The sequence below is a fragment of the Lacerta agilis genome, chromosome 13 (assembly GCF_009819535.1).
Source record: "Lacerta agilis isolate rLacAgi1 chromosome 13, rLacAgi1.pri, whole genome shotgun sequence".
Classification (NCBI taxonomy): domain Eukaryota; kingdom Metazoa; phylum Chordata; class Lepidosauria; order Squamata; family Lacertidae; genus Lacerta; species Lacerta agilis.
Window position 1 is genome coordinate 30,527,102 of NC_046324.1, and position 101,287 is coordinate 30,628,388.

Consider the following 101,287-nt stretch of genomic DNA (forward strand, 5'->3'; position numbering starts at 1 on the left):
GTGGGGCGCTGGAGGGGAAGCAGAGGAGGCGGAGAAAGTGCAAGCCCAACAGCATCGCTTGCGGCCTTCCCCTTTCTCCCCCCCCCCACTTTTGGCAGTGTCGGCAGGGGCGGGGGAAGCAGTGGGGAGCGGAGCAGATGCTGCTGGATCCTCCCCGCAGCCTTCGTTCGCAAAAACACACATGTTTCTATGAACGGAGGTGTGGGGAAGATCCAGCAACATCTCTGCTGTCGCCCCCCCCCCCGCTTGCTTGAGGGGGAAAGTGCGTCTTATGGAGCGAAAAATACGGTAAGTAGCTATTATGAAGCAAGCCAGGGGCGCGGGTGGTGCTGTGGGTTAAATCACAGAGCCTAGGGCTTGCTGATCAGAAGGTCGCCGGTTCGAATCCCTGCAACGGGGTGAGCTCCTGTTGCTCGGTCCCAGCTCCTGCCCACCTAGCAGTTCAAAAGCACATCAAAGTGCAAGTAGATAAATAGGTACTGTTCAGGCGGGAAGGTAAATGGCGTTTCCGTGCACTGCACTGGTTCGCCAGAAGCGGCTTAGTCATGCTGGCCACATGACCCAAAAGCTGTACACTGGTTCTCTCGGCCAGTAACGCAAGATGAGCACCACAACCCCAGAGTCGGACACGACTGGACCTAATGGTCAGGGCCCCCTTTACCTTTACCTTTACCTATGATGCAAGCCAATTTAGCCATATGGTGGAAATTGTGTAATTCAATAAGAGAACCTAGTGGCCAATACTGGAGGATATGGAAATTGATAGTGTTCCTATGGGGTGCTAGCATAAATGAAAAATCAGCTTTGATTGTTGGGTTGGCTTACTCTTCCCAATACATTTGTGTCATTTAGAATATAGAAAGAAATGGGCAAAAGTTTATTTCAAAATAAAAGCAGATTATAAATGTGAAGCCATGGAAAGAACACCATTTATATTATTTGAAAGATTACTATACGAAAGATCAACCTCTTATAGTTGCAGAGATTTAAGTACGTTTAGAAAATAACTAGATTTTATGGCTTCTAGGATATCAATTGGGATCATTTTTTACAAATATACAAATTAAAAATGAAGCAACAAGGAAAGTAACAGAATGTGAAAATAAAGTAGTAAGATACTGCTCAATGGATAAGAGATTCATAGAATCATAGAGTTGGAAGAGACCACAAGGGCCATCCAGTCCAACCCCCTGCCAAGCAGGAAACACCATCAAAGCATTCTTGACAGATGGCTGGCAAGCCTCCGCTTAAAGACCTCCAAAGAAGGAGACTCCACCACAAATTAATTTACCTTTTATACAAAAAAGAGCTGGAAGATGCAATTAGTAGTATGAAGATTGGAAAGGCCCCAGGACCGGATGGATTAACTGCAAAATATAAGACTTTGAAAGATTGGTTGATACAGCCACTGAAGGATATTTGCAATGGACTACTGGACGGAGGTAGGGCACCAGATTCGTGGAAGGATGCGTATATCACATTGATTTTAAAACCGGATTCAGATAAAACACAAATGAAGAATTATAGACCCATATCGCTTTTAAATACGGATTATAAATTTTTTGCAAATGTCATGGCCACACGGTTAAAAAGAGTGTTGAAAGAGTATATCCACAAGCATCAAGCAGGTTTTTTACCTGGAAGACACATCAACAGAAATACAAGAATTATTGTGGATATACTAGAAAGACTAGAAAAGAAGATAAATATTGAAGCAGCTTTGATGTTTATTGATGCTGAAAAGGCCTTTGACAATATATCTTGGACTTTTATGAAGAAGAATTTGGAAAAGATGGAGGTCGGTCAAAGATTTCTAAATGGCATAAATGCCATTTATAAGGAGCAAAGAGCAAAGATTCTTATTAATAATGTGATCTGCGAGGAAATTAGGATTGAAAAAGGAACAAGACAAGGGTGCCCTATCTCCCCATTACTTTTCATTACGGTCCCGGAGGTATTGTTGGAAATGATTAGAAAAGAAAAGCAAATTAAAGGAATTAGGGTGGGAGAGAAAGAATATAAACTGAGAGCCTACGCTGATGATTTGGTTTTATCCCTACAAGATCCGGAAAGCAGTGTACCTAAAGCATTAGAGATAATAGACTCTTTTGGACGAGTAGCAGGATTTAAGTTGAATAAAACAAAAACAAAGGTTTTGACAAAAAATATGTCACCGTTGTAGACACAGAAATTACAAGATCAAACTGGACTTAGTTTTGTTAACAATGTAAAGTATCTGGGGGTGAATTTAACTTCAAAGAATCTAAACCTGTTCAAGGATAATTACGAAAAATTGTGGAAGGAGATTAAGAGAGACTTGGAGATATGGACAAGATTAAAGTTGTCTTTGATGGGCAGAATAGCAGCCATTAAGATGAATGTATTATCAAAGATTTTGTTTTTATTTCAAGTGCTTCCAATTATAGATAAAATGGACTGTTTCAAAAGGTGGCAAAAAGACTTATCAAAATTTATATTGCAGGGGAAAAAACCTAGAATTAAATATAAAATATTAACTGATTCAATAGAAAGAGGTGGATTCTCCCTGCCGGACTTGAGAATATATTTCGAAGCGGCTGCCTTTTGTTGGTTAAAGGATTGGTTTAAGTTGGAGGACACGGATGTTTTAGATTTGGAAGGACATGACAATGTATTTGGCTGGCATGCTTATTTGTGGTATGATAAGGTGAAGGCCCACAAAGCTTTCAAAAATAATATTATTAGGAATGCCTTGTATCAGGTTTGGATACGAAATAAAGATTTGTTGGAGAGAAAAACCCCCAGATGGCTGTCTCCAGTGGAAGCGAAGGCGTATAAGAGACCTAACATGTCTGCGAAATGGCCAAAGTATGCTGATATTTTGGAACAAGATGGTCAGAATTTTAAATTGAAAAGTTATGAACAATTGAAGGAGGTTATGACAGACTGGTTGCAGTATTATCAGATTAATGAAGTTTTTAAGATAGATAGAAAACTAGGTTTTCAAACTGAGAAGTCCAAGTTGGAAACAGAACTTACTGAATCGAATAGTAAGAATCTTTCCAGAAAGTATAATTTGTTGCTAGAGTGGCATACAAAAGATGAAATGGTTAAATCAGTCATGATTGGTTGGGCAAAAGATGTGGGACATAATATAATGTTGGAGGATTGGGAAAGACTTTGGAAGCAAGGTATCAGATTTACTGCGTGTAATGCTTTGAGAGAAAATATTATGAAAATGATGTATAGATGGTATTTGACACCTGTGAAATTAGCTAAGATGTATCATGGAGTGAGTAATGAATGCTGGAAATGTAAGAAAGTAGAAGGTACCTTTTATCATATGTGGTGGACGTGCCCAAAGGTAAAGGAATTCTGGGAGAAAATTTATAATGAGATTTAAAAAGTGTTGAAAAACACATTTATTAAGAAACCAGAGGCGTTTCTGCTGGGCATAGTCAACCATGAGATTCCCAATAGAGATAAAACATTTTTTATGTATGCCACAACAGCTGCTAGGATTTTAATAGCGAAGAATTGGAAAAGTGAAGATTTACCGACGGTGGAAGATTGGCAGATGAAGTTGATTGAATACATGGAACTCGCTGAACTGACTGCGAAACTCCGAGACCAGAGGGAGGGGGTGGTGCAAGAAGATTGGAAGAAATTCAGAGATTATATGAAAAAATGCGAAAAGATAGAGATTTGAACTGGAAATCAGTTGAACTAATGGCAACACATAGATTAGGTTTAGAAAAAGTAGGATATAATTGCTAGAATTGCTAAGGTGTATAGGAATGATATAAGTTGTTAAAGTAAGAGATAAGATGATAGATAAATAATGTATAGATTAATTGTGAACGATGATTTAAAGTTGTTATAAAGTTACTAAAGTAACTTTGTAATGAACGCAGCATAGAAGATGGGAGGAAGTCCATTAAGTAAGAATTAAATAAGTATAAGGATGCTTAGGATTTATTTGTTGTATTTTTGGTTTTTTAGTTTTTTGTTGTTCAGTTAAGTGTAGTTTTTAATTTTTGGATTTGTAGTGTTTGTATTTTGTATTTTTGTATTTTGTCTTTTTCTTTTTGTTATTCTTGAAATATAATAAATTTTCTTTAAAATATATATATACAAAACTCTTATTGAGAATCAATTTTGCTCTTCCCCAAAATAAAAAAGCTAGTGGGAATTAAACTGGGATATAATACAGTGCTTTTTTCTGGTGGTACCCAAGGGATCTTTTTTCTAAAATAAAAGCACTGGTTAAAAGTGTGGCACTTACTGTAACAACTTCATGGTGAGCACATTTATTCTAATAGAAAAGCACGGGATATAAACATTGAAGAGAACAATGGAACATATTATGGGCAAAAGCAGCATGTAATTTTCTGTCAGCAACTACTAGGGAACATTCACTAAAAATTGTTTCTGGATGAAACAGTATTTCACACTGAGGTGCCCATCTTATATACAGCCCAATAGCTCTCTCTCTTCTGTTGGAGAGGATGCCAAATTTAGGTACATAGCAACATATGTGGTGGGATTGTCCACAAATAGGACAATTTTGGAGGGACGTTAGTTATCTCAGTAAAGAGATTATCTCAGATTACAGCTCAGACAAACCCCAGCATTATTAGCCTTACTTAATTTATGTACTGTACTTCAGATATGGACCAATTAAGGAGTAAGGAATTAATAACACATTTATTAACAGCAGCTAAAACAGTGGCGCTGTGGGTTATACCACAGAGCCTAGGGCTTGCTGATCAGAAGGTCGGCGGTTCAAATCCCCATGATGGGGTGAGCTCCCGTTGCTCGGTCCCAGCTCCTGCCCACCTAGCAGTTCAAAAGCATGTCAAAAGTGCAAGTAGATAAATAGGTACTGCTTTGGCGGGAAGGTAAACGGTGTTTCCGTGCGCTGCTCTGGTTTGCCAGAAATGGCTTTGTCATGCTGGCCACATGACCCAGAAGCTGTATGCTGGCTCCCTCAGCCAGTAACACAAGATGAGCGCCGCAACCCCAGAGTCGGACACAACTGGACCTAATGGTCAGGGGTCCCTTTACCTTAAAACAGTAATAACCAGAGTTTGGGAAACCTTGCAATTAATGAATATTGATCAGTGGTATAATATAGTCTGGCAAACAGCCACAATGGAAAAGCTGTCACAAAAATTGAAGGTGGCAAGGGGAAAGAAAAAAAAACAATTTTTGTACTTTATGGTGTGATTTTATTAACTATTCAAATGAAACAACACACGGATGAGAAATACCTACAACATATATTGCAATATGACGTAGATAAGCAGGCACTATTCTTTAGCTCACTCCTATTACTCTGTGATTTCCAAGTTGATTTATTGACAAATTCATTTTATTGGCTTACTGTAACCACCTTATTATTCTGGATTGTAAAATATGTTTGGTATTTTACCCTCCTATTGACCCATTTTTTGTTAGTCACGCCATGTCTGATTATTTATGTGTGTAGAATTGGTAACAATATTTATTCATTTTTAAAGACATCCAATATGAAAATGTGCTTTCCTCGTGCATTATTTTACAAATGGCGGCAGATTCCCAATGGACCACCATCGGCAACTTATACAACCCCAAAGGCATATGGGAATTTTTCAGTCTTTTTTAGTATCCTGAGACATCCTTTTCCTGAGACATTATTTCCTCTTGGGTGCAAAAATAAATAAACTTCACAGATGGCACAGTGTGAGAGTTAGAACAGTTTTAAGTAAGAAATGACAATTGTGACAATATATTTATTGCAGTGTGTGCACACCTAACACCAGCCTTCCTCATCCTGAGGTTGCGGGCTGATGGGAGCTGCAGCCATCATGCAAAATTTGGTTACGATCTCTTAATAAATGTCCAAATGCATAGCAAACAGACTGACAACATTCTGAAATGTTATTTAGTAACACCATTTCTATAATGCTAATAATAATAATCTCTAAGCACTGCACAGAAAACTAAAGTAGCAACAGACAACTGACAAGATTACAAAATTACAAAAATGCAAAAATACACAGTTGACATATAAATGTGGTATTGATACAGAATTACTAATAAATATCAACCAATACCAATTATTTTTCCTTTGGACACACCCTCCCTCTCCGCCTCCTGGCTCTCACCCAGTACTTCAAGGGCTCTCACTCAGAGTCTAAGCAATCTCTCAGCTCACCCACAAAAATCTCACAACAAGAAGGGTTGTTGCTGACATCATTAGGGCACTGAGTGGCCACCATTTTCCATTTTCCAGATCACTCCAGGGCTTTATGGTGAAATAAAAATGGTGGCTTGCAGCTCCTTTCATACAACACCCTTTCCTTCATTGTAGGGGGGGGGGGTTGCAGTATACAATTTATCCGACCCTTCAACTGAAGCGTCTGTCAGTGCTAAGGATGTCCGTGACCTCAGACTTAGGATTTAAAAGATATGACACTAAAGGAAAATGGATGAGGAGGGAGGAAAAAGCAAACTCAAGCGCTATATCTTAGTTACAAGACCAGCTGTAACAAGGCAATTTGGGAAGAAGAGGGTAGAGGGAGCCAAGAGTTCCTGGTCTTTCAGCAGAGCAGAAGGAGCAGCTCTCCATTCCCATCCCTTCCTTCTCTGACAGCCTGATGGAAAACCTGCTGCAGTGGACAGTTGAGGGAAGATACATTTGAGAGAAGTGCATGGCTTCTCCCAAACAAACATGGGAACTGTGGTTTGTTAAGGGTGCTGAAAATTGTAGGTCTGTGAGAAGTAAACAACAGTTCCTGGGATTCTTTGGAGGAAACCATGACTGCTGTATATTATCTTAATTCTACTAGAGTTTGATTACATTTTAATCATTGTCTTTTTATGTCTTTAGCTTGTTCTTCGGGGAAAGGTGAGATATAATTAATAATAATAATAATAATAATAATAATAATAATAATAATAATAATAATAATACACCCCTTCCACAGAGTACCATCACCTAGTTGTAGCTATGGCAACCTAGCTAATTCTTTGAGATGCTGATGAGAGCACTTCTATGGCCAGCTAAGGCCATTGTCTCACAAAGAAACTTGTCTGAGCGGTTCAGCAGCCTCTTCTGCTAGATCCAGGACCAAGGATACCATCCAAACTGACCTTCCAAACCCATAGCAATATCTTTTTCCAGCAAGTCGCCACCATGTTTGTTTATTACAAACCAAGAGCACCTGCCACAACACAGTTCTCGTTTCCTCTTCCTCTGCAAGCATAGAGATACTGCGGTCTCCCACAGTAGGTGAACTTCCAAACAAATTCTCCTTGGCAATCCACAAAGGAAGTTTGGCAAAGGGTTACCTCTGGGCATAATAATTTCCCTTTCTGCCAACAAGAGTGTTCAAAGCACAGCACATGCACCACCTCATTGTAACCCATTACAGCAACCCTGTAATGTAGATCTGCATTAATATCCCCATATTGCATTTTGGGGGGAGAAGTGGGGCGAACTGAGAAACAAGTGATTTTTCTCAAGCAACCGATGGAACCCATTGCAAGTTCTAACTCAGCACTTCCTGGGTCACACCTTGATCTCTTATCGACACTATGGCACCCCAGCTCCCATAGACATCACTACTTTTTGGAGTGTGTGTGGTTACATAGGAATCTGCCTTATCCAGAGGCAGACTGTTATGTATTGAGGTTCTCACCCTAGGCCACTAGGGGTGTGTGTATATACCTTAGTTCATTCTGCTGCAGTTTTCACCCAGGTCCGCACATGCAAATGAAGGATTGAAAAGTGATGTTCAGGGATTGGGTAACTACAGAAAGTTGTTACTGTTGCATTGTAGCTGAGTTCTATATAAGCAGGCTGCTGAGCCCTTCAGCTCACTTCTGTTCCAGCCTGAGAATAAATAAGAGCTGCCTGAAAATCACTGTGTCGTCTGCTGTGTCCACCCACAACTTAACACAGACCATTGTTCCATCAAAATCAGTACTGTCTACACTGACTGGCAGCTTCTCTAGAGGGTTGCAGATGAGGAATGATCCTATACTTGGAGAGGGCAGGGATTGAAGCTGGGACCTTTGCATGTAAATCAGACATGCTACTAACAGAGCTGCAGCCCTCACTTGGCTTGGGGAAGGTCCTTCAGTGGCTCCCCCTTAATCCAGAAGATGCAGGGCTTGGAACTGAGATTTCTGCTGCCCTGCTTTGACCTCTCTGTGTGCCTCTGGCAAAGTAAGAACAGAAGTGTTAAGGCAGGGGCTTTGCTAGCTTTAGGGTGTATTACCACCTTCTGGATCCATCTCTTGCCAGACTTGCCAAGAGGTAAAGTGCAAGCAAATCCTTAAAATGGAAGTAGGGAAAAGGAAGAGGGATAATACCATATATTATCCACCAGAGGGCACCCTTATACCCCCCAAGGAAAAACTGCAGTGGCAAACCACAAATTGTTAAAAATTGTTAAAGGCACTGGCAGGCCGGGGAGAGGGGTGTGTGCAAAACGCATTTCATGTGTCACTCACCTTGAACACATGTGCATGCATTTGGGGGCCATAAAGTGGGAGTACTGTGTTGCTCCTGACATCCAATGCAACTTGTGCATCCAGGTAGGGTATTTAGTATATCATACCTTCCAACATTTCTCAGATGAAAATGTTGTTGTTGTTGTTCAGTCGTTCAGTCGTGTCCGACTCTTCGTGACCCCATGGACCAGAGCATGCCAGGCACCCCTATCCTCCACTGCCTCCCGCAGTTTGGCCAAACTCATGCCAGTCACTTCCAGAACACTGTCCAACCATATCATCCTCTGTCGTCCCCTTCTCCTTGTGCCCTCCATCTTTCCCAACATCAGGGTCTTTTCCAGGGAGTCTTCTCTTCTCATGAGGTGGCCAAAGTATTGGAGCCTCAACTTCAGGATCTGTCCTTCCAGTGAGCGCTCGGGGCTGATTTCTTTAAGGATGGATAAGTTTGATCTTTTTGCAGTCCATGGGACTCTCAAGAGTCTCCTCCAGCACCATAATTCAAAAGCATCAATTCTTCGGCGATCAGCCTTCTGATCAGCCTTCAGATGAAAATAGGGGTGTCTTATTCCATCATAATAATATTAATATCAACAATTTTACTATTTATACCCTGCCCATCTGACTGGGTTGCCCCAGCAACTCAGGGTGGCTTTCAACATGTATAAAAACATAATAAATCATTCAATGTTTTTTTTTTTTTTTAAAAAAAAACCTTCCCTATAAAGAGCTGGCTTCAAATATCTTCTAAAGGTTGTATAGTTACTTATCTCCTTGGTTCGGGGCTCGCATAACTCCATACCTTCCAACATATCTCTGATGAAAATAGGGACATCTTAAGGAAAAGTGGTACATTCCAGGATCAAATCAGAAACTGGGATGGCTTCTGTAAACCAGGGACTGTCCCTGGAAAATAGGGACACTTGAAAGGTCTGGTATATTCCTGCGGGCAAGGAATGTTTTTAGCCAGAGGGAAACATTCCCTGACAGGGAACTTTTGGGGACTGTGTGGCAGTGGTGGGTGTGGCCAGTGGTAAAGGTGGGTGGAGCAACAGAGGTTACTTTTACTTTTTTAAAAAATCAATGGGCTACATTTCAGTTGCTTAAAAGCCAGAGATTTCTACATCCACCCAATCCTCACAACCATCCAGGGAAGCAAGATGCATTATTGAGTTCAATTACAAATTTCAGTCATGCAAAAGCACTTGAGAGGGATGAGGTGCAGGGCTTGTGAGTGGCATGGCCTAAAAGAGTATCGGGGGCCAGATAGAGTCCGCAAGGGCCACATTCAGCCCACAAGTGCAGACAACTGTACACATATCAGGCTCTTTATTGGAAGCAAGGAATTTCCAAAAACAGAGAAAATTGTGCATATTTTGATTTTTATTTCATAAAATTTATATACGGCATAATTGGTTTTTTATATTTAAAAAACCCTCCAAGTGGTTTAAAAAACAAATAAAACAATGAAATCATCAGTTTAAAAAATGTTTAAAAAGTGAAAGATATACTATCTGAAGAGAAATCAGGAGGCAGAGTTGTGGGAAGTCCTAAAGAAATAAGAGATCAATTCATGAGTTTTTATACAGAATTATATCAAGGGAAACAGGGTAGTTTAGATGAAATGCAAAAATGTGTTGAGGACAGTGGACCAATAGATAAAATGACAATTTTGAATGCACCAGTGACAATGGAATTACAGCAAGCAATTTCACAGGCAAAACTTTTGAAAGCACCAGGACCTGGTGGCCTTTCAGCAATATATTATAAGAAGTTGCAGGATTACCTAATACAACTATTAAAGGACATTATGTTTTTTTTTTTTATAAGATTTTATTATTTTCCAATAAAACACCAAAAAACAAAATTAAACAACAACACAAGGCATAAAAACAACAATAAAAACAATAACAATAACAATACCAATAAACATAAAAAGAAAAAAGAACATATACATACCTTAACCATTACCTATCTTTATACTTTCCTTGTTACTAACTTCTTATTTTGGGGACTTCCCCCATTCCCTCCACTGTCTTCAAAATCAAAAACATCTTAAAGGTAGCTTTATATCTTGTTCATTTAACAATTGCTCGAATTTTTGATATGCTTAACTTTACACAATCATGATCTTAATCAACTGTAAATCTTATCTTAATGTCAAAACTTAACACCTATTTATCAAATAAATCATTCATTCAAAAATTTTCTTTTGCCAGTTTTATCAAATATAACCCTACTAAAGCCTCTAATTTATCTCTGCTCAAATATTCAATTTTACTGATTTAACTAAATAGTCTTTAAATTTTTTCCACTCTCGTGACACCGTCTCCTCCCTCTGGTCCCGGATTCTGCCGGTCAGTTCTGCGAGTTCCATGTATTCCATCATCTTCATCTGCCATTCTTCCACCGTTGGTATCTCTTCCCCTTTCCATGTTCTTGCCAATAATATTCTAGCTGCTGTTGTGGCATACATAAAAAACACTCTATCCTGACTGGGTATCTCTTCGTTGGTCATGCTCAGAAGAAATGCCTCTGGTTTCTTACAAAAGGTAACTTTCATTACCTTCTTCAACTCATTATAAATCTTATCCCAGAAAGCATTTACCGCTGGGCACAGCCACCACATATGATAAAAGGTACCTTTCGCATGTTTACATTTCCAACAAACATCTGACATTTTGGTATTCATCTTAGCTATCTTAACTGGTGTCAAGTACCATCTATAAACCATTTTCATTATGTTTTCTCTTAAACTATGACAAGCAGTAAATTTGATACCTTTTTGCCACAATCTCTCCCAGTCATCCATCATAATATTATGTCCTATATCTTTCGCCCAATCTATCATTGATGATTTAACCAGTTCATCTTTCGTATGCCACTCTAGCAAAAGATTATACATTTTGGAAAGGGTCTTAAAGTTCGATTCTATCAGTTCTGTTTCCAGTTTTGATTTTTCTACTTGAAAACCAACTTTTTTGTCCATTTTAAATGTTTCAAATACCTGATGATAGTGCAGCCAGTCGGGGACCTGGCTTTTCACCTGATCATAGCTTTTTAGCTTAAAAGAGTCCCCTTCCTGCTGCAATATGTCCATATATCTTAACCAGTTTGCAGACATGTTCGGTCTCTTATAGGCCTTGGCCTCCACTGGAGAGATCCATCTAGGAGTCTTTCTCTCTAACAAGTCTTTGTATCTAATCCAAACCTGATACAAGGATTTTCTAACTATATGAGTCTTAAAAGTTCTGTGGATCTTAACCTTGTCGTACCAAAGGTATGCGTGCCACCCAAACATATTATCATGACCTTCCAAGTCCAACACATCGACGTTCTCTAACTTAAACCAATCTTTTAGCCAGCAAAAGGCCGCTGCTTCAAAGTAAAGTCTTAAGTCCGGCAGGGCAAAGCCTCCTCTGTCTTTAGAATCTGTTAAAATCTTAAATTTTATTCTTGGCTTTTTGCCCTGCCATATAAATTTCGATAGGTCCTTTTGCCATTTCTTAAAACAATCTAGTTTATCCAAAATTGGTATGGCTTGGAATAAAAACAGCATCCTTGGTAGGACATTCATTTTAACCACTGCTATTCTTCCCATTAACGATAGTTTAAGTCTTGTCCAGATCTCCATGTCTTTTTTTATCTCCATCCACAATTTTTCATAGTTATCCTTATACAGGTTCAAGTTCTTATTTGTGAGATTGATACCTAGATATTTTACAGATTTGACAAAGTTGAGGCCTGTGGCTTCTTGAATTCTTTGAATCTGTTCTGCACTCATATTTTTACCTAAAACTTTGGTTTTCTGCTTATTTAATTTGAAGCCAGCTACAAGTCCAAATTGTTCAATTAATTCCAAAGCTCTGGGGACACTGCTTTCTGGTTCTTGCAGGGATAGCATCAAATCGTCCGCGAAGGCGCGTAATTTGTATTCCTTCTCTCCCACTTTAATTCCTTTTGTCTGTTTATCTTTCCGAATCATATTTAGAAGGACTTCCAGGACCGTAATGAAGAGTAAAGGGGAAATAGGGCACCCTTGTCTTGTTCCTTTCTCTACTTCAATCTCCTCCGATATCACACTGTTCACGATGACTTTTGCTCTTTGTTCTGTATAAATGGCCTTGATGCCATTTAAGAATTTTTCTCCAACTCCCATTTTTTCCAAATTCTTTTTCATAAATATCCAAGATACTTTATCAAAAGCTTTCTCTGCATCAACAAACAATAGTGCTGCATCTGTGTTTATGTCTCTCTCCAGTTTTTCTAAAATGTCCACAATAATTCTCGTATTATTACTTATTTGTCTTCCTGGTAAGAAACCTGCTTGGTCTCTGTGAATATGATCTTTCAGCACTCTTTTCAACCTTGTAGCCAGAACATTTGCAAAGATTTTATAATCCACATTCAAAAGGGATATTGGACGATAGTTTTTCATTAGGGTCTTATCAGTATCTGGTTTTAAAATCAGTGTGATAAAGGCTTCTTTCCACGTTTCTGGTGCCCTATTTCCTTCTAGTATTCCGTTGCAAATTTCTCTTAACGGCTGTGATAGCCAGTCTTTCAGTGTCTTATAATATTTTGCTGTTAATCCATCCGGTCCTGGAGCCTTCCCCAATTGCATGTTGTTTATTGCATCTTCTATTTCCTGTGTCGTTATTGGGTGGTTGAGAGTTATTAATTTTTCCTCTGGGACCTTTTGCAATCCATTCTTTTCCAGAAATCGGTCTATCTCTGCTTCATCTATCTTCTCCTCCTTGTACAGTTGCTTGTAGAATCTCTGAAAACACCATCTGATTTCCTCCGGTTTCTCTACATTTTTTCCATTTACTACCAATTTACTGATGACATTTGCCTTTTGTCTTTTCTTTAATTGCCAAGCTAGTAGTTTTCCACATTTATTTGCAGATTCAAATGTTCTTTGTTTCATCATTTTCACTTTCCATTCGATATCTTGGTTCATAATATTCGCATATTGAGATTGCAGGTATTTAATTTCTTTTTGGATTTTGACACATCTGGGATGTCCTCTTAATTCTTTTTCCTTTCCTTTGATTAATTTCAACAATCTCTCCATTTCTGCATTTTGTTGTTTCTTCTTTTTTGCCTTTTCACTAATGAGGAATCCTCTCATTACTGCTTTACCTGCATCCCAAGCAGTCCTTTTCTCCACTTCTGAGTTCCAATTAATTTGAAAATATTCTTTCATCTTTTTCGCCGCTCTTTCTACTAGCTTGGTATCTCTCATCAATGCATCATCCATTCTCCACCTGAAAGAATCCTTGGAAATCATTTTTAGGTTTACCTGCACCGGATTATGGTCTGAAAGCGTTTTGGGACCGATTTCTGCTTTTTGTAGTTTTGGAGCCAATTCATTCGAGATCCAGATATAATCTATCCTCGACCATGACTGCTGCGATTCACTGAAGTACGTTGCCTCTGTTTCTGTGGGGTTTCTTAATCTCCAAGAGTCCACCAAATTCAAATTATCCACCATTTCAAAAAAAGTCTTTGGGAGTTTCCCATCATTTGTTAGTTTTGTTCTTTGAGATCTATCCATTAATGTGGAAACTGCCCCATTAAAATCTCCGAGGCAAACTACCTTATAATCCAAATAATCCAGCAGCAAATCATGTATTTTTTTGTAGAAAATCGACTTTCCATCATTTGGTGCATAAAGTCCCAGAATCAAAAATTTTTCGCCTTGTACGTTAATTTCAATTGCGATGTATCTCCCTTCTTCATCTTTAAATAGCTGTCTTGGGCTATATTTCTCCTTTGCATAAATCACTACTCCTCTCTTCTTGACCTTGTCCGATGATATGAACTCTTGGCCTAATTTTTTGTTCTGTAATAGTCTTCTGTGACGCCGAACTATGTGGGTTTCCTGTAAACATATTATGTCCAAATTCTTCTTTTCTATGCTATAAAATACTCTGCGTCTCTTTGGTCTCTGGTTCAATCCCCGAACATTCCAAGTCATTAACTTGAGCGCCATTTCTTTGTTTATTCCACTCCTCCAGTTGCCTCTCCTTTCTTTTCTTGTTCTGGATCTTGGCTTGGTCCTGGTGATCCCGATGGTGGTGGGAATACCTCTGGAAACTTGTAGAGCTGTGCTGGGTCTAATGGGGTTCCTTTAAAGAATTCCAGATGCTTGTCCAAGAACTTTTGCTTATCCGCCAGGGACCTTATTTTTATCTTTTTCCCTTCAAACGTAAATGCCAGGCCTTCTGGAAATTCCCAACTGAAGGAGATTTTTCTTCTTCTTAGCTCCGTCACCAGGTCGTTATATGGAGCTCTTTTTTCCAAAAAAAATCTGGGGATATCCTTATAAAAAATTACTTTGTTCTGCTGTACCACCAGGTTGTTTCTGTAGTGTAAATCCAGAAAATAATCTCTGTCGTGTCTATCATGCAGCACAATCAAACAGTCACTGACTGTTTTAGTGCTTTTCTTTCCTCTGGAGCCTCTTGGTCCAAATCTGAAGGCCTTCACTATGCGTGCTGAGACGTTCACCTCTTCTAACTCCCAAAAGGTTGAAAATAGTTCCACAATATAGGCTTTTAGGTCTTCCCCCTCCAATTCTGGAAGACCCCTTATTCTTATGTTTCCTTCCCTCTGATGTAGTTGCAGAAAAGCGAGAGACTCTTCCACAGTTCTCTGCCGTGTTCCAATATTTTCTAGCTGCTCCAAATCTAAGTTGTCCAGTTTTTCCTCCACCTTTTTTATTTTTTCTCTGACCACTTTGATTTCCTCAGAGTCCTTTTTTAACGTGGTCACCTCTTGCCCAATTTTATTAATTTCTTCTCTGTTCTTTTTTACATTTTCCTCAATTTGACCAATTGATTTTTCTAAAATCTGGGTAGAGGTTTTAATATCAGCCTTAATATCCACTTGTAGTTTTTCAATTGCAGAGTTGACTGTGGTATTCACTGATGCACCAATGGTGTTCACCGATTCTTGTGTTTGCTTTAACCCATCGGTGACACTTTTCAAATCTGCTGCTATTTCTGCAACACTTGCAACCAATTTCTCCATTTGTTCCTGCAGGGTTAAGGAAACAGAGCCTTTCCTTTTTTCAGAGCCAGTTCCTTTAGATCTAAGTTCCATTCCCTGTGGGCTCTGTAACTGTAATCTCAAGGTCACTCCAGTTGCTGTAGTGACAATCTCAGACATTCACAGCAGAAGACCAACAGTCCCAAAAGTAAACACCAGGTGGCCTGCAGCTAGCTTCTGAGAACAAAGAGGCTGCTGAGCCAGGAATCCACAACAGTCCAGTAATCCAACTTTTAGGCAAGAGTTCAGATTTTTCAAAAGTTATAAGTTCCTTAAAGCCAAGAAGAGTCTATTTTAAATAGCCCAAGTCAGTATCTGTTTCTCACTTGCAATGTAACCACCAAGTCTATAAAATAGCTTGTATCTGGCTGCAAGAAAGTCAAAGTATCTCCACTGGTAAACAGTCACTGTAACACTGGAACACCAACAAAGAAAAAATGGCAACAATATATCCCAGCCCGCTACTGACCCGGAATCCTAATCCAGAGGGTGAGGGGCTTCTTCTTTTGCCATATCAACTGTTTTTGGATCTTTAAACAAACTTTAAACAACTTTTAAATCACTTTTAAAAAGTTTGGCAGAGTTCGCAAAACTTTCCCGTTAGCCGCGGCTTTGATCTTTTAGCGCTACCAAGCTCGCGCAAACAGTTCAAAGGGAACAGGCTTCCTTTTAAAGTTTCCTCTGCAAGCAGTGCTCTTTAAACTTGTAGAATAATCCAATATTTTAACTTACAGAGTTTCTTTGGAAGTTTCTTTGTAGGAGGTGCCGGGTGCTCGGGTCTGGCGGGATCGCTGCTTTGATCCTCCGCAGGCAGTCGCTTCTTCAGTCCCGTGCTGGGGCTCCGCTCACCCGATTCTCCCCCTTACGAGGGTAAATCAGGAGCGGAGACAGCACGTCTGGGACCCACGAAGCCGTCGGTCCACGGGACGCTCTTCCCGTGGCTTTAAGGGACCCGTGGCGCAGGCACGGAAATCCCTATCGCCTAACGGAGGACGGAGCCGTCGGACTCCCGTCCGCCATTGACTCGGCACCTAACCGGAAGTCTATTAAAGGACATTATGAACATGATTTTAAATACAGGTGAGCTGCCAGAATCCTGGAACAATGCTTATATAACTTTGATTTCTAAACAAAACAGGGATCCTGAGCAGCTAAAAAATTATCAACCTATATCTTTGTTGAACAATGATTATAAACTTTTTGCAAACATATTAGCAAATAAGTTGAAACTGGTATTAAAAGAGGTAATCCACCGTGACCAGGCCAGATTTTTGCCAAGAAGACAAATGAAAGATAATATTAGAAATGTAATTGAGATAATAGAATACTTATAAGTGAGAAACGAAAAACAAGAAGTTTTAATGTTTTTAGACACTAAGAAAGCATTTGATAACGTCTCCTGGTATTTTATGTTTAAAGTTTTAGAATATATGAGTTGTGGAGACACTTTTATAAAAGGAGTCAAGGCAACATCTACTGACCAGTCAGCTAAATTGTACTGCTATGTACAGTGCATGTGCGGCATCGCTACACATGGCGCATGCGTCGTACGTGGCAACGCCACACATGCGCCCTACATAGCAATGCCCCTCCCTGGCTTTCACGACACCTTTGTTTGCCCCTGACAGCAGCAAGAATGTTACTTGCCCCAAAATGGAAAGAAGTAAAACTCCCAGCAAAGGAAGAATGGATACAAAAACTTGTGGAATATGGGAAAAACTGGAAAAATGACTTGAAGTTTACAGCATGTCATTCTTTGAAGGAGAACTACCTAAAATAATTCACAGAGGGTATTAAGATGTATGACTGAATCAGATAAATGCTGGAAATGCAAAGAGGTGGAGGGAACGTTCTTTCATATGTGATGGACTTTTAAAAGGGTAAAAGAGTATTGGGAAAAGATCCATAATTAATGGGGGGGATGTTTAAAAGTACTTCCCACCCCCCAAAAAACAGAGTCCTTTCTGCTGGGGATAATTCAGAATGAAATTCCCAGGTGTCAAAAAAGGTTATTTATGTATGCTACTACTGCGGCCCGTGTTTTGTTAGCCCCAAAGTGGAAAATGAGTGAGGTCCCAACCAAAGATGAATGGCAACTTAAGTTGACAGAATATGCACAACTTGCAGACTTAACATATAGAATAAGAGAACAAGAAGAACATACGTTTCAAGAAGATTGTAAAATGTTTATTGAATATATTGGAAATAATTGTGTACAGCTGAAAACGCTGGCAGCATTAAGATAAATTCAACAGTGTAAATAAGTTTTGATGGATGCAATAATGGAATACTGAATGGTATAGTTTTTTGTAAAATATGCAGGAATTTATGATACGTAAAATGAACCCTGGAAAGAGAAGATGCGAACTCAATGATATCTTAAGGACATAAAAACAGTGATAAGCTAAAAGCCAAATTAAAACATGTCAGCAATCTACACATCTGGATAGGATTGCGGAAACAAAAATGTTTTAGGCAACAAAAAAAGTTCAGGGAAGGCACCTGCCTGATGTTATTAGGCAGGGAGTTATAAAGTGTGGGTGCTGCTGCCACACTAAGAGATAAACTCTATGTCCATAAACTCTATGGACATTGTTAAACTGAATGTGTGGAGACACTGGCGGAGGAAGAGGGGAGCGGTGGGAGCGCGCCGCACCCAGCAGTGAGATCCCGGTGGGATTCCATCCCAGCTGCCCCCCCCACGCTTGGTGCCCCACCCCCGCAGACGGCGCGCCCCGCCCCAGGATGTACACCACACCCATTTGGGTGGCGCGCCCCACCCCCTCCTGCTCCGCCACTGTGTGGAGAGGTTGGAATTGGAAATAGAAAGTGTGGTCCTGTTCTCGCTGTCTCCATCCAGTACAAAGTTCAATATTACAAAACTATGTAGTTCCTACTTCTTTGGACTTTACAAACACACATACTGTATACAAGTAATAAAAATACCTAAAATGCAGATCCATAATAAAGTAGCAATCAAAATTGTCCCCATAAACCCTGTAACAAATGTTCCAAAAATTGTTAGAATTTTAGCATTTCAAGTCCTATTCCCATCAGAGCAACAATTACTCGAGTGGTTCAACAGTGAATACCTCCTCACAAGAGACCTGTGGGAACTGTAGTTCTCTGAGCAGGATGGGGTCTTCTAACAACTCTCAGCACCCTCGGCAAAACTACAGTTCCCAAGGATTCTTTGGGGGAAGCCATGACTGTTTATAGTGGTATGATACTGCCAGGGCCGTCTCGTCCATAGGGGCTGGTGGCACGCTGCACCAGGGCACCGGGCCCCCCAGGGGCGCACCCGCAAGCCCGCCAGCATACCGGGCGCCCCCTCCCCAACCCACCCCTGCCCCCACGGGCGGGTGGGCTGAAAGCCAGCCGCCCTCGCCTCCCGGAGCCCCAGCTGGAGCGCTGGAAGGGCACGCAAAGCCCCGCGCCGCTCCAGCGCCACGCCCCTCATCCCCCGCTCGCCCACCCCCCCTCCCGAGGGGTGGCCAGCGCGGGAGGGAGGCGGGCAGAGAGGCGGCACGCTGGGGGCGCCGAGGGATTGCCGCGCCACGGCGGCCGATCCCTCTAAGACGGCCCTGGATACTGCTTTAAGTGTACAGTGCCGATGTAACCTAGGACTCAACAGCCAGTCTGGTTGGATTCCACATGCAGAGTCTGGGGACACCACCTTATCCTTCATTTCAGGCAGCAAAATGTGCTGGAGTGGCCCCATGAATGTATGTTGGACAGAGGGCAAGTATTCAGTGAATAATAGCTGGGAAATATCTAGCAAATTTTAGACTTCACAGTTTGCAAGGGAGAATTGTAAGGAGGGAGGTTTCACGAGCCATTTCTTCCTATTCTGACCCCCTGGATGCTACAGTACATGCATGCATGCACACACGCACATGCACGTATCCACTCTATTGTCTGTTGCCATGCTCAGCATTCTGTTTAGCACACTTTCCCTTTCTTAGCTGTGCCACAGCCAATGGGGAGGCGGGGCTGTGTGCTGAACATTCCATCACATTTGTGCAGATTCCAATTTCAGAACGCTGGTGGGCTTACTCACCTGGGTACCTTTTCCAACTCGCTTCAGCCAGCTCCGAGACAGCAGTTGTAGAGGATCCTTGGCCCCACAGCCTCCCAAGTCTTTATATTCCAGGTACACGTAGACCATCAAGTCAAAGCTCTAGGGCAGGGATGGGAAACTCCAGCTCCCATCAGCCCCAGCAAGATTGGTCCATGGTCTGGGATGATGGGAGTTGTAGTCCAACAGCGACTGGAGGTTAAGCATCCTCGCATTACACAAATTGAAATGCCTGAGGAGCCTTTTTTCAGCATGAAGGCCACATTATCTTCTGAGCAGCCTTCTGGGGGCCACATGCTGGTGGTGAGTAGGACCAGAGGCAAAAGTGGGAGCAGCAATGGATGTAAAATGTTACCTTTGTTCAGTAGGCTAGTTTCTATGCAAACACATCCCTCTCTACCCTTTATCCAATTTCTGTGGAGGCTGGTCCATTAGGGCCAAACTGGGCACAGGCTGAGCAGGAACAGCCTGCCTACAGTCCCCACCTTCCTTCTTGCTCACAATTAGTCCCAGGAGTGGCACTGCCTGTGTCAGCTTCCTCCTCCTCCGAATCTCTCTGCACCATACATTTAAAGCAATATCATACCACTTTAAACAGTCACAACTTTCCCCAAAGATTCCTGGGAACCGTAGTTTGGTCAGGGTACTGAGAGTCACTAGGGGATCCCCTATTCTCTGCACAGAATTTCCAGAGTGCTTTAACTGTCAATTCCTCTCTCTCAAGTAACTCTGGGAATTGTAACTCTGGGGGTGGAATAGGGGTCTCCTAAGGACTCTCTGTGAGATGCGGGTGGCGCTGTGGGTTAAACCACAGAGCCTAGGGCTTGCCAATCAGAAGGTCGGCGGTTCGAATCCCCGCAACAGGATGAGCTCCCGTTGTTTGATCCCTGCTCCTGCCAACCTAGCAGTTTGAAAGCACGTCAAAGTGCAAGTAGATAAATAGGTACCGCTCTGGCGGGAAGGTAAAACAGCGTTTCCATGTGCTGCTCTGGCTCGCCAGAAGCGGCTTAGTCATGCTGGCCACATGACCCGGAAGCTGAACGCCGGCTCCCTCGGCCAATAAAGCAAGATGAGCGCAGCAAAACCCCAGAGTCATCCACGACTGGACCTAATGGTCAGGGGTACAAAAAAAAGTACTCTCTGCACTCCTGAAAATACTGCAGTGCCTAACATTCTTTACAAGAAGTCATGACTTACTGAAGTTGAATGGTACTGTTCTAAATTCATAGTGCAGATGAGGCCTTAGTCTCAGTGCCACCCTGATAGAATTGAGGAGGGGGGAAGATGGGGACAAAGCTAGAATTAGCTGGTCCTGCTTGCAATTGGCTCTGGGTCTACTTGCTATTGGGTTCCTTGCCTTCGGTCCCACCAGCCGCAACAGTCAAGTTTAGCAATTTTATGCCGGAGTCCCCTTTTAAAGATGCTATCTCATCAAAGGACACCAGAAACAAGAGTGTATTTCTGGACATAAATACTTTTAACACCACAACACCATGTGACGTCAATCCCGAAAGATAACCTCTATCTGTGATAACACTCGACTGCAACACACATCTGAATATTCCATCCTCAGTGTTCTGTAACTGCCACCTTGGCTAGAATGCCCTTTAATTCACATCCACATGGCTGAATAAGGCAAAAGCCAAAACATTTTACTTTAAGACTTTAATCTCTTTATTTATTTATTTAATTTAATCTATTTATATTACACACACACACACAAATTACTGTCAAGATGAAATTGGTTAAGATTAACCATAAAAATCAGAGGAAAAACTCGGTTAAAATGCCTGCTGAATAATAAATAATTTTATCACAAATGAGACCAGGCAAATACTTTCCCTTCCTAAATTTTAAATGGGTCTTCAAGACTTCAAGGAAAATTGGATGGAGGCTAATTTATATGTTTTTTGTTGTTGTTGTTGTTGTGCTGGCTTTTATGTTTCTTGGATGGAATTGGATATTTTAATTGTGTTGGGTTTATGGATTGATATTCATACATGGTTGTAAACCTACAAGCCAAAAGCAAACCAACAAAGAACTTCAAAGCAGGAACCTGCTTGGTTACTATTCCTTCGGCCTTTTTTTTTTTTTTAAATGGTTTCTCAAACATGTATTAAATATAAAGTTTCAGCTTTCAAATACAGAAGACCCTAAATATTGGCTGCAGCTTATTGGCATGCAGAAGGTCTCAGTGTTCTATTCCTGGAATCTCCAGGCAGTACTGGAAAAGACTCATGAAAGTCCATGTCAGTCTGTGTAGACCAGGCATAGGCAAACTCGGCCCTCCAGATGTTTTGGGACTATAATTCCCATCATCCCTTACCACTGGTCCTGCTAGCTAGGGATCATGGGAGTTATAGGCCAAAAACATCTGGAGGGCCGAGTTTGCCTGTGCCTGGTGTAGACAATATTGAGCTAGATGGACTGACTCAATTGAAGGTAGCTTCCCATGTATCTACTTTAGGGAATATAGCTGTGGATGCTCTGACACCTGAGGCCACGCTAAAAGAAAAGTATCATTTGTTTTATATCCTGCCTTTCCTCCCAAAGGAGCCCAGGGCAGCAGTATTTGGTACTGTAGTATCAGGTTTATCAAATCTGAAATATTCCACCAACATCAGAAAGGTACATTGCAAACACCACCATCTTCTCCTCCTCCTCCTCCTCATGCTCTGCAAAGCATCACAGACATCAAAGGTTCTATGTGAATAAGACCTTAACAGTAATTCATACTGGGGGAAATTGAGAAAAAGGAACTCAATTTTAGTACATGTTCTTAATACATGTCATGCCCTGTATTTTGTTTTTAAATATTGCAGGGGAATTTGTGGAGGACAAGGTTATTACATACTCATGTTTGGGAAGTTAATCCATTCAGCCCTTTCTGCAGACGACTGGGACCTTAAGAGGCTATTCTCAAGTAAGTCATGCATGATGAAAGGCTTCCACAAAGAATCCTGGGAACTGTAGTTTGGTGAAGGTATTGGAGATCACTAGGCTCCCATACCAAAATAAGGGATTCCTGGAAGAGACGCAATGACTTAAACCAGTTCAACTATTATTGTTATTTTTTATTATATAGTTTAAATCTACGGACTAGAGATATACTCTTACAGTCCAAGAAATTAAGAAAATGAAGACTGGTTTCCAAGACCCCGTCCTTTTTCTTTCTAAAAAAAATGTTTAGGGGTTCTCTCATTTTCCTACTCATATTGAAATACTGCTCCTCGATGAGGCCAAACTTAGATTCACAAAATGTTTAGGAGTATGCGTACCCATGTCCTCCCCCCCCCAAAAAAGCACTGCCAAGACCCATGGGGGGAAAGCCAGATTTTCAAGGTTGATAAAACATCCATTCCATCCCTCTGGTTCTATTGTGTCACGATAAGAAGCAAGGTGTCAATTTATTTCAATTTAAACAATTTTTTATTTTTTGATTAAGAACAAAAAAAAATTGGAGGCCTCATTGGCAAAAGCGCGCCTTGGGTTACAACCTGTTTTGGTTTACAAACGGACCTCTGGAACGGGTTATGGTTGTAAACCAAGGTACCACTGTATATTAAGTACTGTATGCAATGACATACCAGAATTAGTGCAATTTCACTCCTTAAAACTGATCACCAGTTACTCAGTTACAGAGCAATCCTTACATGCAGTTACTTGAAAGTTACTCACTTTGAACTCAGTAAAACACTTTCTAGCAATCCCAGTTAGGATCGGATTGATTAATCCACCAGTTAACGCTTGCAGCCCCAATCCTCACGACAACAAGAATATGCTAAAGTGCTCTTTTTAAATGACATTTCCCCATGAGGTGAACAAAATTGTCATTAAGTAATTCAAAAACATAAGATTTGCCTACAGCTTGGATAATTCCAGGTTGATTTTAGGGAGAAATTTGATTGGTTTCAAAAAGTGGAAATTTTAGGTGCAAAATTATGTAAGAATTTGAGAGTCCATCTTAACAACTCATATTTCAGAAGTTGTTCCTTGCTGTGACTATTTCATATTAATGGATTTTAATGCAACACTTCAGCATTTGTAAAATTCAAATTCTGGCGAAAAGAAAAATAGTTTTTGAAGGTCTTTGGGTTCTGAACAATTAATATTTTCAGAATGCACAATGTTGGCTGCCCTTGTAAACCGTTGCAATGAAACTGAAATTCTGGAATAATCTACAATCTTTTTATCAATGTGAATAAGGTATTTATAACAGAGTGTGACAGAAGTCCTCAAAGGCTATATTTGTAGAGGGAAATGGGGTGTGTGTGTGTGTCAAAAGCAGACTAACTGGGGGGAAATCACTTTAGACCAAACAGCATTCTTTGGGGAACAGGAGGCACCAGAATCAGGAACAAGCAGCCCCAAACCTTGTTGTTTCCCGCAAGTGGAAGGCACAAGAGGAAGACCTTATATACCAGGCACAGGCAAACTCTGGCCCTCCAGATGTTTGGGACTACAATTCTCATCATCCCCGACCACTGGTCCTGTTAGCTAGGGATGATGGGAATTGTAGTCCCAAACATCTGGAGGGCTGGAGTTTGCCTATGCCTGTTATATACAGTGTCCTTCTAGACCAAACCCTAACCACAACCTGCAGAAGTGACGGAGTTTCAGGGATTGCTTACTCGTGAGCTGCACAATGTGTCTAGGGGGATGCAGAATCATACTATGTTGTTGCTCTTTGGTCTGGACCCAGATTTTATGGCGCCATTGTTTTTAAGGACTGGGGTGCATCCATGTCCTTTTCTGAGAGCTCCATGGGTTGTTCAGCACGTCTCCTCTTTGAAGGTCTCCAAGAGGATCCTCAATACTAGTACCTGAGGGCACTGCTTGTTCCTCAAGGTCCTTGACCTGGTGTTCTGTGTCTGGTTCATTCCTCTGTGGACTCCCGTGTATGGTACAAGGTCAGGACTAGGGCATGCCAAACATCCCCATTAAACCCTTGATAAATATTTGCATTAAAACAAAAAAAAATACCTTTGTTAAGATTATATTCTTCACATGACAACGCTGAGTGCTTAAACTTAATCTCAAATGATGCCTTGCTAGGAACAATCAGACTTCAGATGCCAACAGCTAGCCAGAAGAATGGGGTTGGATTCAGTGTTAAGTCATACCCAGAGTAGACTCCTTGAAATTAGTAGATACGAATAACCTATTCCTATCAATGTCAGTGGGTTTACTTGGAGTAAAACTTAGTTGGATATGTCCTACTGGGAGTATCCAAGTAGATGCATAAAGGCCCAAATCCACTTTCTCCCCTGTGAATCTGTCAAGTGAGAGCTGTGTGCTCCCAAAATTCAGAAGTAAGGTGTGTGGCTACCACAGAATCTTTTCCAGAGAGGCATGAACTATTTACCGGTAACTCTTTTCTTGGGAATATTTACTGACTCTTACGTTGCTATCCTGTAGGCACCAGGAATTGTCCCCAACCAATTCCTACTCTGAGCCCACAGAAACCACCAGACTTAAATTAGTCATGTCCATTCATTTAAATGGGTCTTCTTTGAGTAGAACTTAGCTGGAGACAACTTCATGTAAAGTCTATAGAGTGTTTGCATTTAAAAAAACCAATTATTGGTTCTAGGTGTTGTTTTAAGCTTGCTGCTGTTGTTGCTTGTTTTGCCTTTTGTAGTTTTTATTCTAGTGTTTATTTTGCTTTTGTTATGTAAATTGTATTGGGGTACTTGTCAAAAAGTTTGACAAATAAAGCTTGCAAATAAGAGAAGCATCAAAGCTGGAGCGCCACCACCAAGAAGGATCTTCCCAGAGCTGCTGCTAATCAAGCCTCCAAGGCAAGATGCTAATGGGTGGATTTGTCTATAGCAGCATAGGTGTCCTCTTAGGTGATCAGACCCCAAGCTGTTTAGGCTTTGTACACCAGTACAAGTACCTTGAGACGGTCTTAGAAGCGTACTGGCAGCAGTTGCACCTCTTTCAGAATTAGTGTTACATGTTGGCAATAAGCCACCCTGATAATCGCCTACCCACAGCATTTTGTGCTAGCTGCAGCTTCCCCACCTACCAATGTTGTTCAGGTGTGGGGCATCCTTGGCCCTCCAGATGTTGCTGAACTACAGCTCCCATAAGCTGCACCACACATGGTCAAAGGCCAGGGATGATGGGAGCTGTAGTTCAGCAGTATCTGGAGCCTTGTTCTAGAGAAACTTTGATTAATCCAACACAGAATGTCTTATGCAGAATCACTTAATGGAGATTAGTTGACTGTTAAGAGATCCTGAGTATGCATTATTGCTTTGTAAACTGAAGACACACCAGTATTCTGTGGGGATTCTAATACAATGAGAGAACTGATTCTACAAGGCTGAAGGCACAATCTCAGTTCAAGTGGTACCCTACCACAGTCCCCAGAAGTATATTCAATGCATAAGCAGGCTGATGCCAACTAAGGTTCCTTCTCTATGGCAATGTCCCATTTATGGAATGCCCTCTCTTCTGAAATATGGATGACACCAACATTTATTAGTTTTTATCGCCAGCCAAAGACCTATTTATTTGACATTCCCAATAGCTGTTTTTTCCAATTTTGTCATTGCTGTACCAGTTGCTGTTCTGTTACTGTGCTTGCTTTATGGTATTACCGTTGAATGTTGTTGTTGATAAGGTTTTAGATTGCTTTTCTGTACCCCATTCCTGAGAGCACTTGCATTGAAAGGCAGGCTAAAAATATCTGTAAATAAAAAGAAATTCACCGAAGGCAGTAAGAAAAAAAGACGATTTGGAAATGGCTCTTGGTGTTTAACCTCATACTCAAGTATTTTAATTCATTAGCTCATTCAGTGTCTATTCCATGACTTTCAAGGTTTACAGGAGCAGCTGTGAAGGTGCTATAAATTAAAAAAAATTGAAAATGGGGAGGAGAGTATGCTGGAAGCTATGGGGTAGAAACTGCAACTCTCTGCAGCTGTTCCTTTGCCCAAGATCATCAACGTCACCTTCTCACAAGCACTAGCTGTTTGCCACAGGGTTCTTTCAGATTTTAGCAAAGCTGTCACTTTGGGGTTTTTGTGTCTGAGGGGTTGCACAACCTTTCATGACACAGAAGTCTGTGGCTGTTTCTCCATCAAATCTATAGTAAAACATATGCATGAATGCTAGGGGTCCACAAATCTTAGCTCAACTTGGTAACCAGCCAAATTTGTTTGTGCCATGATCCTACCCTCCCTTTCAAGAAGGAGAGAATGGGGGTCTTCTGGCATTCCCCTGAGCTCAAGACCCAGCACAACTGTCAATAGCAAGCTCCTTCCCTTCTTTCGCAAAAGAAGAGAAGGGGAAACCCTATAGGGCCAAAGCTCAGATATTCAAAATGAAGCATGAAGTCTTCCAACAGCTCTGCAAGTAACTCTGATATTCAGCGCGGCATCATGGGAGAGGTCCTTGCATTTCTCGTGCTTCTGAAGCCAACCTGGTATCGCAAAGTTCTCGCGTTCTTCCAGGCCTAAGAGGCCAGGGGCTCTCCTTGAAGTGGGATGTGGTAGAGCTGGCCTGTGGTGTAAGGCACTGGGTTTAAGCTCATCATTCTGATTGCATATGGATGGGGTCAGTGGTAGAAAACATGCTCTACACACATTAAAGTTCCCAAAGTCTCCACAGAAGGCTGGAAAAGACTCCTGTCTGAAATCCTGGCAAGCTGTTGCCAGCTAGTATAGACAATAGATGGATGGATGGTCTGACTCTGTATAAAGCAGCTTCTTTTCTGTTTGTGCAAAAGTTGTCCTCACCAGCAGTGACGTGGCAAGTGTATTTGTGAATCCTTGCTAAAGGATTAGGGCTATTTCTTCCCATGAGCTCTCTGGAACTGCATTAGATGTTAAATTCTGTTGTGAGATTTCTGAGACCTGTTCCACAGAATTAGGAAGCTGAAGATTATAAATTATCTGTGGCACTTTTACAGCGCATGTCTACTAAGAAGGAAGCTGGGGCTTACCTGACAGTTAAGCCTCATTCAACCAGTGGAGGTTTCTTCCGAGTTGGAATGCAAACCATTGTATTGTTAAAATGAGCCGTCATTTCTGCCTACTGCAATCCCTATCTATAATATCTCATTTTGTTTAACCTCTCTTTTTCCTTACTTCCCCAGTTCTCCTTACTCTTCCCTGCTCCACTTGATAAAAAATAATAATAGGGGGCAGCACATGTGCTTTGTTTTTTCATGTGCTTCTTGAGCAGCATAAAGATAAACAAATTTATGATATCAGTTTCCCCATCCAGAATTCACTCCATCCACTCTAGCCCATGAGTTTTTGCAATAATTATTAAGAGTTCGACTTTAAGGCAGATAGGAGTCTGTGACCCTCCAAACCTTTTGGACTACAACTCGCATTAGTGGCTCTGGACCCAAGTATCTACAAGAACGTCTTTTTCTGTATCAACCTGACTTTGTTTTGACATCAGATGAGGTCTCTACATGTGATGACATACCTGGTGTGAGGGCCCAGGAAGGTTTTCAGTGGTGGCTCTTTGAATGTGGATTTCTCTTCCTACTGAGGTGCACCAAACCTCATCTCTTTATAGCTGCAGGCAAATAGTCAAGATGCTGCTATTAGTAATTGTGATTCAGTGATTTGTTGTGTTTTTTAATTGTGTTTTTATTGTTGTTATGCATTCTTATCTCCCTGGTTTTATTGCAAACTGCCATGTGGCCGGTTCAAAGGGTGATAAATAAATTATCCAAACAAACAAATAATCCCTGGAGTTGAAGGGAGTTCCACAACATCCGCAAGGAAGCAAACTCCCAATTTTAAGATGCCAGAAGCCTCTGAGATGTTTTTGCTGCAGCAGAGGGACTTGGCTTGCTCTCTGGAAACAGCACTTAAGAGCAACATCTTAGAGAAAGCACTCCCCTGCTGTGAAAGAGACTTCAAGATAAATCTGTGGTGACTGGGAAAGATTCATCTAAAATTCTGGAGAGCTTCTTGGATTAATGCTCTGACTTCTTATGTTCTTCCTCCTCTGCATCATACGACAGATAAAAATGAAGGAATACTTTATCTGTCGTATAATACCCCTACCCATCTTCAGTTTCTTTCATTACTACCTCCTTAAATCTCCTGATGGTGGCGCTCTCTTCCCACCTCTCCAACACTATCCTCTTTATGCTCTTTCCCACACTAGAGTCTCATAGTCCCACTTCTTAACTCTCGAACCACTCCACTATTTTCTGGTACCTCCACCAGCCCCCCCTTCTTTTTTCACATCTCCTTCCACTTGGTTCTCCTTATTATGATTGCCCTAGAAGGCTGTATTCACACCATACATTTAAAGCGCTATGATACCACTTTAAACAGCCACGGCCTTCCCCCAAAGAATTCTGGGAGCTGTGGTTTGTTAAGGGCACAGTTTCATGTGAAGCAGGATTGTTAAACTACTCTTAAAAGTGTAATCCCATCAGGGGAATACCCACTCTCAGCACTCTTAACAAACTACAGCTCCCAGAATTCCTGGTAGGGGGGGGACCATGACTGTTTAAAGTGGTATCATTGAGCTTTAAATGTATGGTGTGAATGTGACCTACCTCCTCCAAACAGGAAGACCTTCCCCTTATAGCTCTCCCACAACTGACTTCCCCTCCTTTCACATTCCAAACATTTCATTAGTCTTACACTGCTTCAACAGAATCCTCTGGCATGTTTTCTGCCCTGGCCATCTTCCACATCCCTCCAGCTCCTCACACCTGACTGTTGCCCCTTTCTTCAAGGGTCTCTCATATGCATCTCTCTGTACAGTAGCCTACTCTGTTTTTCCTCACACACCCCCACCCAGCCACTTCCCATTCTTCCAGTCCCCCACCAGTCCTCCCTGCTCTCCCCACCCTCACCTCCCATTTCAGGCCTGCCCCCAACCCTCCAAATAAACCCCTATTCCTTCCTGCTCTCCTTCATTCCTCCAAGACACACACACCTCCCTCACCCTCCCCTCCCTGCTGTTCCCATTGCCATCTCCTCACCCCTCCACTAAGCACACCCTCAAGTACATTCCTAATGCCCCGTCTTAATGTTTCCAGGGTCCCCTTTGTTTTCATCTTACACCTCCCCAACTTTTCGCATCCCCTCCGAATTACACCCTTCCTACTCCCCTCCCCCCGCCGTAGGACCCTCTGCCTTTCATCTCTCTCTCCTCTACCCTCAACTTTCACATTCCCTCCTCTTCCAGTCTCACCCACCGCCAGCACCCTCTAAGTGCACCTCTCTTCCTTCCCACCTTCCTCCGCACAGGGCTCCGCCTAGTTTACCTCTTTGCCTCCATATCCCTTGTTTCCACCCCCTTTCAATCTCACCCACAACCACGCACCCCTCCTTCCCCCATACACCCCTCTTCCTTCCCAACCTCCCCCCCCCCAATATTCTGCTCTCACTCTTTCCTTCCGTCCCTCCCCCCGGGACAGCGTGTGGGTTTGTGCGTGTGTTGTTGGGGGGGGGGTGGCGTTCCGCGCCCCGGCCGGCCGGCCTTCGCCTCAGTGGCTCCTCCTCCTCCTCTTCCCCTTAACTGTGGCGGCAGCGGCTGCTGTTCCCGGGGCGGCCGCAGCGCTGCTCTCTCTCTCTCTCTCCCGCTTCCTTCCTTCCTTCTTTCCTTCCTTCCTTCCGTCGTCCTGAGCTCGTCCCTCGCTCCCTCCCACTCTCTCACTCACTCTCCTCCTCCTCCTCCTCCCGGCCGTTGCAGGCCGAGCTGAAGCAGGCGAGGCGGAGCATCTCGTCCTCCGCTGCTGCTGTTGCCGCCGCCACCGCGGCCACCACCTCCTCCTCCTCTTGCCCTCCCTGGCTTGTTCGCCAGCCAGCCGGCCTTCTCTCTCTCCCTCCTCACGCCGCCGCGACACTCTGGCGGAGCCCCCATCCTCCATGCGGATGTGACATTTCGCGGCCGCCATTTTGAGAGGCAGCGAAGGCGGCGGAGGAGGAGCAGGCCCGACTCGCTCCCAACGCCGCCCGCCGCCGTCGAAGGAGCTCGCCCGCCTTGGCGCTGCCCGCGCCGCCGGGCCTCCCTCCTCACCGGAGCCGGCCCAGCCCGGGAGGAGGAGGAGGAGGAGGAGACCGAGCAGCAGCAGGGCCTAGACGTCGCCCTCGTCCTCCGCAACCACCGTCGGACCGGGACTTTGCCTCAGCCTCTACCAGCTCAGAGGCGAGCTCGGCCCTCCATCCTCCTCCTTCCTCACTCCTCCTCCCACTCCCACCCCCGCCGCCATTGGGCGAATAGCCAGTAAATACGTGCGCGTCTCGCTGCCTCCCCCGGCGGCCGCCCGCTCCCTGCCCGCCGCCGGAGTCCAGCAGCAGCAGCAGCAGCCCGAAGCCCAGCAGCAGCAATTGAAGCCTCAGCAGCTCCAGGCCGCGGAGCCGCCCCGCCGCCAGCCGACTCAGCCCCAGTCTCTGCCTCAGCAGCTCCTGCCTTTCCAGCACTCATCGCCGCTCGACGCGGGGCCTCCGCAACAGCAGCTCCTGCCGCCGCCTCCTCCTCGCCCTCCTCCCTCAGCTAAGGCCCAGGCCGCCGAGCCTGAGCTCCCGCAGCCCGACATGAACCATCACCAGCAACAACAACAACAGCAGCAGCAGAAGCCCGGGGAGCAGCAGCTGAGCGAGCCCGAGGACATGGAGATGGAAGGTAAGGGGCAGGGTTTTTTGCTGTGTGTGTGGAGGCTGCAGCCTCCCCTGCACCGCAGATTGCAGTCTGCATTTACTCCACCCCCCACACTTTCTCTGCACCCCCATTTCTCCCTCCTTTCAGCATCCTACCCCCACCACCTCATCTCAAGTGTCTTTTGCAATCCATTCCCACTCTCCCCCTCCCCCCAGGACGGTGACTCCTCTGATTTGGTTCTGCAGTTCCTCCACAGACACACCCGCCCCCTCAACATCCTGGATGGCACTGGATGGTGGTAGTCCTTCTCCCCTCTTCTTGGGTTTTTAAACCTCCTTTGAAATAAATAATGAGCATACATGTTCTTCCCCTTATGATCTATCCTTCTCCAGCTATGTTTCCATCCATTTTTGCCTCTCTCCCTTTCTCCAACACCCCTACTGCAGCCCCTCCCACTTGTATCTAGATTTCTTTTGCTTCTCCTGCTGACCGTAGGGGCCTCACACTTTTTCTCAGCTTTTGTATCTTTTAAGTTTCTCTGCTTTCTTCAGCATCTCCCCCCCATGCAACCCCTTCTCATACACTTAAATCCATGACCTCAGTTCCCAAGCCCCCAGATTCTGTGTTTTCCACAAGCATTCACTTTCCCCTCTAACTTTGCATACCTTGACTCTCTTCCTTATTTTCTTCTCCCTTGGCCCCTAATACTATGTAGGCTTTTGATTTCTAACTTTATAGTACCCCCTCCCACAGTTTCCCCCTTCCTGGCATTATCTCAACATTGTAGGAACTCCAGTCACTTTATCTTTCAAGCCTGCAGTTATCTCATCACTTTACTCTGCATGTGCCTCCACACAGTCTAACACTATACTCCTGCAGCACCATATCCATGTTCTTATCCATGCCATATCCGTGTAGTCAGATTTTGATTCCTTTCAACTCAGCTGCGCCTTCAGATCTTGCTTTCCAATTTCTCTCCCATAGGCATATAAAAAAGCTTATACCTCTCTCTTCCAACTCAGTTGAATGTTGAAAAAGACATTAACACTTTTTTTGTGGGAAAGCAGGATGTGTGTTCTAAATACCCTCCCCCCACATCTTGTAGCTTCCATATATTTGAATGTTATGCCCCATACGCCCATAATGCACTCTGTATTAATAATCATCTCTGTATTCCATAGTCCTGCACCCATTTTACCCACCAACCTCTGGATTGCCTTGACCTTTACAGGTCTCCCGATTCTGTGCTCTCTCCATTCTCAGCAATCCCTGCAGCATCTCCCTGCACAAGGCACTGCTTGGTCTTCTGGAAATACTGTACACCCTTCATTCCTCTCTCTTCCTCATCCACTACTGGGACACTTATTAGTTCTGTGGCCAGCTCCTGATGGCCGGCATCCTTTCCCTGTAGCCTTCCTTCCCCTCTAAGGCTGGGGCCTCCTTTTGCCTCCTGCCCCACTGGCCATGCCTGCTTTTCCTTGAAGATATCGGGCAGATAAGGCTGCTCGAGGTCCTATTCCACCAGTCGGCTTGGAAAGACCTTTTGGGAAATATAAGGGTTGGCTTTCTCCAGATCGGAGAGCCGCTTTCATTTGACTATTGTGTGCGCTGTGAGACCGAAGTCGAAAAGTTTTAGGAAGCCGGCGAAGAAGTGGGGGGGTGGCGGCTCTGCTTGTTTTCCAGGCTGGGGAATGGGGTGCGCGCGCCTCTGTGTATGCAAGCTAGTTTGGCGCTCTTGGGGCGGGGCGCGGCTGGTGGGGCGGGGCGGTGTCACGAAGGCTTGTAAATTGGGGGTGGGGAGAGAGAAAAGAGGTGTTTCCCATAGAGAGAAAAACGGAGGAGGGGTGTCCCTGACTTTCGTGGAAGTTGGGAGTTTACTTCTTGTGGAGAGCTCTGGCGTGAACATTATTAGCAAAGCATCTTTCTCTAGATGCAAAGCTTGAGAAAGAGGCGGACACTTCGGGTGCCCCAATATTGCTTCTTTGCAGGGTTCCGAGATCGTTGACCTCGAGCAGGAGGTGCTTCTTTGCAGTGTATTTTTGGGGTGGGGGGGTTGGAGAAGGGTGTCGAACTGGTTCTGGCAATGGGCGGCCTCGGTGATATCCCTTTTCTTGGGACAGATCACTGCGCTCAGGAATGCTGCTTTCTCCCCAATCTCCTCTTCCCCCTCCCCCTGACTGTTGATTCCGGCAGCCGCTCGGCGTTTGGGTTTTTTTTCTTTCTTTCTAAAAGCTTCCAGCCCCCTTCTATTGTATCCTGCACACAGCCAGCCACGCGAGATGCTCGCCATTTTTAATTGGGCCACTGCTCTGCTTGTACTAGGGGTTATTTACAGAAAATGCAATGGGACGGGGAAGGGCTCTCGATGCGGGAGGAATCCTCTCTCTGGGTAATGCTCTTAAATATGTAGTCATAGGGCACTGACCCTGCTCAGTCATCCCAGGGTGGGGGAAGGAAGAAAACACTCCCAGGGATCATGCTCCAGATCTTAAAGGTGCAGTTCTGTGCCGGTCTACTTGGGGCTTACTCCCATTTAATTGTGTATAAGATTGTAGCCATAGTGGTTTAAAATAAGGCTGTATCATATTCAGATGAAAAACAACAAAAAAGTTTTATTTTCTTCTATGTAGAAAGTGCTAATGACTTCTTAGAAACCGTATTAAAACCCACCATCTATTCTCTCTATATCTTGATCAGTAACAAGATTAAAGACTTTGGGGATCAGAAAATCAAAAGCATCCCTGCATAAAGGTGATCAAGATGTTGCTATCCTTAAGAATAATAAAAATATTCAGACTAGCTTTGGTGTTAGCCTAAAAGGTGATTAAACCATAAAAGTGCAGGGCGATTGTTTAAAATAGAGCTTAAATGTTGCCACTTTTGCTACTTATGGTAAAATTAAGATGGGATTGCCATGGGCACTGTGAAAATAGCATGCTGAATTAGATGGGTCTTTGCGCTGATCCAGCTAGGTCTTCTGATATTAATGTACATGAAAACAAATATGTGAGGAAAAGGCATCCTCTCTGATATGATTGTGTATGTGTGGAGATTTTTGTGTTTCATATGCAGGAACTTATTATCTTGAGAGCCTTTACCTAATATCTGAAATGGTACAGCCCACCTAGAGGTTTACCAATAAAGTGAGAACTAGTCATGTGTTACTTTGTGGCACTGAAGAGACATGTATGAAGTGTACTGTATTGTTGAAAGAGCTGTTTCTGTATCTGCTTGGTATCAAGGCACAGGCTCAGAGTATGTAATCCAGTTCCTTACATTAACCAGAGCATTAGCTGAACTTTAATGGGTCATTCTCCTCCCCTTTCAGTGGGTCTTAAGGACTGAGTATTTTGAATTGTACTGGTTAACCTTTTGCTAGCTGAAAAGTACAGAGCATCTTGCAAATTCAGGTCTGGACCTTCGTTACAATGGTCAGTTTGATCTTGCTTCATGCTTGGAGGTCCTGTGTCCTCGACATATTTAGTTTTGATATTGCAGTAAAGTAAAACACCACTTTATTCATTTATTTGCCAAATTGTTACATTGCCAACATTAAGTAAAAAAAAATTTCTTTGTTATTTGACCTCTCCCACATCAGTATGTATGAACTTAGACCTTTTTCACTTGAGCTGTATTACTGATATTTGAACGATTTCTGATAAGTTTCCAAGGAATCCTGGAGTATTCCACCACAATGCAGTTGCTATTACAAACATTTTCTGTTCGTAAAAGAGAAGAGGGCTGCATCTCTTTACCACAATCAAGCTGCAGAAGAGAAGAGGAGAAAATGCACTTGACCATATGGGGATGAAGAGAGAATTTTTGTGTGTTAAAAAGGTTGAACTGCCATCCACATAAAGGTGGTGCTCAAATCCATATGAGATGATCCACACATAAGTGTGCATGGAGAACAAATAACATGAGGAGCCCCATACCAGAGAAGGAAAGCACAGGAAGGACTTCCCCGAATGGGAATACTGAAATAAAACTTAGAAAACTAGGAAGAAAACCAACTGAAGAAAAGAACCACAGAGAAAGGGAGAGTTTTCAACTGTAGCCAAGGTAGCAGGGATGTCTTGGAAGATGAGTGCTGTGTAAAGAGACCTTTGGACTTGACATGAGATCTTGGTGATGAAAGTTTCTATACCTTACTAAGGATGCTGCTCCAAGTAATAATCAGTACTAATGATATATGGGAATGGGATCCTAGACAAAGGTTGTGAATAGATTGTCTTGGTATTTACAGTAAGCAAGAATGCTGACAACATTTTCTTAGAATGTTCTAAAGCTGATGCATACCTATTCTCTCCTTCTCCTCGACCTCTGGAAATACTGCTAATATTTTTCTTAGAATTATTCAGAAGCTTTCTCCTTTATTGCAGCAAACATGTTTTTCTTTTTGTTGTTAATACTCTTGTGTTTAGACTCTGATACTGCCTTCAAGTCATTTATAAGTCAATTCTTTGATTGCTTCCATTGTTCTCAGTAATATCCAGTTTAAAAAACTCCAATCAATGTATTGTTGATTTTGCAATTTGATTTTACAGCACTGCAAAATAGCCACCACAAAACATTATCTGTATACAGAAGAAATGTGATCAAATGCTTAACTTGTAACATCAGGCAATAGCTTCTAACAATGCTTCAGATTTTTTAATATTTTTTCCATACTTATTTGAGGCAGAAGAAAAACAGTGAATTCAGTTCACTGTGAAGAATTTAGTAAAAATAGTTGTTATGACAGGAGCAGTTTTCATCTGCAAAGCAGTCTACAGTACTATAGAGTGGGATGCTGTTTCTGCCTTTTGGGTTGTTACTTACTATTATCGTAATTGATTTATTAAGCAGCTTCTACACAGTTGTCTCAAGACAATGTACAGTAATGCTGCCAGCAGCTCAGAGACATGTATCAGAGAGTCCACAGGCCTCTAATTGTACTGTGAGGGGATCAAAAACTTCTAGCTGTTCCCCCTTCTTTTAGAAGAAGCATTTCACATGACTATTTCAACTCACTTTTGGTAATTGGCTAGGTGAATGCTCCAAAATGAATACACTGACTACCTGGATCTTGGCGTGGTGAACCTGTATATGTCTGGGAGATGTCCAACCCTTCACAAGTCTTGTTGCCATAAAAATAGAATCCTAGTCTACCTTTGAAGCAAAATGCACTTTGTTTTGCTTGTTACCTCTCTTTGAATTACTGGAATGAGTGCTGCTGTTGCTTGTTTTAAACATGGTTTTAAGCTAGATGGATTTAGAAGTTGTATCCTTCTTTGATTGCCTTGTGGCAGAAATTCAGTTAACATATTTTATAAATATTTGAATATAAATTATATTTAAAGAATCAGAAACTTTCATTTTAGACTTCTCTAGTTTTAAGGCTTGAGAGGATGACACAGAAATGTAGGGGGACTTGGAAAGGAAGACATGCATTTATACCAAAGGGTCAATGCAAAGCTTTCTCCCTTTCCTTTCTCTTTTGAAACGCTTCTTTCTATCATTAGTGCTTCTAGTAAATCCTGGGCCTATATAGTCGAGAATCAGAAGTGCTGTAAACTTTCAGGAGGGAAGTTGGTGGAAAAAGGTAAATAGTAGGCTGGCATCACTTTGGTCTTTGGCAGAGACACGATTTAATAGATAACAGCAATTTATAGTAAATTGTATTAAAATATGATAATAAATCTGATGTCAAACCAAATCAGTCTTGTTAACTGACTAGGTATGCTTCATACACACTAGTTAGGATGTTGGTCATCATAGTGATGCATAAGGTTTCTAGGAGAATATGCTTTGGACTAGCATATTGATAAATCTCATTTCCAAGGGAAATAGTCGTCAATATTTCTAGTGTTATAATTGCCCCTTTGTAAGTGTGGTAAAGGGACGTGGGTAGTGCTGTGGGTTAAACCACAGAGCCTAGGGATTGCCAATCAGAAGGTCAGCAGTTCAAATCCTCACAACAGGGTGAGCTCCCGTTGGTCGGTCCCAGCTCCTGCCCACCTAGCAGTTCGAAAGCACGTCAAAATGAAAGTAGATAAATAGGTACCGCTCTAGCGGGAAGGTAAACGGTGTTTCCGTGCGCTGCTCTGGTTCACCATAAGCAGCTTAGTCATGCTGGCCACATGACCCGGAAGCTGTACGCCGGCTCCCTTGGCCAGTAACGCGAGATGAGCGCCGCCACCCCAGAGTCAGACACGACTGGACCTAATGGTCAGGAGTCCCTTTACCTTTTAAGTGTGGAAATATACATCGGATTGTATTCAAAGTTACTCATACTCAGAGTAGACCCTCTGAAATGAATGAACACGATTACTTAGGTCCTTTAATTTCAGTGGGTCTTCCCTAAGTAAAACTTTGTTGGATACAACCCATTGCTTGATCTTTGAAGAATGGTGGTGTTCACTTGAGAACACAGTAAATAAAAACATCATGTATAGCTTAGAAATGCATGCTGAAGTCCATAGGGATGTTTGTTGCTAAACCAAAGTTTAGTACAGTATTAGATGCAGGAGCCTTGCATTCATGTGCTGTTTTTTCCTGTGTGGCCAGAAGGAGATTAGAAGTCTCTCCCTTCTCAACTGGTTTGCTGTGTCTGAACCTGGGATAAAGTGAACTTCGTGTTAACTATGGGTTATTGGAATTAGCCAGCTTCAAACCATTGTTAATGATATGGAACCTGTTAGTTGTCATTGGACATAATTATGACTTGTGAAGCCTGTTAAGATTTGTGCTTCTTCCTTGTTCTGTCAGGAAGAGTCACTGAAGATGAGATGGTGTCTTGTTGCATACGTAGTTCATCAGGAAGCACCCAGACTTTTCTTAGGTGATCATATACTTTCATTTGCAGATCTGAAACACTTGTTGAACATATTTCCACCAGTTGTCTATTGCTACACGTACCCTGGCTGCTGTTGATTTTGTTCATGCCCAATGGCAGTTTGATGTTAAATTGGAAGACCAAGCAGTAATTTCTTGCTGGTTCTTTGTATACACCCCCCCAAAAAAACACATGGCTACTTTGGAGCAGAATATTTGATTTTGGCCCTTCGCTTTCTTTTCTCAAGTCAGCATCTTCCATAGGCTTTACTAAGTATAAAGGAGTATAGGATAGTTACTAACTTTCTTAGGAAAACTGCTGATGCTGTGTGTGTATATGTATCCAGCTATTTGTTTTATCATGTTGTGTAAGCACTTTGAGACTTTTTTTAAATTTAAGCAAACTATAAAGGTAGTATCCCATGAAATGCTTCCGCTAGTGTAAGGACTTCTGGCTTTGTAGTGGAACTTCTCCTTCCTTTGCCTACCTATGTCCTAAATTTGTTCTGGATTTCCCACCAACCTTCTGGAGCATATTTGAGAAGGGAGAGAGGAAGCTCCATTGCACAAGTGGAAATCCTTGCAGTAGTGGAAGCACTTCATTGAATACCACCTCCCTAAGTGTTTTCTAAAGTGTGTGTGTGTGTGTGTGATGGGGGAGGAAACCCCACACTTAAGTTTGGGAAAGGAAGGACCATGGGAGAAAGTCCAAAGTTACATTCTCCTCTCATTTCACTGGAAAATATTGTGAGTGTGACTTAAACTTAGCTATACTGTATACTGTTATGAGTTGGGGAGGGGGGCAGAGCTGTATTTTTAAATTGCTACAACCCACCCTTGGACCTTGTAGTGAAGGGAAGATAAGAAATCATATTATATTGAAGAATAATAATGGTGATTATAAATTAAAAAATTGTCCAGTAGCACCTTAAAAGGTAAAGGACCCCTGACAGTTAAATCCAGTCGCAAACGACTCTGGGGTTGCAGCGCTCATCTCGGTTTACTGGCTGAGGGAGCTGATGTTTGTCCACAGACAGTTTTTCCAGGTGATGTGGCCAGCATGACTAAGCCACTTCTGGCGAAACCAGAGCAGCGCATGGAAACGCCGTTTACCTTCCCACCGGAGTGGTACCTATTTATCTACTTGCACTTTGACGTACCCAGAACAAACTTAGTTGGTCTCTAAGGTGCTACTGGACAATTTTTTATTTTTTTAATTTATTTCGACTGTATCAGACCAACATGGCCACCTACCTGAACAGTGATTATGTTGCTATTTGGTCCAACATGTCAGCCTGTATGCAGTAGAAAATGGCACATCACGGCAAACATTCTGAAGCTGTGTTATAGTTAAAAAAATTAGAAAAGCACTAAATTTATCCAGAGCCTTCAAGGCATCTTGAAAGAATGACAGTGAAACAGGAATTTAACTTCGTTTAATTTTTTTTTTGACACTTAACATCATGTAAATTCATTTAAACATGAATACATTGTTCTGTTTGGAAAATTAAGAAGTACAATTACACAGTGTTGTGAATTTGGTTGGGGTGGGGATGGAAGGGTGTGTGCCCGAGTCCCTTCCAATTCCTGGATCCAACAGGGATTCAATTGCTGTAATATTGTGTGTTTGTGAAAACAAACCATATATCATAAAGATACCACAGTCTCTGCTACCCCTCATTTTGAGAAAATCAAACTCTGGGTAAGTGCCTGGAACTCCTGGAATCTCGCACTGGTGTGAGATTGGATTGGCATGCAACAATACTGTTTCCAAATGGTTCCAATAGTGGCTTAGTAACTTGGTTCATTGATATATTGTGTGTACTGGGAACACACATTACTTTATTATAAAATAATGTTCTTCTTGAGACTGGCTTAACTTAGTACAGGTAATTAACTTACTCAAGTGAAATTGTGTTGTGCATCTAAACTGAAGCAGTTAAAGCAGTCTAGCCAGTACTTTAAATGACACAACAGGGTGTTTGGAATTGGCAGTGAAGGTGCAGAGGCAGGAGTAGACTGGTGATGAGCTGCAACTTGCCCCAACTCTCTCAAAGAGTTATTTATTAATATGCATTATTTCTGGAAAAACTGGAACAATGACAGCACTGTTCTGAAGTCCTGCAGATTGTATGTGGATGCAAAAGTATGTCTTATAGAATAGAATCAAAGGATGGAAGCAAATCACCCTCTTCCCCCAAGGAAGATCTCTTTCCTTGTTATAACATTTGCAGATTAATTCAATTTTTTACTGAGCAGAGTTAATTCTGAACAGCATTTGTATTTATTCTTTGTATACAGTACAGTTAACCAACTTGTGTATTTGTATCAGTCAAAGAAATTCACAGCAGTTGCTAACTTGCTCGTCTGCACACTGCTATGTTAGTCATTTGTGGCACATTGACAGTCTTGAGAAGGAGGAAATAACTCTTATCCAATTTATGAAAAATGCCCAGCCCGGGCAATTGGATATTTACAACCTCACATGCACACATGTAAATGAGGCTTGCATCCTGCAAGCAGAGCCTACGGGGCTGCTCTTGGGTCTGGTTCAGAAACTCCAGCTGGTGCAGAATGCTGCAGCCATGTTGCTGATGGGAGCTTCTGGTCAAAAACATGTGACACCATTGTTAAAACAGCTGCACTGGCTGCCCATCTACTACTGAACCAGGTTCAAGGTTCTTTTATTGATGTACAAAGCCTTGAACAACCAGGGTCCAGGATACCCCAGAGATCACCTGAACCCTTATATTCCAGCTTGATCACTGAGATCATCTGCAGGAGTGTCTTTGTTCATTCCCCAAGTTGGTGAGGTTCCTTTGACAACAATGAGAGATCATCAGTCCTGTCCTATGGAACACCCTGCCAATAGAGATTTAGCGGCCCCCTTCTGTGCCAACCTTTAAAAACATGCTGAAAACTTTTATTCTGCCAGGCCTATGCAGACAATTAAGAATACATCCCCCACAATGGTCTTTTGATGTTTGTTTTTCATTTATTTTTGCTTTCAACTTGTTTTTAACTTTATGATGTTTGGCTTTTTTGTGGTATATAAATATTTTTTTTTCTTAATAATTATTACATATGTTTTCTTGGCTGCTACTGGAAGTCCAGTTACTCCCTCCCAAACCAAGCCTGAAAAGGCAATGACATTCCACCCCATGCACTAACACAACATCCTGTACTACTCTATATACAGTTTGACTTGCTCTGTTATTGGACTCTGTTATGAGGTAAATTGTAAAGTGTAATTAACCATATTTGACAGGTTAAAAAAAACCCATCCTGTTTAAGTCTGATGGTGCTCAGGATTATTACAGTATTACTGTTGTTACTAATTATCCTCACTTCACACTAAGGTGCCAGGTGGGTTACACAGTTTAAAATACAGCATTTAAAACAGTTTTAAAACCTTCTAATTACTGTACAATAAATCTCCTGCAATCACAAAACATAGGGTGACTCCAGGATCAAATGCATTGTGCAACTGTGATAGAATACATCTCAGTGTTTTAAGTTGGAAATTAAATTTATTCCCTCCACCCTTTAAAAAGTAAACAACCTAGTTTTAAAGGAAAACTGAATTTATTGCAAACATACAATTTTCTAAACTGAATTACAGTATTTTATCAAACGTTTTGTTAGAAGCTGCTTTTCTATGTACAGAATATATTACATCAAACTTGTGTAAAGTCTGTTGTGTATTGCATATTTATTATGGTAACATCATTGATGTCTATGAAGATTTTAGATAAGCAGATGATTAGAAAGGAGCATAAACAGTAAGACCCTTGCACAAGGTTGGTTGTGAATGTGCTCCAAGGGCGGAGGCTGGTTGTGAATGTCCTTCATCATGACTTCCTGAATGTTCATTTGAGACCATTAATCAGCATCTTAATAATCTTTATAGCAGGGAGATGGAGCAAGATTCAGATCCAGTGCTTAACTGCTGTGTAGCAGGCTGCCATGCAGTATTTTTACTCTTTATTGACCATAAGGCCAGGAGGCATGGAAGCAGGTGGGGAAATTGTGTCTTGCTGTGAGCTTGCAGCAGGTCCTGGGAGTTATGAACTGCTCTGCAGTCTGTGTGTTTCAACCAAATTCATGCTACAACACTCCCTATCCATGTGTGCAGGAAACTGAATGTACGGTAAATAGTTCAGAGCAGATCTGACCTGGAAGCAGAGGTGACTTCAATGTGTTCCCAGCCCCTGTGCAACAGCAAAATGTGATGACAACATCTTAAGCCAGCTGGGTTTGTTCATAAAATCTTGCTCACCATGCAAAAGGCCACAATAATTTTTGGCCTGTATGTTCCTCCTCCTCCTGCTTAATACTTAGCACAAATAGCATGTTAGCCTCTGTTAATGTGATACTTAACATACTGTGTAGGACCATTGTGCTGTGAAACATAAAATGTTGATTTTCATACAATCCTGTCAATTTTTGTAAATGCTTTTCCTATAAAACAGCCTTCACCAGCTTGGTTCCCTCCAGATGTTTTGGACTGCCAATTATTGTGCTGGCCGGTGGTGGTGGGAGCTGTCGACAAAAACTTTGAGAGTGTACCAGTTTGGCAAAGGTTGCTGTTAAGTTCTTCATACTGCTATATAGTTTTATGTGCAGTCTCACCATGTAAACTGAAAGGAAGACACTTCCATAATAGAGATAGCAAGTAAAGAGTTGTGAAATATATGCATGATATAAAAGGCTGTATATATATGTGGGTTAACTTCTTTTCTAGAAAGAGACTGTTCCAGGACCTACTGGTTACATACTCTAAGCAATGTCTGTGTATAAAAGAAAAGATTTAGAATAATATACTGTGATTATTGGATCCACAGAATTACAGTGAAAATATTTATCTAATGAATTGGCCTCTTTGAAGTTTTTCTCTGCCCTCAATTTTTTATTTTGTCTCAATATTTTTGTCAGCAAGAGATCCAGGTCCGTAAACAAACTCATTTGGAATTAATGTGGTAATCGATTAATTGGTGCAGTTAACCAGTTAAAAGTTCGATTGCCATCCTAAAATAGAACACAAATTGGAGTCATGCCTCTAGAGATTTTTCTATATCTCATTTGCAACACACTTCTTTGTGTTCTGCCTCTGCCCTTCCCCCTTTCCCTGCTACTCTGTAGGAGTCCTTGGAGTAGTTAGCAAGTGGGATCTGGGCAAAGTCGTGAAAGAAATTTTGAAGAGCAGTTTTCCTTCCTTTCCTGCAGGGACTTATTCCATGGCAAAAGAGAAAGGAGTGGCCCTAGGTATATTATGTGGGGTATAGCTCATGTAAAATAGGGGCCTGTTAATACATTTGCAACTCTGAAGTATCTACACTGAAAAGGGTTGGTTTAAATGCCATCTTGTAGCTATATGAGCATTGAAGGACAGCCATGACAGCAGTTACAGTGGCATAAAAATAATACTACCGGTAATTTGTAGGTAAGGTCTGCAAGTCAGCTAAGGGCATGAGCACCTCTGAGATTCCTGATCTAGTTCTAGGATCTGGGAAGGAATTTTTCCAGATCCGTAGACTGTTACGAGTTATGTTATGAGTGATGGCTGGGGTTCCTACTCTCTTCACATCAAAGCAAATATAACACAAGGGTAGCCAACGTGGTACTCTCTAATTTCCCCCCAACTACAAATCCTGTTTTTCCTGACTGATGGAGCTGAGGGGAGTTGTAGTCAAATAACATCTATAGGATACCATGTTGACTACCACTGATGTAAAGCGTTGCTTTGCTGCTCTCAAAAGTGTCACATAGATGATGGCACTTAAAGGACCAAAGCAGTCTGAAATACAGCACCCCAAGTTATTGCCTGTGCACAGAATAGTGATTGAATCATATGCTGTCTTGGGCTACCCTTACAGTTTGTCCTGTCGTCCACTATGCTTCTGCTGCTTTGCACCAAAGTCTACAGAAGCTGTATGTAGTAAGAACTGGGACCTTTTACAACCCAGCTCTGTTTCTGTTGCCTTCCTTTCTACCCCTACTTGCCACTGCTGCAAACTCAACCTTTGATCTCAAACACTAGTGTTCTCCTGCAAGTACCCTCTGCACTCTGTATCTATTGTGGATGCATGAACCACCTCTGTCTATAGTACAGTCATACCTTGGGTTGCGTTCGGGATACGAACGCGCTGAATCCGGAAGTACCGGAACGGGTTACTTACTTCCAGAAGCAGTGAATCGCAACCTGCGCGAGCGCAGACGCGGTGCTGCGGGTTACGGACGCTGTGGGTTGTGAACGCGCCTCCTGCACGGATCGATCGTGTTCGCATCCCAAGCGTCCACTGTATCACCAAAGAGGAACAAGCAGCTTCTTGACATTTGTAAAAAGATTTGTTGGTTTTCATTGTATAAAAACAACAGAAATTCCCTCCCCATGCCAACTTGCCCCCTGCAGGACAGATCAGTCCATTAAGTTTTGCCCCAGTCCAGTTTGTGATTCCAGTGGATGCTATTCTTCAGGATTATCATTTGAATATTTTATCAGAGAATGGCAAATTTCAGTAAAGTCATCTGCGTCTCTTGTATTGTTCAATGTGTGCAGTCTCTTTGTTACCGGTAATTTTTTCTGATACAGCAATTACCCATACATTCTGTTTCCAGCAAGGTGTATGCAAATGTTCTATTCCTTTCCAGTTCTGTACTCCTAGTATGTGTGCTGCCACCTGTGCTGGCCCCGGGGTACCCAGCCCAGAGGACACCTGGTGGAAAGACCAGGGTAAGGAAACAGTCTGAGGGTCTAGCCGGGTAGTCAGAGGTCAGGAACACGCCGGTGGTTTGTCCACGAAGCAGGGTCAAAGTCCAGTCCAAGATTCAGGAGTCCAACAGGGGGTCAGTGCGGCAAGGAGCAAGGCAGGAAGCCTTATAAACTTGGTGGATGAGGGAAATGCTGTGGACATTGTATATCTTGATCTCAGAAAGGCTTTTGGCAAAGTCTCCTATGATTTTCTCGCAAGGAAGCTGGTAAAATGTGGGTTGAACAAGGTAACTATTAGGCGGACTTGTAGCTGGTTGACCGACAGAACCCAAAGAGTACTCATTAATGGTTCCTCATCATCCTGGAAAAAAGTGACAAGTGGAGTGCCGCAAGATTCTGTCCTGGGCCCTTTGTTGTTCAACATCTTTATAAATGACTTGGATGAAGGAATTGAGGGGATGCTCATCAAACTAGCAGATGACACCAACCTGGGAGGGGTAGCTAATGCCACAGAAGACAGAATCAGAATTCAAAATGACCGTGACAGATTGGAGAACTGGGCGCAAGCTTACAAAATGAATTTCAATAGGGACAAATGTAAGGTTCTGCACTTAGGCAGGAAGAACCAGATGCACAAATATAGGATGGGGAACACCTGACTTACTAGCAGTACATATGAAAAGTATCTAGGGGTCTTGCTGAGCCACAAGCTTCAACAGTGTGATGCAGCAGCAAAAAAAGCTAATGCTATTCTAGGCTGCATCAACAGAAGTATAGTGTCCAGTTCAACTGAAGTGATAGTACCACTCTATTCTGCCTTAGACCACACTTGAAATCCTGTGTCCAGTTCTGTGCACCACAATTTAAGAAGAATGTTGACAAGCTGGAACGTGTGCAGAGGAGGGACTGAAGCTGCCTTGGTTGCGCTGGTTGATGATCCCCAGCGGGCTAGGGACAAAGGTGAAAGCTGTTTCCTAGTTCTATTGGATCTCTCAGCGGCCTTTGATACCATCGACCATAACATCCTTCTGGACCATCTAGAGGAGCTGGGAGCTAGGGGCACTGTTATACAGTGGTTCCGCTCCTTCCTCCTGGGCCGTGTCTAGAAAGTGGTGTTGGGGGATGAGTGTTCAGACCCCTGGGCTCTCACTTGTGGGGTGCCTCAGGGTTCCGTCATCTCCCCCATGCTTTTTTAACATCTACATGAAGCCGCTGGGAGAGATCATCGGGGTTTGGGCTGGTATTCATCAGTATGTGGATGATACCCAGCTCTACCTCTCTTTCAAATTGGAACCAGTGAAGGCGGTGAAGGTCCTGTGTGAATGAATGCCTGGAGGTGGTTGGAGGATAGATGGCGGCTAACGGGTTGAGGTTGAATCCCGACAAAACCGAAGTACTGTTTTTGGGGGATAGGAGGTGGGTGGGTGTGGAGGATTCATTGGTCCTGAATGGGGTAACTGTGCCCTTGAAGGACCATGTGTGCAGCCTGGGAGTCATTTTGGACTCACAACTGTCCATGGAGGCGCAGGTCAATGCTGTGTCAAGGCAGCTATCAGCTCCATCTGGTACGCAGGCTGAGGCCCTACCTACCCGCGGACTGTCTTGCAGGAGTAGTGCATGCTCTGGTTATCTCCCGCTTGGGCTGCTCAATGCACTCTACGTGGGGTACCTTTGAAGGTGACCTGGAAACTACAACTAATCCAGAATGCGGCAGCTAGACTGGTGACTGGGAGCGGCCACCAAGACCACATAACACCGGTCTTGAAAGACCTACATTGGCTCCCAGTACGTTTCTGAGCACAATTCAATGTGTTGGTGCTGACCTTTAAAGCCCTAAACAGGCTCGGCCCAGTATACCTGAAGTAGCGTCTCCACCCTCATCATCTAACCCGGACACTGAGGTCCAGTGCCGAGGGCCTTCTGGTGGTTCCCTCACTGCGAGAAGTGAAGTTGCAGGGAACGAGGCAGAGGGCCTTCTCGGTAGTGGCGCCCGCCCTGTGGAACGCCCTCCCATCAGGGGTCAGAGAGATAAACAACTACCTGACATTTAGAAGACATCTGAAGGCAACCCTGTTTAGGGAAGTTTTTAATGACTGATGTTTTAATGTATTTTTAATCTTTTGTTGGAAACTGTCCAGAGTGGCTGGGGAATAAATAATAAAAAATTATTATTATTATTATTATTATTATTATTATTATTAACCAAGATAATCAAGTGTCTGGAAACTAACCCTTGAAGGAGCTGGGTATGTTTAGCCTGGAAAAGAGGAGACTGAGAGGAGATATGATAGCCTTCTTCAAATTTCTTAAGGGTTGTCACATGGAGGAAGGAGCATGCTTGTTTTCTCCTGCTCTGGAGGGTAGGACTCGAACCACTGGCTTCAAGTTGCAAGAAAGGAGATTCAGATTAAACATTTGGAAATAACTTTCTGACAGTAAGAGCTGTTCAGCAGTGGAACAGATCCGCATGAGAGGTGTTGGACTCTCCTTCCTTAGAGGTTTTTAAGCAGAGGTTGGATGGCCATCTGTCATGGATGCTTTAGCTGAGATCCCTGCATTGCAGGGAGTTGGACTAGATGACCCTTGGGGTCACTTCCAACTCTAAAAAATTTTAATTCTATGATTCTTGTCAGGAGGGGCTTATGTAATAAGAGCAATAGCAGTGATGATTATGGGAGGTGCAGTGACTGTAATATATGAAAGAGGTTGGTAGGTTGTTGGTAGTGTTGACAGCAGTGCTTAGAGAGCACAAATTGCCACCTGTGCTACACTGTTATTGGCATTATCTCTGGGCGAAAGAGAGCACACCCGTGGTTCATGCCTCTTAATTGTTGCATGCTAAGGCTGCCAGCCAACGTAATAGAGTATTTCTTTCGTCTGATTTTGAAACCACTCAATTGGTAAATAAGTCAGTTTGAAATTTGAACACATGTTGCAAAACCTCATTAAGGGTGGCTTTTTGAGGAGTTCAGAGGAAGGCTCTCAGTCTACTTATAATCAAATGTTAAAAGCTTTCAGTTATACTCTGATCAAGGGGTGGGAGGTTCTTGCTGTGGATGCTTATGGGTAAAGATTCATATCACCCAGGTGAGAACCTGGGTGAGGAGGACAGGGGGGGTGAAAGGTGTTAAATTGCTCAAAGGCACTGAATGAGAGAGTCTGTTGTCACAAAGCAGGGCCTGGGGCTTTTTTGTGTGAGAAACAGAGGTGAAGTGAGTGGGCTGTTAAAGGTTAAAAATGAGGTGGGAAGTGCTGCTAAGACCCATGGTGATTTAAAGTCCTGTGTTTATTTTTTACCAAAGTATTTGGTTAAATTAGAAACATTAGTTTTTGTCATTGTGGTTTTGCTTGTTTGCCTCATGACAGAATTGTTTATAGGATTTTGTAATTTCTATATATTGATGTCCCCCCCTTTTATTTTTATTACTTTTTTAAACCCTCTCATCCTATTTATTAAAGAAATCAATGAGAGCAGACCAAATTTCATAAAATGAATTTTTCCTTTTGTTGTCTTTGTGCCCAAACTTTACTAGTTCATTTTTTTTGCTAACATAATTGTCTATACTTTATTATGCCATGCTTCTAACAATAGATGGGACAAGTTCCAGCATTTTGCAACTATAAATGCACCCCTACAAATAATAATATAAGATTTACCTTTTCTCTGGGATGTCAACATTTTGTTCACTTTTTTTTTAATCCGTCTGTGTTTCCTTTTACCACAATACTGCATTCTTTTATTTTTATTTGTATTGTTTTGTTCCCCTGTGAATAAAATAAATAAGATGAAAAGCCATCTTTTAATGTTTCCTTCTTCATGAATAGTAGAGATATAATATGGAGTGTTCTGTTATTTCCTAAAACAGTAGTCTTGAGGTTTTCAGACCTGGGATCCACCTTTAACCCAAACATGCATTTGGGGAACCCATTTCTTACCATATGTTTATATGGTGGTAGTGCCCCTGTTATTATCCACCTTAGATCAGGCCCCACCAGGTGTATTAATTAGACCAGTGTGCTAATACATCGGAGCTAAAATAAGTTCAAGTCCATCAGTCCTGTGGAAGATCCAGGTTTAAAAGATAGAATAACGTTTATTTTAGTTATTGTGAATCAGTCTATTGATTAAATTGATTGATGCTTGTAGACTTATATACAACTTAAGCTGCATTGAGGGGAGAGTCATTGAAAGTTCATCTTCATTAATAGTTTATATTTGTGTACTTTTAGTGTTTGAGTCTGAAGATACAGCATCTTGGTTATAACCATACTCCCAAATAGGCAGTAAGTTGTGCTGAAATGAATGAAAGTCTCGTATGTATGTATGTATGTATGTACCATGTGTCTCATAAAATAAGACGTACGTATAAAATAAGCCATGGCAGGATTCTCAAGCATTTACGAAATGCAAGACATACCCCGAAAATAAGCCATAGTGCTGGGTGCAGTTCTGGAGGGCGCCAAGGAAGAGGCAAGGCTGCCCGCACCTCCGAGCCTCCTTCCCGCTGGAGGAGCTGCCCTCCAGATGCTGCCCGTCTTCTTTACCACAACGCCGCACGGAGTGAGAGCGCTGAGCCGCGGCAGGAGGAGGAGGAGGCCTGCCAGCTCGGCGGCCGGAACCGGCTGCGCCGCGGAGTGCCCCAAGCCAGTGGTCTCACCTCCGGCCAAGGCCTGCCGGCTTGGTGCCCGCAACCGGCTGCTGCAGCGCCGAGAGGGACGCCCAGCAGCGCCTCGTGGAACGCCCCGAGCCAGCCGCCTCGCCTCCGTCTGTATTTTATATTCTTTCACCAGTTTGACACAACACTTTGGACAGGGGACTTGCTAGGCTGTTCACCAGGCTCCAGAGGGACCCTATTCTTGTATGTTAAACTACCGGTATTGGGATTGGGACTAAATTACTCCTCCCCCCCCCAAAAAAATACTTGCCATTGTGTTTGAATTTCCTTTGTGTTAAAGAAAAAAATAGTTTTTGCAGAGAACATACATAAGCTGTGCAGTCTTGGCAGCCTGCACCCACATTCAGTACTCTCACTTGGTCCGTTTATAAATCTGCGGTAATAAAAATAAGACATCCCCTGAAAATAAGCCATAGTGGGGTTTTTTGAGGAAAAAAATAAATAAGACGGTGTCTTATTTTCGGAGAAACACGGTATGAATAAGGGGGTGAATGAGCGAGCTTAGGAGTGGGCTGCATCTAACTTAATTGCTCCAAAGCACCTTGAACGAAGTTCCAACTGCAAATGACAAAATTAGGAACTGCAAATGAAAGAATACAACAAATAAGTTGTTTTGTCCAGAGGCAGGACTAGGTGGGGTTGAGGCAGACTATAAATGCATCTAATGTATCATAGGGTGTGTGTACTTAAAGCAGCCATATACTTAAGCACTCACCTGGTAGCCATTAGTGGCAAGGAATTTCATCTGATAGGTGAGAGGGAGGCAGCAGTTTAGTCCCAGTGTGAAGCATGTTTCGTGTTCTCCATAGTAAAGTCAGGGGAGAATGAAATTGATTATAAAAAATAGTTATTTCAGTGTGATGGGTTTGTGGGTTTGTTTGTTCATTTAGATACTTACCAAAAATAACAATAGCTTGCAACAGTTATATATACACAATATAAACACATAAAAATTAAGATTGCAAAAGGATTGCATTGGTGTGCCAAGGTTTTTGGCAGACCTTGGCTCCTTTTCTTGTTAATAGAAGTACAATTTCTCACAGCCGAATTCTGTGGTAATGGTACTGTATTCAGAAAGTTCAGTTTTCTACCATTGTTACTGCCAAGTGTCTACTACTGTTACTGCCAAGAGAGCTCCACATAGTGCTCCGCGTAGTGCAGAGAAATGTATTTTGAGATAGGGAGGCAGGCCCCAGAAAATACAGTGTGTGTGTGCTTTGGCTGATCTGTTTTTCACAATTATAATTTTGTATAACTTTTTGTTATTAGAATAACTTATAAGTCTGTCCCTCTTTTTTTCTTAAAATTGAATTCAGACTTTTAATTCCAATTTCACTTTGCAGTAGGACTAATTTCCCCAGAATGGTCAACAAGAACAGTATACTTTAATGCAGAAAATTACCCAGGAACCATGTTGTTTTGCTCACAAAAGGTTGTTAAAAGTAACCAAGAGATTTGCTTCCCTCTTCCAATATACGCTTATGAATCAAGTGAGGATTCTTATCCAGGTTAGCAATTATGAGTAAAGATACAGGTGGTGTCTTAATTCTGGATTAATTATTGTGGGATATAATTTCCAGTTGTGTTGGAAGGGTGATTGGCAAAGCATCTCATTTTGTCTCAGCCCTGTTGAACCACCACCCTAGCATGTTGACTTGTATCCAAAGAATCTGCATTGGCAGGATCCAGAACTGGTTGGAGCAGCTCTGCTTCTCCCTCTGGATGAGTTTCAGTAAAATAGATGCAGGTATTAGAGCCATGATGTAGGTCACAAGCCTTTCCTGTATTCTGTACAGTACATAAAACAATGCTACTTCATGCTCACTGCCTCCCTCACAAGAAAATGTTTTTACAGGAAATCAATGTTGCTTTTGAATAAGGTGATTCCAAAGCACCTTGAGTGAATGTAATGTGAGGTGAAAACTTCCTTTCCAGGGAATTTGATAGCTATGGATTCTTCCCTTTAATGGCACCAAGTTCTGCTTGCTTTTCCCAGCAACCTAGCTAGATCATACTAGCACCTGATGTCTCTTACATTTTGACGCAATGCAAAACAGCATTTCCTTTTTTCACAAGCATTGCACCATTGTAGCTGTTGCTATTTTACCCAGGCTTATGAGGCAATTTCAGCACCCATAGTTCATGCAGCTCATCAAAATGTGGGATAAAGGGAAGGAAATTTGTTTTGTTTTAAGCAAGTAACAATAGTAAATATTTAGCTCATGTTTTATCTGCAGAGTATAATTACATCTGATATATAGTTTAGCAACATTGATATACTGCTTAAAAGACAGAATAGTTTCTTTTTATCAGTTTCTCTGTTCCACAGTTTCGTGCTGGGTACAGCTATCTCACTCTTTCTTGCAGGAAGGCAGAATGAGTTAGATGAAGATGTTCCTCTCTACCAGGTCAATTCTGAGAGGGTCAGTGATAATGGCCTAACTTTGTATAGTATGTTCAAGTAATATACCATTATAGGATTTGATTTACTAACTTTGGCTTGGGTTGGAGTCCTATTTTTTCAGCACCAAAACAAATCCCTATTTAGGGTGGTAAAAATGGAATTTCCCCCTAACTCTTCAGTGTGTTTTTAAGTGTGAGGTTATGTTTTGCATATTGGAACTGAGTCTACAAGTTGGCCTCATTGCTGAAAGGTCAGCCTGAGTTTGTACTGTTCTCCCCTCTTTCTCCCCATACCTTACTTGACTGATTAATAGCTCTGGAGAACTCAGAAGCTTCCCACACGTTTGTGGCATTTTGGTTGGTTCTAATAAAGGTATTACTCAACTTTTAGGAGCGTTTTTCTTACGGACCAATGCAGCTGCATTCGCTAGATCGATCTATCTATCTATCTACTGTATTAGCAGTTGTAAGACACATACAGAGTCTATACTCATGATCATTAACTCAGATTGGAACTTTCATTGCTTACATTCACACATTATAAAAACTGGGGGGGGGGGAGCCACTCTGATTGTGCATACATTAAGGAGATTACATTATTTTTATAAGAAAGTGTTATATATTAAGTAAGCATAGAAACATGCTTTTGTGGGCATTCAGAATTTCATTCCTGGTTGGAGGTGAGGTTTGTTGGTATTTTTTATGTGTGAAGTAAATACCACTTTTGGGTGTACTAATTAGTTTGACTCCTGGATTGCAGTACTTCATTCAGCCCTTTGCTTTAATTCACCGAGTTTTACTGTTGTTCAAACTCTGTTTATTTCTCTGAGCCTTGTAGTAAAAATCTGTGCATAGCTGCTGATTTGTTAGGTTGCACTCCTTCTCTCTCAAGAATGTCCTTTTTGGCTGCAATCCTATATCTTTTCCTTGGAATGATCCCCATCAAATACAGCTGAACTTCCAAGTAAACATATATAGGATTGTGCAGCAAATGCACTGCTTCTTTGGTTTGTTTTCCACCTGGTATACTCCGGACTTTATATTGTGCATTTCCCTTAGAAAGTAAATGCTATGTTTAAAACACTGTCAAAGTTAGAAGTATTCAGTGCTTATGGAGGTAGATGATGAGATAGTAATTCAGATTAGTTTTCCCATTCGTGTTTTGTTTCTTTGATTTGATATGTTTTCTTACTTGTAAATTTCATTGCTATGTCTCCTGCCCTATGGGACTTTAAAAAGAAAAAAAGTATGTGTGGCTGGAGATAAGAGCTTTTTTGAAACTTAGCTTCCAGCCACTGCCTGAACCAGGGACAGCAACTGTCACGGAATTCTTGGGTCCAGCATTCTGCCTTACCTGCTTAAGGAATAGTAGAGCAACTACCAGATTTTTCCATTACTCTCCAGTATTCAAAAAACCAGTTGTGCTTAGCAGAGCAAGTGATTTATAAACTTTATGGTTACTGAGCCAAAATCAAATTCTCCTGAACGACAACGTGCAGCCAACACCTTTGAGAAAGTGAGCCTCCCCCTGTTCCTCCATCATCGAAATCATCTTGAGCAGCACTGGCTTGATCAATTTGGGTGCAGTAAAACTTTGGCTATCTCCATTCATTTAGCATACTTTTTCCTCATGTTTAGTTAGTTGTTTGAATTGTTCAGAGTTTTATGGAAGCTCTCTTGTAATTATTACAGTCCCCAAATTTGGTGATTATGTTCCTAGATGGGCAAAAAGATGCAGGCCCTGTTTCTCATAACAGCAGTAATATGCTGTTGTGTAAATGTGTTGGATATACCAGTAACCTCTGGGGCTCTTATAGTGGTAAAAGCATGCATTTTCTTTTAAGAGCAAAAAACAAGTGAGTCTTAACTACTCTGAGTAATATAAATTCCTTCCTCCCATTAAAAAAAACAAACTTATGTTCCTTGATTTGGTTGATTCCATCTTTGTAGAAAAGCCATACAAATTAGCAGTCATCTGGTTATCTGAAGGTAGTGATAGCTACTTCCGGGTGCGAGGAACATACCAACTGGCAGTGGAAGAGCATTTGCAGCCACTTAAACAGAACAGCAGTGTCATAGAGGCTGCTTTCAGGGCTTTCTCAGTTGGGCTACAGGCTACTGGCCCCTGACTAGCAAAGGAGAATAAGCCAGGCATGCAGAAAATATCATAGCACTTCCCGTGTTAGTGGACAGTGCAGTGCAGAGTGCCTTGGATTAAAAGGGAATGGGTAGTACCTTAGATTAAAAGGGAGACTAAATAGCCCCCCTTGAAGCTTCCATAACTGGCTACAATAGCACTCCCTGCTATACACAGTTAGAAGAGGGCACTACAGTCATACCTCGGGTTACAGATGCTTCAGGTTGCGCGTTTTCAGGTTGCGCACCACGCCGAACCCGGAAGTACCAGAACGGGTTATTTCCATGTTTCGGTGCATGCGCAGAAGCGCTGCAAGTTGCAAACACTGCGGGTTGCGAATGTGCCTCCCGCACGGATCACGTTCACAACCCGAGCGTCCACTGTACGTTGGTTTGACCCAACTTAGCTGAGAGCTATTGGGAAGGAATTTGTATCATCTCAGAAACTGTTCCTGATTAGGGAACCTTATCTTGTATCTTGAGAACCACGGACGTTGTCTGGGTGGGTTAATTGCTTCTCTTGCAACTCTCTAGGTGATGTAGCTGATCATCAAGCTGGTTGGACACAATAGATAGATGTTAGGCCACTCTTTACCACTACATTTCTGTACTGGTAGGAACGATCTCCACCTGCCGTCACTTTTAAATCATCATGAGCCTACTCGAACTCTATGTCTTCAACTCAGGTGAGATCTTAATATCTGGCTTAAGCTTTGCAGAACTTTTGTTTGCAAAAGTACATAGAAAACCATGCTTTAGTCCTTCAAGCGAACATTTGCAAACTGTGCAATTACTGATGCCAGAGAGAATTCTGATCAATTTTTATGCAACAGATACACCCTCTCACTGGTTGCGTGAAAATGGAATCATGAGGGGGAAAATACCCCTCCTCCTTTTGAGGTAGAGGAGCAGCAGATTTCTATTGGAGAAATTGAAAAAATGCAATACTACTTTTTTAACACTCCTTTAGATGTTGAAAGCCACTCTGTTACTCTAAGAATATTAAGTGCATTATGTATCAATTGGTTTACCATAAAGTCATAATGTCTGATATTTTTAAAATGCAGGTTATTCAGACAGTACTTACAGATTTAATTTATTAAGTTTTTGTTACACCTGGATGTACAAGCTGCTACACTGTAAGGAACCTAGCATCCCTTTGGTTTTGCCAGTTTATGAGGACAAGGCAAAAACAATAAGAATAGAAACCATCAACATTAGTCTCCTCCAGTCCTCCTGTCAAGCCAGGTAGAAAGCATGCATTTCCATAAAAAAGAACTGGGGGAAAGAGAGGAAGGGAAACGAAAATCAGTGAACACTACATGATATTTAGTCTTTTTCTAAGCTATCACTATCAGTTTCTGTTTTCTCATATTTGTCATGGACTTATCATGGACTTTGAAAAACTGAAAATTTGCCCAGATCGAAACAAGCTTCTACCCTTTCATATGCCAGTTTATTTCTTGATTTGGTGCATTTCCAACATAGATCAATTTCTTTCACATGCTGCAGAAGATGGAGGAATTTGAAGTAGGCAAGAAGCAAGAGGAGTCAGAGGCTGTGTTGTGCACAGGCCTAGCCACTATGTTGCAGGAGGGATGCGCTTGGCAGAATCCCAGACTTGCATCTGTTGGTCAAATACCTGAATATGTTCTGTATTCTGCAACATCTGAAAGTACCTTTCCAATATCAAGCCCTCAATATGCTGCTTGCTTTGTAATCCAGTCAAATGCAGAAGCAGTGCTATTATAACTTCAACTTTGAGAGTTATATTCTTATTGTACAGCTCAAGACCTACTTGTCCTCACTGTACAGGAATTGTCTTACTTCCTGTTGCACAGTTTTGGAAATCATTTTGAGTGAGTAAATATCTGAACAACTTGTCTTAAATATTTAATAATCTAATTATTCTCAATTTATTTCAGTTTTTCAGAAAAACAAAAAAGGCTTTAACAAACATGAGAGTTCTCTCCCCCCCCCCCAGGCCTTCACATCTCTAGGTGAAAATGTTAATTTAAAAATGATTTGCTGTACTTCACTTGAATATATCTCTGGAGGATATATTTTTATTCCCATGACAGACATTGAAATTTAAGTGACAAGGCTTTGGCACACCATTGTGAAGTTAAGATAATCTTAAGTGTCCTAGGGGATGCAAGCACATATTTTTCAGTAGGTGGGCTGCTATGGTGGGAAAGGGTTTGGTAGAAATAGATATATTGGGATGAGAAGATTTAAGTAACTGGCTTCTAGGGAGCTCTTGGCCACCATCTGGGTCTAGTTGCATGCCCATAGCTTTTGGATGAGGGTCCTTTTGAAGACACACACCCCCCACCTTTCTACCACACCAAAAGCTCTGTTCGTAATGCATTGGTCCATTTTCACCATATTTACATGTGGATCGCTATTGGACTGGTTGCAGGAGAAACTCCTGTGGCAACCATCATGTTTATAAACCTTATTTTTCAATAACAATCTTTTAGTTAAGTAGGAAGACTTGTATCTCAATATAACTAATTTCCAGCCCTGGAAATACAGTTCAGATTTCGAAATGATCTTCAGAGTCACGTATGAGCAGGTAACTGGGATTTTACTTGAATTCCAGTGCCTTCTTTCAATTATTCCTGTTACATTGCTACCCCACCTTTCCTCCAAGGAGCTCAAAGTGGTATACAGTGGTGCCCCGCTAGACGAAAATAATTCGTCCTGCGAAAATTTTCGTCTAGCGGGTTTTTCGTCTAGTGAAGCGGCAATGACAGCCGCGCTTTCGCTAAACGAAAAAAAAAAGACGAAAATTTTTCGTCTTGCGAAGCAGCCCCATTGACTTTTTCGTCTTGCGGGGCAGCTTCCGCTAGACGAATGCCGTTCATCTAGCGAGTTTTTCGTCTAGCGAGGCATTCGTCTGGCGGGGCACCACTGTATATCGTATTGGCCTGAATATAAGCCTCACTTTTTTACCAAATTCCGACCGTGAAAAGTTAAAGTGAGGCTTATATTCACGACCTTACAGTATGCAGCCAGGATTCTAAGGTTGGGAAGGGAGAGAACAAGGAAGGGGAAAGGCTGCTGGCAACGCAGCGCTGCTCCCCCCCACCCAGGAGCAGCGAGGAATGGAGTGGCTTCTATTTGGGTATTTTTCTTCCACCCTCTCCAATTTTAAAGGTGTGGCTTGTATTTGGGTGTGGCTTATATTCGGGCCAGTACGGTACATGGCTTTCCTCCCCATTTCACCCTCACAACAACCCTCTGTGGTAGGTTAGGCTGAGAGATCATGATTGGCCTAAGCTTACCCTGTGATTTGACTCGTAGTCCAGTATACCAACCACTGCCCCGTATCGTTAATAATATGCTGCTCTTGCATTTTTGCTGCTATTCAGACATCAGAAATACATTTTCATTGCTCGTGTTCATCCCCCCCCCAAAAAAAGATAACAGAAGGGGTGTGTGAGACAGAAAAGACAAAGCAAATTTATATACAAGTGTTCACAAAAAAAATTGTTGTTTGGGCCAGGCATAGCTTTGTTTAGCACCCACCGTAAACATTTCTTTGGGGTATATAGTTTTCTTTTGCAGTCTGAGTTTGAATCTGTTATGTAGAATGCTTCAAAAGAAGGGAGATCAGGGACAGATCCAGACCAAACACTTAAAACACAGGTTTAAAACACATGACACCTACCAAAGAATCCAGGAAACTGTGTTTTTCCACATTACAAATTCCCAGCATGCTTAACAAATTACAGTTTCCATGATCCTTGGGAAGGGTGTGGGAGTCATGTGCTTTAAATGTGCATTGGGCGTCCTTTAAATATATGGTGTGGATCTGCCCCGAATTGACAATCCACATTTGCAGTCTGGCCTGGAGAATTTAGCACTTCCACAGCCATAGACATTTGGTTTCAGTGTTGCTTTTATTACATTAGTATAGATTTGAGCTAAAAAAAACACCTCATCTTTTTTGCTTTGCTCTGCAACAACTTGAATCTGGATGAAGAATGTAGGCAGTGTCTGTGTGATCAGAGAATGCATGTAACAGATCTACATTATTGAAATCTCTTAAAGCAAATTTTTGGACTTGAACAACTCACCCCCAACTCCCACTGGTGTTTTGAGGGGCATGCATCAGTCTATTGAAAGGGACAATTATTCTGGCATGCCACTGAAGGTGATAGTGCACACATGTTCACTACCATAATTTTGTTGTGGCACACTTGGATGGTAAATACCTGTTTGGCCTTCCTCCACTTGATTCCCATCTCTGCAAAGTGTTTGGTGTTGCATATCGTATTCAGAGTTCTGTGTTAGAACAATATTTGGTTTGGGTCAGGGGCAGGAGATGTTTTAAATGGGAAAGTGCCTCTGGGGTATGTGAGCTTAACTATCCCCCACTTCTTTCCCAAGTCTTGTATTTAGGCTTCTGTGCTCTCCTGATGTTTCAGGGATTTTTGGTGGATCTTTATAAAATTATTGCTTTCAAAGAGTTTTCAAATTCCTTTTTATTCTCACAGCTATGCTGTGAGGATGGTGGAGCTGTAGACATTATTGGCCTTTTGTATAGGTTTGGATGCTGAAGCTGCTGAAGGCTTACGTTGTGACCCAGAAGCCAAGCTTTTTATGCCTTGAAGCCCAGAAAACATACCAGTACTCAGTCTATGTATTTTTAACGGGTTCCATTTGCTTGGTACACAAATCAGGTGAATACCTCTAGTTATCTAACCAAGCATTGAGTTTCTAGGTGTTTTACGGGGAGCACATCCTCTTAAAATGAAGGTGCATGCTAAGTCATTACAGGGCATTAAACCTGAGTGGAAGAAGAGAGGGAAGTAATCTGTCTAATTGTGATAGCAACAATAAATGTTCTCTCACAGCCACACCCATTCTGTGAGGAAATATTTCTTAAGAATATAGATCTTGGAGTTGTGGTACCAGAGAAAAACTGACTTGAAGTGGACACTCTTAGGAAGTAAGCGTTTAGCATTGCAGACTAACCTGGAAGCCTTTCCAGAGCAGCAAGATGCAGCAGGTGGATTGTGTAATGAGTGAGGTCTGGAGCTGGTGAAGACTTAAGTCCCAGACTACCATTCATGTTAAGCATGCATTTTTAAAATCTGTGCACAGAATCTGCCTTCTCTTCAGAAAAAACAGCTGGATTGGGACTTTAGCATGAGTCCAGTAGAACTTTTACCCTTTCATCCTGTACCATTTTATCACTAAAAATAGCCATCCCAAGGAAAAACCACTCTTGATGTGTTCTGGATGTAGATCAGAGGCCTCCTTGGCTGCTTTTTCCTAAAAGCCACCTATTCTAAGCATACTTAAAGGGGGAAGCAAGCACCAATGCATCTTGTTTAAAAACAACAACACTTCTGTCTCTCATTCAGATGTACAAGATACAACAAACAGTTCATGAAAAGGAAATTGCCACAGTCCATAATTAATACAGCCTAAAAGATTTAAAAATGTGTCCTTAGCACTGTGTGTATGTTGTCTCTAAGACTTCGAGAGACTGCTGAAGTCAGCCTTCCTTTAATCTTGAAAATCTTTACTTGAACAGGCTTCTCTTGTGTTAGCACTGAAGGCACCATCATTGTACCATAGACCAGTGTTTTTCAACCTTTTTTGGGCAAAGGCACACTTGTTTCATGAAAAAAATCATGAGGCACACCACCATTAGAAAATGTTAAAAAATTTAACTCTGTGCCTATATTGACTATATATAAAGTAATTCTCTTGAATTTTTCAATTTTTCCCACGGCACACCAGGCAACATCTCGCGGCACACTAGTGTGCCACGGAACAGTGGTTGAAAAACACTGCCATAGACCAGTGTTAACTTTGTAAAGCTCTGTCCTGGGTGCTGAATAGGCTTTGAAGGCTAAATGTGTAATGTGAATTAGAGAAATGCAGGTTTTGAGACTTGTTTTGCATTTGTTGCTGGATTGCATTGCTGCGAGGAAGGAAGGAAATAATTAAAATGGAACTTGACTTTAACAGTGATTCTTGATAAAATATGGAAACATTTTTGCATAAAGTTAGATAACTTTTAGTAGCATAGTATAAACAAAGTAATGGAGTCAGAAGCCTGCTAAAGGCTAGTTCTGACAATGTTGTGGGCACAGAAGGTTGTATAAGTAGACCCATTGGGTTTAAGGGACTTAAATTAGTTACGTTCATTTGTTTCAGTGGGGCTACTCAGAGTATAGTTTACATTTGATAAAACCTAATGTGAAGAACCCAAAGTAAGATCTAAATTTATTTTAGAAGAAATATTAGCTTTTTACTATATTACATAATTTTGCTATGTTTTAGATCTGTATAATTTGTCAGTACTACTGTCAAGATCCAGGTTACTGATCTATTTCTGTTTTCCCTATCTCAATAAGCTGGAGATGCTGATGATCCACCAAGAATTACTCAAAACCCAGTCATCAATGGGAATGTAGCAATGGCTGACGGTCACAACAACACAGAAGAAGACATGGAAGATGGTGAGTCATCCCTTCTACTTGCTTTGATGCGGGTGCGGATATCGCTTGTTTTTTGCAGTGAGTAGTATATCCATTTAATGGACCTGAAAGGCTTTTGCATGCTCATGTATGTATTTGGGAGACATGGTAGAAGTTTACAAATCAACGTATAGTGTAGAAATAATGGATATGGAGTTTTTCCTTCCTCTCTTATAAGACAGTAACTCAGGTCATCTAATGAAACAGGACAAATGAAAGACTTTCTGCATACCTTTCATTGTTTTTTTATGGAATTCATTGCCATAGGATGCGCTGCTGATGGCCAGTGGGTAAGAGGGCTTTAAATTACGGCACATTCATGGGGGAGAAAAAGGCTTTCTCTGTGGTTTTGCCTGAGGGTGACTGCATGGGACCCCTGTGTTTAGAGGAAGCGTGCTTTTGAATACCAATTTCTGGGGAGCAGCAGCAGGGGTGTGTTTCTGTGTGTGGCCTTCCTGAAGACTCAGATTGGCCAGTGTGGGAAGTGGGGTGCTGGACTAAATGGACATTTGCTGTGATCCAACTCACTTTATGGCCTGTTCATTCACAAAAGTTGTTAAAAGTATTGCTCTTTTTGTCTAAGATAGGCAAAAGGGCTTTGCCTTCCAGTAAAGTATGGCTCATGGGGGCGGGGGCGGGGGGAAACTAGCCATGGCTTATTGTCTGTTCCATTGACTTTAATCATGTGAGCAATACAGTGCAGGAAGCCATAGCTCTGTCAATACTTTAAGCATCTGAGTGAATCTCCATGCCTTCCTGGATTACTTTTGCAATTAGATAGATAGATAGATAGTATTAAATTAAATATTTCATTTAGCAAGACTCTAATTAATAGTGGTTAATAGGTGGCTTCATCAGTCTTGTATTAAAGCCTTTGTCTGGTAGTTGTAGGTGACAAAGAATTGTATGCAGGTGAACACACAGAATTATACGCAGGTGAGTGAGCAGGTTAGTGTAGAAACTAAGTGGGCTGCCAGAGGACAAGGCAGAGGAGCTCTCTGATCTTTTTCTTCGAGTCCCCAATGAAGTTACCAATGTATGGGCCACCATGGCAAGGCTATCCTTGTCTGGCACACCAGCTGAGGTTGGTAATGGTCACTAAGGCTTCTTGTGACAGCAGTGGATCTAGGAGTACCCCCAAACTGTCCACCAGCTCCTTCAGATGGAGTGCAACTCCCATCCAGAGCTGGTTCAAAACCCAGTTCCCAGATCTGGGAATCACCCATCCATATGGTTTCCATCTTGTGAGGATTCAGACACATTTTTAGTCCACTTTGAATTACGTACAGTGTGAAGAAGTATTTAAATTTTGGTCATTCCTGGCCATCCCACCATTCAGCTTCATTGAATGTCTCTAGGTTCTAGTTTTATGTGAGATGTTGCTTCTTCAAAGTATCAGACCTCTGCAAGGCTTTTATTGGGACCCTTCTAGGTTGCTTGGCTGAGATGATAGCAGGGAGCTTTTGTTTTTCTAGCAGACAGTTGAGGAAGGGGATCCACCAATTTGCCCTCTGGCACAGGGCCACTTCCTTTTGCCTTAACAACCCCTACTTAGGGGGCAAGAAACTTTTCTGGCTTTTCCAGCAGCTGAATTCCTCTTGGATCTAGGAATTGGAAGGAACTCCAGCATACAGCCTACTCCCACTCACCAAAAATTAAGTACCAAAATCCGCTTTTAAAAAAACCTTATAAACAATTAAATTTTTTGCTTTACTGTCCTTCTTTCAAGTTGTCTTGAAGGCTCTATGGAGAGGTTTGGTGCGTTTTTTTGTTTGTTTGTTTGTTTTACGATAAATGCAACTTCAGGGAGTTTGCATCTAAAGCCCGGGCTCATTGCTTGTGGTGTACAGTTTCCTAACATGGACCAGATAGCATCATCATCATAATCATTATTATTCAGTATAACTTGATTTCTTATCTTCCCTTCGCCACAAGGTCCAAGGATGGGTTACAGCAATTTTAAAATGCAATTTTAAAATCAGTTTAAAACAAATTACTGTACAGTCAAGAGAACAGGAGGATTATTATTATGGGGTAAATAACATATTAAGTGGATGGGCTGTGCCCTTCCTTGAGGTCACTCTCACTGCTATGCATAGAGAATGAAAGCGAATCATATAGAGTTAAAATGATCACTAACAATCCTGGGTGAGGTATGTGCCCTTCCCCATCACTTGTGACTTGGCTTAATTTACTTGGGTCACCTGGAATGATTAGCTGCATGGGAGCTTTCAGCCAGTTCATTTCAGTTCATTCCTTGTGAAGCACATAAATAGGTTGGTTTAGACTCTAGAGCTAGTGGGACTGGGATGTATGGACTTCAACTGTTTGGCCTTTAAAAACTTCTTCTAGTTATAATTCGATAACTTTTAAAATGGCTATTGCTGCTTAATCAGAGGTTAAACCACCTTGCTGAGGACAGCCATCACAAATGCCAGATCTGAATGGGCCGTTACTCCCTCTGAAAGAACATACTGTATATACTTGAGTATAAGCCTAGTTTTTCAGCACATTTTTTGTGCTGAAAAAGCTGCCCTCGGCTTATACTCGAGTGAGGCGGGCGGTGGGGGCGGCGAGAAAGAAGCCCTTTCTCTCTCCGCTCGTGCCGCCACCCGCTCTCCCCAATCAACCATTCCTTAAGAAGCGTACAAGAACGGCGGTTCTTTACTCTCCCCAGGCAGCTTGTTCCATTCCTGAACTGCTCGCATAAATGCAAACTTGGCAAAGGAGGAAGAGGAAGGAGCAGCCCAAAGGGCTGCTTTTGGGCTGCTCGTTCCTCCTCCTCCTCCACAGGGGCAAAGGTGAACCGGCTTATACTTGAGTCAATAAGCTTTCCCAGGTTTTTGTAGGAAATTTAGGTGCCTCGGTTTATATTCGGGTCGGCTTATACTCGGGTATATACAGTATGTGAAGCTTGAGAGTAATCCTTGATCCACCACTGTGGAGTCTAGGAGTGCACTTTGCTAGTGTTGGCTGGTATACTAGCTACAACTACTCCAGTGTTGGCCACTGTGAGAACAGAATGCTGGATTAGATTCTGGGCCATTGGCCTGATCTAGCAGGCTCTTCTTAGGTTCTTATATGGTTCTGGACCTGGGTATTATGAAAAGCCACCTCTCCCATTTCACCCTGGTCACTTTGATCTATGAATGAAGGTTAATTGATGGTTCCGCACACCTCCGTGTTAAGCCTTATGACTCAAATGCATACTTTCAGTGTTGTTGCACCTGTTCTCTGAAGTTCTTTTCCTTAGCAGTGAAGGAAGCCCCAACCAACATTATGTTTTTGACATTAGATGAAAACATTTATTTTTTCCCAAGCCTTCCAAGATCAGCCCATTTTAAAACTTCAACTTTTGATTCATGTTGACTTCCAAGTTTTTTTTTTAAAAAAACACATTGGTTTATCATTTGTATTACATGTTATAAACTGCTTTGGTGCACTGCTCAGGTATTTTTGAATGTAAAGCAGTTTATAGATTCTGAAATAAATTTTTAAAATTGGAATACTTTGTCATTTTGAGAGGGAGGCTTTCAGAAGATGTGTATGGTCGCATAACAGCTTTGGTTTCACAAGTAAAAATCTGGCCTGGGGGAGTAACTGTGCCCTTACTAATTGAAATTAATTTGGGAATGTGTGTGTGTGAAAGAGAAAGAGGGAGACCCCAGAGGCAGGGAGGAAGAGCAAGATTGAAAAGCTATGTAACAAAAGCTTGTCATTTGAAATACTTCTATTTGACTGCTTTGTTTTTTTGTAGCAAAAGACCATAATGGAATGCTGAGTTGGCTGTTGAAAATGCAAAAATGCACATTGATTTCATTTTGTGGCTGCCTATTGCATTTTTTTTTTCAAATAACTTGAAATGAAGCTTCTTCTTTTAATGTGAAATGCCATTCAGTTCACCTCCAAACTGAACTCTGTCAAGAATGGATCAATGTTTACATTAAAAAGATAGAGCTTTGTTTATTTTATTATCAAGAGATCTGAGAGTTTACATTTTGATGTTTTGAATCTGAAAATGAAGATCCCTCCCCCTGACTTTTTAGCAGCTTCTTTGTATGAGAAGAATAAATGTTGTACAGTTTTTCATCACTGAACATACACAATATTCTCCTTGCAAGTGCTGTCAGCTACTATTAGATACTGATTATCTAGTAACAGTAGTTATGCAGGTTCCTTTTAAAATATTTTGTACCAGACGTTTCACCATATCTGATTATGTCACAGTTTAAAACCTTGTGCATCCTGTATTTCAGTGTTTTTCAACCTTTTTTGGGCAAAGGCACACTAGTGTGCCGCGGAACAGTGGTTGAAAAACACTGCTGTATTTTATGCCCCCTTATGCTTTGTTGCATAATTGCACTGATAATGTTTTTGGTTTTTTTGCTGAGGTTGTATACTTCTTTGTATGGGTTGTATATATTTCATTGGGCTATTTCAAGCCACATTTGGCTTACAGCTCAGTCGTTATAAGCAAAGAAGTAGTGAAGTGTTTTTTGTTGTTGGTTTTTGCAGGGGGCGTTTTATGCACAGTCCAACCATAAACTAGATATCTAGACTTGTTAATGTAAAGCATTCCATAGCAGGGGGAGGCACATTTCCCATGGCAGGAAGTTCCAGAGTCTGGGTCCCGCACTACAAAGAAGTCCCTCTTTTGTATCCACAGCAACTGATGGTGGTGGGAAATTAATGAGAATCTTGGTGGGCAGACAACTCACACAGGGAGGAGATGAACTTCTAGCATTTGAACTTGGAACCAGTCTGTAAGCCACTGAGATTGGCATGATAACAGAGGTGCATGATTCAAGTATTCGGTCCTGGTCAAAACTGCAGTTGGTGCAAATTGCTGCAACTAAAATTTTCAGCTTTCAAAGGCAGCTGGTGGTACAATATATTTTTTCTACTGCTTCCTTAGAATATGATGTTGGAAAGGGGACTAAGAGAGTTAGGTGTCAACTGCATACTGGTACAGTGCTCTCCAAATCTCTGCACAATAAATTCCCATAGTAACTAAAAATCAGAAATAAAATATACAGTCTATTAAAGATTTTATCCTTGCTCTGCAGTGTTCTTACTGTTTCTACATCTGACTTGTTCAATGCATATGGGGTGTTTTGCTGCTCAGATGAAATGCCACACGGTGAGTGGAGGCAGAGCACCATTGGCCTTGCATGGGGACTAAAAGATCAGGCTGCTTAATTTGCATTTAATTGATCTTTGGTATTTTGCAGACACAAGCTGGCGGTCGGAAGCAACTTTCCAGTTCACTGTTGAACGTTTCAACAGGCTGAATGAATCAGTCCTAAGTCCCCCCTGCTTTGTACGGAACCTGCCATGGAAGATTATGGTGATGCCACGACTCTACCCAGACAGGCCGCACCAAAAAAGTGTAGGATTCTTTCTTCAGTGCAATGCTGAGTCTGATTCCACGTAAGATATTTAATACACTATACATTTCTGTATAGCACCATCCTAACTTCTTGCATTTTCTGACTATAACTTCTGAGTTGATTGGTAGGACAGCATGAGGAATGGGCTTCGGCATTCAGGAAGGGTGTATAGGGGCACATGCTTAGAAGTGGAGGAAAGAGGCAGAAAGTCCCATTAGAGAGGCCTGATCAGTCTGATGTAGTCTTGTTGTCTGCTGTATATTGGGTATAGTTTGTTGAGTTTGACATAACTTAATTTGGGATGAATGTAATGTATGTTAGTTCTCAGATATATACTGACCAAATTAATAAGCTATTCAGACTGGTATTTAATAGTTTTGAATAGTTAATAGGTTAATTACCAAATACATGAACCAGATGAGGATGCAGAATATTTGACCTTTCCCAACAAGAAGAAAGCAGCACGTGCTCAGTGAATCTATATACAGAGCTGATTTATTGAAGCATAAATTGGCTGCACCGTTGCATACTTACTGCTGCTTCCTTCTGGTGAGGTGCTGCCTGTTTGAATTCCCTCATGCATGAGCACATAATGATCTGAGCATGTTGGAATGCTCAGTTGCTGCTATTTTGTTTTGTTTTTTGGCAAACGAAAAAAAGCTAAATGCAGAAAGGCCTCCCATAGGAAAAGACTAGAGCCTGTCAATTGATTAAAAAAATGGGTAAATCAGCTAATTTTAATTAATAAACGTGAATGTTACCAAAACTGCTAGGCAGGGGTCCATTTGAAAAAGTGAGCACAGGTTGAGAATTGTATGTTTTTTAAAAGTTGCTTTTAACATCTAAAGCTGATGTTGACTGACTCAGTTTACATTGTTAAAAATCAAAGCTTACAGCCTTAACAAAACAGGGAATGGAAGTAAGGTGGCTACAGCAGAATTTTGTATACATGGGATTGGAGCACATCACTAAGAACAAGAAGCCACAATCTTGGCTGAGTGGGAGGCACAGTGGGAGGCACAGTGGAGTTCATGTGTAACCTTTAGAAGGAGTCTCCTAACCCTCAGGTTGAGAATGCACGCAAATAAACCCTCAGAGAAAGTGGCATCTCCATTTGCTGTTTCTTAACCTGTAGTAGCAGAAGTCTTTTTAAAGTATCATTACCTGCTTTAGAGGAGTTGTAGCATTCTTAGGTAGCTATAGAAGAAAATGCACCAAGCTGCGAAAATTCCATGGTGAGTGAACACATAAAAGCAGCTCTGTGAGAAACTGAGCCTCTTCTTAAACTCTTTCTGTGATGTTAATAGTTTGTAATGGCTCTGAGAGCATTGAAGCAAAGTTTTTTGTTTTTTTTTAATCCAGAGGTGGCAAGAAGTAAGGTAGACTTGTTCAGTAAAGCACAGTTTATTAGCATCCTTTTTCTGCAGCTCAGCATGTCAACTGTTACCTCTTTAATTGTTGCAGGTCATGGTCTTGTCATGCACAAGCAGTGCTCAAGATAATAAATTACAAAGATGATGAGAAATCTTTCAGTCGCCGTATCAGCCACTTGTTCTTTCATAAGGAAAATGACTGGGGCTTTTCCAACTTTATGTCATGGAGTGTAAGTAACAGCGTGCGGCAGTGCAAAAGCCAGTGCGATGGTTGTGAATAAGTTTTGGACTAGAAAATCCATGTTCAAATCCTCACTCAGCCGTGAGGCTCACCATATGATTCTGAGCAAGTCTCCTTCCTCCTTCCTTTATTTCTCCCTCTTAGCCTAACCTACCCCACTAGGTTGTGAGAATAAAACAGGTTCACAGGTTGGAGAGAACTGTGAATACCTCCTTGAGATCGTTTGAGGAAGGGTGGGATAAATAATAAAATGCAATGTAATTGACACTATGAGAAAGAAGTCCCATGTTAAGCTATCAACTGGTGTTCCCCCTCACATAAATTGTGACGAACAGTGATCTTCCTCTCTGAATATATATATATATATATATCAGGAGACATTCCTGTATCATTCAGACTCACTGTTAAAAGTTAGTGTGCATTTATAGACTTCAGCTTGAGGTTTTAAGAAAAGAGCTTTCAAGATTTCCAGTCATCAAAGTGAAGTTTGTTTGGCCTTATATGTGATTTGATTTTTAATGTTCTTGTTGTCAATTTTACTTTTTGTAGGAAGTTACTGATCCAGATAAAGGCTATATAGAAGATGACAAAGTAACTTTTGAAGTATACGTTCAAGCTGATGCTCCACATGGCGTGGCGTAAGTACCTTATGATCCTTTGACTGAAACAAGTGGTTGGATTGTGGGTCAGTACCAAGTTTCTTAACAATCTTTGATATCCATTGTGAAGTTGGTAAGTGTCTTGTGTTCAGTGTTCAACAAATCACTTCACATTACTGTCACCTTCTAAGCAGCACCTGCTCATTTTGGGGTTTAGAATTCAGTCCGCTGTGCAATCTTTCTTCAGAAGGTCTTTGAAGAGCATACTCAAAAGGATAAAATTTATAAACAGATTTCTGAATACATGGAACAAAATTCTAACTGTTTCATGATGGATATATCACCTTAATGACCAGCAAGGTTGTGTTGGTGGATACAGCTTGGTTCCACAATAATTGTCCATTGTATTCACACACTGGAAATACATTAATTTGTGTGTGTGTGGTACTTGTAACCCAATTCATGGTTTTTATAGGTGGGATTCCAAGAAGCATACAGGATATGTAGGACTGAAGAACCAGGGAGCAACCTGCTATATGAACAGCTTATTACAGACATTATTTTTCACAAATCAGCTACGAAAGGTAAACCAAAGTTTTTTGTGACTTCCTTGTTTATATGCTGCTGAATTGCTATGGGGATATTGGGAGCAACCCTCCATAGCTGTGCAGCCTAACATTATTGCACTGGAAATGTGCAGGATGCTATAGGTGATAATCCATGTTACGAATGCAGCTGGTAAATTATTCTGTAGTAGCTGCTTGTTCTGCCCTGCTTCTCCCTCTACAACTTGCTGCCTGAACCAGCACCCACAACCACACCAAGCAAACAGCACCACAGAGCTATTCCAGGTGCTGGGAGGCAGCCTTGGCACTAGAGAAGACGATAGAGATGGCAGGCCAGTGGAAGGAAGAGGTAGAGTAGCTTGATCTCTTAGCTGGCAGTAGTTGCCACGGAGTTCATCCTTGTGGCAGAGCACACCTCTGAGCTAGCAAATGCCAGTTGCCATTTTGAAGTTCGGGGCAGCCTTAACTACAAGCATTCTCTAATTGTAAACCCATCTGGTAGATTTCTTTGTAACTTGTGCCTTCGGACTCCTCAGTATTTCTTCTGCATGCCCCACCCTAGCTGATACCTATCCATCTGAACATCATTATTCTACCCAATGGTTAAGTGTGCATGAGATTTTACCAAAAGGTAATAGTCACTAGCTATCTCCGTTGCTGTTGCGAACAGCTGCTTCTTGTGTGCAAAACCTGCCTGAGGTACCATCAATCCTTTTGGCAATGAAGAGACGCTTGAAGGGTTTTTTTTCCTAGAACCCCAGCAGTCCTTGAGAAAACTTGCTGCTGCTTACTGTGGCTTATAGGGATTAATTGAAGCCATGTTCTCATTAAATATACAGTGGAGGCCTGATGCAAGAGTGGATCAAATGCCCCATTGAAATCACCAGGTTGTATACAGCTAAGTTAGTTATGCCTATTAATTTAAATGGGTCTACTCTGAGTAGGACTAGTACTGGATGCAGCCCCTTGTCTGTGCCCATTATCTCTCTTTGTCTTCCTTCCACCTACAAAAAGGGCCCTGCTGGATCAGAATAAGGCCTATCTAGTCCAGTATTTTGTTCTCTGGGGGCAGTCCCCCACTCTGGGGTTATGCATGCAACTGATTCTAACAAATTACTACTGTCTATGGGGTGTAGGAGATGAATGGTTCATTCTGGAGGTAGCACTGTCTGCTATGATCCTTCAAGATTGCAGCGAGCAAAGTGTTTGGCCTTTCACTTGACCTGATTGCTCAATTCATAGTCTTGCAATAAGCTTAAAAAAAATTAAGTAACTTCCCCACCACCCAGCTATTCAACTTCCTTGTCACAGTGTTTTAGTTAAGCAATGAATGTGCTTTTCTTAGGCTTTTGTGCAAACAACCACCACCTGTTACTGCAAAGAGTGTGGTATCTTTTGTCTCTTTCTGTCTTTCTGGTTCTTTTGTGGTCATTCTCTAAGGGAGGCTTCTCTGATATTAATACATTCCTGATTATGATTTCCTTTAGGTTGGTCAAAGAAAAGAACTCTTGCTTTCTCACTTTTGCTTCTCCCTCTCCCTCTCAATTTGTATCAGGCCCCACTTTGTGTACCCATGGTTAGGGTTCTGCAGGGTGTGAATGAATCTTTATTTGCATCAACCATCGGCCATAGCCATAAAATAACAATACGATATACAAATAATAGAAATAAAAAGTCAGTTATACAAAATACATTTTAGGGTTTTGAATCAATAGTCAAATAATGGATCTTACTCTGATGGTACCTTGCAACCTTTGCTGTCACTTGCTCATCTTGATCTGCCAAGTGGCTGGGCGATCCGGAATGGAGTATAAAAGAGGGGTGGTATTTTCTTTCCTCGAGTCTTTAGAAGAGTGCAAGGCAGAAGGGCATGCGCCACTGATTCAGTACAGCCAAGGGCAATACATTCAATCTTGCAAGAGTTAAAGCGTGTCTATATTTTAGAATTGCTAGGTTATTGTAAGGTTCGTATGAAGGTGCTTCACGAGTAACGGAGCAGGAGCCCAAACAGTCTTTTGCAGTTTTATTGTGCAAACTATTTACAGTGCAGAGCTACAAAAAGCATGTCTGTCTCAGTCGCTGGCAGAATCTGGGAGTGGCCCCTTCTGGCTTCTCCCCCAGCATAACTTCGGCACCCCAAATCTCCTACCCTCCTTGCGTTTCACCCCTCTGTGCAACTGAGGTGCCGGAAATGGCGTGCCTCCCTACTGACCAGCCGGGCGAGGTGAGTGCAGGGTCTCAGCAACATCCCCAAGCCCGCTCCCTGCTCCTGGTTCCTGGTTAGAAGAGGAGCTGGGGCTCTCAGTGGCATCCCTAAGCCCCCTCCCTGCCTGGCTGGTTCCTTCCCTCTCCTCCCCACTGGAGGTGTGGCAGCTTTCCCTGCTGGAAGAGGTGCTGCTGCTGAATTGGCGTTGGGGCTCTCTGTATGCTAACAGACCCTCCGTTCCCCTCAGCAGTCCAGGTGGCAGTTCCCTGACAGTTATGCAGATAGGGTGCCAGAGAGTTGAAATGGGATGGTGGAAAATATTCATACCATGGGCAAAATTTCCTTATTGTGGCCAAGTTGTCCTGACGCTTGATATCATTTAGGCTCTGACAAATTAGACTGTTTGCTTTACTTGCCCAAAGTTAGTAGCTGTTGTGGTGAAAAACCACAAGAGTGAAGTTTTTGATAGACAATTTTAGTCCAGGCACTCTTGTGACAATCTTGCAGCACTAGGGATATTAGACTGGGGGGATTTGAGTTTACGCAAAGCCAATAGTTAAGTGTCCTATGCCAGATCCATACTTCTACTGAGGGAAGACTAGCCTCTAGGTGCAATGATGCGTTTGGGACACAGGGTGGTACAGAGAAAAATTGCCTTAAGAACTTTGATTGGACAGCTTCCATAGATCCACGGTGACTGCCTGTCCAAATTTGAGCCCCATATAATAACTGTGCTAGGGGTTTAGGTTCTGCAGGGTGTGATGTTGGCCCAGTTTACTGAGGATCTCAACTCTTTTAAAAGCAAGTTTTTAACAAAGAGCTGTGTGAGGATACTGAAGCTCGCCTGGCAATCTTACTGTATCACCCAGAGAGAAAATTGAGACTTTGCAAACTCAGTTCCATATGCATTCTGTGTTTTTCCCCCTGAACCGATATACTGTAAAATTGTGAATGACATACAGTCCAAGTTGCCTAGAGAAGTTGCAGATTCAGAACCTCCTTTTTTGACAACCCTGCCAAATAAATTATTTTGTTACTTTGCATTTATACAGTGACTTCAGTTGCTTTTCTCCCCCAACCCCAAATCCTTTCTTTGTACCATGCTAAATTCAGTCACCTACTTTGTATTGTTTAGGATTTCCATTCATAATCTGCTAGTTATAGAAGCAGATTTGTTTTATCATCTAAACCAGCTCCTAAAGTTTTTCAACTCCTGTTAACTCCCCAGTTTCTCTCTACTTCAGTGGTTTAATTTCGCTGTGTAGCAGGTGGGTTGGAACTGCTCTTCATCTCCCTCTTCCTATGGCCTCCTTTGTCTCTATTGATACCAGCCATTAAAAAAAAAACTTGCTCAACTTCCTACCATTGATGTGGTCTTGTTGGCTGGGTGTGTCCCTTCCCCCTTTTCCCTAGGGATATCAGCCTGGCATGTTATTTTGCCTGCTGAAATATCAGCAGGCTTTGTACTGAGGTATTGAGATGGAACCACAGCTTAGTGGTAGAGTGTTTTGCACGCAGATGATCCCAGGTTGAACCCTCACCATCTCTAGGTAGGACTGGGAATGTTCCCAGTATGAAATCCTGGAAAGCCACCGCCAGTAAGTGTAGACAATACCTAGCCAGATATACCAATGATCCTGTCCCCTAAGTTTCCTATTTGTTTCCTTTTTATTGGCTGCTTCTCTTCATTCTTCAAGGGTGTATTTCTATTTTTCTTTTCTTTTACGTGCTTGTAATATGCCTTGCTATTCCTGTTCTTAGTCTCTCCTCATCCTAATCTTGTATTAATCCCCAAAAGTTCTACTTTCCTTTCTTGTGGTCTACTCATTTGTCACTAGCAGCCTTTAACCTAGTGTTGTTTGTTATTCTAAGAAACCAAAGAGACTGTGCAGTTTTCGAGTCTGTGGTTAAAATCAGGATAGTTTTGAAAGGTTAATTTTGCCACCTTGAACGGCCAACCCTGCTCCTTGATCTCAGAAACCTTCATGTGAACTTTGGTTAAAATAAGCAGGGTCCAAATGCAAATCAAACACACATTTCCAAAATACATAGTAGAATCTGTAGCCATTAAGTGTACTATTTATTTATTGCAGTTAATTCTTTTGGGATGCAATCAATCCAAGGGACATGGCCCTTGTGATGTCAGCCTTTTCTGCACAGCCTTGGATTGCATTAGTCTCCTTTTCAGACTTTTCTACACAAGCTGCTCTCCTAATTCCCTCTCTTGTACATTCTATGTTTTTAGTTTTCTCCCTCACTCCTGTGTCACCAGTGAATAGCTGGAACTATTCCCCTGCTCTTCGATTAACTCACACACACAATACAGCCTTTTGCCATGTCACATTTTAATCCCTTTAGGGCCCTTTGTCTAAATTCACTGGTGTTCTCAGTCCTTCCCAGTTGAATGTAATCTGAGAATTGAATTGGTGTATGTTTCCTCCCTCTTTCAGGCGATTAACAGATAAGTAAAACCCATCTGACCCCTTTCTTGCATGCTTTTAAATGGACATACTGTCAGTCACGTAGGAAGCTGCCTCATACCAGCTCAGACCATTGGTCCATTTAACTTAGCATGGTCAACACTAGCTGGCAGTGGCTCTCCAGGATTTCAGGCAGTTTTTCCCAGTTCTTCCTGGAGATGCCGAGGATTGAACCTGCAATCTTCTATGTGCAAAGCAGGTGCTCCATTACTGAACCACAGCCCTTCCCTTCAGGAACATAGGAAGCTGCCTTGTACTGAGCCTGGTGGGAATGTCCCCTCAATAAGATTCTGTCTGTTTTCTACAATGTGAAAATGCCTAGTCTTGAAACTGAATTATTCATTTTCTTAGCCCTAGCTAAGAGCGATGCAATATTATCTATGGCAAATGTTTTCCTAGATTTATACCTGTCCGATATGTAGCTAGATCCTCGGGTACTTGAACCACTGCATCATTGAGAGCTGGAATATTTCCCTGGTGTAGGGAAATGCCCAAGAGGTTGAATCTGTGTATTGAATTGAGACAGTACAGCGATAAAAATTGTGCTGTTGTGCATAATTCCAGTTTTGCAAGGTGCTGAACATGATTTAGAGGAAACTTTACTGTGTTGTGTGTCTGGTAGCAGATTGATTCGTGTTGGGCAGGACAGGACCTAGGACAGTTCCCATTACATGCTCCCATTCTCATTGTAAATTGCTCTGATAAGGGTCTGAACTGAGATGGGCACAAGAATAGTAAAGCCGTCCTGCCGAGTGTTGACCAAGACCAGTCTACCCTTAGCTGCCCAGCTTGGTGCCTTGCACTCCAGCATCACTTGATGATCTTCAGTTAAACTTCCTCTCCTCTCCTCAGAGCTTTGCAGGTGAGGGTTTACCTGTGGAGACATGATGAGGCATTGCATTCTGGTTCCTTGTTTGAGAGGACTGAACTCACCTCTAATTTTCAGAGGGTTAATCTGCTGCCAAGATTAATTCTTCCTGCAGATTGTTCTTCCTCGGGCTAGCTTGGGGTCTATGCCATCCCTGAGGGAGAGTTGTGCTGTATAGTGGTCACCTCTGTATCAGAATTGCTCTCTGAAACACCTGGAGTCCTGGGCATGACAAATTTCAGATATGTTTGGAAAGGACGAAGGTGGGGGGAGAAGAGGATATTATAAGGGCAGTCTTTTCCAGGGACACCCCTCCCTCCAAATAATCTGGTGCAATGTCATAATGGAAGGTTCATTTAAATAAACATCAAATGCCAAGGCCCAAACAGAATGTAGGATGGCAGTTAGCTTGCCGTGATGCAGCAATAGTTTGGGCATCTTGAAAATTAAGCTGTCAGTCTGATTTGAGCAACTGTTCCACTGTAAGCAATATGATGAAACTGCTGGATAATTGCAGGGTCTTCCCCTCCCCTTTAGCGTCAGCAGAATGTATGGGCAGATTATTCAAATATGTTTTACTGATGTTGGCCTGTCTGACAGATTTTTGATCACGATGAAATGGATTAATAAATATAGCCATGTGAGCTATGAGACCCTTTTCCGTAGTCCTAATTAAATTGGTTTCTTTTTTAGGCTGTGTACATGATGCCCACAGAAGGAGATGACTCATCAAAAAGTGTTCCTTTAGCATTGCAGAGGGTGTTCTATGAGCTTCAGCATAGCGACAAACCAGTAGGAACTAAGAAGCTGACAAAATCCTTTGGGTAAGTGCTGCCAAAATATCAGATGGCTCTTCATGGCTGGGCAGTTTTTTAACCAAAGATTCTCAGCCTACTTCTTCTCAGAAGTGGCTTTCACCATCTGTTAAATGAACCAAGACTGAGGACATTAATTGTGGTGAAGCTGTCCGTTCCTGACAGGCTCTTGCTGAAGGGGATCCTGCCGTTGTTTGAATGCCCCAAGGGATCCTTTTAGTATAGCAAACCCTTCCATGTGTATTTTGCCCACCATTTTGTCAGGAATCTATGGGGAGGAATCAATCTCCTGATGTCATAATGATGTCAGGCGATAAACACCTTTTGAAGTTTGAAGGAGATTACTAGGCAGTTACAGCAACCTCCTTTGAAGGTGCACTCCCAGTACCAGTCAGTGGGAGTGTGCCTTCAAAGGGGCTCGCCCCATTAGTGCAAAACAGTTTGCATTGAAACCCCTTGCTAAAATGGGTGGTGGTGGTGCGGAATTGGGAGCCCCGGTTTCAATGCATACCTCTAATGGAGCAAGCCTGTTTGGAAGTGCTCTCCCACACAGTCAGGTGATTTTTCACAGGAAAATCAGGATCAATTTTTCTTTGAAAGAAAAGTTTGTGCCAGTTGTGCTAAGCCTTTAAGCCTGAGGGCTGCATTAGCTGTTTGGCAATCTCCCCACTGCAGTGCTGGGCATGCTTGAGATATATGCAGATGCACCAAACACGCATACACACACACACACACACACACACACACACACACACACACACACACGGCCCAGCACTGAGATGTGAAGAAAGGAAACTGCACCAAGCCCAGTGCTGTAATGAGCAAGATATGGAGTGGCAGGCCATTTGAAATGGTAGGCGTGATCTGGGTCGCAGGTTTTTGCCTGTGCTTCATGCACTTACGTGTGCACATCCACACATGAAAAGAATGGTTCATTCTCGGATTTCATAAGTTGCACAGTCTTTCTTAGCTGGGCTTTTTGTTGGTGTACAGCATGAGGTGTTTTTAATAACTTATCAATTGTTTACAAATGTGACCATTTTATAAGTGCCTTTCCCCCCACTATTTAATAAAGATGGGAGACGTTAGACAGCTTCATGCAACATGACGTTCAGGAACTATGTCGAGTGGTATGTATTTCCCCTTTTTCTGTTCAAGATTAGCATACAGTTTTGTTGTAGTTATGCATATCCTGTCACTCACAGGGTAATCCAGGGGGAGGCTGTTCCACACAAGCCCCACTGAAATGAACAGAAGTTGCAGAATATCTCCTGGTTTGACTAGGCTGTGCAAAATTGCTTCTTGCTAGATTGCACCCTAAATCATCTTTTACTTATACTCCAGGTTTAGTTAAAGCCATACCAGTGATCAAATTTAATTTAATTGTTGAAATCTCAGCTCTGGAATTTATGCAGACATTATTAGCGTGCAAAGTTGTGCTTCCTGCACACTGAGGAGGAATATCTGACAGGGCACAGATTCTACTCATGTAAAAACACCCAGCAGGTCCCACAAATAACCCAGAGATGCATTTTAAATAAAAGGTCACATTCTACTCATGTAAAAACATGCTGATTCCCGGACCATCCGTGGGCTGGATTTAGAAGGCGATTGGGCTGGATCCGGCCCCCGGGCCTTAGTTTGTCTACCCATGCCTTAAATTTTAGAACTCCTTTCTGTGTTAAGAAAGTGCCACCCTGAAGCATTCAGGACCTTTAGCCAGAATTTAAACTAAACAAATAATTTTCTGTTAAGAAAGCAGAAGTAGCTTGAAGTGGGAGAGGGTGATCTAAAAGCACTGTAGATTGGAGGCAGTGATGGCCTGGATGAGAACCAATAAACTGAAGTTGAAATCCCACTTGGATAACACTGTGGATTGGTGGTTCCTCTGGTCTTAGAATTGAGTGGATAGCCTGTCTTGGGTGGGATTCTTCTCCCTTCGAAGGGGCAGCTTCATAGCTTGGGGGGACTCTTGGACCTAGATCTGCCATTGGCTTCAGTGGTACAGAGACCCTATATTGGGATACAGTTGTTGCTGGCTAGAACAGCTCTGGATGACTGTAGTGAGGTTTACATAAGGCTATCATTGAAGACTGCTTGGAAGCTGCAGTTAGAGCATAACATGGCTGCGATAATTTTGACTGGCATGGCCAGCAGGTATCTTACAACAGCAATTCTGACAAATCTGCATTTGTTGCCTGTATGCTACAGAGCCCAATTCAGTGTGTTTGTATATAAAGCTTTAGATGACTTGGGATCCCAAGTACCTGAAGGAACACTTCTCCCCATTGCAACTAGCCTATGTTAAGATCTGTAGCAGAGACCATCCCATCATTGGGTGAAATACAAAGTGCCAAGACGTGGCACCTCAATTACGGAACCCCTACCTTCCATGTCGCCACAAGTGCCATTGCCAGTGCTGTTAACCTTTCAGCACCAGTTAAAGTTGTACCCAGACTTTTTAAGGATTTTGTTTTACTCCCAGCTAGCTGTTATTAACTCGCTGCTCTGTGAACAAGTCAGTTTGATTTTAATTCATGTTTTAATTGCTATATTTGTATTATTTTTGTATGTCATGGTGTTTTTGGTGGTCTAACCCGGCCTGGGAGTCATGACCTGATGGATGGATGGAACAGAAATGGAACAAAATAAAATAAATGTTGCAGTGTTTCTGGAACTGAGGGGAGGTGGGCCAGATCTGGATGGGAGAGCAATGGGAGCCCCCATGCCCCACCCAGCTTCATTTAAAGGGTATATAAATTAAATAGATGTGTGTTTCTAATACAAACTTTCTGCTTTCTTTCAGTTGCTTGATAATGTTGAAAATAAAATGAAAGGCACCTGTGTAGAAGGCACTATCCCTAAATTATTCAGGGGGAAAATGGTGGTATGTATATGGTTTAAAATCTAACTTTGAGACACTGTTTGTGTGTGTGTTACTTTTGTTGTTGGTATGCACTGATATCTCTCTACCCTACTTTTGTTTGCAGTCTTATATCCAGTGCAAACACGTAGACTATCGTTCTGAACGAATAGAGGATTATTACGACATTCAGCTAAGTATAAAGGGAAAGAAAAGCAGTAAGTATATAGTTTATAAATTCAAGTGGTTTAGATAAGCCTTTTGTCTTCTGAGATATTCAGTGCCTCCTATATATTGTCTTATTGAGAATTAACCCAAACCCACCTCCCAAAAGCATCAAGTTCAAAGTACCAGGTGGGCATTCCCCTTCCCTCTGGGCTTTGGCTTGATTAAATCTATTGCCCTACAAGCACCTTTTGTGCTGGTGCACCTAGTCTCTGCTGTGAGGTCTGGGACTGGACAGTGGCATCTGGGTAACTTCTAAATGTCTGATTCTCTAGACCTTTTCAACCTGACATGCATGTTTGCTACACTCATTTTTCCTTGGGGGTATGTTGACACCTGAACCAGGTTGTACCAATTCAGTTAATGCAATCTTTCTCCTGCCCATGCTAATAGTCTCCCCACACGAGCAGGGCATGAGTCTGCAACCAAGGCTCCTGGCTGAGATTTCTCTCCAGTTACTAATGCCTGAACAGATCTAGCTTCCACTGGCAGATTGTGGCAGATACAGAGTTGAGCAGGGCTGTTCATCCTGGATCTTAATTTTCTTCAACCCGCACTAGTGTCACCACACAACTAGGATCTGGAGAATGTGCTGTGTGATTGAATGTGGTATTTCTCTCTTCCTGCACATGGAGCCTCTGTGTGTGACTGGTAACACCTCATTTCTTCATACCCCTTCTCTTTTTCAGTATTTGAGTCCTTCATTGATTATGTTGCCGTGGAACAGCTGGATGGGGATAATAAATATGATGCAGGAGAACATGGTTTGCAGGTATGCTACTCCTCATGGAGGTCTGTGTGATAACAAACGTTTTCAGGATAGTCCTGCATGCTAAGTATCTTGTTGGTAACCTCAGTTTTGTAAGTAAAATTATTTTTTCAGAGGGTGATGTCAGTTCCACTGTTAATGCAGATGTTTCTTCCTTTAACATGCAGGAGGCAGAAAAAGGTGTAAAGTTCTTAACGCTGCCACCAGTGTTGCATCTACAACTCATGAGGTTCATGTATGATCCCCAGACTGACCAGAACATCAAGATAAATGATAGGTAATCAATGTTGTGTTGTATTAAAGCCAAAAATTTGATACCTGGAAATGCTAAATCCTTATCAGAATTCAAGGTTGCCACATTTTAATTTTATTCTGGAAAGCCAAAGAACAGCAGCAACACACAGCCCAAGGTGATTCCAGAACATTGACTTAATTTCGTCGTCTTGTTAATCATTGTTTGTAATCATTGTGTGTAAAAGGATTTATCTTCAGGCAGCATGGAGATAAACCCTTTTTGCCCATCATTTTGTCCATACTTAGAGAAGACACATGGAAATTAGTGGACACGACTAACTGAGGCCCATGAATGTAAACTGGCTACTTTGAGGAGAACTTAAGTCAAGTACAACGCATAAGTACAGCACATAGATGTTATATAGTGCACAGTGATATTTGCACTGATGTTATGAAACTACAGGTTTCAGATGGAATATGTCAGCTGCAATTCTGTGCATAGAATGAGTTGAGGACTCCCAGTGCTGGCACAAGATGTGTCTTATGATCTTGTGCCCCCCCCCCACGTTTTATGTAGAGAGATAGTTGAGTGGCAGCATACATGTTTTGCATGCTGAAGACCCAGAGCTCAATCCTTGGCATTTCTAGGTAGGGCTGGAAAGCTCCTTTGTCTGAAACCTTAAAGAGCTGCTGCCAGTCACTATATACCAGGGTTGGGAAACCTGTGAGCCTCCAAATGTTGCTTGACTCCCAGCTCACATCATCCCTGGTCATTAGTCATGCTATCTACTGGTAATGGGAATCCAACCTCATCTGGAGGGCCACAACTTAGACACCCCCCTCAGTATGTAATAGTGAACTTGATGGACTTGTTTGATTTGGTATAAAGCATCTTCCTACACCTGACTTTCTCACCTTTATCAAATGGGGTAAATATATTCAGCTTCACTGCATGCCTTCTGCAGGCTACTGCGTTAGCTGTTGCAACACTAGCAGAAGCTAATGCCGTAGCAGCTAAAGTTTGGGATGGGGCAGAAATCAGCACAAATGGACACGAAATTAGAGCCACTGTGGGGAAACATCCCTGCAGGGTTGTGCCTATGCATTTTTGCAATGCTGAATAAAAGTCATTCATCTGCTCTTGGTTCTCCACTGCATCTTTGCCTGCAGTTATTGGAAACAAGAGTCTAGTCTCAGAGCCTGTGACGCTACTCCTTGAACCATGATCTTTGGCAACACCCCATAGGGTTCTTCCTTTGATTGCAGAAAGTTTTATGCCAGTGAAATGTAGCACCTATGACCCCAATCAGTGCAATTGATGTCAGAGATGATGATTTTCCAACCTTTTCTTGTTCCAAGAGTTGTTTGTCAGCATTCATTCACAAAAATAGTTCTTTAAAAAAATAAAAAAATAGCCACATGTGTAACACTCTTTTTTTCCCAAAAATGAAAAACAGGTTTGAATTTCCAGATCAGCTGCCTCTTGATGAATTTTTGCAAAAAACAGACCCTAAAGATGCTGCAAACTACATACTTCACGCAGTGCTAGTTCACAGTGGAGATAACCATGGTGGACATTATGTCGTTTACTTGAACCCTAAAGGGGATGGAAAAGTAAGTAATAGGAAAACATCCAACCTTTTAAGTATAACTCCATTAAAATATTATAGTATCCTTTTAAAAGCCTGCTGAAAATCCTTTAATGGAGCAACTTTGAAACCTTAGCTTAAGGTTTTTGTTACAATATAGGCTTCTAAGAAGGAGAATCTACTCCAGAGAAAATGTACAGGCCAAGTTCAACAAATACATGGCATGGTTGGCTCACCTTTACTTCTGCTGGTGGCCCCTCATAGCGTGTTACTCTGGAGGGCCCCTTATCTTTGGGCAGGGAGGGTGCACTGTCAAAGAAAGTGGGAAACTGCAAAATCTCTGTGTATGCCTGAGCATTTTGCTTCCACACTTACTGCTCTCCAGAAGATATTGCTTACTGCGTTTTGTATTCTGATACGGCCTATGACTAATATAGAAATAAGATTGATCTGGAGCTTTAGGGCAGGAATGGGAAACCTACTTCTCTCCAGATACAACTGGACTCCAACTCCCATCATCCCTGATAACTGAAGCTGATAGGAGTTGTGTCTCCAGATGTTGTTGGACTCCAAGTTCCCCCATTTCCTCTTTAAGATAACTAATTGCACATTGGTAGCATTTGAATTCAGTAAGCTGAGAGGAGGACCAGTGACATGCTTGTTGCGATACGAAGTTACGGTAATATTGAAGGCATGTTTATGTACCAGCAAGTCAGCTAAAGGAAGCCCAGCCTAGCATTTTTTAGACTTCATATCACCTACCTGCGTTCTGTGTATCAGCTGAAGAACCACAGCGAAAGTAACCCTACTTAAATTTGTGTTTTTAGAATCTCAAGTTATAGTTCTCTTCTGCTTCAACTTAAAGCTATGCTTCTGGGGGTGGTTTGGGGGAAATTGCAGCTTAGTGCTTTGGAGAAAACAATGATTGCTTTTGATGTAAGATGGCACACTAACTTATATTTCTCATTTAAAGAAAACTTTTAACTGTTTTGGTTTTCCATTTGACCAGTTCTGTGAGGTATGCCACATTTACCATTTTAAAAATCGGAAACTTAAGCTAGGAAGGAGAGTTTACTGCCTGACAGAAGCAAGGCCAGCTCTCTTAGAATCATAGAATCATAGAGTTGGAAGAGACCGCAAGGGCCATCCAGTCCAACCCCCTGCCAAGCAGGAAACACCATCAAAGCATGCCTGACAGATGGCTGTCAAGCCTCTGCTTAAAGACCTCCAAAGAAGGAGACTCCACCACACTCCTTGGCAGCAAATTCCACTGTCGAACAGCTCTTACTGTCAGGAAGTTCTTCCTAATGTTTAGGTGGAATCTTCTTTCTTGTAGTTTGAATCCATTGCCCCGTGTCCGCTTCTCTGGAGCAGCAGAAAACAACCTTTCGCCCTCCTCTATATGACATCCTTTTATATATTTGAACATGGCTATCAGATCACCCCTTAACCTTCTCTTCTCCAGGCTAAACATACCCAGCTCCCTAAGCCATTTCTCATAAGGTTCCTCTTGACTGGACCACATCACATATAAGCTGATTTCTCTTAATTAAGACTTAAGGTTGACTGAGGTTTCATGAAAGTTTTGTAATTTGAATGACTATTTGAATAGTTTATTTTTTGTACTGTCAGTTTTTAATACTGCATCCAAACTAATATCATGTTCTTCCAAGGAGATAGATACGCAATTTTTAAAGACATGTTAGGTTAGATTATGCATATGATGCTTAACTCTGTCAAATGTTATTTGTTTGTGTGTTTTCCTTTACAGTGGTGTAAATTTGATGATGACGTTGTATCTAGATGTACAAAAGAAGAGGCAATTGAGCATAACTATGGAGGCCACGATGATGACCTATCTGTACGGCACTGTACCAATGCGTATATGTTGGTTTATATCAGGGAGTCAAAATTAAGTACGTATCTTTTCTTCAGTTCTGGGTAGCACTAGGGATCGTCTTTCAAAACATACAGCAGACATTCACAATGAAAGTCCCAAGTCTGTATGCATGCAAACCAATGATGATTGGTTGAGCTGGGGTGCAGGAAGGATAGTGTTTGGATGACAGTATTTGAAAAGGTACAATAATTGTCACACTTCATATGTTCTAGGTGAGGTTTTGCAAGCAGTCACTGATCATGATATTCCTCAGCAACTAGTAGAACGGCTGCAAGAAGAAAAAAGAATAGAGGCTCAAAAGAGAAAGGAGAGGCAAGAAGCCCACCTCTACATGCAAGTACAGGTAAGCTTTGCCACCCCAAGATCCTTTGCCTGGAAATACATCCCAGTTCATTTTGCATTATTTGTTGGTAATGTTCACATTTGTATCCCACTGTATATGGATGTGAGTTAGGTTAGTCTGAACGAGAGCAGCCCAAGGTCAGCTTCATGGTGTTTAAACTTGGACCTCTCCAGTCAAAGTCCAGCACTCAGCTACCTGGTGTCTTGTGCTGACAACCACTTAGAATCCTATTTTGGCATTAAGTGCTTTATAATTAATAAGAAACTGTGTCCAACTAAGTTATACTCAAAGAGTAGAACCATTGAAATGAATGAACCTAAGTTAGTCTTGTCCATTAATTTCATTGGGTACGCTCTGAGTATGACTAGCAATGAATGTCACCTTCTGCTCCAAACTGACCAGTGTTGTTGGGTTTAAATTGTGGCATGGCCAAGAACTTCACCTGTTTTGTGTACTTGCCATTCACAATGAGTAATTGTACATGACACTCTTTTTCTAAGTTCCCAAAACAATGTATATAGGTTCCCTCTCAATTCCTTGTGATAATTTTTATTAATATAAGTTAACACTATTACTCCATCTTATGTATGTGGAGCTGTGACTGAAAGAGAGTGACTTGCCTAGAAGAGCTTAGATGTCAGCCAGGGACCTCTAGGTCACAGTTCATGCTTCGAACCACAGTAGTACCCCAGTTTTCACTGCAGATATTTGTACACTGGCTTGCACTGCTGCAACTGTAGCATGTCTGAAAATTTCAGCAGAACTGCCTTGCCAGGGAATCCTTACATTTGCTACAAGAAATAGCCACTTTGTGGACTGGCCTTTACTGCATATATCCATAGGATTGTTAGACTGCAGGATATTCTTACTGAGCAGTGTAGGAGCCCCTTGCTTTTTCCTTCTGTACCAAGCAGAAGTAATTGAAAACACATGAGCACAGCTGTGATGCTGGAACCCAAACTGGGTATTAATGTTGGCACAAGGAAACACCTGGTCCGTTTGTGCCACTGCTGGGATCCTCACACTGGGATTTACATGGGGTGGGGGCATGCCATGATCCTATAAGTCAGATGTGGGGAAACTTTGGCCCTCCAAATGTCCAACTCTGCAACTCCCATCATCCTCAGCAAGGGATGATAGGACTTGTAACTGAGCTACATCTGGAGGGCCAAAAGGTTCCTCAGTCCTGTGGCGTGTTAAGGCCTTGAGGAAAAGAAGCTAAGCTTCAATTGTGAACTACTGCAATTGCTTGGTGATTTCAATAACAAATCATGTTTTGAACTTTCAGATAGTAACAGAGGACCAGTTCTGTGGCCATCAAGGCAACGACATGTACGATGAAGAAAAAGTGAAATACACTGTGTTCAAAGTGCTGAAAAATTCAACACTAGCAGAATTTGTTCAAAACCTGTCTCAAACAATGGTGAGCTTTCTATGACAGATCTTACCCAATCAGCTGTGTTACTCTTTATGGAACCATTTGTAATTCTGTAATGACTGACCTCTTTCTAAATGTCACTCCCCCCCCCCACCTTTGTAGGGCTTTCCACAAGATCAAATACGGTTGTGGCCAATGCAAGCCCGAAGTAATGGGACAAAAAGGCCAGCCATGTTAGACAATGAAGCTGATGGCAATAAAACTGTGAGTGTGCCGTGGTAGAGGGAATATTAATTCTAAATTTGTTGTAGCACTTATGCATTGAGCAGTAAAAATGCACCAGTGAAATAAGAGATTCTGTTTCCTTAATGTAGTGCTTCAGATTAGGGCATCCATTTTTGTGTATGCTTAATCACAATTGTTCATTGCACGTGTCAGTGAAATCCTGGTTGAATGTTTAAAATTCTTTTGTAACTCAGGTCCTCCAGAAAGTTAATAATCATTTTATAGCCTCTTGATAATAGGGCAGTGTTTCAAGAACTTCAGTAGAAGTGGGATGTAAGGAATTGTCTCATCTGGATGTTGGCAAGATTGCTGTTGAGATGCCAGAAAGGCATGGCTTGTTTTGAAATGTTAGAGCACCTATCCTTGCCTCAGTGCATTCTGATACAGGAGTGAGGGGAGAGGTGGATATGCAGCAGGATCTAAACAGAGCCAAAACATGGATCTCATTGTAAAGATGTACTTCACTAGGAAAGTGCTTTATCACTGCCCCTTTAGCTTTAAAAGGGGATTAGATAACTTCACAGATCAAAAGTTACTAGCCACATTTGACTGTGTTCTATCTCCACTGCGGGAGGCAGTATGCCTGTGAATACAAGGCAGGGCCTCTCCACTTGTGTGTGATCAACATGCGCACTCCCGCTGACAGACTTTAATGCCAAAAAGGGGCAGGGGCGGAACAGGGGAATGAATTCCTATTCATGCACGTCCCGGTATAGAACCTCCACATAAGTGGGGGTTCCCCTATACCAGTTGCTGGGAATGTAAGTTGGAAGAGTGTTGTGGCATATGAAGGGGTGTGTGATTGTGCACTTCCCATAGGTATCTGTTTCACCACTGTGAGACCAAGGTGTTAGACTAGATGGGCCACTGGCCTGATCGAACAGCCAGGCTCTTGTTTTGTCCTGTCACATCTCTATATTTCAGGGCACCTTGATCAATGACTCCGGCAACTTATTTGTCCAAAAGAGATTATTATTTTCTTTAAGCGGCTGTGGGGCTGATGTAGGCATATTTTTTGTTTGTCATCTTTTTATCTCACACCTCCTCTAAGTAGCCCACAGAAGTATTTCACACTTTCAAACAACCTGATGCCATCATAACAAATATATACTGAAGAAAGCATTTCTTCACAGTGTGACCTCTCCCCTCCCACCCCAATCTGGTGTCTTTCCTTAACTTCACAGATGATTGAGCTCAGTGACAATGAAAATCCATGGACAATATTCTTAGAAACTGTAGATCCAGAAATGGCTGCTACAGGAGCAACATTACCCAAGTTTGACAAAGACCGTAAGCATACGTTTAAGATGTTGACCCGATTCCTAAGATCCTTGTGGCTACCTTCCCACATATCCAAGTTATTTTTTGTGTATTTGTTATCACTGATAAAATCACTCCCCTCTCCCCACAAAATAGCAGCTCCCTGTACCACATGGCAAGCTTCTTTTAAACCTGAGGGAAGTTTCGCATGTAGTGTCCAGTACACTCTGGGAATCTTCCATTCAAGGTGAAGAAGTCAAAAATTCCACTAGGTATATCCAAGCCATTTGGATCCCAGCCATTGGAATGTACAGAAGCTTATGACTTTTGTATCCATTTTGCTTGGAAGTGGAGTGTACAAGTTTTCAGGTGACACAAAGTTGTTCTGAGAGTAAATAAATAGCTGTCGCTTTGAAATTACAGCACAGAGTGCAAATTTGCATTTTAGAAATCCCTTTAAGTAGATAAGATCCTGATAATAAAAACTATTTAATACTTAGGATAGTGTTCAATGAAGTAGTTCTATTAGCTCAAGGACTTCCGTCTGTGCAACAGAACTTCCCATCCTCCCAACCCTCTCATCATCCTGTGCCCCTTTCTAAATCTGTTTTGTGGTTCTCCACAACCCTCCAGAACAGATTTGGTAGGGCATGGAGAGAGGAAAGGGAAGAGTTCTGTTGCACCAAGGCAAGGATGTGGAACCTTTATTTCAGTCTGAGGACCACATTCCCTTCTGGACAACCTTTTGAGGGCCATGATTGGCATGTGTCTGTTTCTGGAGACAACGGAGGAGTGCACCTTCGGGGGTGAAGTCAAACTGTTGGAAGGTTACAGCGCCTGCAGTGGCTGTAGAAACTGATATGGGAGAGACATGTTTTGTTGCAGCTGGGGCATGTGAAGGTGTCCGGTTGTGCTGCTGCAGAAGTACCATGGCGTTTCTTCTCTCTGCTCTCCTCCTAGTGGTCATTCCTCCTCTGGTCACTGGTATGGATGCACGAACTGTCTGTCTGTCTCCAGGCACTGTCTGCAGTCATCTCCAAGGGATTCCCACACGGCAGGGTAGATATTGCCAGCCTTCATGTCATATTTGCAGACGTCTTTGTAACGCAGAATTGGTCTGCCAATGGACCTGGTGCAACTGGGTGGAACAGTGAATGTAAATTTTACCTTTGCGTACAGTAGGTTCATTTCTGCAGATACACACCCCTTTCTATCGTCCATTCAGAGAAAAATGGTATTATCAGAGTTTAAGGACTCATTCCAACTGGGCAAACCATTTTGGGTGAAAAGCAGGACCAGTGAGGGGTGGGGCCTGAAGGACCATATTTGGCCCTTGGGCTAGAGGTTGTCCACCCCTGTGCTAATGGAACTACTTCATTGGATAACGAAGTATCCATACCATTTCCCCTGTTCTTGATTTAAAGAAAGTGTTCCTTAACCTGTACAAAAGTAACTTGTCCTCAAATGGAGGCTTTCTTCTGCTACAAACTTTTGTTTCTCAATTGTAGATGATGTAATGCTGTTTCTGAAGATGTATGATCCAAAGACACGGAGTTTGAATTATTGTGGACATATCTACACACCTATATCCTGCAAAATACGTAAGTCTGCAAGGTTATAGTTGAAAAATGCTATGAAACTACACATGTTAGTGCTTCAGCCTACCTGAACTCAGATGGTCAAGTAGCTTCATAATTTTATCTTTGTCTCTTGTGTTATAAACTTTAAGATGGCATGTTTAAAAAGCAGGGTGTTGTAATAGATGCCCCCCTCCAATTTGGAGTAGTAAATGGTAAATACTCTTTCTTTTCTTTTCCCCAAAGGTGACTTGCTGCCGGTTATGTGTGAAAGAGCAGGATTTCCCCAAGAATCTAATCTTATCCTCTATGAGGTTTGGATCACTTACTATTACTTAAGCTAGGTCACAATGTTACGGTTGTTCATTTAGAAACTTTTGCTGAAGTACTGCATATCACTGCAACAAAGGAGTCTCAAAATTCCATGATTGCAAGATAGATGCAACGCAACCTGAACTAAGGAATTTCTTGAAAAATTGAATCTCTGTAAAATAACTTTCTTTAAAATGAAAAGCTCACATCTAACAAAAACTACACTGTTTCAGACTTTACAAAATAGTTCTGTGGTGTCAGTAATGTGATTACCCCCCCCCTTAAAATACACCATTTGAATCATAAATTTCACCCAGCTTAAAAATACTTTGTGTTGCTCTGTTACAAACATCATTAGGTGAACCACTGCTCAGAGTAGACCCATTGAAATTAATGAACCTTCCTGGTTTGCTTCTTCTCTTGTGTAAAAGGGCTGTGTGTAATCAAAATGATGCTTCATGTTTTGGCTTATGAAGCTGAGATGTCATTGTTTGCATATGGACTTTGTCTTTGGAGTGTTTGGTGTGTGTACTAATGTCTAATCACTGTCTTGTGATATCTCTTTCCTTTTTGCCTCAGGAAGTTAAGCCGAATTTAACGGAGAGAATTCAAGACTATGATGTTTCCCTTGACAAAGCTCTTGATGAACTCATGGATGGTGACATCATTGTGTTTCAAAAGTAGGTTATCACTGAGGCTTACTACAATCATTCACCACACAAGCTTTGCAGTGCTTTTTTAAATAGAATCGGTATGCACCCACCTGTCTTGGTTAGGCAAAAGTGGGGAAATCTCCCATGCAGATTTGATTATTATTGTATTCAGGGCAGGGGAGTGTGGCTTTGGGGGGGGGTTGGGGGCAGCTGGAAGAAAGATGGAAGAGAATAAAGTGGGGAGAGAAACGAGTAGCAAAAAAGGAAAATATGTAGTCCACCATCAGCTCCAGTACTACCCAATGCTGGTTTGAACCTACAAAGACTCTGTTGTCATTTGCCACATAGATGATGTAATTTTCACCATAAATGGTTGATTTGGAGGGAGCACTGTGTCAATCCCCTGTTTCCTAGAGAAATAGGCTCATGTATGTTCATATAGATTAGTGGTTCCCAAAGTGGGCAGTTCTTTCCCCAGGCAGGTGGTGGGATTACCTGAGGGGGGCACTAAGAGTCATGGGGGACAGCAGAGGGTGTTGAAGTTGGGCCCCTCCAGGTGTGTGGATTGATTATCTATGATTGACCGGTCTAGAGCCTAGAGCAAACAGCTTCCTTGCTTCATGTTTAAACTTATTGCTCTTAATCGCTTTCAAAACGATTTCCTTTGGTCATGTTTGTTTGTTTGCATTTATTATTCTGAGTTTTCACAAGTCGCAAGATGGCCAATTATTGGTAATAGCTATTGATTTTCCTATAAATTAGTTACAGTAGGTGGAGGTTTGTGCATATTTGGTAAGAGATTATATACAGTGCTGCCTCTGGTTACGTACTTACCACTTTAGCTACTGGGACCTCCCGCTGCCGCTGCACCACCAGAGCACAATTTCTGTTCTTATCCTGAAGCAAAGTTCTTAACCTGAAGTGTTATTTCTGGGTTAGTGGAGTATGTAACCTGAAGCGTATGTAATCAGAGTATCACTGTATAAATATTTTAAGCTAATTTTCTTCACACTTATGTTTTCATTAGTAAGAATGTGTAAAAATGCTTTTCATGCAATATCATCTCTGGATCAAGTTCATAAATTTTGTTGAATTAATTAAACCCAATAGTTTCAAACTGGATTTTTAATAAATGTGCAATTCATTGTTACGGGTTTGAATTTTATTGTATTATTATCTTCCTTAGTGGGTTGTGCAAACAGCTGTTCTGAATAATGCTTTTTTTATTGGGTATGGGGCACTGGGGATGAGTTTATGGAACCCCCAGGCAGGGCCGGGGAATGGCCCAAAAAAGCTTGGGAACCACAGATCTATTCAGCTGCTTTGGATTATTTCTGAAGGCTGTGCAAAAAGCTTCAAGGCTTTAAAGACTTCCTACATTATCTGAGCTTTTCAACAACCTTTGTGTAGTTAAACCAGCTGTGATCTTTTCTGTTAACAGGGATGACCCCGAGAATGATAGCAGTGAGCTACCAACAGCAAAAGAGTACTTCAGAGACCTTTACCACCGAGTTGATGTCATCTTCTGTGACAAGACCATCCCCAATGATCCCGGTTTTGTTGTCACGTTATCCAACAGAATGAATTATTTTCAGGTACAGTAAGCCCGCAACTTACACAGGGGTTATCTCTGGGGAACTTTCCTAAAGCTAAAACCATGTATAGTAAAAAAAAAAAAAAAAAAAAAAAAAAAAACAACAAAAAAAAAAACATTGGGTTCAGCGGCGGGTGGGATTGCCAAAGCCTTTTTTCCTGGACACCTGTCTCCTTTCTGCCTCTTTTCTGCCATGCCATGCCATGCCATGCCATACACACACACACCTCGGGTTATGAACTTGATTCGTTCTGGAGGTCCGTTCTTAACCTGAAACTGTTCTTAACCTGAAGCACCACTTTAGCTAATGGGGCCTCCCACTGCCGCGATGCCTTCACTGTGCGATTTCTGGTCTCATCCTGAAGCAAAGTTCTTAACCCGAGGTACTATTTCTAGGTTAGTGGAGTCTGTAACCCGAAGCGTCTGTAACCCGAGGTACCACTGTGTGTGTGTGTGTGTGTGTGTGTGTGTGTGTGTGTACACACACACACCCTTTTTTTTTACTGAGTGCATAAAGCTGAATGTGCACAAGTGAAATGTGCGTAAGTTGCGGGCTTACTGTATTAAATATACTCCCTTACATTTCCATCAATGAAATTAGGTGCAAAACCATCAGATTTGTAAACGTCTTTGAAAATAATGCCCCTTTATTCCAGACTGTGGTAGTCATATAAAATATTTCTGGAATGAAACATATGAAACTTGCCTTATACCAGGCCAGACCATTGCTTCATTTAGCTCAGTGTACCTCGTGGGGTATTCTGACAGTGCACCACCCTTCTCCAGCTTGACATGCTATAGTCACCTCTTCCACCTTGTTCCCTTGTGCATGTGTACGGTAACTTTGTTCTTACTTAAAATTAAAGCAAACCATGAGCCCCATCATGTACTAAAAGGGCTCCAATGCTCATTAGCAGCAAGTATCTTTCAGACAAAAGTGAAAAAACCTAGGCATTGTGGACTGTTCCCAGTGCAATCTCAAATTCACTGTCTTAACTTTACCAAATACTGGGCTGCTTTCTATTCTGATTTTTTAAAAACATTTATTTTCCTAGGTTGCAAAGACAGTCGCCCAAAGGCTGAATACAGACCCTATGCTACTACAGTTTTTCAAGTCCCAAGGGTAAGAAGTGATCATCTGAATTAATATTTCAGCTGTAGTGCCTTTTATGCTGTTTTAGCACAGTAGTAGTCTTTGGGGTACCGTAAGTTGCTAAAGCCCTAAATCTAAGTTATAGCTCCTGTGGTAGATGTGCCTGCTGGTTACATACATTTACACATGAGAACCCAGGTCCTAAGCATTGTCAGTGCTGGGTCTGAGAGAATTGGAGAGGTCTTAAGTCTAGGCACAGGGAACTAACTTGTGGCAGGGAATCCAATGGGATTGAAAAGCAGGCTAAAAATAACTACCTCAGGATAAATAGAGTCAAAAAGGTAACATCTGCATAACTGCTTCTGTCTCGTTCCTTAGAGCAGTGTTTCCCAACCGGGGGCCCCCAGGATATTCAAAGGGGGTCAAAGGTGAAAATTACGTAAATGGGGGGCCACAGCACGAGGCTAGGGGGCCACAGAGGGAAGTGAGAAGAAATGGGGAATCATTTTTTAAATTTAAAAAATCCTGATTGGTTGGCTATCTGCTTGGCCAATCAGAAGCAGGTAAGGGGACAACCCTCCAGGGGACAGTCTAGCGCTTCTTTTTGCCACATGCATTTTCTTGGAGCTGTCCTGGTTTGTTTCCAGTGGGAGAGGGCAATCGCTGAAGCTCCCGTTTTGACCACTGCTTGTAGTTGCCGCCAGTGCTGGGCCAATTGGCTGCCTGGGCATGACTCTGCAAGGGTTCAATCCACCCCAGCACCTAGCAGATCAAGGCCTTCAGATGCTGCTGAGGGGTGCAGGGCCCATCGGCAGCATCTGCCCTGCTCTGCAAGGCGTGGGGTGAAATCCACCTCAGCGCCTGGCCAAGCAGGGTTGTCTGGTGCTGCTGACTTGCATCTAGTAAATAACTAAGTGCCTACTCAGAAGAAAGCTGCACTGAGTTCAGGCAGCCTTACTCCCAGGTAAAGGAGCCAGGGCTCCTCCAGATGACAAGATCATTTTGCACTAGGTCAGTGAGGACCACTAGCTTTTTAAAATTCTCCCATACATACAGAAATCCCTGTGCACCTTTTGCAGACCCTCCAAATGTCTCTTATTTTCCAGGGACAGTCCCGGATTTACAGTAGTCGTCCCTGTTTCTGATTTGATCCCAGAAAGTTCCGCTTTTCCTTAGGCCGTCCCTATTTTCATCAGAAAAAATGTTGAGGGGTATGGAGTTATCCAACCCCCAAGCCATCTGAAGGCAGCCCTGTATTGGGAAATTATTTTTAAAAAACGTTGAATGTTTTATTATGTTTTAATATATGTTGGAAGCCTCCCAGAGTGGCTGGGGCAACCCAGGAAGATGTGTTGGGTATAAATAGTAAAAGTATTATTGTGGAATAGGACGTCCCTATTTTCATCGGAGAAATGTTGGAGAGTGTGCTTTTGGACTGTTATATGTAAGCTTCCCCCTCTGTGTCTAATAACTGGGGTAAAATAAATGTTGTTTACTTTTTATAATACACAGAAGGTGGATCTCCCTTGGGAGGTGGTGGACTCTCCTTCCTTGGAGGTTTCTAAGCAGAGGTTGGATGGCCATCTGTCATGGATGCTTTAGCAGAGTTTCCTACATTGCAGGCGGTTGCACTAGAAAGATGACCGTTTGGGTCCCTTCCAGCTCTGTGATTCTATGTTTTTCTGCTTCAACAATATTTCATTATGTTCCTATTATTTTATGTAATTGTATTTTGTATAAAATATAAAATTTATAAAATAAAACATGTTCTATTTACAAATAGAACATTTAAATAGTTACCTTTCTACCGGTAGGATGGTGGTGGGGGGCACAGGAAGGAAAAAAGTTTGGAAGGGGGCCACAGTTGAGAAAAGTTTGGGAAACACTGCCCTAGAATAAGCTGGTTCTGTGGCCTCTCCCCCAAATCTCCCAGTTTTGTCATATATAGAAAGAACATAATGAGAGTGAACTTTGCACAGTCTAAAAGCTTGGGACAGTTTCATAATTGCATCAATTAAAACACAAAACAGTGATGGAACTTTTGAGTTTAACAGGACTTTTCATGTTTTATAGTCAAATATGGAAAAAGTTAAATATGGTAAAAGTTATAGTGGCAGCACTGACAGCAATATGTCCATTTTAGGATGATGGTCCAAGAAACTCTTTGCAGACGAATATGAGCCTGCCCAAGCCCTTTGTTTCTCATTGGAGGCCGTCTTCTGGGCCTTATGGCTATCTAAAGTTTAGTGGGTAGTGACTGGGGTAGGGTAGGGGTTTTCTCAGTTGTGTCACCAAACTGTACAGATCATGAGCACTGAACTAACTTTGTGTTTCAAAAATCTTCTCTCCTGGTTTTCTTGTTCAGTTACAGAGATGGCCCAGGTAACCCTCTTAGACATAATTATGATGGAACTTTAAGAGATCTCCTGCAGTTCTTCAAGCCTAGACAGCCCAAGAAACTTTACTATCAGCAGGTAGGAGACTTTCTTGTCCATGTATGGAGGAAGATTCTTTGATTCATCTGCATAATGACAACATTTCTTTTCCCCCTCTCTCCTCCCTAGCTTAAAATGAAAATCACAGACTTTGAAAACAGGAGAAGTTTTAAGTGCATATGGCTAAACAGCCAGTTTAGAGAAGAGGTAAGATGTTTTTCCTTGAAAATATCGATCCTAGCCTGCAATCAAAGAAGTAGGATTGGAGGCTTAGTTTAAATGCATTCACAGATTAAAATTTGCCCCACAATTATTTCCTGAAGCAGAGATTGCGAAATATTGGTTAGTTACAAAATTCAAATTCTGACATCCCTTTTTCTCATAATGCAAAAATATAATGCCTTGATATTTCTAAGACTCAGAATGAGTTTTTCCTGTCTAAAGTATATGTCTTTCACGTCATTACTCAGTGCCATAAAATTGTGGTTTTCCTATGTGAACTTCTACCTGAGTAATTGCACAACAGGGTTCCAATTTGCCCATTATGTGTCACATAAAGGGTATAATTAATAGACAAGCTGTATGTGTTTTGGAGGGAAGTTGCCTATGCTGCAAGCCCCATGTTGAAAGTCATGGAAACAGATGTGCTCATTCATTTTGGTTCAGGGGAGTCCCTGGGCAGGTCTCAGCCATTGCCTGTAGCAACAAGAACTTTTTATATTCTATGCTTCATTTCCTTGTGTTTCTCATAGCATTTTATTTCTTGACTGATTCCCTTCTCCCCTTCCCCCCTTTAATGTTTGTTTAGGAAATAACACTATATCCAGACAAGCATGGGTGTGTACGGGACTTATTAGACGAATGTAAAAAAGCTGTAGAACTCGCTGAGAGAGGTTCAGGGAAATTAAGGCAAGTGTTTGTTCATTTACTTGTATAGCACTTCTTCAGAGGGATGTGTGGGTAGCCCTTATTGCAGGGGTCCCCAAACTAGGGGCCGGATGCCACCCAATCACCTTCTAAATGTGGCCCACGGACAGTCCGGGAATCATCGTGTTTTTACATGAGTGGAATGTGTCCTTTTATTTAAAATGCATCTCTGGGTTATTTGTGGGGCCTGCCTGGTGGTTTTTACATGAGTAGAATGTGTGCTTTTATTTAAAATGCATCTCTGGGTTATTTGTGGGGCATAGGAATTCGTTCATATTTTTTTTTTCAAAATATAGTCCGGCCCCCCACAAGGTCTGAGGGACAGTGGACCGGCCCATGGCTGAAAAAGTTTGCTGACCCCTGCCTTATTGCATGTTACTCTCATGGAGGTAGTTGTGTAAAGAAGCTACACTTCTCAGCCTGCTCCAAACAGATTGCTGCACTAGTCCTGCCCTGGACACCAGTTGTCTACTTGTGCATATAGCGAGTTCTTTGGACGAGAGGAGGGCGGGAACAGCACAGGGTTGCAATGTGTGGGCTGGGTGAGAAGGCCAGCCATGATCCCTTTTCCTTTTGCAACCGCTGTACACGTAAGTAAGGCTTATGTGTGTACCTCAGTGCTTTTTTTTCTGGGGGGATATACAGGGGTATGCATACCCCTAAACATTTTGGGAATATAAGTTTGGCCTCATTGAGGGACAGTATTTCAATATGAGTAGGGAAATGAGAGTAACCCTAAACATTTTTTAAGAAAAAAAAGCACTGGTGTACCTAAACATCTTTACAAAACAGAATATTTATTTTGTTGTAAACCTGGAATGTTTTCCCATATTCTTGAATAAATTCCTCCACAGTTCACATAATAACATTCCAAATGTCAAATAAAGTATCTCCAGCATCAGACATTAACCAAAACTCCCTAAAGGAGTGGGAAACTTTTGGTCCTCCATATGTTCTTGGACTACAACTCCCATCTGTCTTGAGACCGAAGCTGGCAGGGGTTGATGGGAGATGTTGTTTAGCAATGTCTGGAGGGCCAAATAATTAACTCGGCAGAACTCCATGTCTACTCCACCTAAGACATTGGGTGCAAACTGGTGGGAGCTGCTTTTGCACAACCCCAGTCAGTGCAAAAGGAAATTTGCCCCATGACACTGTTGGTTTATATAAGACCATTAACACTAATACGTGTTTTTACATAATCTATTTCTCTTCCCTTGTTAAGGCTGCTAGAAATTGTAAGTTACAAAATAATTGGTGTCCATCAGGAAGATGAATTGTTAGAGTGTTTATCACCAGCAACAAGTCGAACGTTTCGAATAGAGGTCAGTGTGGTGTGGTGTGAAATGTGAATATTTAAACTGTCATAGTTAACAGTTTCAGTAACTTTCAATTATTGAGGCCATTGGCAGACATAATGTATCTAGAGCAGGATTCTAGGTTAGTTTAGTTAACTATGCACATTTTAAAATTTCTGCTCCATTCTCTCTCTCTCTCTCTCTCTGTCTCTCTCTCTCTCTCTCTCTCTCTCTCTGTGTGTGTGTGTGTGTGTGTGTGTTTTAAAAAATTGTTGATTTTAGCTGTGTTTTGTGCCCAATTTCATTATGTTAACACTACATTTGGTTAACCAATTTATAAATCTTTCTAAATAAAAAACAAATATATAAAATAGCAACAATGGACGGTGGCCATTCTACCTCATTAGCATTTGCAGCAACCTTCCCCAACTAAGTTGCAGGTGGGTGGGTGGGGGTTACTTCTTCCTATCCCAATGAAGAGGAACCAGGAAGTCTCCTTATCTGGGCCCAATTCATCTCTAGACACAAAGAGAATATTGAAGAAGTTGTGCTGCTGCTGCTGTGGCTTTCATTATTTCATGAGTTTCATTCTTTAAAAACTCAGTTTCCATTGCTTGTTTTTCTGCCTGTGTCTTCTTTTGTTTCTGGTGGTCCATCTGCCTGATTTGCAATGTGTGCTGCTGTCTTTGAATGCAGGAAATCCCCCTGGACCAGGTAGATCTAGATAAGGAGAATGAGATGCTTATCACAGTGGCTCATTTCCAGAAAGAGGTTTTTGGGACGTTTGGCACTCCTTTCTTGCTAAGGATACACCAGGTGAGAGTCCTGTTTCTCTTAACTATGTACTATTGCAACACAGGTGGTTTATGGTAGCCTTAATCAGTGTTGTGCCATCTTGGTTTGCTGCAGGGCACCACATTGGAGAAGACTGGTGTTGCTAGAAGGGAAAGTTTGTTGCATTAAATCCTGGACTATCCAGGAGTAGCAATAGTCACCTGCGGTCATTGTTTCTTGTATGCATATTTTATTCAGCTTCTGTGATTTGGGTGGCTTTACATAAATTGGTCATCTAGTTCCTTTTGTTTGTATTTTCACTGATACCCAAGTTTGGCTAAGTACATTTTAGTACATGTTCAGTGGCATCTTTAGCCACATAGGTTTCAGAACTTTGGTTGGCATTAATTTTTTTGCACGGCTGGGGTTGTGCTTTTTTGCCTAGGGTGAACACTTTCGAGAGGTGATGAAGAGGATTCAGACAGTGCTGGACATCCAGGAGAAGGAATTTGAAAAGGTATTGCCTCACAGCAGATTGCTCAGGAAGATGTTGCTCAGCATAGATTTTTACCCTGGAGTTAGCCCTGCCAACATGAATGTCTCTTGTCATTCTGCAAGTGCTCCTCTGCCCCTGCGTCCCCACACAGGAAGTCACTCTCTGCATATTTTGATGCTCTGCGATTTGAGGGTGGGATTTTAGGAAGTCCTGCCCGGTCTGGCATCAACATCTGTTTATCAGAACCACCTGTGTGGAAGTTGTTAATGTTTGATGTTTCATTATGTTTTTATATTGTGCTGGAAGCCACCCAGAGTGAAGCCACCCAAACTTAGACAGATGGGCAGGGTATTATTATTATTATTATTATTATTATTATTATTATTATTATTATTACCGTCGTACCTTGGTTTTCAAACAGCTTAGTTCTTGAACATTTTGGTTCCCGAATGCCGCAAACCCAGAAGTCGAACGTCCAACGGGGCTTCCAATTGGCTGCAGGAGTTTCCTGCAGCCAATCAAAAGCCAAGTTTGGTTTCCAGACATTTTGGAAATCAAATGGACTTCTGAAACGCATTCCATTCGACTTCCAAGGTACGACTGTAGTATTATCATTATCATTTTTATTATTTATTATATCTTGCATATATCGACAGCTGGTAGAGCCTGGCCTCTCCACCCCTGCCAGTCCCTGCACAGATGGTGAGAGCCACTGAGCAAGCCCCCTCTGAAATTAACCCCACCAAACGCTTCCCATCAGGCCTGTATCACCTCTCTCTTAATGTCCCATAATTCTGCTGAGGGCGCTCCACAGCATTGTATTACGGGACATTAAAGATAGTGAATGCCTCGATCCAAGCAGCCACTGGGCTCCCCTAGGAAACTATGCCAGGGGGCCATCTCCACTGGTGCTAGAATAGTGGGATCCTGCTTGTAATGTAATAGGAGATCAAATCTTACTGTCCTGGCAATGGGAAAGGCAAGAAGCCCAGCACAGCTGGACCCCCTGTGCCCTCCAGATGTTGTTGGATTCCAGCTGCTGTCAGTCCCAACTGCCAGCATGGCCAGCGGAGGCCGCCAGGTTGCCCACCTTGGGAATTGGCACTTATCTACAATGTGGGGGTGGTGCTGATATTAAACAACGAAATGGGAATGCTAACTTTGGCCTGTTTCCATGCTGTGGGTTAGAATCATAGATTTTGAAGGGACCCGAGGGTCATCTAGTCCAACCCCCTGCAATGCAGGAATCTCCGCTAAAGCATCCATGACAGATGCCCATCAACCTCTGCTTAAAAACCTCCAAGGAAAGAGAGTCCGCCACCTTCCAAGGGAGACTGGGTTGAGAGTTGATAGCCAAGAAAATGCAAGCACAAGACTTTGAAGTCTACGGAAATAATTTTCTTGACAATACTTACTCCTTGAGAAATTAACATTTGAGCTTTGACGTTTTTATTTATTTGTGTGTTCTTTCTGAAGTTTAAGTTTGCCATTGTAATGATGGGTCGACACCAGTATCTAAATGAAGATGAATATGAAGTGAACTTGAAAGATTTTGAGCCCCAACCTGGTGAGTGTCCATTTATTTACTTTGCTTCTAGGAGGGGTTTATGGTTTTTTTTGGCTTCTTGAAGATCAGTGGGGCAGACTTCCATGTGTGGCGTTCATTCTCTCACCTGCTCAATGTCTTGCCCTCCAAGGTGAACACAGCCCACCAACTCCGTATATTTGCATATGTTTTGTCATAGAAGCCTGTGTTAGAGTGACAACTTTACTCAGTGCAGCATCCAATGAAGTTGTTCCATTAGTGCTAGGACTTGGCTGTGCAACAGAACTTCCTCTCTCTCTTTTCTTCCCATGGGCCCCCTAAATCTGTTCTGGGGGTTCCCCCATTGCTGGTGGAGCTGAATCAGGAAGGACACACACAGGGAGAGAGGACAGGAAGGGGAAGGTCTTTTGCATTGACAGAACCACGTCACTGAATGCCACCCTCAGTTCTTGACATTCTAAATTTTGTACGAAACAATCTGAAAGTGTGTTCATTCTGTCTCTCTCTTTCTCGCTTCTTTCTTCTTCCCTTCCAGGCAACATGTCTCATCCCAGGCCATGGCTAGGGCTTGACCATTTCAACAAAGCCCCAAAGAGAAGTCGCTACACGTACCTTGAAAAAGCTATTAAAATCCATAACTGACTTACCCTCTCCAGTTTGTTCGAGGCAAAAGGGGCAACAATGTGTGTGTGTGCGTGTGTGTGTGTGTGTGTGCGTGCGTGTGTGTGTGTGTGCGCGCACCTTTTTAACAACTGTAGGACTTTTGGTACACGTGCACTCGATCGGAAGTCTCCAGCAAGAGGATTTGCTGCTGATTTATTAATTTTATTTTGAGGCTGTTCAGTTTGGCTTCTCTGTATCTATTATTGACTGCCCTTTCTTTTTTTTTCTTTTTGAGCAAAAATGAAGGTGTTTTATAAAAGCTTGGGTGCCAATGAGAGTTTTTATGGGAAATGTAAACAAAGTGAGATTGTCAGCATAACAAGGAAAGGGTTGAGTTAGAGCAGTTGACATTGGCGAAATATTGTCTGTAGTACATGAACTGGACAGCCTTTTCTGGCTGACCTCCCCCTCCCTTGCCCTCCCCTCCTTCCTCCCCCTCTTCCCAAATGCGTGGTACCTGCCATCACTGCAGCTAGTTGGCGCTATGGTTAGGCTCACGCCCAATTTATTTCCTTCAGTTATATACTTTAAATGACATTTTTGTGCATTTGTAAATGCAAAGAGAAACTCACATCATCAATAAATAGCAATCTCTACTTCATTGTGTACACTGTTGGCACTTATTCGGGGGGGGGGAGATTTTGTCTCTTCAATCAGCCTAGAATTTCTCTTTTTATTATTATAATATTATTATTATTATTATAAATAAATGGATTTTGAGTCAAATTTGTTTTTCTCACATCACCTTTTGCCAAGGAAGAAGTTGGGGAACCCCCCGGAAGGAGGTGCAGTGTATTTGTATCCCTTTAGAAACGGTTTGACAGTAAAATCCCTTGGTTGCAGTGAGATTTACAAGCATAGTACCAACTTCCCAGAGAATTTGGAGAAGGAAAAGGCATCTGTTTTATAATTAATTTAGTTAATCTGGGAAGACATAGGAAGACAGAACAAAATAGCCTTTTAGCACTGAGGGCATGTTCACTAGCATTTAGTAAGCTGTTGACTTTGTAAAAAAATGCGGGGGTGGGGCTTGGGTGGGGGAAGAAAACAAATTGTATATTTAACAGGAACATGTACAATTTAACATTTGGGGTTCCTTTGGGGGGGCTGGGGGGCAGGGTGAGTCTGCAAGTGAATTTCACAGATGTCAATATTCATTGTGTGTAGTTTTATTTCAGTCCCCAGACTTGCTTTTCCATTTTAGTTTGGAGCTACAAGCAGCCCCATGCGTGTCTCCTAAGTTTTTGAGTGCGGTAAAAATATAGAAGCAGCAATTTACACCCCCCCCCCAACATTCTTTCTCATTCTTTCTCTTCTTCCCCCCCTTCCTCCATTCCCTCCTGCCAATATTTTATTTTGTTTCTGTAGCTGCGGTGTGCAACAATTCTTCCTGTATATTGCCTTTTTTTTCTTTTTTTGCTGGAAAAAAATGTTGTATGTTGAATAAAAATTTTCTATAAAATTTTACTTCAGTGAGTGATGGCCTGGACATTGAAGAAGATTTCCACTCTCCTTGCAAGTTTTCTGAAGATTTTGTTTAGACAGAATCTTCCATTTTTATTTTGCCAGTTATCTACATTTGAAATCTGGCCTTAATTTAGGGATAAGGGGTAAGTGTCATTCATTCATCATATTTGAACTTTGAGCAGCATCAGATATCTAATCCTCAAAATGAAAGGCACTGCTCCAGAGGCATTGCTGTATCTGGGTTCATACTAATAGGCAGTAAAATGACTATACATAGAGCTGTGTCTGTAGCACGAAAGAGATGCGGTGGTGAAATTCATAGAGGACTGTCAAACCTCTGCAGCCAAATAGTTCAAACTGCACTTGGGTAAATTCCAGAAACTGTGGGAACACTGATCAGTTAACCACATTCATACTGAGAACTTAATCCTGTTGTGGTGCAATTTCCACTGATTCCACCTGCTTTCTTTGCCCTCTAAACACATTTCCACGGTGGCTTATAGAGTTGTACAGCTGGAAGGGACACCAAGGGCCATTTAGTCCAGCCCCCTGCAATGCAGGAATCACAGCTGATTGCTGATGCTGTTCCAGGCTGCACTCACAGACAGCAGCAAC

At 42.1% G+C, this 101,287-nt stretch overlaps 1 protein-coding gene across 5 annotated transcripts; it reads left to right on the forward strand.

The window, feature by feature from the left end:
• Nucleotides 1-19,596: 19,596 nt before the first annotated feature.
• Nucleotides 19,597-99,806, forward strand: USP7 (ubiquitin specific peptidase 7). Of its 5 annotated transcripts, none has more exons than XM_033167534.1 (33): nucleotides 19,597-19,687; nucleotides 22,435-22,535; nucleotides 60,331-60,435; nucleotides 65,685-65,883; nucleotides 67,308-67,446; nucleotides 68,007-68,095; nucleotides 68,532-68,640; nucleotides 74,870-75,000; nucleotides 76,067-76,121; nucleotides 77,798-77,878; nucleotides 77,982-78,072; nucleotides 78,769-78,851; nucleotides 79,016-79,125; nucleotides 80,540-80,696; nucleotides 82,443-82,587; nucleotides 82,784-82,914; nucleotides 84,203-84,337; nucleotides 84,455-84,556; nucleotides 85,762-85,867; nucleotides 86,798-86,896; nucleotides 87,346-87,438; nucleotides 87,661-87,728; nucleotides 88,306-88,406; nucleotides 89,821-89,974; nucleotides 91,029-91,096; nucleotides 93,432-93,540; nucleotides 93,631-93,708; nucleotides 94,310-94,410; nucleotides 95,654-95,753; nucleotides 96,423-96,542; nucleotides 96,946-97,017; nucleotides 98,473-98,563; nucleotides 99,078-99,806. In XM_033167534.1, the coding sequence occupies exons 2-33, from the start codon at nucleotides 22,469-22,471 to the stop codon at nucleotides 99,182-99,184; spliced, it is 3,396 nt and encodes a 1,131-aa protein (XP_033023425.1). In that variant the 5' UTR covers nucleotides 19,597-19,687; nucleotides 22,435-22,468; the 3' UTR covers nucleotides 99,185-99,806. The 5 variants fall into 5 exon arrangements, with proteins under 5 accessions (XP_033023425.1, XP_033023423.1, XP_033023424.1 ...); XM_033167536.1 differs by lacking the exons at nucleotides 19,597-19,687; nucleotides 22,435-22,535 and adding exons at nucleotides 31,156-31,231; nucleotides 54,485-54,636; XM_033167532.1 differs by lacking the exons at nucleotides 19,597-19,687; nucleotides 22,435-22,535 and adding an exon at nucleotides 30,706-31,231.
• Nucleotides 99,807-101,287: the final 1,481 nt, after the last annotated feature.

What these genes read in the sequence shown, in the direction of transcription:
- USP7 (XM_033167532.1), top strand. Translation starts at nt 31,144, where the DNA reads ATGAACCATCACCAGCAACAACAACAACAGCAGCAGCAGAAGCCCGGG. An exon ending in ACAGCCAGTTTAGAGAAGAG is followed by an intron (nt 93,709 to 94,309) that starts GTAAGATGTTTT and finishes ATGTTTGTTTAG; the next exon opens with GAAATAACACTATATCCAGA. An exon ending in GTCGAACGTTTCGAATAGAG is followed by an intron (nt 95,754 to 96,422) that starts GTCAGTGTGGTG and finishes CTTTGAATGCAG; the next exon opens with GAAATCCCCCTGGACCAGGT.